At 46.6% G+C, this 144,179-nt stretch overlaps 1 protein-coding gene across 1 annotated transcript; it reads left to right on the plus strand.

Moving 5' to 3' along the window:
* The first annotated feature begins 19,836 nt into the window (after nt 1–19,836).
* LOC142570568 (uncharacterized) lies at nt 19,837–79,869 on the plus strand. The gene is made up of 5 exons (XM_075678940.1): nt 19,837–19,902; nt 47,397–47,533; nt 66,365–66,442; nt 79,126–79,248; nt 79,811–79,869. The coding sequence occupies exons 2-5, from the start codon at nt 47,416–47,418 to the stop codon at nt 79,867–79,869; spliced, it is 378 nt and encodes a 125-aa protein (XP_075535055.1). The 5' UTR covers nt 19,837–19,902; nt 47,397–47,415.
* Nucleotides 79,870–144,179: the final 64,310 nt, after the last annotated feature.

Below are 144,179 nucleotides of genomic sequence, written 5' to 3' on the forward strand. Positions count from 1 at the left end.
CAACCAAAGCGTTACATTCGAATAACAGCAAAATTTAGATTTCATGGGACCGCAAACATTGTCAGATCTATGGCAGTGGGGAAAAAACTTTGCTCTATGAATATTGTGCGTTATGCTACGTGGGAAACTGTGGGGCGGCGTAGATGAAACTGTGCGTGAATGTGGACGATCTCGAGAACAGAGCGATGCTGTCGATTTGTGACCCGTGATCTACGATAGCCTGTGCCTGAAGCGCACGTTTGACAGCTTAGCGCGAACGTCCGGTTATCTTATATCCCATAAAGCTATTTTGAGGGTGGCAGTAAGGCGATTTCATGAAAGCTACTCGGGAAAAATGGCACGCTTTCTTTACTTGCTGTTGCCGTTTTCGGAACGGCGTACTCTCGTCACGAAAGTGAAAACGAACAAGAGGTGGAAAGCGCTTGTCACACTTTCTGTCAGGATGCGCGCGCCGAAGTATTTGCCACCATCGTCTTCACATGTGTGGCACGCCGTCGTTGCGTGCTAATTATATATTAACTGAAATGCAGCGGTAGCCTTGCGAATTAGCCGGGATTATTTGAGTGGGGTTAGATGCCCATTCCTGTCCTCACTTCATTTCCTATGTCATTCGGCCCATCTAGTTATTCAAACAGCTCATGTCGCGGTATATTCGCGCGTTTATTACATTTATTTGGCTTGACTGCAAAGTCGTCGCTCGCTTTACAAACTTCAGCGCGTTATATTCCAGTAAATATGGGCGGATACATCCAATGCTTCGCAATATTTGACGCCCAGAGCTCTTGCAGCGATGGTTCTGTTTGCGCTCTGCGTGTTGTGGAGGGCTGCTGGCTTGGCACTGCAGGAGAACGCGCTGCAATATACCCATCTGCACTGATAAGTGTTCGCGTAGGTGGAACCACCACAGAAAGAAATAGGGCAGGACAGGGTTATGAATCAGTTTGCACGTAGATAAACGATGTTTTTTTTTCCTTCCCAGACTTCCACATGGCGCCATTTTAGCAGCGCGGCGCACTAATGCACAGAAAGTTAGCAGCCATGGTGTTTGTCCTTTCGCTGTTCCTTCATACGTCTTCCACTTAAGTACAGTCTCATTGGAAATAACATTAGCACGGGCGACTGGTGGGCGGATCGGCAAAATCGAGACGCGAGGTACTATTTTTCTCGAGCCCGACGATTGCGATAGTGCCAGACACATTCCCTTTTTTAAAGGAGCGGTGGCCAGCTGATACGTACCCATCTTAAAGCCTGGCATGTGCCTCACTTTCCGGCCAAGCTATGCGCCAACGAGGCGGCGCACGTGAGCCCATTTATTCATTTTTTATGCGCGGGCCATATTAGACATGGTATCGTTGCGGTCTTCTGGCATAGGCACTGCCTCGCATGGCCGTTGACAGTGCATCAAGCAGAAAATTGTTGATTTTACAGAAACACGGCGGCCGCATTTCGATGTGGGCGAAATGCGAAAATACCCGTGTACTTAGATTTAGGTGCACGTTAAAGAGCCCCAGGTGGTCGAAATTTCCGGAGTCCTCCACTGCGACGTGCCTCATAATCAGAAAGTGGTTTTGGCAGGTTAAACCCCATAATTTAATTAATTTTAGAGAGAACTGTGAGGAAAAACATCGCTACTCGCAACGCCAGATCAATAATTAAGTAATAAATAAGAAAAAAAAATATTTCCATGCGTGTAGCCACGGTAGCGAATGATGTTGTCGCAAATTAACGCATATGATTAAATTGGCGCGCTTCTTTAAGATAGGTAGCTTTGGCCTGGGCGCCCCTGCTATCGGTGCACTCGGGTAGCGCCGCGTGTTTTCTGCTGCGGCCACGTGTCACGTGCTGTTATTTTTCCATTGTGACTACGTCGCGCTGCTAATATGAGGCCATGACCTTAGGACAACTCTCACACATAGCTATTCTTATCAAGTCTTCCGTGTAACCGACAGGCAAGTCATCTCATTTGGATCTTCAGCGTACAAGCCACACATTCAAGGTTATTTTTAACCTTAGTCGCTAGTAATGAACAGCATCGTTGTTAACGAACCGTGCTCATCATGTAGGAGCAGTGGTATATCATGGACATTGAAACACGTTATGGCGGCTACCCGTTACCGACATATCGAAAAGTTATTTCTTCTCCCAATTCGTAATCTCGCTGTCAGAGCAGAAAGCTAGCGTTATAACGCGTAAGAAAGCATTTAGAGTGTACATCTGTATAAGTACAAACCACATGTACCGCTGTTTCGTTTACAACTCGATATGCCTGCATTGATATGAGCAAATGAGCTTACAAGCCATATATTGCAAGGCCCACAAATGCAATAAAGCGACTTACTCGTCCGGCTTAAGCCGGGTGAAAAGGGTTATGCCCTCAGTAAGCACACCGCAAGGCCGGCTACGGCGTAGCCGTCTGGCCAAGGGGATTTTTCTATGTAAAAGACGCTTTTTACGTCGAAAGACGAAAACATATTCTTCTACAAAAGCGGCCGCATCCCGCACCATTACCAAAAGATGCAGCTGCAGTACGTTGAATTCAAGATTTTTTTTAATTATGGGGTTTCACGTGCCAAAACCACTTTCTGATTATGAGCCACGCCGCAGTGCAGGACTCCGGAAATTTCGACTACTTGGGGTTCTTAACCTGAACCTAAATCTAAGTACACGAGTGTTTTCGCATTTCGCCCCCATCGAAATGCGGCCGCGTGCGGCCTTCAAGATTTAACAAGCCATGCGTGCTAAAGGCTATCACTTTTTAGGCTCAGACACACTCTTGAAATCCGCATCTCTCCTACTACGGTGGCTACCACGAGCCCTGAGCAGACACAGTAATTGAATCTGCATGAACACACTCGGCCACCGTCCTTCATGTGGCTCGTTAAAACCGCAGTCCCTTTATAGAGTAACATAGTAAATGAGACGAATGGGCAGCAGCGCGCACAAGCCATGGAGATTCAGTAGTTCCTCGAGGTGGCTCTAAGTGTTTCCCGATTAGGTGGCTGCGGCCATGGCTAGTAGCTTGACAGGCGACACGATCCAGCACGTGCGGTCAGACCCCACCGCCGGGCTTGCGACCTCCTTGCAGGGTAAACACGCCCGAGGATCTTTGTTAGGTTCTTCTGCCAGCGTGTGACACTACTAATTCGTCGCCGTTTGTAGGTAAGGTCTGTAACTTCTTCTGCATGTTGATAAAGACCTATTTACTTCGTATTTAGTTGTGCCACTGTTAACCACATGAACGAGCCACAAGAGGGGGGTATGGCTGCCTTGAAGCCATAAACAGCTTGTCCCTCATTTGTTCGGTTGAATTTGATCTTGCATTCTTGTTTTTTAATCACGCGCTGCAGTCAGTGATGATGCTAGCGATAACAGTGACGCGCAAGCGTCCGAAATGCGAGGCATGTTCGAATCAATGACGAAGTTCGAAAAAAAGTGAGATGGTTTGTTCAGAAATGCGGACTATGAGCCCATGTCGTTCGGTGGAGAGGGCTTTAAGTTGATTTATTCACGAAGGTTGCAGGCAGAGGCTTCTAGAAAAATATGGTGTACTTGCTTTCAAAAGAATTCAGGCTATTTCAAAAGCCGTACACGTGCTATTGTTGCAGTATGCCAATAATGCGTCATCTCTCAACCACTGTACCATGCCGTGTGCGCTGAAGCGTTGGTAGCCATTGGTAGTAGCGTTGGAAGCCATCCAACCCTGCGGAGCACCAGATGGTTATGTCGTCCGCGTAAACGGTGTGGTTTAGCCGGTCGATCTTCGAGAGTCGTTCGGAGCGCCCGATCATCACGATTGAAAAGCGTCGGTGAGAGGACTGATCCCTGGGGGGTGCCCGCTGTCCGGGCTCGACTGCTTCCAACACAAGGTCTCCCGCGCGTAGGACGGCCTTGCTCAGGGTAAGGAAGCAGCGGACAGTCATAGAACCGATGCCCGAGCTTCTGGATGGACGAGTCAAATCCCGAGTGTTTCCGTCATCAAGAATCTGACGCTTTAGGAGTAACATGACGTCTTCTGCAGATAACCGTGGTCAGAAGCCGATTATGTGGTGCGGGAAGCATTCGTGGTCACCGAGGTATAGACCGATCCTGTTGAGGACGACGGGTTCGGCCACCTTACCCACGCACCACGTAAGCGAGATGGGGTGGAGGTGATCTACGCTAGGCGCCTTTTAGTTTGGGAATGAAGATCGCGTGGGCGAGTTTTCAGGCATCGGGCACCTCACCTTTTTTCCACACTTCGTTGGTGGTGTCGGTGAAGTAAATGACGGATGGGTCATCCAGTTGCGCAGGAGCTTGTTTGTGATGCCATCTGGACCGGGGGCGGAGCGGCTGTTGAGTTCGTGGAGAGTTCGGCGTACCCCTTCGGCGGAAAACTCGGCGTCGAGAAGGGCGTTGTCGGGACCGATGTATTCGGGATGAGGAGTCAACGGACCCGTGGGAAGCGGCAGAAATTTTCGTATGAGGGTCTTGGTGACATCTTCCGGTGGTGCGGTCCGTTTGGCTTGATGGAGTATCTCCGCGAGCGAATGGCACTGGTAACTGTTGGTGTCGTCGAGCAGGTGCTTAAAAAGGTTCCACGTCTTACCGTTACAGATCTGCCCGTTGATCAAGATATAGATCTCGTCCGACTGCTGTTTGGAAATGGTGTAGCAGTGATCCCTTATGCTCTTGTTTAACTCGGATACGCGTTTGCGGAGCCTGCGATTGAGGCACTGGCCTTTCCAGGGGGCCACGATGGACTGTTTGGCCTCGTGCAAGTGGGCAAGGCGACTGTCTATCTCCTCAGTGGGCATGTCTGTACTGAGAGTTTTGGTGGCCTTAGCAACGTCGGCTTTGAGCTGAGCCGTCCACGTCTTCAGGTTCGGGGCGTCGTCAGGAGGCAGTCGTTCTGCGCGAGTCATACGGAAGACGTCCCAATTGACCCAGATGTACGACTTGGTTTTCCTGCCGACGGATGGGCAGTGTACGGCCAGTAGAAACTGGGCGTCACCGAGATCTACCGTAAGCTTGGACCAACGGGCGTCAGTGATGCTCTTGATGAAGCAGAGATCCGGGATGCTGTCTGTTTGCGTAATGTCTCTTTTCCGATCTGGTGCCGGTTAGAAAAGCCTTGCACGTAATTACTCGTTACCCTTGCGGGTGTCGTACGTGTAGCCCCAGGCGCGACGTGCGGCGTTAAAGTTGCCTGCGATCACTAGTGGGTTGGCGCCGGCGAGGCGGATGGCTTTCTGAAACAGGCGTTTGAACCGTTGTCTGAGGTTGCGGGAGTTACTGCACACGTTGAGGATGTACACGCTTCGTCGAGACACGTTGCCAGGCAGAATCTCTACAATGGTGTATTCGATTTTGGGCCTGTCGAGGTCGCACGCTAAGCAGATCTTCTTGCAGACCAGGGCGGCGGTACCGCGTCGTCCCGATGGTCTGTGTAACCACCGGTATCCGGAGAACTTGGCAATTGGTATTACACTTTCTTATAGCAGGATGACCAGGGGCTTGGCTTCGTGGCAACGAATGTATTGCTGCAGGGAGGCTTTCTTCAAGGCGAAGCTTCTGCAGTTCGACTGCCAGATGCGAAACGCGTCATTTGGCCTGGCCATATTGAATTATGTGGGAGTCGGCCCGGGCAACCAGAGGGTGAAAGAGGACCGCGGGAGGGGCAGGACTGGGCGTGGGTGTGCGCTGCGAGACTGGCTTACCCTAGTCGATGGCGAGAGTGGTGACGTGTTGGAGATAGTGTTCTCTTTGCCCAGCCGATTACCGTGGACCGCAAGGGTGGATTGTGCGGGGGCCATGTTCTCGCCGATGAAGCGGATCTTCCCCTTAATCGCCGAGAGCATCTAATATCGTCTAGTTCGTGCTGTAGATCAGGCTGATGGCGGGCGACCGCGCGTTTCTTAGGTGCGCTCTCTCCATCGTCGTTACCGGCGCCTATGGGTTGTGGTATCGACGCGGCGACTGTATTGGCAGCATTGGTGGCGGCGGGTGCAGCGGCGTGCGCGTTCCTCTCATTTCTCAGTTCCGCGATGGCGGCCGTGAGTTTCTATATCGTATCTTTCATCATCCAATTCTCATGTTTTAGGAATGTTATCTCGGGTGTGGTGTGTGTGCCGTGCTCTGGGAGTGAACCCCACCCTACATGCGATGTAGCGTTTCCTCTTCCCCGGATGGTGTCCGCCCGAGTGAGGGTGCCACACTTATTCTTATTGGAATTGCCTTCAGGTGGTGGGACCAGAGGGTTCAGCGATCGTTGGCAGCTGGAGCGAGACCCCGCGCGGAAGCCTGAACGGGACCAAGGAAGGTCCCGCGATGCACATCCGGCGGGGGCCCCGCGTGGCGCACTGCGAGAACGAGGCCGAGGACCGCTACGGGATCTCGATGCGCGCTTGGATCGGCTCCCGGAAAGGTCCCTGAACCTGGACCGTATGCCAACGAATCGGCTATCTCTCCGAAGTTGTGTGAATTCATAGTCGTCGGCGTCGGCGCAGGACTTGGACGCTTTAACTGGAGTGTCGTCGCCTCGCGTTGAACGTGCTCCCTCCCATTGTCATCGTCGCACTACGTAGGGAATGTGGTAGCGTTCTTTACATGCCTGGTTGGCAGTGAGGTGGGCTCCGCCACGCAACTAACACTCCTGTACACTGATGCTCCGTATCGTTAGTGGCACCGCAGCCTCGCCAGATAGCGTTCCCAGAGTTAGGGCAAGCGTCCGCGCGATAGTAGAACTGACTGCAGGTGTAGCAGATAGCTGCCTGCGGTGCAGCGTGCATTGCACCAACACCGACCCATTACGTACGATATTGGTCACGCGATAGCCGTCGAAGGCCACGATTACTGCGGTGTTATTGCCGTTGTGCTTCGCGGCCAGGGCTAGTGGAATTCTGTCGTTGACGATCTCTGTCTCGATGTCCGCCGAGCCGTCTTTTACGGAGATACCATGGATGAAGCCTATACACCCAGATTGCGATGCCGCTTCGTAGGCACTAACCTCGAAGAATCTCACCGGTGCAGATTTGCTCTACCCGTACGTAGCGTTTCGCGTTTCCTCTTTGGCGTGCTCGCCATTAAGATGTTCTGTTTGTTGTCAGGACAAAGCGTGTCCGAGTGTTGTTCCGCAGGACTGATACCTGCCGAGGTAGGAATGGCGGCGGCGGCGACCGTTGGGCGAACCCTGGCGATATTATGTCCCCATCTGGGCGTCATAATGATGCCGATATCCTCTTTTGGCAGTTGCGAGATTCTGCTGGCTCGGATGATGTTCTTTTGAACCTTTTGTCTACCGCGGGCCTTATTCTTGCCGCGTCTCAGCGCGCTATATGACGGAGTGGGGTTAGCGCGGACATTTTGATATATTTCCCCGCAGGGGCGTCTGCGTAAGCAGGCGTCTCGTGTGTTGCGACACCACGTACCCGAGCACACGAGGGTTGGACCCTCCCGCGTGTAGCCGTGCGCGGCTTAGCCGTGTCTGGGGAAAGGGGGATCGTGGAGGTTGAGCCGAAGCTGGGTGTTTGGACCTTTAAGGCCCCCCGGCGGAGGCAACACACCTCTTTGGCCTCTGCTTCACATAGACGGCACCTCCAGACTGACCCACCTGGAGGAAATCGGCAGTCGCCTTTTCCTGTCCTCCTCTGCAATCTTCGTCTTTCTCTCCCACTTTCCCATCTTTCCTGTCTTCCCTTCACTTCTTATTACTTCCGTATTTCCTGGCGGCAAGGGTTAACCGTGTGTGATATATTCAAGCTTGGGTATATACATTAGGTTATAGTGGCGCTGTATAGCTGGCGTCTGCAGGTTTCTTGGAACCTGTAGCGTCCCCTTGTTGGGCTCCGTGGTGGGTGGCTACCACCGCCGCCGAATTTTGAAACCATCCAATGGCAGAAGCGTTCCCGCGACTTTCAGATCGGCCTCTGAAAAGAGGTCGCACCGAAGCAGCATTCCAGTTCTTTTTAAAACCAAGCGAAGACACATTTCCGAAATACCACGTTCTTCATAGTGAAGGCAACACCACCGTTAGAAAACTGTCACCATTCACAGTATCGAAGTGCCTAGCAAACACAATTGGATCGGGTTACAAGGCCTCAAAGATGGCTAGCGGAGACCTCCTCCTTGAACTGACCAAGAAAAATCAACTAGAAAAGCTCGCCGAACTCACCAATATCGGTGACATCAAAGTAACAATCTCTCCGCACCGCTCACTCAACACTAGCAGGGGAGTTATATCTGAAGAAGACTTCTTGAACCTCAGCGACGAAGAGCTACTCGAAGGATTTCAAGAGCAAAACGTAATTAAGGTTCAGAGAATAACACTACGACGAAATGACCAACAGATCCCGACGAAACATGTGATTTTGACATTTGGTAGTAGCACTGTCCCTAGTTCACTCGACGCAGGATATCTGAAAATCAACGTCAGACCGTACATACCCAACCCAAGGCGGTGTTTCAAGTGCCAGAGGTTCGGGCATGCATCTCAATCATGCAGAGGAAAGGAAACATGTGCGAAGTGTAGTGCCAACGACCATCCATCTGACAACTGCAATGCTCCCGCACAATGTGTCAATTGCAAGGGCGATCATCCTGCTTACTCGCGGAGCTGCCCTTGCTGGAAAAGAGAAAAAGAAATAATTGCACTCACAGTAAAGGAAAAGATTTCATTCTACGAAGCGAGGAAAAGACTAGGGCACTTACCTCAAACAAGCTATGCCAGTGTGACGCGGCAGGGGGCAGCGACACAACGGCCTCAGGAATCTACAGGGTCCACGTCCGGTACCCCTGTAGAGACCCCAACCGCCCCCTTGGTGGCTGCAGCCATTGCTGCTCCATCAGCAACGAAGACGGCCCAGCAGACCACAGTGCCGCAGGGCCCTAAGTTCAACCGCACTCCACGGCCCGAGACGCGTGTCTCGGCGCCTGGCTCTCGATCGTCCAGCGCCTCGGGAAAGGCGATGGAGGTCGATCCGAAAGCCCCTGCCTCATTGACGCCAAAAGACCCGCGTTCCTTGGAGCGCTTACAGAAGGATAAGCATATTATACCTTCGCTAAGAAAAGGAAAGGTAACCTGAACGGTTACCGCCTTTCGTAAGAGTAATCAGCTTTTAAATACATGTCACCTACAACTGGTAAGCTCACACACACAAGTTTTTTTTTTCAATCCCAATAACATGGCTTTCATCATTCATTGGAATTGCAGAGGCCTAATTCACAATCTAGGTGACATCAAAGACATTTTAAATAAGTTATCACCAGTGGCATTCTGCCTTCAAGAAACGAACCTAGGACCAAAGCATAACAAATTTTCTTAAAGGCTTTACAATCATAAGAAAGGACCGCGCGCACTCCAGTCGTCTATCAGGAGGTGTCGCTATTGTCGTTCAAGGCGGCATTCCTACACGGAACGTTTCACTAAATACTGCCTTTGAGGCAGTAGCTGCCACCGTTTTAACTTTTAAGACTGTCACCATCTGTTCGTTATACATCCCTCCCCATACCCATTTCACAACTCGAGATTTAGAAAATTTAATTGACCAGCTGCCGGAGCCTTTTGTTTTAGTTGGAGATTTCAATGCTCACTGTACTCTTTGGGGTAGCGATAAGAATGACCAAAAAGGACAACTTATCGAAGATTTTATTTTGACTAATAACATCTGTCTTTTAAATTCAGGTGCGCCAACTCATTTTTCAACGAGCTCACATAATTTTAGCTGCATTGATTCAGCGTTTTGCTCTCCGGATATATTTAGCGATCTTAAATGGGACGTACTGGAGAATCCATATGGCAGTGATCATATACCTGCTTTAATCCACCTTCCATCAACACTACCCATTATATCTCACAAACCACGCCACTGGAAGTTACAAATGGCCGACTGGACTCTTTTTACAGAAAGTGCCAGGCTGGAGGAACTTAATTTAACAGACCTAAGCATTGAGGAAATTAATGAAAAGTTTACCAATTGCATAATTTCTGTAGCTGAAAAGGCCATTCCGCAGTCTTCTAGCGTGGTTCGGAAAAACCTGAATCCTTGGTGGACACGTGAATGCACCGTAGCAAAAAAGCAGCAGAACAAGGCCTGGGGAATTTTACGCAGATACCCAACACAAAACAATTTTCTCAATTTCAAACAAGCCAGAGCGAAAGCCCGATTTATTCGGAGACAGGCGGAAAAATTGTCTTGGCAAAAATATGTATCTACAGTTAATAGCACCGTCACATCCAAAAGGATGTGGGACCAGGTCAGGAAGTTTAAGGGGGACTACTCATCATACACGATACCCATACTCACACCTTCAGGCACTCAGACAACACTACAAGAACAAGCGAATATACTTGGGGAACATTTCTATAACGTCTCTAGCTCGGCTAATTATACAAACAGGTTCTTAAAATACAAACTGTCGGCAGAAAAAGAGAAACTACCAACTACTTGTATGTCAAGGGACGAATACAATGCTCCATTTACGTTACAAGAGCTTAACAGGGTTCTCTGTACTGGCAAGAAAACTGCAGTAGGTCCGGACCGGATCCATTATTCTATGCTCGCACACCTGTCCGAAGCATCCGTAGACGTTCTCCTTAAATTTTTTAAACAAAATATTTGAATCTGGAAGCATGCCAAAAAGTTGGAAAAACGCAATAGTTGTGCCATTTTTAAAACCAGGTAAATCCCCCACATCCCCAAGCAGCTTTCGACCCATTGCCCTGACAAGTTGTTTGGCGAAAACATATGAAAGTATCGTAAATGCCAGATTAACTTTCACGCTTCATATACGGAACTCCATTGATTCTCATCAGTGCAGCTATAAAAAAGGGTGTTCAACGACAGACCACCTCGTCCGACTTGAACACGAAATACGTGAGGCATTCGTACACAAACAGCACTGCTTGGCAGTGTTCTTCGATTTAGAAAAAGCGTATGACACCACGTGGAGGTTTGGAATCTTACGTGACCTCGCCGCGCTAGGAATCCGTGGCAAAATGCTAAACTGTATCGCAGATTTTCTATCCAACAGAACATTCCAAATCCGTCTAGGCACTGCGCTCTCGCGCACGTTTATCCAAGAAAACGGCGTGCCACAGGGTTGCGTACTTAGCACAACACTCTTTATTGTAAAAATGAACTCTATCAACAAAGTCATTCCCACTTCTGTTATGCACTCCATATACGTCGATGACTTGCAAATAGCCTGCCGCGCTTCAAACTTACCAACATGTGAAAGGCAGCTCCAGATAACAATAAATAAACTAATGGAGTGGGCTGAGAAAAATGGCTTCCGCTTCTCTACTCAGAAAACTGTTGCAGTGCTATTTTCGCAAAAACGAGGGTTGTACTTAGACCCGGATTTAAAGTTGAATGATGTTGCGCTGCAGGTAAAACAGGAATATAAATTCTTGGGAGTAATCTTCGACAAAAAACTAAACTTCCTTGCCCACATTAGAGCACGTAAGGTTAAGGCAAATAAAGCATTGAATATCCTCAAAGTGTTATCTCATAAGCACTGGGGTTCCGACCGAACGTGTCTTTTATGTATTTACCGGTCTCTTGTTCGTAGCCTTTTAGACTACGGTCCATTGTTTACGGCTCAGCCAGACAATCCTACATCCAACGACTTGATCCAGTACATAACCTTGGACTGCGACTGGCCAGTGGCGCCTTCAGAACGTCACCTATTCAAAGTTTATACGTTGAGTGTAACGAACCCTCATTACAGCAGCGCAGAGCATTACTTACACTCTCTTATATACTCATGATTCAGTCATCACCGCAACACATATGCTACAACATCCTCACACAATGCAACTCACGCCTACACTATACAAATAAACCGAACATGATTAAGCCGCTTGTCCTGCGATATGAGGACTATGTCCGGGATTACGACATTCCACGCGAACTGCTCCAGGTTGCCACAAAGCCAAAGCGTTTGCCCCCATGGCACGACTTTGAACCGCTGTGTGACTGGTCATTAACACATTTAAAGAAGAAAGACACCCCCCGCGAACATATTACACAAGAATTCCGTGAACTTCAGAACAAATATCAAAATAACGTGCAATATTACACTGATGGCTCCAAAACGAAAGAACACGTGGGTGTGGGGGTCATAACGGAAAATTGGGAAAAAAGTATTCGATTGCCACAACACGCCTCTGTTTTCACGGCCGAAGTTTTCGCTATATGGGTTGGTGTTAAAAAAATTATCGCTGATAAACACACAAATGCAGTCATATATACAGATTCTTTAAGCACAATGAAGGTACTACATCTGAAATCTGACTGTGAACCCCTGATGGGAGACATTTTAAACATGGTGGCTTTTAACGAATACGGGAGGTCAATTCGTTTCTGCTGGGTCCCAAGCCATGTTGGGATACCGGGTAACGAAGCAGCTGATCGATATGCATTGATGGCAGCAAACAAAGACATCACAAACACAACACTGCCATATAGAGATAGCATCCGCGCAATTAGAAAAGCCTTAACGGTAAAATGGCAACGCGAATGGGACCGTTGTACCGACAACAAGCTACATCTCACGAAACCCGTTGTTGGGGAGTGGAAGTCATGCTATCATCAGGAGCGGTTCATCGAAGTAGTTTTATGCCGACTACGCATTGGGCACACACACCTCACACACAATTACCTACTTAGGAAAGAAGACACACCAACATGCGAGAAATGTCAACAGCCACTAACAGTTATACACATATTACTCCCATGCACGCAGATTGAAACACATAGACGAACACTTTTGCACAAATTATATAAACTACACATGCCGTTACACCCTGCTCTAATTTTAGGTGATGATCCGCTAGTCCCATTATGTGACGTCCGTAAATTTCTAGACGACACTGGATTTTTACATAAAATATAGGTTCTTAACATAGTCTTTCACTTTATAAACTGTATTTTAGAACACCTCGTGTTTGGCGCAGCATAGCCTTAGCCGCTTTTGCGCCATTAAACCCCCATTTAACTAACTAATTTTGATATATTTCTCTGCGAGACGCGGTGGTTTGCGAGCCTTCAGCTGTTGTGATTTACTCCCGGAAAATATCCTCCCCTGACACCTGATATTCCATTGTTTAGCGAGAAAACGCAGCCGATTCGGAGGCGACGGCGTAGAAGAGAGCACCGTGCCAGCTGCGGGGCTGCGCTAGCGAGTTTGTGCCACTTCGCAGTTTGCACTTCCTAGGGCTAGCGAGGCGGCGGTCGAGCGACGATAGTAGAGTCCTAGAACACCGTGGAAATAAACACTCGTTCCGTTCAAAAATGTGTCCACAGGGTCCTTGTGTCTTTACGATGCCGTTTTATACAAATATAGCGTTTAAATCAGAAGAAAGCGTCGCAAAAACGTCGAGTAATGCAGAAGCCGAAGTGAATGCAAATGGCCTCAGCGCCGTCTTCGTTCTGTCTGCACCATGATGCGCATAATGAAACGTGATTTTCTGTGGAGGTAATGAAGAGAGCATTTTGATTGCTGAAAATTGGGAGAACTTTTGAGGCAACCCTGAATCAGCATGCGCATCACGTCGAAATATATACCAGGGCCGAAGTGCAGACCAATTACCAGTAAAGTTGCATTATTCAAAGACTAGCAGCATATTTGAGAGAACGGCTTCAAATAGCAGCGAATTTGCATGACAGGAAGTTTTTTTTGCGCACCCGAGAGGGGGCCAGGAAAAACATGCTTCAATATGCAAAATATAATGGTCCTTCTATGTTGGGCATTAAGAAATTGCGCTTTAATTATATGACGTGTGTTTACGACGTCATCAATTAACGGTACCTTCGTTCAATTGACAACGTTGCCTGCATGGTCAACGACCAACGGGTTTTGTCAATTTTTAGCAAACTCAACGCGCGAACGCCGAAGTGTCGAAATTCTCTCTTTCGTATAATAACATACGTAGTATCTTTCAAAACCTGTCGAATTAGAACTATATGAGGAAAATACTAATACGACGTCCTGGCTTTCACAGAAATGTGGGTTCACTTGGATTGGGCACAGTACGATTAAACTCCGCAAGAGAGCGCTTGTCTTACACTCTTCCGTCCCTTCTCAATCATTATGACCTAAAGAATTTTGACTTGTTTGATTGTTCATATCAGGATATCCCCAAGATAGCTCTGAGATTTCTACTACTTAACAGTAGTAGAAATAGTAGAAAAGTTGTTTCTATATTGTTTTTTCCTGTACATTCAGTGTATTTATTCTAGGCATTTGTAACTTGATAGCATTTCAGATATTATCTTTTTCTAAGAAACTGTTTTGTATGCATTTTTATAATTGAAAAACTGCCTTAACTTCTGTATTTCCTTAAAATTTCATTCACTTAGTGCGTGCCCTATAGTACAACGCTGTCTGTTAAGTTTAAATTTTTGATTTATTTTACGGTAGTGCTGTTACTGCTCCGGTAACAGCACTTTTTCTATGGGGCTGTGGCCTAGTCAAGCTGTTCTGAAAAACAGCTTTTTGTCACATTCCTTCTTTCAGTATCATTGAGCGAATGAAGATAACGATTGATTTCACACCATGAGTTCGTCCCCGGCGCTAACGAGATTACGTGACCTATGTACCGTAATGACCGATGAAAGACAAGAGGGGGCGGGTACCTCATCGCCGTCAAAAAGCACGTAACGTATTTCTAGTCAGTACTTCTTGCTAATTAGCGGTAATATCGGTATGTATATATCAGGGGCCTCAAATTCAGCTCAGATTGTGGGCCGCATTTACAAAATTTAGTCCCGGAAGGGGCCGGGACAGTGAAGAAGGCTATAGAGAGGAAAGGGTGGGTAGGGGGCGGGTCTGAACAAGATGTCAGCAAACATTGCCATTTCAAAGAAGGTTTATCCCCTATCTCCAACAAAGCGTTATTAATCGCAATAGGCGAGGAAATAATGCCAGTACCATTTAGCAAAGTCACAAAACTTTATTTCTTGTGAAGCACAAAATAACTGCTAAAGTTCTAAAAACGCTAGCTTGATGGCTGGAAACGCTTAGCTGTAAGGAGAGAAGAAGTTTCCGCACTGACTTCTTCTGCGGAGACAATCCTTATGATCGATTGCAGCTGTTTATCAGTCACCCTTGACCGGAAAGCTCACTTCTTCACCTTCAGCAAGCAGAACTGGTTTTCGCACAAGTAGGCACTTCCGAATATGGCGATGATCGGGGCAGCCTGTCGATGCAACGCCGGGAAGCATGCATCGTCAAGAAACTCGTAGATTTCTGGCACTCCCACGTCCTGATACTTCTGCTTCAGCGGACTATTAGCCTGCACCTCAAGAACTTTCATCTGTAACTTAGGCACGGCGTCGTCCACCGCACCGAAAAGGACAAAGACAAAATTCGGAAATCATCGGCGAGGCTAGTGATGTCCTTGAAGCGCTCCTCTACTTCTCTTTGGTGAACGTGGAGGAGATCTGAGAATACATCACAGGATCCTTTATCCACGTTCTCTAGCGACTTGAGCGTTAGAAAATGATCGAACATCCGAAGTCTCATCTGACGCTCCCAACGCTGCAACTTAGATTGAAAGCCCGAATGTCATGAATTCTTGTAATTAGCTTGTGTCTTCCCTGAAATTTAACGTTGAGGTAACTCAAATGATAAGTAATATCACTGGACAACTCAAGAGAGTGAAGCCACTTCTCGTCGAACAGTGCAACAATGGCCCCGTTGTTCCTCTTCATGAAGGCGTCAATTCCCTCTCGGAGATCGAAAAATTGTTTCAACACTATTGAGCAACTCAGCCATGGCACCTCTGTATGATATAAAATTTGAGCATATTAACTGCGAACCGTTTCTAAGAGAGATATAAATTGCGGGTGGTTAAGGGTTAAGAGCCAAAAACATTCGAAGAGAAACCCGTTCGTCGGCCTCGCCCGGCAAGTACCTTTCTGTTGCGGACAGCTCCCCAATGTGGGTTGAAGGCTCATGAACATACTTATTAAGAAAAAAAATATGGGGGAAGGCAATCATGTGCACGCTGGGCTACTAGTGAAATGTCCGCTGGTATATATGATATATCACGTAACCATCTTGTAGATTTCCTTGTGCATTACTTGGCGCTCAAAGGGAGACGCGGCAAGGCCGACGATGAATGTGCCTGTCGTCGCCATATGTGTATTTGACGTTTTACAACGGACGTTTGACCCTGTGGCCGGTCATCGAGATGGAAAATGTCCCGGTACGAAGCGAGAAAGCAACGAAGTGCGTCCGCATGGTGGGTCGATAGGTCAGGAGCGAGCATTGTCGTCAATAGTTCTAACTGGCTTGTATCGCCCGAACCAACAGAGGTAGGCGACGCAGGATCACCAGTTAAGGTAGAAACATGGTAGACGCAAACCGACGCCAAGGTTGAAAGAGATATGGTCTGAGGTAGCACTTGAGGGCAGGGGCCTACATTCACCACAGGAAGACAAGTGGCATTGTCTTTTATAGGGACGAAAGTTTCCGGCTATGCAATCTTCAGTAGGGTAACGTTGTGTGACGCGATGTAGTCTGTCGGCAACAGGTGGAAGCGGCAATATACGTCACGGTTCGATGAGCTAGGCGAGCATAATCGCTTCGTCTACCTCACCGTAATCGTAAACATGTACGAAACGTAATCGAAAACGTAAAGGAGATGTACGGAGTTTGATAACCCGCACCTCCGCCAAAATGTTACGGGGAGAAGATAGGTTTGAATACATTGACAGGATATTTAACCGCATTGGCTTATATACAAGATGAAAGCCAGTCCGCCTGACATCAGTGAGCGTCGTCTTCTTCTGCATTGTCTCCAGCTTCGTCTCTGGTGGTGCTTGGCAAAATATATATATATATATATATATATATATATATACATATATATATATATATATATATATATATATATATATATATATATATATATATATATATATATATATATATATATATATATATATATACACACACATATATATAGTCTTACCAAGCGCTGTAATATTATGAACTCCTTATACAGCTCTCTGTTGCTCATCACGTGCAACAGAAGTGTTTTTGCGACCGTGAAAGAAGCCTGCAAATGCACGCAAAACTGTCGCGCGACTGGCCGCTCGAGGCACTTTGCCTTTATTCGCGGGGTTTATTCACGCTCGGAAAAACATTATTCTGTAGCACGCATTAAGCAACAGAATTAAGCTGTATGAGGGGTTCTTTATGTTGCTCTACAATTTTCTCATTGATATTTTTCATGTAACCATAATATTTCGGAAGTTGATTATCGAATTAGGACTAATTATGTAGTTAGGTAGAATGAAACAATAATCTGAGTATCTCCTATCGGCGGCAAACATTACCTTCATTGTGTACAGCTAAGCGGCATTTACATATTTGTAAGCTCTGACTAAAGTTGGCTGGGACAGCCTCTAAAGATATTGCTTCTACAGTTTCCCGTGCCAGAACTACAGTCTCTTTATGAAACATGCTGTAGTGGGGGACCCCCGATACATTTATACCAAAGGGGGTACTTACATTCAGAGAAGTCATGATATAACCTTATGAGCGGAGCTTCGATCGGGTCGCTAAATATCCAACACATGCATATGCTGTAATATTCCTAGTAGTAGGTCAACTAATATGTTTATCTCAAAACTAACTAATGATATTTCCGTACTGCGTTAGCTAGAAATATGAGATTAATATACCGATGTTTTTCGTGCCACTGACTGTGCTGTTTCTTTTTTTTCTTTTTTAAATAATATTTTCACATGTTTACTCCAAATTATCAATACCTTTATATATGCGAACTGTTTGCATTGACCTGACTTAATAAAGGGAAAAGAAAAGATCAACCCATTCGTAGCAATTGCTACAAAGGAAACCCGTACGGGTTCCTCGAAAAAAAAAGGCGTCACAGTTCAAGAAAAATTCGTCTTGGTTCGGGACTCGAACTAGGACCACCGCTTTTACGGGACAGCCGTTCTACCATCTGACCTAACCAGGCGGCTAGCACATGGCAGGGCGAAGTAAAATCTGTCGATAACACGAAGCAAAGGCAAGGACTTCACGTAATATTTCTACGAAAATCCGCAAGGTAGAGAGAAGTAACAAATAAAGTGAAAATCAGACATCCACCCGTTCGTCTGACTTGCACTTGACTAGCACGAAGGTGTCTGTATCGTCCTTACTCTTTGTTCACAACATTTCGCATTGCTATTAGCACAAACATAAGGATGTTTGAAACCACTGTCGCAGTTGTATTTCTTACCGACCCTGCGACAGCATTACATATAAGGCTAGCAGGACATATTAAATAAAATGCCCAACTCTACATCGAAGCCATCACAGTCTTCAGTTACTCAAAACTGACATTTGGAAACTGTGAAACAGAAGCTTGGTATCGTTAATGACCTTACATTGGCTTCCTAGACATCCTGATGTAGTGGATAAAAAGGCGCCAAATATACATCGACATAGTCTGTGGGAGGAAAGCTGGCAATTTTACTTGTGACACATACGTCAGCCACCATAATTACTCTGAAGGCATGTTAGCATTTCTTCATGCTTTTCCTTCCTTCCTTCTCCCTTCCTCATTACGTGGAAGCAACTGGTGCAGAAAAGGCAATCACAAAGAGTACTTGGTGACCTTTTATTTCTAGTATGAAATTCACAAAATTATTCTTTGCAAGCTTTACAACACATATGTACTGAAATATGTTGCATACAAACAAGCTTATACTTTGGTCGCAAGGTCCTCGTTAAAAAAGCGACATTTTCTTTCCCAGAGGTCACCACTGCAGGCTATCTTACCAAGCGTTTGTACTTCTTTTTATTATAATACTCGGCAATACGCTATGATTTCCCCAATAAAATAATAAACGCAATAAACCTATTGTGTTACAATTTTAAAGCGTATGTACACGCTCTAGCTTATCTACCATCTGTGATGGTCGTTCCCTGAAAGAGACTCGGATCAACATGAGTTTTCTTGTTCTTGCATGTTCGTTTGGGCTTGCTGCTGGCAGCTTTGATTACTCTGGTAGGCCCACTCTGGATGATTTGAAGCAGGTAAGATATAGCATCTCTGTATAATGCTTCCTTCTTACAAAGAGACATCTTTGTTGTTGAAATTTCTGAGCAGCAGAACTTGAAATAGTGTCTGTACTGTCTGTTCAACACCCAGAATATTTATGGTATAAAAATTTTACTATAGGTGCTGAATTATATGCCTTCTGTTTCATTTTACTAGAACGAATAATTAAAAATTCAAGGGCACACCTTGCACTTGTGAGACGCACGGCACAATAGTCGTAGTCGTCTCGAGATACACGGATTGCTTTTCGAATAACGATTAGTTAGTTAATTAGCTATATAAGTATTGAAAATTTTATCTCTTCTTTTTAGGTCATAAGTCGCATTTCAGAAGCTGTAGAAACATATATAATGAAGTTGCCTGCATATCAATAAATTAACGGGAGTCTCTTTTCGCGATCGTGGAAGAAAGCTTGCGAAAAATGAAAAAGAAAAAGAAGGCTTCGCTTCGCGCTTGAGCAACAAGACTGAAGCGCTCTTAATTGTGTATCTAAAGGACGAAGCCCACATGCTCCTTGAAATCCGACGAGTGTATCTATATTGATGTTCAATGCCAGCCTATAATATAGCAGTTAGAACCGTGGCCGATCTGAGCCTACGCAATATATGTGCGATGTCATGCTTGAAGACAAGGCTAAGCGCTTCCTTCATTTCAAACAATTAATACTCATACGGTCATTCACGCAATATCTGGTGTCTGTGCAACTATGCTTCTATGTCTCCAACCGTTTTCTTGCCAACTTTGGTCACTGGAAAATATGCTGCCTTCTAGGTAGATCACCCGACTGTTAAGGTGAGGGAGTCGGGTTCGAAAGCAACCATCGGACGAATTTGGGCCACTGGGTATGTGCCGTCATCAATGAACCTCTTTGATGCCAACGTTAACTGCTGCGAAAGCCGCAACGCAACTTTTGTATGCAAGTAGCGCCACGCTGCTGCACGTTGGTGGAGAAAAGACGTCATGGTCTGTTTCCGCTCACCTTCGCCTGGTATCATTGCTATCGCCATCATTTGTTTTCCACTTCACGTACACGTCACCTGTACTTATGACCATACTGGCCACCACATAGACGCATTGCTTAAATCGGGAAGAAATACGGTTTGATGCTTGCAGACAACAAGCCAAAGACAGAAAGCGAAGAAAACACGAACATGGAAGCGCAGTAAAAGTATGGTGGTGAATTTTTAACATTGGGCTGGAAACAGCTTTATACAAAATTTCACTGCTTTCGTGAAATCGCCGTCGTGGAAGGCACACTTACTGCACTAGCACTTTTGTTCGATATGCCGTCGCTTCGACACGGAGATTCTGCCGTTCCAACAGGGCGGCGTGGACGTAGCTAGTGCTCCGGCACACTGTGGAACCACCGTAATGGACTGTACGATGACTGATGTGGAGGTGAGCGGAATGTATCAGTGGGATTCACTTGGGCGACCGCCAATATTTGGGGTGGGCCCCTGTCGTTATTACCCAAATGTTCCTTTCTAATCTACGCCTAACTTCGCACAGCAAGAAGTTTACCCAGAATAGCTGACTTCTTTTTCTGGATGATTTTGTTTCCTGCAGATGGTGTTTAAATGACGAAGATCGTGTACTTTCTTTCTTTTCAGTTTTACAGACAGGATAAAGAGATTTACGTCCTGCAAAGATCCTTCTCTTTAGTCGATGAGTACAATCTAGAAACAAAGTGCATCTATAATGAAAAAATATCCCTGGAAGGAAATACTCTCATTGTTAAAGAAGCATACTCCCGCGGCCTGACACTGTAAGTGGGCAATGTATCATCCTGCGGTACTTGTCTCGTAGAGCCGACTTAGCTTACATGGAGGCGAAGCTGTCGTCTTCACGTACTGCTGCCGCCTTCGTTACTCCTTGCTATCAAAGAGGAGACGCTATAGACGCTTTACACATAGAAGATAACGACATTTTGTTACCGCATTGCTTATTTATTTATTTATTTATTTATTCATTTATTTATTTATTTTAAAATCTTTCAGGGCCCAAAGGCACTACAGAAAAGGCGGGAAATGGCAAGGCGTGCAAAAAAGAAAGTTACAATGCGTCTTGTAAAGCGATCTTCAACTTGTGGTCATTAGTTATGCTGGCAATTGTGGAGGGAAGGTGGTTCCACGCGACACTTGTTCTTGGAACAAAAGAGTTATTACACAATTTTATGTGACAAGAAGGTAGACCCACCTTGAAGCGACAATCGGTCCTTATAGATATATAATGAGGTGGAGGAAACAGAACATCCCTCAGCTCGTTGTTATATACATTTATGAAAAAGCTTAAGGCGAGAGGAATTTCGACGCAACGAAAGGTCAGGAAAATTTAAAGTTTTCATCATAGATGTGATACGAACGAGGTGAAAAATTCGATCAGATGAAACGTGCTCCGAGTTTCTGAATGGCTTCGAGAGTTTGAGTGAGCGTAGTCTGAGTAGGATCGCATATGGCGCATGCGTACTCTAATTTATAACGTACCAAAGTTTTGTAAAGTGTTAACTTCAGGGACGATGGGGCATATCAATCGCTTCGCCGCAGATAACCAAGCATGCGATTGGCGTTGTTAGTTACACATTCGACAAGCATATTCCACGAAAGATTAGAAGAAATGTGAACACCAAGCTATTTATAGCTGTGAACAGATGGTAATGTAATATTATTGAGGCAGTAAGTACGCGGATAATGATTAGTACTGTGGCGAGAAACATGCATACTCGCTTATCGACTCCAATATCCATCTATTCGCTGATGATTGCGTCGTTTTCAGAGAAGTTACCAATGCTAACGATATTGAATTACTTCAGTCAGACCTTACCACTATAGGGAACTGGTGCAATGAATGGTTAATGGAGCTCAATATTAACAAATGCAAAGTCAGGCCTGTTTCTAGGAAAACATCTACAATACCGTCGTACTACATTAACAACATGTCGTTGGAATCAGTTTCTTCATATAAATATATTGATGTTTACATGACTTCTAACCTAAACTGGTCTCTTCATACTCAGAACATAATCGAAAACGCTAATCGCATGCTTGGCTACCTACGTCGGAACCTTTTCAACGTACCTACTAATTTGAAACTTTTGTTATATAAAACAATAATACGACCCAAACTCGAATACGCGACTCCGGTATGGGACCCTGCTCATGAAAACCTAATCACTGACCTCGAGATGGTTCAAAATAACTCTGTACGTTTTATTCTTGCTAACTATACCTGGACAGCGAGTATAACTAACATAAAATCTAAACTTTGCCTCCCATCGCTGGCATCTCGCAGAAAAGTGTCTCGTATTGCCCTTTTCCACAAGTTGTACCATCACCATACTCTACGAGATCACCTCATCCCCCATCCAATTTATGTATCCCATCGCATTGATCATCAGTACAAAGTCGGTATTTTGTCATGCAACACTAAAAGTTTTTCACAATCAATACTGCCGCGAACCTCGCATGACTGGAACCATCTTCCCGCCGAAGTTGTAGGCCTTATTAATTATGAACGGTTCCGTGAAGCCTTAGCTAATATTGTATACACAGGTCCCATTTAAACACTCATGTAATCAACTGTCTTTGTCTTCTTTTTGTATTTACCACTCCCCCTCTGTGATGCCCTTGGCCCTGAGGGGTATAATAAATGAAATGAAATGAAAGTGTCATGAGCCATTGACTGCAACACTCAAATACCCTGTCTAGATCACGTTGCAGGTTGAGATAATCGGCATGGTTAGTAATTTTCTGCTAAACCACGCAGTCATCTGCAAACATTCGGACAGTTGAGGAAGAAAGCCAATAAAGAAGAGCAGAGGTCCCAAAACGGACCCTTGTGGGACACCAGATGCTACGGTAAAATTAGTTGAAGAGAAGTCGTTAGCCGTCACATACTGACTACGGTCAGAGAGAAATTCCTTAATTCATGCAAGTACATTGGGGTCTATGTTAAGTTGATTAAGCTTGAAGATAAATACATCGTGTGAGACGGAGTCAAATGCTTTAGCAAAATCTAAATGTATGCAATCAGTATCAAAGTCATGATTCGCGTTAACAAACAAGTCGCTAGTAAAACATAGAAATTGCGTTTCGCACGAAACTGCTTTATGGAATCCAGGCTGATAAATGCTGAAGAAGGAATTGGACTCAAGGAATTCAATGAGGTGCGAGTATATTATATGCTCTAAGATTTTTACTGGAATGGATGTTAATCATATGGGGCGGTAATTATTGGCGGAATATACATCACCAGATTTATGCACAGGGACCACCTTCCCTATCTTCCAATCAGAGGGCAGTGTAGACATCTGTATTGACTGTAGAAAAAGGTTTGACAATATTAGTGAAGAATAAACTTGTGTACACTTCAGAATTTTTGATGAGATTCAAACTGCACCGGCCGATGAAGACACTTTAAGTTGACAATCATCATTTCGACACCATCCGCATCAATACCGATATAACACATTGATAAGAAGTTGGCTTTTGTATATACAGAAATACTGTGGGGGTGCTCCTATGCAAATGAGTAACAAACACATTTTTCAGAACATTGCAGCATTCGCTTTGATATACTGGAACATTAGATTAGAATAATTGAATTTGTGACCATTTAGTACCGCTAATAATGTTCCAAATTTTACGGCGATAGGAACAAAGTAGCAAAGGAAGAGTTTTAACAAAGAATTCCTTCTTGGGTTTTGAAATCGCAGAATGGAATTCTCTTTTAAATGTCTGATAGCAAGACCAGTGGTCTATTCTGGCTATGAATTTTTCGCGTCGAACTATCCGCTTCTTCTTGTTGCGCATGCACTTTACCGTGTGATTAAACCTTGGAGAGCGAGTGCTTGATGAAACTGTGCTTTCAGGTTGAAAACGATCAATAAGAAGCAATAGTTTGCTTTTATAAAGCAACCAGTTGTCCTCAACCGATGGCTGCCCAAAACCGGAGAAAAAGCGATAAGCATAAGACCTGAAATTCCCTATTCATTCTAGTAACGTCTGCTTTACCGTAGTCTTGGATGACCCTATTTTTTTTTTCTTGTTGGAAACCTTTGCATAGTGAAGTGAATTGTAGAGTGATCGCTAATTCCCGGCGAATTAGTTAAGCCGGAAGCTAGGTCTGGTGTAGTGTAAGTATTAAGTCTAGAATATTAGCGGAAGTGGGAGTTATGCGAGTCGGAAGGTGAACAAGCTACGTCAAGTTGAAGTGCTGACAAAAAGTTAAAAAATTCTTTGCTTTCAGCTGCCTTGTGTTTTAAGGAAACCAAGTCTCGTTCCCACCTGATATCAGGAAAATTCAGGTCGCCAAGAAAGAAGAAGGGCGATTTTGGGTATCTGACGAACAGCTGATTGACAACATCATGCAGTTCATTACAGATGGACAACGATGCAGTTTGTGGCCGTTAACAGACAAAAAACTTATTTCGCGAGAATGAATGAGCACGCGCACACACTCAAGCTCAAGCGAGGATACAATTGGAATTACATGAGAATCAAGATTATCCGCAACCGCCAGCAGAACGCCACCACCAGACCGGTAATCACGATCACATCGGTAAAATTTGTAGCACTTTTGACAATCCAAAATTTCTTCATATTTAACTTTTGCAGAAAGCCAACTCTCTCTCAGATAAACAATATTGCTGCAGGAAGAAAGCAGGCCCACGACTGTAAAATAATGGATATTTACTACTGATGTATATGGCGTTCAGGAAACTGCCAGACCTCGTCTTCCTCTAGTCCAAATCAATTTCTTCCTTTCGTTCACCGTCACATCACCCTCCCGGCAGGGCAGCTCCGTCCCAGTGCAATTTATATAGCCTCAGTTAATGGCGGGGATATAGGGCTTGAGCCTGGCGACGTGAAAAACATTGCCGGTGACGTTGGGAGGCACTGAAGGCTGACCGACTGGCGCAATCTCGTATGTCCCGTCGGGCAGTTGGCGTAGGATCTGGTACGGGCCAGGATAACGGGAAAGAAGTTTTTTTCCGACATGCTGACAGGACGTAAAGTCGTCCAGAGAAGGAGAAGAGAACCAGGTGCGAAATTGTGGTCTTGGTGCCGAAGGTCGTAGCGTCGCTTTTGAGAAGCTTGCGAGACTGTGAGGCGATGTCACGCGAGATCTCGGGCCTGGGCGGCTAAGTGAATAGCATCGCGAGCGTAACTAGCGCTGGGTGATTGAACTGCGGAAGGTGGCAACGTGTCAAAGGGCAAGGTGGGGTTGCGGCCATACAAAAGGTGAAATTGTGAAAATCCGGCAGTGTCGTGACGGGACGAGTTGTATGCGAAAGTGATGTAGGGTAAAGCGGCGTCCCTGTCGGGGTGATCGTCGGAAACGCACATGGCTAGCATTTCAGTTAGTGTGCGGTTGAGTCGCTCGAAGAGGCCGTTTGTTTGAGCGTGGTATGCGGTAGCAATCTGGTGTTCTGTAGAAAAGGAGCGGAGCTGATCATCGACGACCTTCGATAGAAAGTAGCGGCCGCGATCCGTCAGCAACTGGCGAGGGGTGCCGTGGCGTTGGATGGCGTCGTATAGCAAGAAGTCGGCGACATCTGTAGCACAGCTGGTTGGCAGCGCTCGTGCGATGGCATATCTCGTGGCATAATCTGTTGCCGCCGCAATCCATTTGTTTCCTTTGATGGAAATTGGAAAGGGGCTAAGCAGGTCGAGGCCCACACGGAAGAACGGCTCTGTAGGGATATCAATTAGCTGAAGCAAACAAGCGGGATGCATAGCAGGCGCCTTCGGGCGCTGACACAGGTCGCAAGAAGTGACATAATGGCGCACAGAGCGATAAATGCCGGGCCAGAATAAGCGGCGCCGCAGGCGGTCGTAAGTACGAGTGATGCCCAGATGTCCAGCAGTAGGAGCGTCTTGAAGTTGCTGGAGCACGGCGAGTCGAAGGTGCTTGGGAACGACCAGGAAGAGCTCCGGGCCGTCAGAACGAACGCTACGACGGTAAAAGTTCCATCGCGCAAGGTGAACATTCGGAGGGATGGGTCATTGGGCGAGGAGCTTAGGCGTTCCATAAGTGTTGGAAGAACAGAATTTTTGCGCTTCTCGTCGCCAATATGGAGGACGCCACAAAGGGATAGAACTCTGATGTACGAGTCTGTATGCATCGGTATCGTCCGGTTGATCTACGGGATTGCGGGACAGGCAGTCAGCGTCTTTATGCAGGCGCCCTGACTTCAACATAATAGAAAATTTATATTCTTGTAGACGCAGTGCCCAACGCACAAGTCATCCAGTTGGGTCCTTCAAAGAGGAGAGCCAGCAGAGGGCGTAATGATCGGTTACGACGCAGAAGCTCCAACCGAAAAGGTACTGTCGAAATTGCGCGACCGCCCATACGAGCGCGAGACATTCTCTCTCAGTAATGGAATAATTTCGCTCGGGTGTGGAAAGAAGGCGGCTAGCGTAAGCGATGACACGGGTTTGACCCTGTTGACGCTGAGCGAGGAAAGCGCCCATGCCATGACCACTCGCGTCAGTTCGTGCTTCAGTTGGCGCAGAAGGGTCAAAGTGCGAGAGTATCGGGGAAGTTGTAAGTTACTCAATCAGGGTAGAGAAGGCTTTCTCCTGCAGTGGTCCCCAACAGAAAGAGATGTCTTTCTTAAGAAGGTCAGAGAGAGGTGAGCGATGTCGGCAAAATTTTTCACAAATCGCCGGAAATAAGAGCATAAGCCCAGAGAACTACGGACGTCGTTTGCTGAACAAGGTACAGGAAAATTTCGCACGGCGTGAACTTTCTGTGGATCAGGTTGGATTCCGCCGGTGTTTGCGACATGGCCGAGCATGTTGATTTGACGGCGACCGAAATAGCACTTGGAGAAGTTTAGCTGAAGGCCAGCTCTGCCAAACACGGATAGTATGTTTGTGAGGCGCCGCAGGTTCGGCGAAAACACAATCACATCGTCGAGGTAGCAGAGGCATGTAGACCACTTCAAGCCGCTCAAGAGAGAGTCCATCATGCACTCGAATGTAGCTGGCACATTGCATAATCCAAAGGGCATGACTTTAAATTGGTACAGACCTTCCGGTTTGACGAAGGCGGTTTTCTCGCTGTCCATCTCATCGATGCTAATCTGCCAATAGCCGGAGCGGAGGTCGGTTGATGAAAAGTACTGGGATCTGTGAAGGCAGCCAAGAGCGTCATCAATGCCAGGCAGGGGATAAACATCCTTCTTTGTTATCCTGTTGAGGTGACAGTAGTCGACGCAGAAGCGCCACGAGTTGTCTTTTTTTCTTTACTAAGACAACCGGTGATGCCCACGGGCTACTGGAAGGTTCAATGATGTCCTTGTCCATCATCCTGTCTATCTCTCGGAATGATGGAGCTTTCTGTTGCGGAGGCGCGATATGGCCACCTATATATGGTGCTGACGCCACCGGTGTTGATGAGATGCGTGACAACAGATGTCTGGCCAAGTGGACGGTCGTCCAAATCAAAGATGTCCAAATAAGATGATAGGTGGTGGTGACGAAGAGCTGTTGTTTGCTCGGAAGGAAGGTCAGGGGCGATCATCTTAGAAACATCGTCTGCAGGCGTAGAGTACGAAGGAGTGGGTGACAAAGGTCCGTTGGTACTGAGGAAGGATTCAGTCAAAGAAAAAATCTCAAATTCTTCCAAAGGAGTGATATGCGCTATGGCGATACCGTGTGGCAGCACATGTGACGACAATCCAAAATTGAGGATGGGCACGCGAGCGCCATTTTCGCGGATCCGGTATAAGGTGATCGGTATGGCAATATTGCGCGATAAAATCACGTCAGCAAGCGGCGACACGACGTACTCGCCATCAGGTGTGGGAGGACAGGGCGTCAGGAGGACATTTGTAGCCGCCTGTAGAGACAGCCTTGCGAACTCAGCAGAACATAAGCAGTGCGAAGCACAAGTAGTTGGGTCGGCAGGAAGCGGCAGATCCAACTGTACAACGCCTGCGGAGCATTCAATTTGGGCAGAGTATTGCGCGAGGAAGTCGGAGGCCGAGAATTAGGTCATGCGCACAGTTCAAGGACGATAAATAAAACAACGCTATAGTGACCCCCAATGGTCACACGTGCTGTGCACATTCCAAGGACAGGTGAAGTACTCCCATCGGCGACTCGCACAGTGCACGGTACGGCGGGTGTCAGAACCTTTTTGAGCCTTCGGCGGAGAGCAGCGCTCATAACTGAAAGCTGTGCTCCTGTATCAACGAGAGATATAACAAGAACGCCATCAAATTGAATGTCCAGTAGGTTTTCACATGTAGGCAGGGTCAACACAGGATTTGTGGGCCCGGTCCGAGTTGCAGCTTCACCTCCGGGAGCTGCACCGCCTAGTTTCCCGAAGCGAAGCGACCGGTTGCAGAAGGGGACGAAGCGCAGTGAACGAGAGGCGAACGGAGCCAACGACCTTGCAGAGACGGGGGCGGCTGGATCTTGGTGGAACACTGTCGGCGTTGATGTTCCTAGTGGGCATATAGGGCGAGAAAGTACGATTGTCTGGTACTTGGCGGTAGTAACTCGGAGACGACCACCGAGGAGGCGATGACCAGTGGTTGCGGCAATGAAGGGCGGTGTGTCCAATACCGGAACGATTAAAACAAATAGGTTTACCATCCGCTGTGCGCCAACCAGCTGGGTTGCGACGGAGCGGCGGAAAGCTTTGCATCTGGGAGCGAGCGGCTGGAGAAATCTGGTAGGTGTTTGTATGGCGGACCGAGCAGAGAGATGGAATGCCCAAACTTGCTATTTCCTCCCTAACGACCGCTTGTATAAGGGAGATAGCGGTGACGCTGTCCCGACAGTCGGAACGAACCGGAGCCACAGCCATAGCCTCAAGCTCGTGGCGAACGATGCGCGTGATATATTCCGGTCCTGTGGGCTGAACAAACCGCAGCGGTTCTTCGCAAGAAGATGTGGCGGCGGTATCGGGCAATCTGTCGAAAGTTTGAGTGATGCGCCGGCCCTTGGCTTGTTCGAAGCGCCGCCACTCCTTTATAATTGCCTCCACAGTGGCACAATCCTTACACATCAGGAGATTGAAGGTGTCATCTGCAATACCTTTCCGTATGTGACAAAGCTTCTCTGCCTCGGTCATGTTATCAGCCTTGCGACAGAGGGCTAGCACATCCTGTATGTATACGACGTAGCATTCTGTGGACGTCTGAGCGCGGCACGCAATTTCTTCTTTTGCTGCCAGATGACGACCGACAGGTCTGCCAAACAGGTCTCGAATTTTTTCGTTGCAGACATCCCTGCTCGTTACGGCTTCCCGGCTACCTTTGCAATTTCTGTCAGTTTCCTCCTTGAGTTTCGCGTAGCTCTGCAATTCGCTAGCCGATGCACCAGTCCACTTGAGCTTATATTTCTGCGTCCACACTGCATCCCTGACATTAGACGACGGAAAATTGATGATAATTGGTCGAGTCTTTTTATTGGTGTAGTATGATAACCTGTGCGCTCGAGACTTTTCCGAGTCGGAAATTTGTATTTCAAGGTGCCGAGGGAAAACATCTTGAACAAGGCCTTCTGACTAAGCCCATGTGTCAGTTGGGCAGTCGGGTAGGCGTGTGTATAAAAAGGAGCGTTGAATGTCCCGCATGATACTCTGCAAAGCTCAAAGCAAAAGCACCCCTACTACGCCTACTCGTGAGAGGTCGGGAGCTCGGTTTGAAACAAATCACAACACGTCGGTGATCTCGCATGCAGATGACTGTCTCTATCTTCATATTCTCGCAAACAGTGACAGAAAACAGCTCGAAAAGAGAAGCTGCTCAGTAATGGTGTGGAATTTGCGTGATGCCATTCTCGCACCTATTTATATTAAATTACCTCTTCCTGTGCCACCCTCCCGACTTTTTTCCAAGAAATATGTGCAGCAAAAGAGGCACCGTTCAATGGAAATGTTCTGTGAACAAAACAATCCATCACAAATATAAAAAAAATATTCAATTATACCTTCTTGTAAAAGCGCTGGTTGTTCTGGCATCGTGTTTGCTTTAGGCAGATGGAAATAAAATTATGTTTTGGAGTCTGAAGAAGGAGTGGCGGGGGTTGTAGAGATCCTAAAAATTCAATAAAGGCTGTTGCGTTTCCTGTAGACTCGTGGCACAGCAGTGTAGTGTTTCGCGACGACTGCCTCTTGATGCATTCTGTAAAACATATTGCAGCGATGCAAAACTGAAGTATATATATATATATATATATATATATATATATATATATATATATATATATATATATATATATATATATATATATATATATATATAGACAAATTTTCGTTAAGGTGCAGCTATGATGACAAATATGGCGCAAGGGTGAGGGATGACCAAAGAGCCGCAAGAAATGGTACGATGTAATCAATGCTATAGACAATATCAAAGGGTATAAATGATACGGTTGTATAGTGGCCTGAAATTTCGCTGTAGAGTGCGTAAAACATTTATGCAATAAAACGATCACAGTGATGCGTGCGGTCTACAATAAGGCGTTCGAAGAAAATGAAAGCTATGCTACGAAGAAGTTATATACTAATATGTGTCCCTATAAGCAGTAATACTGTCTCATCAGTGTACTTCAAAAGTAAGGGCCCGGAGACGTGCGCTGTACAATATCCAGCATCGAAACAGCGGTGTCTCAAAAGGCACTGCGCTACGATCCTTTGGGCTGTAAACATATCCTAAGCAGGTTTCCTTGAAAAATTATGAAAAAGATTTTGTGCGAAGTAACGGTTCTTTACCAAGAACATTGCAAGATGAAGAGGAACATGCTGTGTGTGAGCTGGATGAAATTGTTTATTAATTTTTTGTCTGGTGAGAACGGTCCACCTCTCACTACATGTACCAGAGATCACGGGTTCATCACCCATCAACACCCTACCTGTGTCCTATCCTAAACCGACTTAATCGGACATCGGTTTCCATGTGATTTCATTGGTGACCAAATTCCTAACTGTATTTTAATCACGTGAAGTTTATTAGACGTTGCAAGATTTCTTCAGCACAGCTCATCTTTTTTTCCCGAAGAAAGATGAAAGCCTTGGGAACGTTGTTATCTTTTCTTCCTATTGAACTAAGGAATTTATCGGTAAGCATGAACGTGATCTCCGATCTGGACACAGTGCACAGTCGTGCGGGCATCATCCTAAGAGCGAACAACGATGTGGACATACTGCACCGAGTGCTGGTAGCTTCGTTCGCGCTGTGCTTTCAACGCTTCGTTCGCGCTGAAGCGAGAGGAAGCAGGAACGTCATTTCACACCGTGCGGCTGCTGCGTTTCGCCGCTGAAACAGCGAGTTTCAGCGATCATCGAGTGAAATGGCTTCACGTTTACCTGCGCGCGCGTGACACCGTGTTTGCTCATTTAATTAGCAAGCAAATCTTTACCAGTTTATCCAGCCTATAAATTATTATTCTTACTTTGTATAGCTGTTTACTAACTGGCTATCGCAATTGATGCTGCGCCTTTCGCGCGGAACTGGGACTTTGATCTAACATTCGGCAACGACCAAGTGTAGATCAAGCGACCAAGCGACCAAGCGCTAGCTAACTCTAACTTGCGCGTCCAAACTTTAACAGGTGCATCACAACGCCTACTATTCCGACTTTGTCGAATTTTCGGACCATGCCATCTAGATGGCAGCCTTCATTTCATTTCCCATGTCAGCCATACTTGATCCTCACGCAGACGCATCCATTGCCTATGCTCGTGATGTTCTTGCGCATTCTGACAACGCTCGCAAAGATGCCCGTGATCGCTTATCGGCTTCACAGGTTATAAAAAATGTCGATGATCTCAGACACTGGGAAGTGAACTTCCTTCCAGGATCGCTCGACTTGCTGTGATTGCCTTCACGTCACGTTGGCCGATACGAAAAACTTCTCTCACGTTATGTTGGCCCTTACAGTGTCACGCGCATTCACTAATGAGACATATGAGACCGCTCCGCTAAATTTTAGGTTAGCATCTGCAACAGTCACGAGTGATATAGTCGATGCCTCGCGCCCGAACAGTGCCACTCTCGGCCCAAGCCATAATTTCGCCAGGGCGGTGCTTCTGCTGCCGGCGCGTAATGTCACGGGCGGTGATCCTGCGATCGGTGCTTGAGTGATGACGACGGTGTGACTATCTGGTCTGCATGTGCTAGCACTATATACCATTGCTGTAGTGCTGCGCGCCTGGCCTTGTCAATATGTCCTCTGTCTATACGTTATCCCCGTAACATCGTTGGTGGAACTGGCGTGTAAGCTCAACATACAACTTCGCTGCGGACGGCACGTTGCTGCCACCACAATGACAGATCATGCGACCCACTGTGATCAAGGGTCATTACCGGTCATTCTCTTGCGCCCTTGTCATCCCGGGACATTTAACGGCAAAAGCTGCCTGGACGTCGATGAGTAGCTGGCTATGTATGAGCACGTTAGCAACAATAGCAAGAGGGACCCGCGGATAATGCTTGCGAATTTCATCTTTGATTTTCATGACGTTGCACGACTATGATTCTAGACACACGAGAAGGATTTGAAAAGCTGCGAAGTGTGTGAGCAGAAATTACTTGATCCATCTGGGAAATTTCTCGGACGAGAACTAGCGGCAAAGAAAACTCGCAATTGGGGGCCAGACATCCGCACAACCATGTATATCCTATATTCAGGACGTGTTGACTCTGTGCCGCAAGGTCGACAGGGACATGCGGGAAGCCGAGAGGTCGGGCACGTACTCGAAGGCATAGCCGATCATGCCTATAAACCGGATACTGTGTAAGAATTTCTCTACAGTGGAATCGATCATCACAGAATGTCATCGCTTTGAGCTTGCAAAAAGTCATTGTATCACTGACTGCTTCGACCAACTTTTAAGTACAGTTTCCACGCCCACATGACGAGGCTATGTCAATCACCCCTTACAAAAAATTGTTGAAAGGCTATTGGAATGTCGTTCAACGTCACGGATTCCATTGAAAGCACCTTGTGGAATTGTTGAAGCATTGAGAAAGAATTGGTGACAGGTGTTGATACTTGCCCCGCGACATTCTGTGGAAACATCATTGTTGCCTTTGAATTTGAAATATCACTAGTGTATTCTCCAAACTATCATGTATTTCAATGTTGAAAGTCGACTGAAGCATTGTTCAATATGTGTTGTCTCGAAATTAAAAGCCCACTGAAGTGTTGTTAAATGTGTTTGTCAATATTTAAAGGCCATTGAAACAATTTTGCAGATGTGTTTAGTCTCAACATAGAAAGTCTATTGATATAGTGTTAGGGGCTGTGTTGAACGTCGACACAAATTATGTTAAAAGCCCTCTAGACCACCAGCGTATATTTAGCAGTGTTTGAAACTGCGTTTTTCTTAAAATACTGCTGAGCTATGTTGTGTTGCATATGATTATCTTTGATATCACGTTGATATGTTTGCTTTGAGAGGATACGGGCAAATTTATATACAGGCGCTTCTGTATTGCAGGCCTCGGTAACGCTGTGCTTAAAAGCATGTTCCTAGATTGCCGCTAATAAACCATAATGTAAAGCTGCTAGCAGTACTGTTATGCCAGTTTTTCAATTCTCTAAGAATGGTCAAAAAAGAGTGCCGTACCAATGCAGAAAATAACCATTTTTTCTCGGTGACGTGTTTATTTGTAACCAGACATCTGTGTAAATGTACAAAAATTTCTAGTTTGAGAACATTAGGAACCTTAAAACTATTCCAAAGTCGAAACATCCTGCAGATTGGCGCCTTAACAAAATGGAATACTGACAGATGTAGTCTGTGTGGCACTCAAGTAAAACACATATCCCAAAAGAAATAAATCTTAAAAAAACAAATACCTACATAAATAAATGTACAAGCAGACTGACATCACAGTACATATGAACACTCAGAAAATGTACTTGCTTTATTAGGTAGCCAGTGGTACTATAACCATGACACAATTCGGTGGAGCCAATAGCAGTCACTGCGACACTGATATGTAGGGTGGTTATCTTTCAGTTTTATGGAATTTATTATAGCCTGGCTGTTACAGCTAACATAATTCAATATACGGAGTGCCAGACATTACTTGCATTACAGATTAAGACACATATTCAACTAATTATGAAAAATTCACTTCCTAATTAATTTTTGCGAATTGTAGCCGGTAACTTTACAAGGCGTATGCACCAAGAATGAATTTCCAGAATGACGCCAGTGACGAGACACAAGTCATCCAATTGGCGGTAAAAATGCACTATTGCTTCACTTACTTTTTTTAATAAAAGGCACTGTTATGCATTGATGACCAAAAGTAACTGGAATATCCTTGTATTTCGTCTAACATTTCTGGAAAAATTCTCGACAATGGTGTCGTCCTGGAAATTAATTTCGAGTGACTACGTTTTTCAAACTCAGTGGCTACAATTTGTAAATGCAATATGTGCCGTAACATTATAGGTGAATTAGTAAATTTGTGAGAATCAGTCCAATGTGTTTCCATTTCTTGTGTTAGTAATGCCCACCTCGGAATGATCCAGCTGAAGAACCAGAATTATGCTAGCTGGCACAGGCAACTTCAAAAAAACTTTTAAACGCAGAAAGCAATCCTTAATTGCTCTTTGAATGGTGCATTCCAATTTCAGCAAACACTATCTACTTTTGAGACATTGCAATCGCAATAAGTGATGCCATGGGAGGAGTTTATTGTGCTACACTACGTGCTGTATGATCCAGTTGTTTTGTGCCACGATGACGTTCCTGCACAGGTTTGTCCATATCAGGCGACTTATTCACACTGACTACTTCATGCTTCTAGATGAAAAAAAAAGAAACAGCTATTAGTGACGTACTGGAAGACATAAGAAATTATTCTTCGTGTGAGTTGCATTTCAATTTGGTTCAGTGCCACAAAAGCTGATGAAAGAATTCACAAAAAAATCTGGTTTCATTTAAACATGAAAGGTACATCATTGCCGTTACCGGAGAGCTTTTTTTTTACCTTAAGTTTAAAGCAAGCTATGGGGCTCCTGCTTTGCACAGGGGACGCTGCGAAAATGGTGCTAAAAAGCGCCCTCTGTCTTGAAGTGGGTAGTACCAAGCTCGATCGTCTGCTTCGGAAAGCGCGTTTAAAATATGGACCCGCCACTTTTGGGTGCGTTGTACCACGTGTTGCAGCGAATATAGGGCACCGAAGATTTTGTCAGGGGTGGTACGCTGCGTAAAGGCAAGATATTATGCAGCGCCGAATACGTGTACGCCGTTCAAGAAATAAGCGCCTAAGTTATAGAGCGGTGTATATCGCAAGTGAAGCGAGTCGCGTGCGAAGTTGAACTTCAGGTAAGGTTTGCACACTGCTAAATTTAGGCGCGCAAAAGCGACGAAATGCTTGCTATCAATGAATTCACAGCAGCGATAAGCAGACATCATGTGTACGGAACTGCTCGAGCGCACGATAGCACGCGCCGCGATGGCAGCGGTCTTTCGACATGCCGCGAAACGGCAGGCCTCCTTTGATCTTTGTTGACTGCATGTGGATAGACAAGTAGTTATGCCTGCGCTGTTGTAGCTGCCAACTGTCCCTTTCACAACTGATAAATAACTCATGCAGTGCACATGAGCTCGCAGTAACGAACGTGCGAATCGCGCTGCAGCGCGAGAACGTGCGCTGCTCGCTTGATGTAGACTTTAATGACAGCGCTCGAACGTCGATGTACTGCAATCAATATTACCTTTCTGCGCTGCCTCAACGTGTTGGCTTGAGGTCAATGATGGGCAAATTTAACTCTCTAACCTGTGCTGCTCGTAGTGGGGCAGTGAATTGTAACCGAATCAGCCCGACCATCTGTGCTCATTTGTAGACACTTGGTCACTTCAGCACTTCGCACCAATGGAAATGTTAATTGTCGCTGGGGCCGTGGGGTCTCGAATCGTGAATCACCAGCCATGCCTGTAGCTATGTCGGTCTGCCGACGTTACTGTAGGTGCAAAAGACCGATTTTCAGCAACGCAGATAATTAATAAAGCTTCAAGATGGGCGAAGGAGCCAGCCTGGCCCGAAGTTTCGCTTACGGTAGTGGCTTTATTGTCGCAGCCAGTGTGTGTACGTCACTACCTCGTTCCGCGGCCTGCGAGACCCATTTGCTACTACTGTGGCTATGGAGAGAATATCTCCCGATTTTGTCGAAAACGTCAACAGGATGAGCAATGTGGCTATTCTTCTGAGGAATTTACAGGTGTGCTTCTAGGAATGGCGACGAGGGCACGTCCGACCGCTCTACCTATAACCGGTCACCTTCTCTTTCGTACCCAAGTGATGTGACTGAATTGTCGCAATTCTCGCCGCAGGTCACCTTTTCCTCGTCGTCGTTCAGTGTCGCCTCTCCGGCCCGCTTCTTATGTCACGAACGCCCACTCGGAAAACTCCCCGAAAAAGTGTGACGAGAGGAAGCTCCACCCACTGGACGGGCTACCGTTCCTCCAGAGCGATCGTGGGACTTTTTTGTCAGTGTTTGTAGAAGGTGTAGGCACTGATACTCTCGTTTACGCAGAAGCTGTAAATTAGATTGTTCGAGCTGACTTCCTTCCTTTTCGTGGAGCGACCAACGCTATTCGTCGAATCGTGCCGTGTATTCGCTTCTCCATAGACGTAATTAATTACCATATTGTTTTTACGGTATATCGTGAGTGTACCTACGAACTCATCTTGGGGTGGGACTACTGCGTGCGCTTCTAATTGTTGTTGCCAGCGCCTCATACAACTGGATGCCGCGGGCTTTTCTCTCACTAACAACGAAGAAGGCACTCGCTTCGTACCCTTCTCCGCTTACGTTTTTTGGCCATCCAGAAAGGCGGAGATTATAAGTGTCAACTCCAACAGAATTGCGGATGACGACGTACTCATTCGGCCATACCCTCTCTCTAACGATTCTGATCACCCCTGGCCTGTAACTTTCGCTGTTGACACTCATCCCGTTGCAAATTTCACCATTTCGACAGCGCCACTTCAGTCAAGAGCACCGCCAAGTAATGATTCTTCCACTCTATTGTCGGCGACCATAAGGTTGAACCCGACGCTTGCTCAGAGTCAAGGTGTCTCCGCCGCATTGAGTTTCTTGTTCGACGTGAGTGTGCCCGTACCCAGTATGACTACCACCGCTGCTCACAACATAAAGACTAATAGCTCATTGTTCACCGGCGCCCATATCGGATGTATCTTACAGAGCGCAAAATGATAATCAAAACGGTTTACACATGCTTCGACAAAATATCATTGTCTTTCCTCGGTTTGCTGGGCCTCCTTAGTTGTTGTAATGGAGAAGAATAACGGTTTAGTGCGATCTTGCGTCGATTACCGTGCGCTGAAGAAAATCGCGCCCGAAAATATTTACCCCGTGCCGCGGATCGACGATGCAATACATTACCTACATGGCGCCGAATATTTTCCTAGCCTTGACCTTAGGTCAGGCGATTGGCAAATACCGATGTCGGAATACCACCAACAAAAACGGCGTTCAACGTGATGCCTTTTCGACGGCGCAATGCGCCTGGCACCTTCAAATGCACGATCGATCATGACTTGCGTGGTTTGAAATCGAAAACCTGTTTGTGCTATCTAAACAACATTGTAGTGTTTTGAAAGACGGTATAACAGCATTTCGAACGTCGTCATGAAGTTCCTAGCTGTCTTGAAAACGCTGGCCTTACAGCACAGCACAAAAACATGCATTTTCGCCAGCAAGGCCACGAAAGTTCAGGGGCACTTAGCAAAAATGTGTTCGGCCGTACCGTAAGAAGATTGCCGCCGTCCTCGAATTGCTCCATCCGCTGCGTGGAAAAGACCTCCCGCGGTTTTTTCGGACACTCTTCTTACTTCCGGCGCTTCATATGCAACTTCGCTGCGCTTGCGTCCCCGCTCCATCAACTCCTCACAATATTAACACGTCCTTCTTTTGTTCCAACGAAGGTGAGCGTGCTTTCCTGATGACGCCGCACCCGGCGCTGTGGCGCTTCGAACCGAGCACGCCCGCCATCCTTCACAATGGCGCTAGCAGTCGTGGTCTCGGTGACGTTCTCCTGCAACGTGATAACACCGTCCGCGAACGAGTAATTGCATACGCTAATAGTATTGTGACTCGTAGTGAACCGTAGTTGCCTTGTTGTCCGGGCAGTGCACAAATTCCGCCCATATCTACACGGCCGTTATATTACAGTCGTTACGGGCCGTAACACACTGATAGATTTCATCGCTAAGGAAGCTATCGGGTAGACTTAGTGCTTGGGTACTTCGCTTAAACGAGCACGATTTGGATCTGGCCCACCGGGCTGGAAAGAACCACCAAGACGCCCTCGCTCTATCTCACTACCCTCTGCTGAGTCATGACGACTCACCATCGCCTCTTCGTACTATCGTACATCCCGAGTTCTCTTGATCGACTTTAACCATCACATCGCCGGATATACAAAGACCCGACAGCCCAGTTGCCATTGTGTCCCACCAACGTGTCGACCCATACTGCCGAAGTTTATCTAACGTATGGAAGGTTCTTCTTCACCTCCGAACGCCTACCTTGTCGACAACTTCATCAATTCAAGATTTCCGATGGCGTTTTACATCGCTACATTTATGTTCTTGATGGCAACAAATGTATCCCGATAACACCGCATTCTTTGCAACTTGAGGTGCTGGAAGTTTTTCACAATCATTCCATCGCCAGTCATATAGGCTACCACAAGACTTACAACAGAATGCGAAGTCGCTGCTGCTTTTGCCAGCTGTTGCGAAGTAGGCCGCATCCTGCGTTCATCGTCAAAGCCGCAAACGACCGACCACAACTCCTTCTCGCTTTTTGCAACCTCTTCCTTGTCTCATCTCGCTTTTCGAAGTCGTTAGAATAGACTTCTCTTCTAGTTCACTAGAATAGTTCTCTTCTCACGTCCTTAAATGGCAATCGTCGGATTGTCACGGCCGTTGACCGTCTAACAGGCTACGCGGAGACAGCTTCTCTACAATCGGGGACTGTCGCTGAAGTCGCCGATTTCTTTCGACGCAACATTTTTTACACAAAAGAGCTCCGCGGGTTTGGCGCAACGAGCGCGCAAACTCTTTCTCCGTTCCTTCCTTACGGAAGTTCTGCGCGCCTAGAACAGCATTCTCTAGAAGATTTTAGGTTATCATCCGCAAACCCACGGCTTGCCGGAGCCTTTTCATTGTACCATCTCAGGCATGATTGCAATGTGCTATCCGCCCCGAGCGCACGAACTGCAATTCTGCCGTTCGTGGCATTCGCTTATAAGACAGTTACGCAACGTAGCGCCGACTTTTCTCCCTTTGTCCTCCTCTATGTCCGCTCACCAAGTTTAGTTCTAGATGTATGGTTCCTTTTGAATCCTGTACCCCCAACAGCTCCTTTCGCAAAACAATTTTTGTCTCGCCTCGCGGACTGCCTCGTGCACATTAACAGCGGCATCTCCTGGGATGCTCGGACGTCTCCTTACGACTCGACTCACCGCGCTGTGACTTTTTCTCCTTGCAACAAAGCTCTTCTCTCGACTCCTGTGTGCCTTCCAGGCTTATGCTAAATATTCCTCACTAGATTTCTTGGACCCTACACGTTCACTGGGCATATATATCCTGTTAATTACAACGTCTCGTCCCTTAGATAGTGCATGTCTCTTGTTTCAAACCATATACTCGACGCATTTCATAATACCTCGGCCTGGCAAGGCGGCCCCTTCGACAACGAGAAGAAATTACTGTGAGAGCAGCGCATGCCTTATTTCCGTCTTCATCGTCTCTACATACCATCCATTGTACATCTTCCTCATCTGTATACATCATCATCAGCTGCACAACTTGACCTGTAGCACGAGTTCTGTAGGAATAAAACGGTTCCCTATTGTATATTGTCACGCAGTAGTGATGGTGACTAATACAGCTGTAAAACTGTGAATGACGAAATTGACTTTTTATTGGGCGAACTTGTGACCACAAAAGCAAGTTACACTCAAAGTGCAATCAAAGTGCAAGAAGAGCGGCGGACATGGTCGGCGATCGTGGAATATGGGATCTGCCGGTCAAGTGCGTCGGTTTTTATACACGAGCCGCGAACGTTCCAGAGTGCCCGCATGTCTTCCAGTATGTCCTACACCATTCGCGTCGCCTGTAGATGCAATCAGATTACACCAGGTTCGGTCACAACAGACAGCGGATATAGCCATCGATAACATTCCAGAGACTTCCGATCGATGAAGACGCGTCCCGCGCTGAGCGATAACATTTGTTAGACGATGAAAAGCGCTCACTCGAAAAGGACAAACGAGTCCACGTGTCACTGCCCCACTCTCAAAGAGCATCGTCCCGATGCCGCAAGCATAACAGGAAAGGGAAAGACAAGAGGACAATTATCAAAGAAAGCCCAAAGCAACATACTCCTAAAAAAAAAAGAAAGCCCAAAGGTCGGCTACAAAAAGTGCCAAATTTCATTAGCGCTGGTAGAACGGCTTAAGTCGCACAACGTGGACTATTTCAGGTGTTGAGCGGCCCCGCTGCGGTAGGGAATTGCCGTCTGGTACGACCTCATAGTCGAGTGCGCCAATGCGTCGGATGATCTTGTAGGCTCCGAAATAGCGGCGTAAAAATTTCTCGCAAAGTCTTCGTCGTCGTATTGGGGTTCAAACCCAAACACGGTCGCCGGGATGGTTCTTGATCCGAAAGCTGGCGCGCTGTAGGGCTTCTTCGGCGTGTTGGAGATAGGTGGCGATGTCAAGATTCTCTTCGTCAGTGACGCGCGGCCGCACGGCGTCGACAGTCCTCGTTGGGTTCCTGCCGTAAACCTGCTTAAACGGCCGGATCAGTGTCGTTTCTTGCACCGTCGTGTTGTAAGCGAAGGCTCCGTACGGCAGGATGGCATCCCAGGTCTGGTGTTCGACGTCGACGTACATAGCTAGCATGTCGGTGAGGGTGTTATTCAGGCTGGGTAAGACCATTCGTCTGCGGGTGGTAGGCAGTTGTCCTCATGTGGCTTGTGTGGCTGTATTTCAGAATCGGCTGGGTGAGATCCGCTGTAAAGACCGTTCCTCTGTTGGTGATGAGGACTTCTGGGGCGCCATGTCGCAGCAGAATATTTTCGACGAAGAATCTGGCCACTTCGGCTGAGCTACCTTTCGGCAGAGTTTTCGTTTCAGCGACGCAGGAGAAGTAGTCCGCGGCCACGACGATCCACTTATTTCCGGATGTTGAAGCCGGAAAGGGTCCCACCATGTCCATCCCGATCTGGGGAAATAAATCGGCAAGGTGGCTCGCTCGGCTGTAGTAATCCGGCTGGCCTTGTCGGCGGTGTCTTGCGTCGCTGACGGTCTCGGCATGTCTTCACGTAAGGGGCGACGTCGGCGGTCAGGCGCGTCCAGTAATACAATTTCTGGATCCTCGATAGCGTCCAGAAAAATCCGAAGTGACTAGAGGTCGGATCTTCATGCAGAGCGTGCTTTACTTGTGGACGCAGCACCGAGGTAGCAACAAGAAGGTAGCTGGCGCGGACTGGTGGAAAGTGCTTGTTTACGAGTATATTGGTTTGAAGCGAGAATGAAGAGGATCCTCGCTTACATGCCCTAGGGGCAATGTCGGTGTTCCCTCCCAAATACTGGACGAGGCCTTTTAGCTCCAGGTATGCTCGTTGTTGTACAGCGAAGTCATCCACCCTTGTTATTCCAAGGAAGGGGTCGCCATCCTCGTAATTTTGCTGCGGCGGGTCATGGGGGCGCGTGATAGGCAGTTGGCATCAGAGTGTTTTCGTCCGGACTTCTAGATTACAGCGATTTCACATTCATGCAGTCAGGCTACACCGCGCCAGCCGTCCTGAAGGGTCCTTTAAGTTCGCTAGCCATCACAATGCGTGATGGTCGCTGACGACTTTGAATGGCCTGCCATAAAGGTAAAGGCGGAATTTTGATGTAGCCCAAATGATGGCGAGACTGCTTTTCAGTCGTAGAATAATTGCCTTGCGCTCTGCACAGCGACTGGCTAGCGTAAGTTATCAGCCGTTCAAGTCCGTCTTTCCTCATGACTCGGACAGCACCGAGGCCTAGGCTACTGGCGTCAGTGTGGATTTTGGTTTCGGCGTACTCGTTCAAGTGTGCAAGTACAGGCGGCGACTGCATGCGTCGTTTGAGTTTTTGAAATGCGTCGGCCTGCGGCGTTTTCCACTTGAACTCGACATCACATTTGGTTAGATGTGTCAGCGTGTCAGCGATGCGTGAAAAGTCATTGACAGAGCGCGTCTAGTAGGCACACACATCAAGGAGTCTACGAACTGTTTTCTTGTTGATGGGCTGCCTCAGCGCTGACTCCAGATTTGCTGATGACGAAGCCTAGGAACATTTATGAGGGAAAATTGGTTCTGGGGTTGTTTGTAGATTTTACAGAAGCATTTCATTGTGTCAATCATTCACTTCTTATTAGGAAACTCCTACGTTATGGCTATCGGGGAGAAGCTGCATCCCTCATCTCATGTTATCTAGAACACCGCAAGCAAAGGGTCGGTAATAATGACGAACTCTCTAGTCCACTGCCCGTTTCTTGTGGCGTGCCACAAGGCAGTATTTTAGGCCCTTTACACTTTAATTTATATATTAGTGATATCATTAGTATCAGTATCAAGGCAAACTACATAATTTACGCCGGTGATACTAGCATATTCCTGATAAGAAAGTCGGCGGATAACTTAGTTGAAGAAGCAATCTTAATCCTTCAAAGATGACACAAATGGACACAAAAATAGTCTTAAAATAAACACAAACAAAACAAAAGCAATAATTTTCGGAAGCCAAAATAAAAGCGTAATTATTATTACGCCTATATTGCTAAATTTAACGCCAATCGATATGGTTCCGTACTTTAAACCTTTAGTTGCTATCTTTCAAGAAAACTTATCTTGGGATATGCGTGTCAATTCCTTGGCGACAAAATTCTCAAACAATCGGTCTTGTTTACCGTAACCGTCATTTACTGCCAACAATAATGATGCTGATTTTCAACACACTGTTTTTTTCTAGTTAAACTAATGTCACTTAGTTTGGGCTGCTCATACAGGGAAACTTGAAAAAACTTTATGTACTCCAAAAAAATATCCTTACGAGTCATAGAAAATGTTTCAAAATACGTTCATACACGTGAATATTTTATAAAATACAATATAATGCCAATTGCCACTATGTACGATTATCGAATCTGTAGCGCATACAAACAAGAAATAAAAAATGGAGCCAGCTTTCTATGAACAATAAAGGATTTAAAAATCAACATTACAACATATACGACAAGGACCAGCGAGTTTTGGAAAGTAGGAACCGTTAGAACGACATACGGACAATAAACTATTCGTAACAACCTGCCAAGGTTACTGAATATATTACACAACGAAACCATTGGATTGGAAAATACCTCTTTGGAAAGCTCTGTATTGTTATTTCTGCCTGCACAAGATTGTTTGATTGTTTCCCTGGCTTTCGCAAATTTTTGCTTATTGAAACTAACTAGTCGCATTGTATGGCTTATATTTCTTGGTTTTTCGTTTGTTTAGTTTGTATGAGAAATGTTATTGTTCCAGCTTGTGTTCTGATTATATCTTTCTCAGCCTCCTGTTTTTCGGACAGTTGCGATACCGATGCGCGTATCATTGATTTTTTATCCTTATTGGTTAGAGATGTTTTTTACTATGCCCTGTTAGAGCACATCTTTTTCTTTCTTCATTTGCTTCGCATGGTTCGCGATACTTAATTTTGTGTAAATGGCATTTGCAAGCAATGATGTGCTGTCTTTGTGTTTGCTAACACCGCGCCAACGAAATGCGGGGGCCTGCGGCTTCGTCAAGCTGTCCATGTGGCAGCTTTTCTCAATGCCCCTTGCGTCATGTACTCATGCAAATAAGCATCATTGTCATTGTCATCCTAAGCGAAGCGGCACCCTCCCAGCTTTATAGTGAGCCCTCATCAGTTGATGGCCTCTAGTACTGCCGCAAGCCGCCTAAGGTGATCGTTGAAATTTCAGGCCAGGACGACGATGTTATCCAAGTAAACAAGAGAGGTCTACCATTTCAATCCATGCTAAAAGCGTGTCCAGCACGCGCTGGAACGTTACAGGCGCCTGGCACAGTCCAAATGGCGTAACCTTGACCGTATTGCGGCTGTATGACATGATAAAGGCGGTCTGCTCGCGATCTCCTTCGTCGACTTCTCTTTGCCAGTAGCCAGACCTGAGGTCCATCAACGAGATGTAATTGGCGTTGCAGATCCGATCCAAAGCGTCGTCTATCCGTGGGAGGCGGTATGTGTCCTTCTTCGTGATCTTGTTCGGTCGACGATAATCGACGCAGAAACGTAGGGTCCCGTTCTTTTAGAGTGCAGCTCTTTGGCGCGCGTTCCTGCGTTTCGCGTTGCCGTCGAGCCTCGCCGTTGTCCCTCACCATAACCAGCTCCGTAGCCGGGGCCAGCGCGCTGCTCTAGCTGCGGTAAGCTGCGGGCACTCCTGGCGCCATCTCTCGCGCACGGCGCGGGCCTCGCTCTATTCGCTCCTCCTCCAATGCTACCCATACGAGGCGGTAATCAGAACGCCGGCTCGGTGGTGGCTGATCTCAAAGATGTGCAGCTGCCCAAGCCGAAACGCATAACCGCTGTCGTTCGCCACTGCGTGTACCCCTTCCCCACCACCTCCGACGACCGCGTGAGAACACGTGGTGTTCTCCGGTAGCCGAAGCGCCGGCTCGGTATCAGTGGACGACAGTGCGCGCTTCCCAAGCCGAAACTTTGAGTCACCTTCGGTTGACTCGCTAGCAGCGTCAGCGGTGTGTCAGTCGCTGCCATCTCTTCGCTGCGCAACGTTCCTATGCACCTACGCGCTGCGCCCGCGACCTCCCCACAAGCGAAGCAGTTGCACCAAGCTACACTCCGTTTACGGTGTCTGGTGCGAAATGTTCCGCACGAGACGGATTGTCCGAGGCTTAGAATAGGCTTGTATTTGAATATCAACCTTCTGCCTATATAAATATTTTATTCTCAGCCAGTTACTTCTGACCCATGGGCGGCGCAACCGGTGGAAATCCTTCGTCTGCCGCTGCTGCTAAACGACGTGCCCGAGCAGAGGCCTAGCGCCGTCACTGCCAGAATCCAGAGGTGTGCTACGTCGAAGCAGAAGTTAGGCGTGGTCGTCGAGAAAACCAGGAAGTGCGTGCCGCCGAAGCAGAGGCTTTCCGTCGCTGCCGTCGAGATTACCTGGGAGTGAGTTCAGCTGAAGCAGAGGCTAAGCGCCGCCGCAAAAGAAGACCCTGTCGTTCGTGTTGCCGAAGCGGAGGCTCATCGCCGCTGCCCAGAGGACACTCGAGCAAGCGCCGCTGAAGCACAAGCTAGGCGTTGGCTCCTAGAGTGTACATATATGTCTTGTTCGAATTCTTTGCTGCCTCAGTATATTGAAAAGCTGAAACAGCAGAATAGCAGCGCTCAAATTTCGCATTAGGAAGAAACATAATCGTCAGCAATGTTTTCTTGACCAAGACTGTTGTCTTGGTGAAGTGACAGCCCCACGGGTTCATCCACGGCTGGATGATGTCGTCGTGCAGCATTTCGTCGACTTGCCGCCTAATAGCTTCACGCTCTCGCATCGAAACTCGATAAGGGCTGTGCAGGAGTGGTCGAGTGCACTCTTTGGTTATAATGCGATGCTTTGCAACTGGTATTTGTCGAATCCGTCTGCATTTGCTTGACTTCCAGGCTTTGTCAGGATGGCGGCGTGTCGTTGCTACGTCCTGGAGCTAGATCTTGAAGTGTTGTCGTCGTCAGCAGAACATCTTCGGCATTTCTCATACACCAATCGCGCCTTCATCGGGTGCTGCTCTTAGTTTTCGGATATTGAATTGCGGACCAGCCGGGGGCTCCGTCAGTGTATGGTCGGCGCTGCCGTGATAGGTATCGGGCTAATAACGGCGAACGAGACAGTAGGCCGTCACCACTCCGCCAGGGCCCTTACCGAGTTTCCACGCGAGAACGTGACGCTATAAGACAACAAGTTGACGGAACGCTGCGTAATGGCATCGTCCAGCCGTTGAAAAGCCCATGGGCATCTCCTGTAGTCTTGGTGAAGACGAAGGACGGAGCTAGGATAAGGACCAAGGACGGATGGATAAGATGACGAAGTACGTATATCCCCTCCCACGGATAGACGACGCATTCGATTCGCTCTGCAACGCTACGTACTTCTCCTCGATGGATCTCGAGTCTGGCTACTAATAAAATTCGATGAGAAAGATCGCCAAAAGACCGCCTTCATCACGCCAGGCAGACCCTATGAGTTCAAGTTATGCAGCCTGCTGTTACCCAAGCTTGTTTAAGCTGATTGAATGTGTGACGCGAATTATGTTGCACTTTCTGGAAGACACGCGGGCACCAGCGACTACTTTGGAACCTTCGAAAACTCATGTAAAGGCCGACGCGCTTGAGCGGCAGATCATATTATCGGGTCATAGGTTGTTAGAAAACAGGTATGCCAAATAACGCCAGTTTCGTTATTCAGCTTTGCTGTTTTCGTCACCGTCACTACTACCTAACGATATATACATAGTACAAATGTGCATGCCGCAATACGACAAGCATGGAGCGCGCGTCAGGAGTCTGGGCAGGCGCGCGCTCCACGCCGGCTGTAGCTGTGTATGTTTGAAGGGTGACGTGGATCGGTCAACGATTTGTATATAAGGTTGAAGTATGCATAGAGTTCAAGCAAGGCGTTAAGCAGGCGTGCGCCTGTCGCTGTAAGAAAGTAATCTCATATCCGTCGTAGGGCCCAACGCGGCTGGTGTAGGCAAACCTGGTAGAAGGCTGAAACAACCACAGCGCCATCTGGCCAGCGCCCTGTGCCCATAAGCAAAGTTGCAAACCTCCAGATTACCAAGTAAGAAATAAAATCGCGGCATACTCCGATTTCAATATGCGCAGCTGTAACAAATGTACCCAGCTTGGTGTGCTGGAATAAAAAAGAACACATGGGCTTGGATTCGGTTACAGATAAAAAATAAGAATTATAATAATAAAAAATAAGAAGAATAAATAATAAGAAAGGCAATAACCATTCGGAAGTTCCAAAACTGCAGTGTCGCTTGTTGTCAATTGCCGACGGCCTAACTTTTCAAACCTTATAACATGCTATAATCACTGAGTCGCATTGTTCTGCACCTCAGCAGTGAGCTGTGTGCAATATTATCAGTACGCCTGCTGAATTTCTTGTTTAAGCGCACGAACCGCACATACATTTTATATGCGCATACTGCAATAATCACCGTGTGCGTTTAAAGATTGAATGGTTGATTTTCCTTTTTTGTTGCAGCTATTATTACAAAGTGGAAATGAACCTCACAGATGGACAAGGAAGGGACCAAGCACCCATAATGATGGCGAAGCCAGAAGTAGATTTGAAAAATTCACTGACATTACGCAATGCTCAAGTGGACGGTACAGTTCAACGTAAGTCGGAAAAGCACTTTGCACTGATTTAACGAATGAAATTTTATGCTCATCATTGTGCTAGTCATCAATTCAATTGCGCGGCATTCTTTATGAGAGCCTGTGGTCATGGACTAACCAATAGTTAGCTTAACGAAGTAGTTTCCAAATGCATGATTCGAGTACTTCACACTGCGCTGGACAGGCCGCGTTCAGCTTCTTGTCCAGCTAACCTTACTTGTAATTTAAAATTGCCCCATATGGTCACTTTATCAGCGCAGAGGCAAAAAGAATAATAATTGGGTGGCGAGATCAAGCAATCTTATCGGAAGGCAACAGGGCGCTACAATGCCTTTCGTAAGTTACGGAATGGAACAATAGAGCAAAGAACGCAGAGTAACCTGATTGGAGCGAAGTTGCTACACGCTAAAACCATTTAGACCACTTGGGGCGTATCTTCGAGGCCTGCAGAATTAAACAAAGGAAAGGCACACAAAGCATGACGATTACTGCTGTTGGACAGAGACGCGCCGCGAGGGATGTAAACAGTTGGGAGAGTGCAATGCACCTGCACAATCGTGTCTGTTAGTGTGAGCCATAATTCACTAAAGATGCTGTAACGCTGTTTTGTCGTATGGTAAATGATATATGATTGGAAACCACGTTTAGCTTACGCACGGGCGAGATTCGGGAAGTAATGCTTTTATGTAAACTGAGGGGAAATATCGGCGACTAAAATAAAATCTGGGCATTCCCGTGGCAAAACAATGAACTCACTATGAGGCACACCGAAGTGTGGGACTGCTGAATAATTTTGACCACACTGAGTTCGTTATTGTGCACCGAATTCTGCAACACTCGTGCCTAAGAGAAAAAGACAGGGCCGGTTATTCAACTGACGCACGAAGTACTATACGTCGTACATAAAGAAAAGTAAGAAATGCTCGCAAATATGACACTTAACACCACACTCACACTGCACCTACGTATTGTAACATTCTTGAGCGTGTTCCTCCCAACGCATATTTTATTACTATGGAAGTTTCATCCAGACCCTACGTCTACGACTAAATGGCCCCTGAACCACTCTTTATGGAAGTCGAGAAATACATTAGAAGTTAAATAAGGCTATTTCAGAAATATTTTGACGCAAAAGGTTCTTCAATGTAATGGCAGAGCAGAGATTGGCAATAAACATACCGTTCAAGATGCTTCCACTCTTTCTTCAATGGTGGGTGTACTGCGAAAGCTACGGCTGAGAGGGCTTTGCCCGCGACCCTCCGCTTACAGAACGTGACCGTGGTGTGCAGTTCAAGTTTGATTTTGGATGTTTACGTTGGCGCCGCTAATTCCGATGTTGGGGCCTACGACGGGCCAAACGTGGCGAGACGCGCTTGTTTTGAACAAGCCGCAGTGTGCTCAGCCAGTGGACTCGTCGCGGCACTGCGTGGCGACCGCGGTATCTATACTGCAAACACAGCTGACCATAGCTACATAGAACTGTAGCGTTTGCTTTGTGCCCGTCAGGGCTAGAGTGTTCGGCCGCGGTCGTTTGGCTGTGCTACATGTTGCGAACAGGCTTTGTCCTGCACCAATTGGACCGACGGAGAGTATCCACAAACAGCTTGCGCATTTTGAAGCGCTATCAATATCTCATTACGAAGCCAAGACTGCCAAGTCTGCCAAGTCGTCTAACCAAGAGCGACCAGGAGTGCTATCACGCTCGCAAGCGTGCGTGTAGTCTGACCTGAAGTTTCGCCCGTTTTGAGGCTAGTTGCGTCTTCAAATCTAGTTGAAATTAGTCTGACACGATGGGGGGGGGGGGGGGGGGGCTACGACACCGTTAAGCAGAGTGGCTAAAATTTCTGCGCTGGCGGCCGGAATTCGAGTGTGAGCAGACGATAGGCGGCTTATTCCGGAACTACGTAATTATTATCGGAATTGTTATCATTGAGCAGCAGTCGCAACAACGAGAACGAACACTAATTCCTGCTACTTCTACTGACTGCAGATTCTTCTAAGCCGCTGCCTCGTGTCTACTTGGTTCCTGCCATCTGCGCCCTGCGCAGTTCATTCATCATCGAGTCATCTGTACAAACATCTGGCACGTGCTTCACCTCGCTGGACCACGCTGCGCTTGCGCTACCTTGGCACGGAGAGGACATAAACGGATCCGCTGCCGCTCCAGCTTCATTGAGCAGCAGTCGCAACAACGAGAACGAACACTAATTCCTGCTACTTCTACTGACTGCAGATTCTTCTAAGCCGCTGCCTCGTGTCTACTTGGTTCCTGCCACCTGCGCCCTGCGCAGTTCATTCATCATCGAGTCATCTGTACAAACATCTGGCACGTGCTTCACCTCCCTGGACCACGCTGCGCTTGCGCTACCTTGGCACGGAGAGGACATAAACGGATCCGCTGCCGCTCCAGCTTCATTGAGCAGCAGTCGCAACAACGAGAACGAACACTAATTCCTGCTACTTCTACTGACTGCAGGTTGGTTTTCATTTTTTGCTGGAAATTTTCTTACGTCACGGTTCTTTTTGCGACTGCTGCTCACTGGTTTTTGGTTTTTGGCTGTGTCTACTTCTTCGGTTGTGAGATGCCTACTAATGCTGAGCTATGCAAAAAGATTGAGCGGCTCGAATCCTTGCTTGAGGGCAAACTGGATTCTGTTGTTGAAGAGATTGCTGCAAGGATTGTACAAAAACTTGAAGAGCAGGGCCCTGGCAATATTTCTGAACTTGCTGATAGTGTACGCTTTATCAGTCAGCAGTATGAAGACATGAGAACTACGTTTGATGGACTGTCCGCTACAAACAAGGCTTTGACAGCACAAAATGAATCCCTGACAAAAAGAATTGCATCAATGGAACAGTACAGCAGGCTGAACAATATTGAAATTAAAGGTATCCCGTCAACGCAAGGAGAGGATTGCTCTGCCATTTTGAGCACTGTCGCTGAGTCAATTGACTGTCCAATTGATGTGGCGGACATCGACACAGTTCATCGGGTCGCTAGCAAATCACCCCATAAAAATTTAATCGTTCGATTTTGCTCCCGTGTCAAGAAGAATGACTTCCTTCGTAAGGCTCGTAAGGCGCGCCTGAGAACCTCCATGATTGGGCTCTCTGGTAATAATGATAGCCCTATATATGTCAATGAGCACCTCACATTTGAGAACAAACGTTTGTTCAGCCGAGCTCTTGCTCTAAAGAAGCAGCATAAGTGGCAGTTCCTTTGGACAGACAACTGTCAGATTAAAGCACGCAAGACTGAAAATAGCAAAGTGTTCTTCATAAGCTCTGAGTCTGACCTCAGCGTCATCACTTAACGTGATTTGCGATTAGTCTGTGTGTTAGGCATCCAATCATTCCCTCAAACATGTCTTTGTTTTCACCTTCTGAAGCTACGTCACTGCTTAAATCTGTTGGTTGTTCATTGCTTCACTTCAATGCACGAAGTTTGCGTAAGAATCATGATAACATATCTTCATTCATTGACTCTCTTTCCCACACTTTTTCATTCATCTGCATAACTGAGACATGGCTCGGCCCGGCTGATAGCAATTTATACGGGTTCCGTGCCTATCAGGCTGAGTATTGTAACCGTGTTGCATATCAACATGGTGGTAGCGCGATTTTCGTCGCACCCCACATTAAATATAAACGTAGACTGGACCTTTCCATAGATCTATTTCACTGCGAAACTGTTTGGATTGAAACCGATGACTTGTCTTTTCCAAATTATTGTGGTGGGATTATTATTGGCTGTATTTACCGTTCTCCATCTTCTTCCATACCTGATTTCCTTCGTCATCTCAGCTTAGTTCTTCAAACAATTACTAGTGAAAACAAGCCTGTCCTAATTGTAGGTGATATAAATATTAACTTGCTCGATGTCGACAATAGTACTGTATACGCTTATTCGGACTGTTTTTCTGGCTTTGGGCTTGAGCAATTAATAACTTCGGCCACCAGGATTTCCACTCAAGGAAGCAGCTCCCTCTTAGACCATGCCCTCACTAATATTTCGCCTTCACCAGAGTCTGGTGTAATTGACATAGACATATCAGATCATTACCCTATATTCGTCACATTCAAATCTAACCCTCCTAGGTCAGATCCCTGTTATCTTACGTCTCGTCTTGATATCATAAATTTTGTTGATGCAATTGACAAAATTGACTGGACAGTTATAGCTACCAAACTAAATCCAGAAGAAGCGCTTCAGTTATTTTCCTCTTTACTTTTAAAAGCGGTTCATGCTAACACTGTCACTGTTAAGTGCAAAAAGAAATTTAAATTTCCGCATAATCCATGGATCACTAATGGGCTACTTGTGAGCATGAGGAAAAAAGAAAACATGTATAGGAAGACTAAAAAACAGCCTTTCAATGTGAATTTAGCATTACGCTATAAGAAATATTGCAACATGTTGAGCAATTTATTGAAGAAATCTAAAAGACAATATTACGAAAATGAATTCATGAAAAATAAGTTTCATCCAAAAAAACAATGGCAACTCATCAACGAGTTTCTGAATGTACCACGTTCTGGCAGTTTCATTGAAAAAGTAATCTACAATAATATGACTATCACTGACCCGCCTAGCATTGCTCGTGCGTTCAGTAATCACTTTTATGAAATTTATAATACTACCCACGTTCCTTCTGTTTATCATACGAGACGATGCGATAAATCTTTCTTTTTGTTTCCTGTAACATATGAAGAAGTCCTTACTGAGATTTTTAACTTAAAGGACACAAGTCCTGGTTTTGATGGGATTTCCGCATTTCATTTAAAGCTTGTTGCTCCGACTATTTCAGATGCTCTCAGTAACTTAATTAACCTTATGTTCAAGACCGGTATATTCCCTAGAAGTCTAAAAAAAGCTAAAGTCATTCCTGTTCATAAAAAGGGTGACAAAGCTCAAGTCGCGAACTATCGTCCCATATGTATTTTACCTTCAATTAGTAAAGTTGTAGAAAAATTAATACATCGTCGTATTAACATTTACCTTAACAAATTTAGCTTGCTGAAACCCTGTCAGTTCGGTTTTCGTTCAGGAGGTTCGACTAACTTGGCCTTGCTAGCATTAACTGATTATATTCGACATTCACTTGATCTCGGATACTTTGTTGGCTCGGCCTTTTTAGACTTTACTAAAGCCTTTGATACAATAAACCACAAAGTTTTATTTACTAAACTGGAGTCTGTTGGCATTTCTGGTCCAGCTCTTAATTTATTAAAAAGTTATCTGTTTAATCGGGAATTAACAGTGTACGCAGGCGGGGCTTTCGCTGAAATCAAAATTATTAACCAAGGAGTGCCTCAGGGCTCGATTTTAGGTCCACTATTATTTACCATTTATATAAATGATTTACCTGACTGCCTTAATTACACCCTACCTATATTATACGCCGACGATACGACTGTTGCCCTCTCGGATAAATCATTACTTTCGCTAACATTGAAACTAAACAGTGATCTGTCAAAAATTACTGAATGGTGTAACGCCAATTTTCTAGTTATAAACCCTACGAAAACGCAATTCATGGTATTTAAGTCATCACAGAAACATTTACCTTGCTCTCCTGCCATAACTCTGAATGGGCATGACATTCCTGCCTCCACTTGTGTTTCTTTCCTCGGCATCAAATTAGATCCCCACCTTAAGTTTACTAACCACATTGCACACATCAAACAAAAAACAGCATTTGGCATTAGAGCACTACTCAAATCACGTGCATTTTTTTCCAAAGAAGCATTATTATCGTTATACTTCGCTTTCATTCATAGCCATATCATTTATGGTATCGCTTCTTGGGGTAATACTTATCATTGTCATCTTTCCTCTATTCAGCACATTCAAAATCAGGCCATCCGCATTATAACGCGAAGCCATTTTTTCTCTAACGCCTCTTCACAACTGCGTACAAACCGCATTCTTCAAGTTACTGATTTGTTTAACTATCATTTAGCGATATTATTTTTCAAATTACTAAATCAACAAGTTTCTTACAACTTTGTTAGTTCTGATCTCCTTTTTAATCCCAATAACACAAGGTTTGCAGCACAAGGAAATTTCTTGTTGCCTTTATGTCATACTAATTACGGAAAGATGGCTTCCTCTTTTTGCGCGCTTAAACTTTGGAACAGTCTTCCATATTCCATTAAGTTGTCAACTACCTTGTACTCTTTCAAATATGAGCTCAAGAATTATTTGCTGTCTGATTAATTTCCTACAATGTTATTTTGCTAATTAGAAGCTGTGGAATTACCATTGATTGTGCATTTTTCCTTTTGTTTTTTATGTGTGTCGTCACTGAGTTTCTTGGTTATATTTTGCTTATTTCATGATTTGTTTCCCTGCTCTGTATTACGCTTTATTCTTTTTGTATAACTTCTAAACCAAGGGTCCCGGTGCAGTCTCTGACTTTGGGACCCTTGTCTGTATACCATATTTTGTAACAAATTATTATGAACGAATAATAAACTGAAACTGAAACTGAATTGGAAAGCTGGCTTTCACTTACGTCAGCCTGCCCATTAAACTGCCCCAATAAGTACACACTAACATTAGCAACAAGCGCACAGATCGAAAGACCCTTCTTGACTGATGTCCGCTATTGGGGCAATAGTAGTGCCTTTAAGTATTGTCCAAATAAGCAGAACTTCAATAGTGCTCTAAGGCACGCTCCAATCGCCTCTTACTAAACTCGGTCGCGGACATCATTACTTTCCCCCTGCTATACCTGAACCCAAGGGCTTCAAGGCGACCCGCGGAATTTAAACTGACAGCTTAGTACATATCTACATATTCTAATAAAACATGTTCCATCGATTCTCTGGTTTCTCCGCAGCAAGCCTGTGGTTCTTCCTTGGCGTATATCGCTTCACAACTGCGCCTTTTAATGCCACCATATCTCACTTGGAAAGTGAGAATGGGCGCTATAACGCAAAGCTATTCCAAATTTTTCTATTCCAGTTCTGCAATCAGCCCACCGCGATTGGTCAAAAACGTTTTTGAACCAACCCCACTTCACCTGTCTGTCACGCGGCGTCACGAAAACCGCAATAGCTCCCCATTTGATATGACGTGTACGCACTGAATATGCATAATCTCACCGAACAAAACAAAAATAGTTATGTCTGATTCGACGCCGTTTTGCCACTAGCCCTCGGCTATTGGTCAATAGTTTTCGGGCTGCACCCACTTCATCTGCCTCTCACTCGCCGTCACAAAACCGCAAAAACTTATTGCGTCAAAGTGACGCGTACGCGTTAAAGATGCATTTATATGCCCAACAAAACTGAATTTTCTTCTGAATAGCCGCAAGCTGCCCGTTCCGAAAGAAATAAAAGATGGCTGCCGTCGATCGCTCCGGCACTGGCTACTCGCGCCTGCCGCGTGCACGGGTTTATTTGCGTATAATCAAACTTTTTACGTGGCCGTGTAACGTTTTCGAGCACTTTCGGCTCGTTAACGACCCCTTTCTGCCAACTCCTCTTCGCTGAGGATCCGTTTTAGTGCCATTCTTAATCTTCTCTTGCAAGTCGCCGCGATTTTCGACCAGCCGCCACAAGCTAAGTAAGAGAAAGAGGACGAATCGCAGATGTCGGCACCACCCTCTTCATGCGGTTATCAATATTCAGTGCAGTGGCTCGGCCTGACCAAATCCCCTCTCCACTTAAGCATGCTCCTCGCCTCGTGTGAGCCAATTAGATAAGACAAACCTCTCAGTCCAGGCACTGTTATTCGTTTTTCAAGTAAACAAAATTGACCTCCTATGAACGAGGGGAGCATTTGATTGGTTTGTTCAGACAACCCTGTGGGTGATCCCCCGATGCTTGCGTCGGCGGTTACGCAAATTTGACGTCAGGAGATTGGAATAAAAACATATTGGAATAGTTTTACCTTATACGGCCCTTGCTTTACGTGCTTTTCTGACCATGAAAAAATTCTGCAGGCGTCACGTATCCAGCTTTTCTGGACACGAGGATTTACTTCGCGTGAGTGCTACCACGTGGCGTACTGACTTAAACTTTTAAACTTTCCGCGGTGACGCGGTGATGACGTGAAGAGAGCAAAAATAAAATAAATTACCGATCCCTGTATATTGAACTTCGCCACATTGCTTGACGCGCCGGCGTTATCAGTGTTCTTGATCAAGCCTAGCCGCTCGTCGCCTTGAAGTGATTTATCATCCTAAGAGCGTTTAGTCGCGATGAGCGATCGTTGATTCTGGGCTTCTGATACGGTTTTTTCTCATTTTTTTCTCTTTCTCAGTTCCTGGCGTCGTCCCTAAATCCCGCTATATCTACCGCATATTTCCTGACTTTAGCCGTGCTTATACGCTAATATTTTTTTTATTTGAATATACTGCAGGCCCTTCACGGCCCGTGCAGGAGCGGTACATAGATGCAATAAAATAATAACAATTACAAGTCAATACACTGAATGCACTTAATAAAAGAGTCGATGTTATTGCAACACACAATATCGTTAGTTAACTTGTTCCACTGGGAAATGCCCGACGGAAAAAGGGAATGCTTGTGAAAATTAACACGACTTGGGGGAAGATAGATTGTTTTGGAGTGATTAAGTCTGGTTGAACGTTTTGGAGGATCTTGCAGGTAATGAGAACGTGCAATTTGGAAATTACCATGGTATAATTGATAGATGAATTTTAGTCGCGAAATTGCTCTTCTCTGCGAGAGGGGTTTTAGGTTAGCCCTTGCTAGCAGACCCGAGACACTGGACTGCCTTTTGTAGTCCGAATATACAAACCTAATTGCTAACTTTTGTATGCGTTCTATTTTATTTATAAGGCATTTTTGATGAGGGCTCCAGATTAGATCAGCGTATTCTAGGCATGGTCTTATTAGTGTTTTGTACGCATTTAGTTTGAGGTGTGGTGGTGCAGCGCGCAGTCTCCTTTTTAAAAAGGACAGTTTGCCTATGGCTTTTTGACACATGGTCGAAATATGAGGCTCCCAATTAAGGTTAGGCGTGAGTTTAATGCCTAGGTATTTTACCTGGTTGCTTTTGTTGATTGTTGACCTTCAGATCGAATATGAAAAGTTAAGCGGGAGTTTCTTATTTGTGAAAGACATGTAATGTGTTTTTGATGTGTTCAGTTTCATGCCCCAAGTGTTGCACCAAGAGTGAATTGTTTGAAGTGAATTATGAAGTTCTATCTGGTCTTCTTGGTTGTGTACGACTGTGTACACGACACAGTCATCAGCAAACAGGCGCATCTGAATTGAGTTTTTAACGCAAAACTAATAATAGACGCCGTATGCAAATTTTTCACGAGTTTGAACTAATAAGTACCACTAGTGCTACTAAAATCTTCACAAGATCCTTCGAAAATTTTGTCAGTAACTCTATCAACGTTTTTATTCCTTTGAAAACAAGGAAAACGAACACTGAAATTCCTTGGATGACTAGGGACCTCTTGCACATATCACGTCGTGTGGCCAGATTACGTCGATCTAAACGCTCTAGTGACTCAACAAAACTCATGCAATTCCATAGTGCAATAAAGGAACTCTGTTCTAAAATGGTTGCTGCAAAAGAATTTTATTACAACGTCGCCATGCCGAAATTAATGCTGGCTAATTCCCAAAAATTTTCGAAAGATATCCTACCACCTGGGTCATCATCGGACACGTTATTAATCAACAATGTTGCAGTTTCAGATTCGCAGATAATAGCTTCTTTTAACACGTACTTCCACTCTGTCTTCACGACCGATATCTCTGTAACCCCTGTTTCTTTCCGAACCATACCCTGCAATCGACGATACATCACTGTCTACTCAGGGTGTACTTAATCCTAAACTTAGACGCCAAGAAGTCGTGTGGTCCCGAGGGTTTCCCGACTGTGTTTCTTGTTCGATACTCTTTTTGGTGCAGCAGATATCTTTAGAAAATATCAGTCAACCGCCACCTTTCCTCCCTCGTGGAAACTTGCTTCTATTTTGCCCTTATTTACGTCGGGTAGCGTTCAACTGTTATCTAACTATAGGACAATTTCCTTAATATTGCACTCATGTAAATTACTCGAACACATTTTTTTAAACATATTATGGTATCTCTTGAAACTAACAAAATTTTTATGCTCTTTCAAGCGTGGTTTTAGCTGTGGCCTTAGCACTATAACACAACTGACAGAATTCGTTCCTGACATCAGCAGCTCTTTAGACATAGGGGAGCAGATTGGTGCTGTTTTTTAGACTTTGCTAAGGCTTCTCGCACCCTAAACTTTTGTTGGCTGGATATCGCACTTTCTTTCCCAGGGTTCGCAATATGTATGTTTCAAATCTACTAACTTACCGTTGAGGCCTGTTTCATCACGGGTTCCCCAAGGCTCAGTACTGGGTCCTGTTTTATTCCTGCTTTATAATAATAATCTCCCCCTATCCACCTCAGTTCAAATACGCCTTTTTGCAGATGATTGCGTTTTATATTATAAAATTAAATATTTTACTGATCATGTTGTTCTTAAGAGTTATTTTGATGACTTCTGTAACTAGTACAAAGCATGGCAAATGAATATCAACTTTTGCAAAACACTCTCCATGTCTTTACACGACGCTCATCCCCTTACTTCTTTCTCTATACCTTTACCAATATCAGTTTAAATAGTGCCTTCGAATTCAAATATTTAGGTGTCCTACTAACACGCGATTTGTCATGGTTGAAACACATTGATGTCATTTGGGGTGCGATCGGAGATGGTTGTTCGGCGCGTTCGTTCGGTTACCGGCTTGCGCGATTGGCCTACTCAGCGCCGACATCGCCAGCCGCGGGGCGCGGCCACGTTTCTGGTGACGTCAAAATGACGACACGCTTCGGTCAATCATCCTCCCACCGAGCATTTCGTCTGCTAGGCGCCGAACCCGACGGTAGCTGGAAAGTTTGGAGCGATCATACGGCTTCGCATGGCGCGTCTGGTGGATTGGATCCAACCGGCGGCTGCGGCATGGCACGTTTGGATCCAATCCATAGTTTAATTCAAGAAAATGGCGCTTCCATTGGGAACTTAGGTTGTTGCGCTGGCGTTTCTAGAGGAAGGAGGAGAACGGGTGGCGGTGCGAAACGCGTTTCAAGAAGTGGCAGAAAGTGAATTCTGGCGTCGTGTTTGTTTCTCCAAACAAATAATTGGTTGGTTGTACAGCGAAATCTACCCCATCATCGGTGCCAGCGAGCCACTGGAATGTTGTCACTGCTTTTTGAAAAGTGCGCCACTCTTCCCGTCGTTTCTTTTTCTTCTCGCTGTGCGCGACACCACCTAGGGACGACGCAAAGAAACTAATAGTTATAAATTGCAGTAGTCACACGTACTACTATTTGAAAACGTGTTTGGGCTTGAGAAGAAAAAGAATGCATTTTTTTAGATAAAGATTTCATTCATTTGGAAGACGAGAAACATTTCGTTTTGTATTATACTGTCTGCAAGCAGACCACAAACGACGGAAGTAAACTTCCAGGGAGGTCACCGCTTTCTGATTGGCTGCTCTCTTCGCCCCGTTGTCACAAATTTTGCATACTGCCACTAAGTGATGTTGCAGCAACCGAACAGAACGCGCATCGAAGAAAATATCTCCGATCACGCCCCTGTAACAATGCCCTTAAAAGACTAGGTTACTTACATTGTGCGCTGCGTCTCGCCCCTTCAGAAATTAAACTTCTTACATATAAAACCGTCATTCGCCCCGTCCACGGATATGGCTGGGTTGTATGAAACCCACTCAAACACTGTGACGTCAAAAAACTAGAATCAGTACAAGGAAAGGCAGTGCGTTCTATTTATAGAAGATATGACAAGGAATTTTTGCCATCTCTCTTCCCTTACTTGGTCTCAGTGCTCTTGCAGAGCGTCGCGAACTTGAATGCCTAAGATTCCTTCACACGTTAATCAATTCTCCTCGCCTCTCCTCTCTAGATAACTACTTGACTGTTTCCAAACTCTCATGTACGAGGAGTCACCATGCTCTAAATATCTCAACTTTTTTCGCCCGCACTGATTCCTTTAAGCACAGTTTTTTTTCCATCAACAATTGCACTCTACAATTCATTACAGGGCAACATCCGTTCACTACCACTTAAACAATTCACCCAAGCTTGTTTATAAATGCTGTATGTTTGTTATTCATCCCACTCCTGCCTTAGCCTCTTTGAGGTGGCAGTATGTTTAAATAAATAAATAATTAAATAAATAGGTTGCTGATGATGATGGTTCGTAAGTCCTACGTCCAAAACTGCTGCGGCTGTGGTTGCCTGCTGGGCTCAGTACACAATTTATAACTGTAGGATTGGCCGAGAACTCGCACAGACTACGTGAGATGTACTGAACTGCTAAATCAAACGAAATAATGTCACCAAAATCATCCCCATCCTATGCCCATGTTGGATATCTGTTAAAAACGAAGCTTCTGTGTAGAATTTGTTTAAATGCTATACAACTAACGGCGATGCGTACAAATGTGTTTAATTTCATGGTAGGCAACGCTGCATGCCTTGCCATATTAATGTTTATCCACAAAAAAGATCGCATCTGCAGTTTCTATGCTTATGTGATGGACCGCACACAATGTATGCGGCAAAGAAAATACTAAACAGATATCCGCAAATATATCCGTCGAGATAACGACCAACCCAGCAGCCGCCAAGCCAAACTTAGGAACCTAGACAAAGAGAGCGGCGGTTTAACAACCGCCGATTTCCACTGAGCCGAGTCCGCATTTAATAAACCAAACAGCGCACACAAACCTACAAGTAGTTCATCTTTGTATAAACACACGCAAACACACACACACACACACACACACATTCTACGATGAGTTGGTGACCGGAGATCAATATGCCATAAATTCAGACGACAAAACTCAATGTAATAAATCCTGTCGATCATTTAGTGATAAGCGCCCTGACGCACGCAGAACAAATGGAGCAAATTTTTCACACTACAAACATTTCACACATTCAATAATGTTTGCACCACGTAAGGACCCCCACTGCACCGAATTGGGTGCGCAATTGTTGAAACAGCCTGAATGGCTGGATTGCTTCCCGGTCCCGTCTTTATCGTACATGCGTGTTCATGTACATGATCGTGCAGATAAAGGCGTACCTGTCCTACATTGCTGTGGCCTTGGGACAGCGAGTTGCAGTAAACAACCCTTAGCATGCAGCCAAAGAAGAGCTAGACCGTGCGTTTTTCTGGTTAGCGTACTGCTTAACGTTCTGATCTTGTGAAGCGCGAAAAACGAATTGCCTAACCCCGTTTTGCCATCGGTTCTGATGTACGTCGCTATAAAAACGCGCGAGATAGTGTCGAGCAGCCTATATTGGCTTTTGTGTGTGTATATATATATATCAATTCTAAATATTGTAAGGCAGTTTGTCGTGTGCGTATCATGGACACGCATGCTTATATCGCCTTCCGTTTCCCTACCACGGTTGCGCTTTAAAACCAACAGCGCGCGCATGCGATTCCATAGATGAGATGAATACATATATATAGAAAAGTATCAGTCATAGCTCTCGTAGTATAGCCTTCTGAGCCGTTTCCCTTTTCTTTTTCTTCTCTTTTTTTTCTTTGAAAGAAGTCCTATTAGGGTTATTATAATTACACGAAGGTATTTCGCCCTCGCCTGGGTGCGGGGGCGGCACGCTATGCGTGCCGCCCCCGCACCTGTTTAAGCTCTTTCCTAGACGCTAGAGCTATACAATGTCCGCGCAACCTTGAGCGATCGGAAAGCGCGTTTTCCACCCTGGGCCGGCGGAGAGGGGAGACTTTTTTCCGGCCGCGAAGCTCTCTACATCTCAGTAAGATGCCTGGCGGTGGTCTCGTGCTGACGATGCCCTCTCGGTGAGCGCATATTTCCCCCCCTCATCTTTTAAGAGATTCAATACATACAAGCATTTGTCTCGCAAACCAGATTTATTTCAAGGGAATTTTCCACGTCTCAATAATTTCTCTCGTCGTATACGAGTGCTGATTGCCGTGTTATAGTTTGTTAACGAAGCTTCCCCTCAAGTCTAAATATTTTAAGGCAGTTTTCCTAGTCTATAAAGCCGCTCGAGTTCACGCTGCTCCTCTGGCGGCCATTTTTCCAAGAAATTATGCCTTCCAACCACTCAGAATGCCGGTGACAACTTCACGTTTGATCAATTCTGGATATTGTAAATAGTAAACAGCTACTTTTGCTTACATGATCGGCCATGACATTGAAATTGCTGATACAACGGAAAGCATTGCACCGGATGCACGTATATAGAGCTGTGTATGTTGAGTGAGATAAGAGCTGCACTATAGGCATCGCAGGCAGTTTTAATTGGAGGCAAATTTGGCAAGTGCGCCTCGAATGATAAATTGTTTTGGCTAAACCGAAACAGCGCGAATTGGCAGGCTGCATGAAAGAGAGACATTCTTATTGAATGACAGGAAGTTATTCGGCATATATCTGGCGATCACTCAGGAAATGGTTGTTGTGGAACGACGAGTCGGTTCTGATGTACGTCGCTATAAAAACGCGCGAGATAGTGTCGAGCAGCCTATATTGGCTTTTGTGTGTGTATATATATATCAATTCTAAATATTGTAAGGCAGTTTGTCGTGTGCGTATCATGGACACGCATGCTTATATCGCCTTCCGTTTCCCTACCACGGTTGCGCTTTAAAACCAACAGCGCGCGCATGCGATTCCATAGATGAGATGAATACATATATATAGAAAAGTATCAGTCATAGCTCTGGTAGTATAGCCTTCTGAGCCGTTTCCCTTTTCTTTTTCTTCTCTTTCTTCACTGCCGCGGACAACACCAGTCCCTTTCCACATACGTATGAGGCTCGGAGCAGGAGCTTTGGCGCTTGAAAGTAACCGTTGGCTTGACGAACCAACCGACTGAGCTACCTTTCCGGGCAACATTGAAGGATCACGAGTTCAAATCACATGTTATGTTCCTTTTTTTCCCTTTTTTTTCTTTCTTTTAATGTATTTTCCTTCCTTTTATCACTGTACGGAAACCCTGCTAAAAAAAAATTATATATCCTCAATTATGTGTGGCCACACATGTGCAGGTCATAAATACCAGGTTCACTAGCCGAGTGCCATCCATGCGGTATAACCGAGCTCAGATTGGTCCACCTTGACTGATCAAATAGGGCACCACTGTAGGTTAAATGAGGTGTACAACTCCTGCGGGACCCGCCGAGGTTGCTCAGTGGTCATGGTGTTAGACTGCTGAGCACGAGGTCGCGGGATCGGACCCCGGCCACGGCGGCCGCATTTCGATGGGGGCAAAATGCGAAAACACCCGTGTACTTAGAATTAGGTGCACGTTAAAGAACCCCAGGTGGTCGAAATTTTCGGAGTCCTCCACTACGGCGTGCATAATCAGAAAGTGGTTTTTGTCACGCAAAACACCATAATTCAATTTTTAATTTAGCTCCTACGGGGACGGTAGAGTATCCGTCTCCAATGCAAGAGGACCGTGATTCACATCCCGGTGCCGCGCAATTCTCCACCGGAAAAAAAAAACCGTGTGTTGAGAAAATTGCACAAACAGGCCTGGAGTGCGGCCTGATCCCGGTGACCAGAACCGGTAACGCACTCTCTCACCAGAGCAGGATTGGCCACCCTGGTGCAGTACTTTGCCACAACCTCCGATATGAATACAACAATCAAACCCCGGCCCTCAGTCCCCAGCAGCCGCGAAGCAACTGACCACGGCGGCGGTCAGATCTGTAACGCTGCAGAGGGTGCTAAGAATACCTGGCTCCGGACAGGCCGCCATTGGAATCTGAACCTGGCAACGTTTAACGTTAGAACGCTATAGAGTGAGGCGAGTCTAGCAGTGTTATTGGAGGAATTAGAGGGTAGTAAATGGGATATAATAGGGCTCAGTGAGGTTAGGAGGACAAAAGAAACATATACAGTGCTAAAAAGCGGGCATGTACTGTGTTACCGGGGCTTAGCGGAGAGACGAGAACTAGGAGTCGGATTCCTGATTAATAAGGAAACAGCTGGTAACATACAGGAATTCTATAGCATTAACGAGAGGGTGGCAGGTCTTGTTGTGAGACTTAATAAGAGGTACAAATTGAAGGTGGTACAAGTCTATGCCCCTACATGCAGTCATGATGACCAGGAAGTCGAAAGCTTTTATGAAGACGTGGAATCGGCGATGGGTAAAGTCAAAACAAAATACACTATACTGATGGGCGACTTCAATGCCAGGGTAGGCAAGAAGCAGGCTGGAGACAAGTCAGTGGGGGAATATGGCATAGGCTCTAGGAATAGCAGAGGAGAATTATTAGTAGAGTTTGCAGAACAGAATAATATGCGGATAATGAACACCTTTTTGCGCAAGCGGGTTAGTCGAAAGTGGACATGGAGGAGCCCGAATGGTGAGACTAGAAATGAAATCGACTTCATACTCTGCGCGAACCCTGGCATCATACAAGATGTAGACGTGCTCGGCAAGGTACGCTGCAGTGACCATAGGATGGTAAGAACTCGAATTAGCCTAGACTTGAGGAGGGAACAGAAGAAACTGGTACACAAGAAGCCAATCAATGAGTTAGCGGTAAGAGGGAAACTAGAGGAATTCCGGATCAAGCTACAGAACAGGTATTCGGCTTTAACTCAGGAAGAGGACCTTAGTGTTGAAGCAATGAACGACTATCTCATGGGAACCATTAAGGAGTGCGCAATAGAAGTCGATGGTAACTCCGTTAGACAGGAAACCAGTAAGCTATCGCAGGAGACGAAAGATCTGATCAAGAAACGCCAATGTATGAAAGCCTCTAACCCTACAGCTAGAATAGAACTGGCAGAACTTTCTAAGTTAATCAACAAGCGTAAGACAGCGGACATCAGGAACTATAATATGGATAGAATTGAACAGGCTCTCAGGAACGGAGGAAGCCTAAAAACAGTGAAGAAGAAGCTAGGAATAGGCAAGAATCAGGTGTGTGCGTTAAGAGACAAAGCCGGCAATATCGTTACTAATATGGATGAGATAGTTCAAGTGGCTGAGGAGTTCTATAGAGATTTATACAGTACCAGTGGCTCCCACGACGATAGTGGAAGAGAGAATAGCCTAGAGGAATTCGAAATCCCACAGGTAACGCCAGAAGAAGTAAAGAAAGCCTTAGGAGCTATGCAAAGGGGGAAGGCAGCTGGGGAGGATCAGGTAACAACAGATTTGTTGAAGGATGGTGGTCAGATTGTTCTAGAGAAACTGGCCACCCTGTATACGCAATGCCTCATAACCTCGAGCGTACCGGAATCTTGGAAGAACGCTAACATAATCCTAATCCATAAGAAAGGGGACGCCAAAGACTTGAAAAATTACAGACCGATCAGCTTACTGTCCGTTTCCTACAAAGTATTTACTAAGGTAATCGCAAATAGAATCAGGAACACCTTAGACTTCTGTCAACCAAAGGACCAGGCAGGATATTAATAGACAATAGACCATAATAGACCATATTCACACTATCAATCAAGTGATAGAGAAATGTGCAGAATATAACCAACCCTTATATATAGCTTTCATTGATTACGAGAAAGCGTTTGATTCAGTCGAAACCTCAGCAGTCATGGAGGCATTACGGAATCAGGGTGTAGATGAGCCATATGTAAAGATACTGGAAAATATCTATAGCGGCTCCACAGCCACCGTAGTCCTCCACAAAGAAAGCAACAAAATCCCTATAAAGAAAGGCGTCAGACAGGGAGATACCATATCTCCAATGCTATTCACAGCATGTTTACAGGAGGTATTCAGAGGTCTGGAGTGGGAAGAACTGGGGATAAAAGTTGATGGAGAATACCTTAGCAACTTGCGATTCGCTGACGATATTGCCTTGCTTAGTAACTCAGGAGACCAATTGCAATGCATGCTCACCGACCTGGAGAGGCAAAGCAGATGGGTGGGTCTGAAAATTAATCTGCAGAAAACTAAAGTAATGTTTAACAGGCTCGGAAGAGAACAGCAGTTTACGATAGGTAGCGAACCACTGGAAGGGGTAAGGGAATACATCTACTTAGGGCAGGTAGTGACCACCGATCCGGATCATGAGACTGAAATAACCAGAAGGATAAGAATGGGCTGGGGTGCGTTTGGCAGGCATTCTCAAATCATGAACAGCAGGTTGCCACTATCCCTCAAAAGGAAAGTGTATAACAGCTGTGTGTTACCAGTACTCACATATGGGGCAGAAACCTGGAGGCTTACGAAAAGGGTTCTGCTGAAATTGAGGACGTCGCAACGAGCTATGGAAAGAAGAATGATGGGTGTGACGTTAAGGGATAAGAAAAGAGCAGATTGGGTGAGGCAACAAACGCGGGTAAACGACATCTTAGTTGAAATCAAGAAAAAGAAATGGGCATGGGCCGGACATGTAATGAGGAGGGAAGATAACCGATGGTCACTAAGGGTTACGGACTGGATTCCAAGGGAAGGGATGCGTAGCAGGGGGCGGCAGAAAGTTAGGTGGGCGGATGACATTAAGACGTTTGCAGGGACAACATGGCCACAATTAGTACATGACCGGGGTAGTTGGAGAAGTATGCGAGAGGCCTTTGCCCTGCAGTGGGCGTAACTAGGCTGATGATGATGATGATGATCTTGGAGATATGGTTCGCCTTCTGTGCGCAGTGAATATCAAATAGGGTGATGATGGAGCTTGACTATGCACGTCGCAGTGACCCGTTAAATGCGTCATTTTCATTAAATGCTCCTGTTTAACCTTAAGATATTTTTCTTCTGCCTAGGTGCCCGACTAACTTTACAATTCATCAATTCAATGTGAATGTTGTTTTCCAGAACGAACTGATTCGAGGCAATACGTTTTTCAATACCATGACCCGGACAAGCACTGTGCCGTAGTAACATTCAATGACGGTGAGCCAGATTTAATTTTGTTTACGAATGTTCCCGTTCTCAGCTTTCCAGGCAAATAACTGACATGGTGTCGCCCTTTCCGCACCTTAGTAGTTTTCTTGACCCCTAAAGGTTAAAAATTTTTGTGGCGTTGTACATGCGAGATCACTTTCAATATAACCCATGTGTACTAGGATCTGTTTCTGTTGGGCACGTTGAACGAAAACGGAATAACCCTAGCTTAAAACCGCGATAAGCTGTTACCAAGCGACGACAGTCCTAAGGCGTTGGACGTGGTTCGCTTAGTCATTCACAAAACAGCAGGAGCACATGTAAAACGGAAGCAGCCTGAGTTTACCACTCTTACTATATGCTCAAGCAACACGAGAAAGCTTACAATGCACAGTTCTTTAAGTGACCATGAAAGGGGTACGTAACGGAAATTTCACCCAGAAAAACTTCGTCAGAATTAAGATAACGTTATTAGTGCATCTGCAACATAATTAATGCAACAATTATTGTTACTCCTGGAGAGCATGGAAAACGAACAGCGCAACATTTAATCTGTTCCTTTCCAACATACATTCATGCAGACCGCTGAGCGCCTTGTTGCGTTAGGGAAATGCGTTGTTTCTCAGGAGTAACATTAAATATCTGTTTTCCAAAAGAAGTGTAGTTACAACGCATAATTCTGATTACATGCTTGTAATAACGCAACAAAAACTCCTTGAATGCCGATGTCACAGACTTGCCAACACAGCTTACAAAGTAACACCTCTGCAAAATTTATCGACAATCTAGTATCAAATTTTGTGGCCCGAACAATCACCAGCAAGCGCACGAATCACTTGAAGCGTTTCTGAAAGTAATGTAAATGTCCGCATATACGCATTACAGAAGATCGCCAGCAAAATGCTACTTTCAAGATCACTCTACAGAGACGCTCACTATTTGTTGTAATTAATAACGTGTCACTAATCGGCAACAAGTTACACTATGATTAGGTAACTATGATTCTAAATGACAATAAATAAACTTGGACCATATAACTCATGCATCAGGTTCATGGCAGTGAAATAAAATCACCCTGAAAACCCGCAACAACGTTGACCAATGTAGTGCTCTCTACCACACACTGACAGGAGGTAATATTTCAAGCTCTATATAGATATTATTTCCCAAAGTGTGGGATGAATAGCATTGGCGTTCCAGTTGTTTTAGTGAATCTGTACATCAAGGGCGTTCCTTTTTTTTACGTGTAAGTGGAACCACAGTTGATATGTTGCGCCGAATTTGATGGCACATATCTGCAAGCTGGCGATATTGTGGAAATTCACTCCAAGCTCACCTCTAGAATTCGTAAATTCCGTTATGTGCCATAAAGTGAATAATTAGCAAGTTTCTTACTGAATTCGTGCTAATTATTTGCCTCTGTTTGTCTATTTCTCGTGCAAGTACTATCCGCCTCCCTGAATAATTCAGCTCAAGGACTTGAAATATGGTACCTGAAACAGGTGAATTTTAAAAATTACAGGAACTTTTCGGAACAATTCTGGATACTCACCCCGTATAGTGATTCAAGCGCCGCTTGAAGCAGTTTCTAGAACACCAACTCATCTCGACTAGTTGGCGACCATCTGTTCTAGTTGAATACCCATAACACTATTTAGGGAGACACCCTTTGCAATATGAGAGGACGGCTTATAGAAAGCTTCCTTGTAACCTCTAGTAGATTCCGGTTTAATTAAAGAATTGGCCCAAGCCATCTGACCATAACTGTCAAGAGCAGCGCATTAGGAATTAATCAATATATCCAGGCAACATATTGCCACAGCCGAAAGGAAGAATGTACGAGGTACGTGAACTGCAGCGGGACTCCTATATCGTACTTCCCTAAGAACACTCTGCGCCATGTAGAGCCGCCGCCGCGAAGGCTGGGGTGGCATCGGAAATGCACGGCGCACCCGTGCGTGCGAACGCTGAGAAACGCGTCATTCAGCAAGCGCACATTTCTCTAGCGCTTCTTTCTTGACACGCTGTGCGTCGTTGTGCCGCAGCCTGTCAGGCGAAAGATTGGGCTAGTTTGTTTTAATAGGCGCTGTTATGACCTCGCTGACGAGAAGTCAGCACGTGACCTCTAATAAGAGAAGCGTGGCGCGACGATGCCTGTGAACGCTGAGAATTGTTCCCTCATTTGCCGCACACTCAGTGGCAGACTCAGTGGCAGACTCAGTGACCCAAGTTCGCGAGACATTAACCGAAGAGCGGCATATACACAGTGCATTGAGCAATAGGTCGTGGGATCGAATCCCGGCCACGGCGGCCGCATTGCGATGGGGGCGAAATACGCGAAATCCCGTGTACTTAGATTTAGGTGCACGTTAAAGAACCCTAGCTGCTCTAAATTTCCGGCGTCTTCCAGTACAGCGTGCCTCATAATCAGAAAGTGGCTTTGGCACGTAAAACGCCATAATTCTTTTACACAGTGTATTCATGGCCGCTCGCTAAAGCCTTCGCGCGAATGGAGTTCATTGAAGAGTGGCGCATACGTAGAGAATTTGTGGCACAACCAGCTAAGTTGTTTGGTTTCTGTGCTTGAGGAACCTTTGTGACGTCGGTTCGATTCTGCTCAGCATAGCAGAAATTTAATGTATCTTTCCCATCATTGAGGAGGGCCACATTTACAGTGGCATATACGTATGTAGCCAAGTTGTCGGCAAAGATGTTCGCTGAAACGCGGCACACACTTTCTCGCACATGCCCAGTGGACAAAGTTGACATGAAAGAGCTTAATCGAAGAGCAGCAGAGACCGAGTGACACCAAGTGCCCCAAGTCGGCGTAAAAGAGTTGCTTCGAACAGTGGTGCCTGCCGAAGCGATGAAAAGGACGCGTGGGCTCAATCAAGCGGGTGTCGACGCTCGGTCAAGTGAGTGGGCAGGAACATAAGAACAAAGGGAGGCTGTAGCTTCTTCGTTCGTCGCGGGATGGCGAGGAATAGGGCGCGTATACTCAGTCAATGGTGTTCTGGACAGCAACTTGAGCCAAGGAGGAGGGAAACCTACCGCTCTCTCGTTCGCATGGTAAGACGAAAATGGTGCGTGCACTAGGTCCAGCGACTGTCGAGGAGAAACTGCAGGAAGAAAGAGGGGAGGCTGTCGCTTGCTTGTTGGTCGCAGGATGGCAAGGAATAGGGCGCCTGTAGACAGTCAGAAGTATTCCGAACAGGAATTGGAGCCAAGGAGCAAGGGAACCTACCGCTCGCTCGTTCGTAGTAGGAAGACGATAATGGTGCGTGCACTAGGTCTAGCGACTGTGACTGCGAGACTTCAGCGATTGCGAGAAACTGCAGGAAGAAAGAGGGGTGGCATTATGCAAAAAAGAAGTGAGGCGTGCAGACAGGACAACACAGTATAGAAGTGGACAACACGAACGCCGACTATCAACTGATGGGATCACTGAGGCGAAAAAAGAAAGAAGACAAAACTCATCTGCGCATGCTCAGGAATGGTAACACCACGTGTCAGTCGGGTACACGTGCCGGTCTACGTGAGAGATAACTTTTAAGGCGCTTAATCTCTTTCTTATCTAAAGTAATCGAAGGCTGAATCACGCACGCACTTCCACCATTATAGATATGCCAAGCCTCTACCATAAGACGCGTATCTTCATTCCTATGCCTGTACAATATCGCGCATTCATCTAACTCAGGCGTGCAGTTACAATCTCGGCAATGTAGCGAAAGATTAGAACACAAACCACCGAATAACGACCTTTTATGTTCCATTAGCCTCTGATTAATACACCCTCCCGTTTGCCCTACGTAGAACTGGCCGCAGCTAAGGGGAATTTTATAAACCACACCCGGTGGATCGCCTTCTAATCTTGATCTCAACATAGCCGAGATTGTAACTGCACGCCAGAGTTAGATGAATGCGCGATATTGTACAGGCGTAAGAATAAAAATACTAGTGTTATGGTAGAGGCATGGCATATGTATAATGGTGGAAGTGCGTGCGTGAGTCGGCCTTCGATTACTTTTCATAGGGAAGAGATTAAGTGCCTTAACAGTTATCTCTCACGTAGACCGGCACGTGTACCCGACTGACACGTGGTGTTACCATTACTGAGCATGCGCAGATGAGTTTTGTGTCGTCTTTCTTTTTTCGCCTGAGTGATCCCATCAGTTGATAGTCGGCGTTCGTGTTGTCCACTTCTATACTGTGTTGTTCTGTCTGCACGCCTCACTTCTTTTTTGCATAATGCATCCTTACCAAGTAGCTCAGCTTTCTGTCGTTCTGAGGGGAGGCAGTCGCTTGCTCGTTCGTTGCGGGATGGCGAGGCATAGGGCGCGTTTACACAGTCAGAGGCATTCTGCACAGGAATTAGAGCCAAGGAGGAAGGGAACCTACAGCTCGCTCGTTCGTAGTGGGAAGAAGAAAATAGTGCGTGCACTAGGTACAGCGACTGTCGAGGACGAACTGGAAGAAGAAAGAGGGGAGGTGCGCAGCAAGGCTCGGACAAATTTTAGCTTGAAAACAATTGGTTTAAACATAGTCCCTGCAAAGTTAATGCCTTTTCCCAAGAAAGAGGGGCTACTTTGAGATCACATTATTGAAAGGGTCCGTCGTCAGTCTAGGTAGTGCGAGTCCCTTGGGATCGAATGCTTCCGCGAAGACATTCAGGAGATCGAGGCTAGTAGTAGTGCACCGGATGAGTTGCACCTGAAGCGTTGCACACCTGCGTCTTTGCGCGAAGAGTGTGCAGAAGGCTAGTGCCTCTGTACCAGGTCAGGGACGATGCGTGAACGGAGCGAGGGAGAAAAGTCGGCAGCAGCGGCTAGGCTATGACGTAGGCCATGGGTAGGCCATGACGCGGCGGCGTGGGTCATCGCGAACGATGCGTTTCCACGTTCCCGACTACGCTTCCAGTCGTCTAGTCTAAAGTCGCAGACTTGTGCGTTGGACTTCGCATGTGCCGCGATAAGAGGGTTTTTCTGTGTTGTCCGGACCTTCGTACGCTGGTTAATAGTCTTGGACGCCAGTGGCGCTCGAGACGACCAGCAAGTAGTCGTCGGGCGAAGTTCGATAACATTGACGCGGAGGGGCGAAGGCCGGTGTAAGTTCGAGCAGTCGTAACTGATGCTTGCGGCTTCCAAGGCCCAGGAGTGGGTGCAACACAAAGAACAGCATGAGGTGGCAGATATAAGAAGCCACCGGGCTCATGTTTCGAGAGGGCAGTGCTAGTCCACCTGCGCTGTCCGCGTCGCGCGGCGATTGTTCAGAGCCGCGAATGTCTGAGTTGTCAGAGCTGTCGCCGGGGGGCCCCGACGGTGACTCGGCCGCAGGAGAGGACGGATAGCGTAGGGAAGGGACGGTGATCGCTGCTACAGCTGCGTCACTTTCGCTGGCTTGTAGGTGCCGTGGTGTAGCCTGGGAGGATTTCCCTGAGGAGGAGTCGCGTAGCGTGCGTTCTCCGTCAGGAAGAGGGCAGTACGTAGAGCCATAAAATTTGAGCACAGCCTGTTTTAGTTCGTCGTAGGGGCACAGGCAGGCGCTGAAACCCTGAAACGCTGAAACGCTGAAGAAAGCGGGATGTGTAGGAGTACCCCGTACTTGAACTCTTCCGTCGGGATGTTCAGCTCCAGAACCAGCTCCAACCGCGCGAATCACACGCCGACGTAGCTTAGCCGCAACGGAGGGCCAGACCAAGAGGACCAGTGCAGCAGGATTCTAGAACAATACCGGCCGTGCCGCGCTTCCGCCTATGCACGCGCTGCCCATCTTTATTTTTTCCTTCTTTTTCAACTGGCACCAAGGTGCCCGCTGAGAGCTCTGACCATAGCGTCCCCGTGTTGCGGTGTCGATGCCCGCTACAGTATCTAACCGTCTTACCGCCTATCTGGATCGCTGGGTATTCCGTGGGCTTATGGCTAACGCATCGGGCTGCTGTGCTCAGTTAGAAGGTTTCGAAATAAAGCGTTGCATAAACTTGGGTCACTGAGTATGTGGCAGTGTGCACATACACGCCTCTCTTCAAGGAAACTCTTTCACACCAACATGGGTCACTGTAGATTCAGGACTAACAAGGCACCGATGTTCGAGAAAACTCCTTGACGCCGACTTGAAGCACTGGGTATGTGTACTTTGGTTTGTGCTGGCCTTTAATTAACCTCTTTCATGACAACTTGGATCACTGATTACGGGCCAGTAGGTGTGTGCCGCTCTTCAAAGGAGGTCTTTGGGGACAACTTGCGTAGCTAGGTATGTGGCATTGGGAGTGTTACACCCTACGATGGTTGAAAATAATCCCTTAAGTTTCATCTATATTGACGGAATCGACCCAACGTCACAAAGGTTCCTCAAGGACAGCAGCCCGACGCATTAGGATGCTGCGCCACAAATACACTGTGTACGGACCGCTTTTCAATGAATGACTTTCATGCCAACGCTTTAGTGAGCTCACTATGAATTTATTGGGTATGTGCCACTGAGTATGCGGCAAGCGCGGTAATAGTTGTCAGCGTCCGCAAGAACAGGCGCCACACGCTCCTTTTCTCAGAGGTCACGCGCAGACTACTTGGAAGTGCCCCTAGATGGCGTAGCTTGTCCAGGAAGAAATGCGAGGCAAGGAGCCCAGTTGTCGTATAAAGTTTTTCTCAGTGCTTGCGCGCACGAGCGCGCCATGCATATTGGCGGCCCCGTGAAGCTTTCGCGGAAGCGGTGCCTTCTGGCGCCGATTTCGTAGGAAAGCGCGAAAGAGCAGTCCCGCTGCTGTACACGCCGCACACATAACTCGTTTCGATGGGGGCGATTCATTGTATTGTTATATTGATTCATTGCTAACTCATTACTCAAGACAGTAATCGTGGGATGGTTTCCGCCACTTTTTTTCGACCTCGTACCTGACAGAAAAGTTAATTCCGACACATCAAATGTCTTGAGGCGAAATGCCTAAAATCAAGGAACTTACTGAACATTCTTTCTCACAACACGGGGCAGTGATAGAAATCGCTTATTAAACGAGTACAAGAACCTTTATTTGGTCACGTTTGGCTATAAAGCCGTGGTATACCACTCTGCCGCGCTGAGTGCGTTAAAAATGCTGGATCCCGTCCACCATCTTGGTATCCGGCTGGGCACCGGCGTTTTCAGAACAAACCCATTCAAAATTTGAAAGTCTGCACGTGGAATCGAATCAGCGGTGCCTTCACCTCTAAAGAACATACACCATTTTCACATATGTCCTCAAGTGCACTTTAACCCCCAACATCCTTGTTACACACCTATAACGATATGACATGTACTGCACTATTCCGTAATCTACCCTAACTGAGGGGGCCTTTTTCAATCCTCAGTCCCAATCCTCAAAAATTTTCTATTTATTTATTTATTTATTTATTTATTTATACTATACTGCGGACAGGAAGTCCAAGCAGGGTGAGCAAAAAACAAAGATGATATACACAGAAGAAGAAGATGAAACACAAATTTTTTGGTCGTAAGGTAGACGATTAAAAAATTTTAACTTGATTACAATGCAACTATAATAATACGCGAAATAGCAAGATTTACACAAATTATATACAGCTCACGGGCGCTGGGGTATGCTTCAGTTAGTTTAATGCAGTCATCTATTGTTTGTGGAAAAAAAGAGTACCGAAAAGTGTCAGTCCTTACGAAAATAGGTGTTATAGAATGAGGGTAGTGGTGCCGAGTGGGTCTGCTTGTCAAGGGAGATGCGTATTTAGCGGTGTCTAAGGCAATCCTGACAGGCCGCCATTGGAATCTGAACCTGGCAACGTTTAACGTTAGAACGCTATCTAGTGAGGCGAGTCTAGCAGTATTATTGGAGGAATTAGAGGGTAGTAAATGGGATATAATAGGGCTCAGTGAGGTTAGGAGGACAAAAGAAGCATATACAGTGCTAAAAAGCGGGCATGTACTGTGTTACCGGGGCTTAGCGGAGAGGCGAGAACTAGGAGTCGGATTCCTGATTAATAAGGAAATAGCTGGTAACATACAGGAATTCTATAGCATTAACGAGAGGGTGGCAGGTCTTGTTGTGAAACTTAATAAGAGGTACAAATTGAAGGTGGTACAAGTCTATGCCCCTACATGCAGTCATGGTGACCAGGAAGTCGAAAGCTTTTATGAAGACGTGGAATCGGCGATGGGTAAAGTCAAAACAAAATACACTATACTGATGGGCGACTTCAATGCCAGGGTAGGCAAGAAGCAGGCGGGAGACAAGTCAGTGGGGGAATATGACATAGGCTCTAGGAATAGCAGAGGAGAATTATTAGTAGAGTTTGCAGAACAGAATAATATGCGGATAATGAACACCTTTTTCCGCAAGCGGGTTAGTCGAAAGTGGACGTGGAGGAGCCCGAATGGTGAGACTAGAAATGAAATCGACTTCATACTCTGGGCGAACCCTGGCATCATACAAGATGTAGACGTACTCGGCAAGGTACGCTGTAGTGACCATAGGATGGTAAGAACTCGAATTAGCCTAGACTTGAGGAGGGAACGGAAGAAACTGGTACACAAGAAGCCAATCAATGAATTAGCGGTAAGAGGGAAACTAGAGGAATTCCGGATCAAGCTACAGAACAGGTATTCGGCTTTAACTCAGGAAGAGGACCTTAGTGTTGAAGCAATGAACGACTATCTCATGGGAACCATTAACGAGTGCGCAATAGAAGTCGGTGGTAACTCCGTTAGACAGGAAACCAGTAAGCTATCGCAGGAGACGAAAGATCTGATCAAGAAACGCCAATGTATGAAAGTCTCTAACCCTACAGCTAGAATAGAACTGGCAGAACTTTCTAAGTTAATCAACAAGCGTAAGACAGCGGACATCAGGAACTATAATATGGATAGAATTGAACAGGCTCTCAGGAACGGAGGAATCCTAAAAACAGTGAAGAAGAAACTAGGAAAAGGCAAGAATCAGATGTATGCGTTAAGAGACAGAGCCGGCAATATCGTTACTAATATGGATGAGATAGTTCAAGTGGCTGAGGAGTTCTATAGAGATTTATACAGTACCAGTGGCACCCACGACGATAGTGGAAGAGAGAATAGCCTAGAGGAATTCGAAATCCCACAGGTAACGCCAGAAGAAGTAAAGAAAGCCTTAGGAGCTATGCAAAGGGGGAAGGGAGCCGGGGAGGATCAGGTAACAGCAGATTTGTTGAAGGATGGTGGTCAGATTGTTCTAGAGAAACTGGCCACCCTGTATACGCAATGCCTCATAACCTCGAGCGTACCGGAATCTTGGAAGAACGCTAGCATAATCCTAATCCATAAGAAAGGGGACGCCAAAGACTTGAAAAATTATAGACCGATCAGCTTACTGTCCGTTGCCTACAAAGTATTTACTAAGGTAATCGCAAATAGAATCAGGAACACCTTAGACTTCTGTCAACCAAAGGACCAGGCAGGATTCCGTAAAGGCTACTCAACAATAGACCATATTCACACTATCAATCAAGTGATAGAGAAATGTGCAGAATATAACCAACCGTTATATATAGCTTTCATTGATTACGAGAAAGCGTTTGATTCAGTCGAAACCTCAGCAGTCATGGAGGCATTACGGAATCAGAGTGTAGATGAGCCATATGTAAAGATACTGGAAGATATCTATAGCGGCTCCACAGCCACCGTAGTCCTCCACAAAGAAAGCAACAAAATCCCTATAAAGAAAGGCGTCAGACAGGGAGATACGATATCTCCAATGCTATTCACAGCATGTTTACAGGAGGTATTCAGAGGCCTGGAGTGGGAAGAATTGGGGATAAAAGTTGATGGAGAATACCTTAGCAACTTGCGATTCGCTGATGATATTGCCTTGCTTAGTAACTCAGGAGACCAATTGCAATGCATGCTCACTGACCTAGAGAGGCAAAGCAGAAGGGTGGGTCTGAAAATTAATCTGCAGAAAACTAAAGTAATGTTTAACAGGCTCGGAAGAGAACAGCAGTTTACGATAGGTAGCGAAGCACTGGAAGGGGTAAAGGACTACATCTACTTAGGGCAGGTAGTGACCACGGATCCGGATCATGAGACTGAAATAACCAGAAGAATAAGAATGGGCTGGGGTGCGTTTGGCAGGCATTCTCAAATCATGAACAGCAGGTTGCCACTATCCCTCAAAAGGAAAGTGTATAACAGCTGTGTGTTACCAGTACTCACATATGGGGCAGAAACCTGGAGACTTACGAAAAGGGTTCTGCTGAAATTGAGGACGACGCAACGAGCTATGGAAAGAAGAATGATGGTTGTGACGTTAAGGGATAAGAAAAGAGCAGATTGGGTGAGGCAACAAACGCGGGTAAACGACATCTTAGTTGAAATCAAGAAAAAGAAATGGGCATGGGCCGGACATGTAATGAGGAGGGAAGATAACCGATGGTCACTAAGGGTTACGGACTGGATTCCAAGGGAAGGGATGCGTAGCAGGGGGCGGCAGAAAGTTAGGTGGGCGGATGACATTAAGACGTTTGCAGGGACAACATGGCCACATATTAGTACATGACCGGGGTAGTTGGAGAAGTATGGGAGAGGCCTTTGCCCTGCAGTGGGCGTAACTAGGCTGATGACGATGATGATGACGATGATAATGAAGGCAATCCTATGATTAATTAAGTGTGAAAGAAACTCTAGCCGACTTTTCTTTCTTCGAATTTGCAGTAGTTCAATACTGTTATCGGTTAGTAATGCAGTGGGGGAGTCAGTAGCCTTGAATTTACTGTAAATAAATCGTACTGCTTTTCTTTCAATTCTTTCTAAATTCTTAATGTTAATTTTTGGGTGAGGGTCCCAAACTATGGAGGCATACTCAAGTTTTGGCCTAATTAAGGAAAAGTAAGAGAGTAGTTTAACACTAGACGGAGTAGACTTGAGTTTGTGGCGCAGAAGGCATAGTTTCCGGAAAGCGGCAGAGCAGATGCTATTTATGTGCAAGTTCCATGATAAGTCACTCGTTAATGTTAAGCCTAAATATTTATAGCATGTTACTTTCAGTAAAGGTGATGCAGCTAAATTGTAAGTGTAGTCTAAGGGGACTTTTTGCGCGTTATGGGGAGATAGACACACTGAGTTGCATTAAGAAGCATTCCCCATCGCTCACACCATTTCAACACGTTGTCTAAGTTAGAGTTAAGGTCATATTGGTCAGTAATGCAGGTGACTTCTCTAAACAAAACACAGTCATCAGCAAATAGACGAATCTGAACTGGAGTGTTAACGGCATTGAGAATATCATTATTATATAGTAAAAAAAGTAGAGGGTCAAGTACGCTCCCCTGCGGAACGCCACAACTTACCGGAAGGCAGCCAGAGACTTGTTCTCGCACCTGAACGTATCGGTTGCGGTTGTACAGGTAGGCTGAAATCCAAGAAATGAATAATTCTGGTATGCCAATCATCCGAAGCTTAGTAATTAGTTTATCGTGTGTGATTGTATCGAATGCTTTGCTGTAATCTAGGAATATTACATCAATTTGACTGTTCGTGTCTAGACAAGCTGCAAGGGTGTGAACTATAGTAACCAATTGTGTTGTGGTAGAAAATCTTTTTCGAAATCCATGTTGATGATTTGACAAAACTGAGTTTTCTTCTAAGAATTCGTGTAATTTGTGAGCTATTATGTGTTCGATAAGCTTACAACACGAAGATGTTAAGGAGATCGGGCGATAATTTTGTACTAATAGACGGTCGCCTTTCTTGAATATAGGCACAACTCGGGCTGACTTCCAGTCTTCTGGCAATTCTGCTGATAGCAGAGACACACGAAAAATAATAACTAAGTATTTAGCAACAGACTCGGCATAGCGACGAAGAAATATGTTCGGTATATTGTCGGGACCACAAGAAGTTTTAGTCTTAGAGTCAAGCAACATAGCAAGGACGCCAGGATAAAAAATGATAAGCAATGGCTCTAGCGAAGCTGTTGCCACTACCACGTCAGTGACAACTTGCAGACTGTGACAGATTCTTTTTAGAAGTCACGAAGTGTGCTTCTGAGTTACACATTCAATGCACTTCCAGGAAATTCAGGTGAAGTTTATGGCGTGGTGTAGCACTAGGCGTAGCTCCAGTTTGTCTCGCTGGCTTGGCGGTGAAACCTAGCTGCATAAAATTCATCATCCAGTGTAGCTTAACGTACATAAAAAGAAAATAGGCCAGCTTGCGCATGGTGCAGTTGCGGGGGTACGGCATTTCAGGGCGGCTTCATTACGGCGTGCATTTCGACTGATCTGAAGTTTGTGTATTGGATGGACATAATCGTGCAAAAAATTACGTATCTTGGCCGGGCGGAGACCTTTACGCATATCGGAAATATTACTGACAAGCTAGCCCATTAGATGTGACATATAAATTAAAACGTTTATCTGACTTTTATTTCGTGCTTGCGCAAGTATTAGCGTAAACGTATGACGTACGATTCTTAACATAAGTTTAGATAAATGTTGAATGTTGATACCGAATGTGACCCCTACGAATTACAATATTGTACTTCGGTGTAAGGGAACAGATACTTTAAGCGGTAATCTGTGTACTAGGGCGCATTCTTTGTTGTGAAATTTTGGATCATACATTCTTATGGGCGCGTCACTTTGCTCGTTACTTGTTCATTGCTACTTTACCAAGGACATTTCCCCAAAAAGCTTATGCATTTCTGTTTCCTTGTGTAGGAGTCACAAGATGCGAACTCCTTTTCTGGGGAGAAAACAAAGAAATTACGCAAAGTTTTAAAAACTGCCAGAAAGAATATAAAAGCCTGTGCCCTCACGACGAAGTATTCACAGTTTACGTCGGTGATTGCAAAGTGTGGTTTCGTGAAAAGCTCATTCAGTTATCATGGTCAGCCAAGTAAACCGGATAGAGGGAGACCTCAGAGATTTCGCGATCGCTTGAAATGAAATAAAGCTTTTGAGCAGCACAAAGTGGGCTGCTCCATTGTTTTTTTGGACACATGCTGAAGAACTGTTTTATCGTAGCTGAAACGAGAAAATTAAAGCTAATAACAGGGTGTTTATCAAGAATTATTTTTTTATGCGTTGGAGTAGCAGACTTTTTTTGGAAGTCACCTCGAGGACTACCTGCAACATTAGGCTTCATAGGTTTCCCTGAATAGCCGCTGACTCCTTTTCCTGGCGGTAACGACGGTGTGATAATTTGGTTTTAAACGTAATAACTGCTATGATTTTCTACGCTTTTTCCAATGCCCTCTCATACCATTGCCCTCGTATGCTTGAGTTTGGCGCACGTACACATAAATTGAGTGCGCTTCCCACCCGACAGTCTTATTTTATTCTTAACAATCTTACATTAACGATTAGGCATGTTCTACGGAACATTCCGTGTAACCATGTCCAGGATACCGGGACGTGGACTACTGCGACAAAGCCGGTCGTGGGCCGATGCAGCCAACGTAACTCTATGGGAAGCATTTTTTTTATAATTGGATTGCTGATCAATGCCTCGTTTTTCGCAAGTGGCACTTGAGGCACTGAATCCAGAGAACGGTCTCACGCTATATGTCGCGTCTAGTTTAATTCAACTGGCTGTATTTGTTCTACACCAGATCACAACATTTAGGGTGATTTTTAAAATGCTGATTGCAGTGCCAGCGATAATACATACCCTAAGTGCACTCCAGTTGCCTATACTCTATAATGACCTGTATGTGTTCTTGTATGCGTGGCTTTATTCCACTGGCTGACATTTTTTTTCCTAGGGTGCTTTTACTGGGTCACTACACGGCAAAGCAGCACTAGAGGGGCAAAAGATTCGGCCGTCGTTGAATTTGACGGAAAACGGCGCGTCGCTTACGTTAAAACTTATCGACTTGCATGTGAAGCTATGATGCACATTCCCGCCTCAATATGAAAGCACTAAGCCCGGGAGCACGCGCTATCTTTTTTTAAGTTCTGGCGCATCGTTAAGTTATTTATTTGGCACATAGAAATGTTTAGAACATAAACATTACGTTCCAGCTTAACCCGCGTAACCGGTCAGTAATTACATTGTAGTATTGAGTAATTAACTAAGTAATTACACAATACAGCTAACTAGTAATATACGAAATAGTGACAACTAGTTACTAACTTGCCGTGCAAAGCTTCTTGGTTTTACATGACATTAATGTCATGAATCTAAACTTAAATGCAAAACAACGAGTGATTCAGCAATGATGCCCCGCAGGGGCGTCTGCGTCAGCAGGCGTTTGGTGTGTTGCGACACCACGTACCCGAGCACACGAGGGTTGGAACCTCCCGCGTTTAACCGTGCGTGGCTTAGCCGTGTCCGGGGAAAAGGGGATCCTGGAGGTTGAGCCGATGCCGGGTGTACGGACCTTTAAGGTCCCCCGGCGGAGGCAACACACCTCTTTGGCCTCTGCTTCACGTAGGTGGCACCCCCGGACTGACCCACCCGGGGGAAATCGGTAGTTGGCTTTTCCTGTCTCTCTCTTCCTACTACCTTCGTCTTTCCCTTACTTTCCACCTTTCCTGTCTCCTTCTCATTTCTTTACTACTTCCGAGCTTCCTGGCAGCAAGGATTAACCTTGTGTGAGTAGCCAACCTTGGTTATGTCATATTTGGTTATAGTGGCGACGTACAGCTGGCGTTTGCAGGCCCTGTTTTTCAGGCCCTGCAGCGTTCCCTTGTTCGATTCTATGGTGGGTGCCTAGCGTTGCTGCCGAAAACTACACGTCTACACATGGCTACTTCCTTCCCTCCACTACCTGATCGCCCTCAGAAAAAGAGGGTCCACCGAAGATGTTTTCCAATTTTTCGGACGCCAAGTCCACACCTTTCCCCGTTTTCATGTAGTACTCTGAAAACCCAAGAAAACTAGTTCGAACCGTCTCACCATTTCTTGTTTCGAAGACGTTAACTGAAATTTTCGGTCCAGGATATAAGGCGTCGAAGATGGCAAGCGGAGATCTCCTCTTGGAGCTCCGCGATCCGAAGCAGTATGAGAAACTGCCAAAACTGGTGTCATTTGGGGAAACCCAAGTAATCGTAACCCCCCAACGTACTATGAATACCACCCGTGGCGTAGTCTCAGATGATGATCTTTTGGAGTTAACTCAAGCAGAACTCTTGGAGGGCCTCAGTGAACAGAATGTGATCAATGTTAAAAGAAATAACATGAGGCGAGACGGCAAAGAAATCCAAACGAAGCTCTTGATAATTACCTTCGGTTCAAGTATCCTGCCCGAGTCAATCGAGGCAGGGTATATTAAGCTCCGCGTTAGGCCATATGTGCCAACCCCCCTAAGATGTTTCAAATGCCAACGTTTCGGCCACAGCTCGCAGAGTTGCCGAGGCCGCCAAACCTGTGCGAATTGCAGTGGCCACGAACACACCTCTGAAGCTTGTGAGAACTCTCTCCACTGCGTGAACTGTGATGGGGAACACACCGCGTACTCGCGGTCCTGTCTATCATGGAAAAAAGAAAAAGAAATAGTCACAATCAAAGTTAAGGAAAACATATCGTTCAAAAAGGCATGCAGGCGGGTAGCACACCTGCCAAAGAAAAGCTTTGCCGAAGTAGCGCGTCAGGGGGCAGCGTCACAACGGCCTCCGGCGGCTGTCCGACCCACAAACAGTGAGTCGGCAGTTACGCTGTCTGCCCCCACGCTCGTTGCAGCTAGCGCTGCTCCGCCAACCGAGCAGAATGAGACCATCGACCCCGAACGTGGGCGCAGCTGAGGCTGCCCTAACTTCCCCGGCCCCCTCCAGCGCTGGGAACAGCCGGCGCAGCAAAATCCCTCCGGGAGCCCCATCGTCCTCCGGGCTGGCGGGAGGAGGGGTCTTGCCCTCTAAGGCGGGACTCTCTCTGAAAACTTCTCGCTCGCAAGAGCACGTGTCCGGAGCCTCACTAGAGGCAATGGACGCTAAACCTGTCCTCAAGGCGCACCAAACGCCTAAGGAGCGGCGAGGCTCCCTCGAACGCTCCAAAAAGGGCAAAACCCCGGTTACAGGGCCTCGAAATAGCTCTGTAATCTAAGGCATCACTTCCGTTTCCGTACACACGGCACCAATTTTCTTTTAAAATGGATACACAAATTATTCAATGGAATGTCAGGCGTCTTCTTAGGAACCTCGATGATGTGGAAGAACTCATCCGCAAACACAATCCGAAAGTGCTGTGTCTACAGGAAACACACCTAAAATCACAACACACAAACTTTCTTCGACAGTATGATACTTTTCGCAAAGATCACGATGATGCAATCCCATCATCGGGCGGTGTTGAAATTGTAATTCAAAAGAACATAGCGCGTCAACATTTACAGCTACGAACGGCCCTTGAAGCAGCGGTGGTTCTAGTTCTTTTGCTGCACAAACTAACCACTATTTGCTGGCTTTATATACCCCCCCTCATTATAAACTTAGCAAACATGAATTTCAGTCCTTTATAGATTAATTGCCAGAACCTCATACTGTTCTTGGCGATTTCAATGCACACAACTACCTGTGGGGCGACCCTCGTATAGTTGCGCGAGGACGACTTGTTGAACAATTCCTTTTCTCTTCTGGTGCGTGCATTCTGAATAACAAAGAACCCACATATTACTGTCTTGCCAACAAAACCTTTCCTTCAATTGATCTCAGCATAGTTTCTCCTTCTATTCTGCCTGAACTCGAATGGGAAATTACAAACAATCCTTACGGAAGCGACCACTTCCCCATACTGCTACGAACACCTACAGAAAACGAATATCCACCACACGCCCCTAAGTGGAAGATTGATACAGCTGACTGGGAGAAATTCCGAACTCTCAGTAGTATCTCATGGGATGACATGTCCTCGTTAGGAATTGATGCGGCTGTGGAATATTTTCCAGCCTTCATTATTGATGCCGCAACTAAATGTATATCACAAGTAAAAGGCTTGGCATGCAAACGGCGTGTCCCGTGGTGGAAGGACTACTGTAGGACCGCTCGTAAGAAAAAGAACAAAGCATGGGGATTGCTACGCGCCTCTCTTACTGCGGAGAATCTGTTTAACCTTAAGAAAGTGAAATCGCAAGGCAGGCGAACACGCCGACAGGTTAGAAGAGAGAGTTGGCAGAAGTTTTTATCCGGTATCAACTCGTATACATATGAGGCTAAAGTCTGCAACAGGGTTAATAGGATAAAAGGGCGACAAACATATTCACTTCCTTTGGTAAACACACAAGGTGAGACACTGAAAGATCAGGCAGACTCACTTGGGGAACACTTTGAGAGCGTGTCGAGTTCAAACCATTATTCGCAATCCTTTTTGAAATACAAACAAATAGAAGAATGTAAGCCAATAACACGAAAATTCAAACAGAATGAACCTCATAACCGGCCTTTCAATATTGCTGAGTTGAGAGCTGCCTTGAACACATGCAAAAGCACTGCACCGGGACCTGGTAGAGTCATGTATGACATGATCAGAAACTTACATACTGACACCAAACTTACACTACTCACACTTTTCAACGCTATTTGGGCTAGGGGATACCTCCCATCCACATGGAAAGAAGTGATTGTGGTCCCTGTTCTTAAGCAGGGCAAGGACCCTTCCTTGGCGGCAAGTTACCGTCCGATAGCTCTTACAAATTGTCTTTGTAAGCTTTTTGAAAAATGGTTAATCGCAGACTTGTAGATTTCCTTGAACTCAACAATATGCTCGATCCCTTTAAGTGTGGCTTCAGAGAAAGGCAGTCCACAACCGATCACCTTTTGCGCATTGAGGGAAACATTCGGGACGCCTTTCTACATAAACAATATTTGCTATCCGTATTCCTCGATATTGAGAAGGCGTACGACAAAATGTGGCGCTATGGAATCTTGAGAGACTTGTCGGGAATAGGCATCCGTAGCAATATGCTCGCCCTAATAGAAAGCTATTTGTGCAACCGTACATTCCGCGTGAAAGTCGGCAATGCATTGTCACGACCATTTATACAGGGAACTGGTGTACCTCAAGGAGGTGTACTTAGCTGCACGCTCTTCATCGTGAAAATGAACACCCTTCGTGCTTCATTACCACCAGCCATTTTTTATTCTGTTTACGTAGAGGACATGTAGATACTTTTCAAATACTGCAACCTTACAGTATTTGAGAGGCAAGTACAACAGGGCTTGAACAAAGGATCAAAATGGGCAGAAGAAAACGGATTTAAAGTGAACCCAAAAGAGAGTTCTTGCGTGCTTTTCACGAGAAACAAAGGGCTCATTGCAGAACCCAGTACCGAAATGTATGGTCAGCGAATTCCTGTGAACAAAGAACACACGTTCTTAGGCCTCATACTTGATTCTAAAGTAACTTTTATTCCACACATAAAGTACGTCAAGGTCAAATTCTTAAAAACAATGAACTTAAAGTGTTGACCCACACAGCATGGGGCAGAGACAGGAAATGTTTAATGAATCTTTACAAGAGCCTCATTCGATCACGCTTGGACTACGGTGCCGTGATCTATCATTCTACAGCCCCGAGCGCGCTAAAGATGCTAGATCCGGTCCACCATCTAGGAATCCGACTGGCCACTGGAGCTTTCAGAACAAGTCCCATTGAAAGTTTATATGCAGAATCAAATGAGTGGTCACTTCATCTACAAAGAACATACATCAGCCAAACATACTTTCTGAAAGTCCACTCTAATCCTCAACATCCGTGCTTTAATACCATTAACGATATGACATATGATACACTCTTTCATAATCGTCGCTCCGTAAGACAGCCTTTCTCGCTGCGTGTGAGGGAGCTTAGTGATGAAATGCATGTCCCACTCCTCGAGCTCCGTCTTATGCATCCAGCCAAGCTGCTACCTCCTTGGGAGTGGCAGCTGATAAATTGTGGTATATCTTTCGTGCAAGTCACAAAGTATGCTCCAGAGATTGAAATCCAAATGCATTTCCGGCAACTCCAGTACAAATACTGCTGCACGGAATTCTACACAGATGCATCGAAATCACGCGACGGGGTGTCCTATGCAGCCGTCGGCCCATTCTTCTCGGAATCTGATGCACTACATCCGGAAACTAGTATCTTTACGGCTGAGGCTTACGCACTATTGTCGGCTGTAAAGCATATAAAGAAATCAAAACTCCAGAAATCAGTTATATATACGGACTCCCTCAGTGTTGTGAAGGCCTTGATGTCATTCTGTAACCACAAAAACGCGGTAATTTATGAACTCTACTCTGTCCTGTGCAAAGCATATATATCTAACCAACATGTGATTATATGCTGGGTGCCTGGACTTAAGGCCATCGAGGGTAACGTTCTAGCGGACCAGATGGTCACACCAATTTCGTTGCATGCAGTTAATCCTACTGCTTCGGTGCCTGTCACAGACCTGAAGCATTTCTTAAAAAGAAAACTGCGAAACTACTGGCAACGTTTGTGGGACCTGGAAACAAATAATAAGCTGCATGTAAAGCCACAATTAGGTTCCTCGCCTTCTGCAATAAAATCTCGCTGAACAGATGTGATATTCTGTCATTTAATAGGACACATATTTGCTACCAATAACGTTTTACTCACTAGAAATGAGCTTCCAACCTGTGATAGATGCGGGAAGAGGCTGACCGTCCTCCACGTCCTCCAGGAATGTCGGGAAGCCGAATCTGAAAAAAAAGAAACACTTTCCCTTAGCATACCGGCAGCACATGCGCCTTCATCCTGGGAAGTTACTTGGTACAGAACCGCTCTTTGACACCGACGCAGTCCTATGTTTTTTGAAAGATGTTGTGTTGCATGTTATTAGCCCCATACGTTCGTAGCGCCTCCTCTCTTCAGAGGATGCCGCTGTGATAATTATGTTGAATAGCACATGCCTCTAGGCCCTTGTGGTTCAAGGTCTATGGCGAGGCAGTAGTGCTGTAAGCAATTTAACATCTCGCATATTTTATATAAGGCATCATTCTTTCTCAATGGACTTTAGTGATCATACTACACGTCATTAATCATTGCCATAATTTTATCACGTGTACATTTTATGCAATTTACACCAACTCTTTTAAGCCTCTCTACAGCCACGTCACATAATTTCACAGAACCCATCATACCACTGCATATTCATTACCACTAGTATGGCGCTCTTTGGCCATACCTGGTCCTTGCGCCACTAAACCTCAAACATCATCATCATCAGCCATGATGCTTGCTGGGAGCTGGTAGACTGAGGTAAACAGTCATAATGAATAATTTATTTTACTGGTACAATGGTAGTTTTGATTCGTGCACGTCGTCAATACACCATTCGCACTCAAATTAAACTAGCATTTTGGTTCCCATTGCTAATTGATAACACTGAGTTTAACTTTCGTACAGCATTGCGTTCAAGGAGTCGCTCAACTATGATAACTAGGAGTTGTAGGACTGAATGACCAGTGATCACGAATCACTTTATTTATATTGACAGTAGTAGCCTTCATTCATATACTTTGTCATTTGATATTAATCCTAAAGTCAAAAATGACTATTGCTTTGGATACCAATGCTGTCCGATTAAACCGGTAATTAGTGATCTGCGACAGGTTCAGTTCGACGTTCTCGTATTTTGTAGAGTATAGCTTAATGTATATGAACTGAAGCCATACAGACTTTGATTCGTTATATTTAGACGAACATTGTAGGACTGAAGTCGCTCATTATCACAAATCACTTTAGCAGAGAGCCTCTTTGAGAGAGATTCTTTGCATTTTTCAGTCAAAATAAACATTCATGCATTCATTCTTTCATGTCAACTCGAAAGTGATAAAAAGGTAAATTAGAATATACTAGCGGATGATAGGGTTCAGTCACTGGTGATCACGAATCACTTTGTTTAGTATCACAGTGGTAGTCTTTATTTATTCGTTGTCATTTCTATGAATCGATTTCATTAAACTTCATTTTCTTAATATATAGGCGACAGCATCGAAATTTTCTGGTGACACTAGTGATTATGTTCAGTTCAGGGTTCTCGACTATTTAAAATTCTAACTATATGAATATCAAATGAAATGTTACTTAAAGGGTGATTCAACTCTGATAATTAGAAACTGAGAAGTCTGAGTCACCAGTGAGCACAATAAGTCGTTACTATGATTGGCATTAATTATGCGTCGCCTTTGAGCAAGATAAACGTCTGAGTAAGCAAGAAGTTAGGTGAACAATATGAGAAACACAGAGTGATTACTGATATTGATTTTGCAAGGTTGGTGTTGTCGGGCATATGCAACCTGTAACTTAAGGGTATCAAGTGAAGAGTCATTGCTAGGGAAAATCACTTTTCCGCTGCAGCAGCCATAGCCGTCATTCGTCCGTGTAGCCAGCGGATATTATTGATGTTAAAGTACTGGATACATTATACAATTATCGCGATTATTAAAAAAATTCGCGATAACAGCTATTTTAAACAATACTAAACATCTTCGTAGAAACACCCGCTATACGTGCGCTGGAAGACAGGCAAGGCAGTACGCTAAGAGCTCACGAAAGCTTGAACTAAATGACACTCACACTTGCGAGTCGCAGAGGTCGTGCGACCATTCTGGTCGCAACGTGACAGTCGCATTAGTCGAAAAGCGATGGTCGCAGGTCAGTCGCACGCTGCTCGATTTTCCAGCATGCGCCTGCCAGACACAAACCGCTAACCCAATTAGCGATGTCCCGGAAGTAGCGCCGATTGTCATTGACTACGTGCTTGAAGTGCCAGTGAGGCCGCCGTGCACATCAAAGCCACAATGACATCATCCTCTTCAGTCAGGTCGTCGTGGTACATGGTGAACAGCGAGCGACTACAGCACACCGACCTCGAATGGAGAGACGCGGTCACTGCAGACAAAAAGCCTGCGAGCGCGCGAACGGTCTTAAATCGCGCGAACCCACGTGTCTTAAGTCGGCACATTCTTTGTTATACGCAGACGATACTACTATCTCGTTGCGTGACAATTATTCAAGAACCTTAGTCCATAAACTACACAAAGAGCTTGACCTTATTGTTGCATGGTCTTCGTCCAATCATTTAATTATCAATCCTTCAAAAACTCAATTATTGATTGCACTTTCTAGCAAAAGAATACTACCTGGCTTGCCTGAGATAACTCTAAATGGTCATCCCACTCCCGTCTCCGACTGTGTATCATTTTTGGGCATCAAATTAGATTCTAACCGAAAGTTTTCTCAACACATTGCCTTCATTAAGCAAAAGTGTACCTTCGGTATTAGAGCATTATTCAAATCAAGAGCATATTTTTCCGAAGACGCATTATTAACATTATAATTTGCCTTAATTCAAAGTCACTATATGGCATTGTTTCCTGGGGAACCACATATAACAGTCATAGTTAGTCTACTCAGCACTTACAAAACCAAGCAATACGCATTATCACTAAGAGTGGGTTTTTCACCAGTGCTTCTCTATTCGTGAAAATAACGTCCTTGTTGTTGTAATGAACTTGTTCAACTATCATCTAATAATTATGCTTTATAAATTACTTATTAAACAGCTCTCACACCAATTAATTGATTCCAGGCACCTCATCAACAACAATAATACCAGGTTTCTCCACTTTTATGCTGCCTATAGTTCATTCTATGGAAAAATGACACCATCATTCGCTGCTATAAAACTTTGGAATGATTTACGCATCAGCATTAAATCTTCATGCTTTCAATATTTAGTCATGCCCTTCAGCTGTTTTATATGTATAACTAAGTTTACGTCAATTATTACACTATCTTTGCCATTTCTATGTATCAACAGTTCTATTTTTTTATTTTATGCACTATACGCTTGTATACACAGAATTTGTTTTCGTTAATTTTATTTTTCTGTGTTGTATTTTCACAATTGTGTTTGTTTCTTTTAATTAGTTTGCTCTTCTTTAATACATCTCTCCATTGTTATTATTAACAGTAGGTCCCGTTGCACTCTTTGACTTGGGACCCTCGTCTGTATATTGTCTCTTACCAATTCATTGTATTTAAAGAATAATAAACTGAAATGGCATCCTTCGCGAGAGAGCTGGTTTCGAACGAGAAGACAACCTGCAAGTCATTGAGGTGGCCCTTGTAAGTGTGAACGACGCTGTTGTCGACCTCTGCGACTCGCAAGTGTGAATGCGCGCTGATGCTTTTCCATGCACAGGCGTCTTTCTCAACTGACTCCATAACATGACCGTTGGGGCGTAAGAAGCATCGTCGTGGTGCTAGTTATAATGTGAATAAAGTTGCCGAATAATCACATTGATGGAGGCGATTTCATAACTAACATCGCCAAGCTTTCGCATGGCCTTGCGGATTCAATGTAGCATTAAAACACTTTCACGGAAAGGCAGACACGATGATTTGAAGACCAAGAACGAAGCCTCGAGAAAAGAAGTGAAGGTTTCACTGGCGACCGTAATTTTGGGTCTTTTGATTCTTGTATTGGGTCTGGTGCAGTTTTTGCTACATTTATAGCAGCGTTTTCGTCACGAATAAAACACTGCTATACCACAGCCGGAAGGCTACTAGTAAGTACCGTAAATATGCATGTTATCCCTGCAAACTTTTTAATCTCATCCGCCCACCTAACTTTCTGCCGCCCTCTGCTACACTTCCCTTCCCTTGGAATCCATTCCGTAACTCTTAATGACCATCGGTTATCTTCCCTCCTTATTACGTGTCCTGCCCATGCCCATTTCTTTTTCTTGATTTCAACTAATATATCATTAACTCGCGTTTGTTCCCTCACCCAATCTACAATTTTCTTATCTCTTAACGTTACATCTATCATTCTGCTTTCCATAGCTCGTTGCGTCGCCCTCAATTTAAGTAGAACCCTTTTCGTAAGCCTCCAGGTTTCTGCCCCATACGTGAGTACTGGTAAGACACAGCTGTTATAAACTTTGCTCTTGAGGGATAATGGCAACCTGCTGTTCATGATCTGAGAACGCCTACCAAACGCACCCCAGCCTATTCTTATTCTTCTGGTTATTTCTGTCTGATGATCCGGATCCGCAGTCACTACCTGCCCTAGGTAGATGTATTCCCTTACCACTTTCAGTGCCTCGCTACCTATCGTAAACTGCTGTTCTCTTCCGAGACTGTTAAACATTACTTTAGCTTCCAGTGCCTCGTTACCTATTGTAAACTGCTGTTCTCTTCCGAGACTGTTAAACATTACTTTAGTTTTCTACAGATTAATTTTGGACCTACCCCTCTGCTTTGCCTCTCCAGGTCAGTGAGCATACATCGCAATTGCTCCCCTGAGTTACTAAGCAAAGCAATATCATCACCGAATCGCAAGTTACTAAGGTGTTCTCCATTAACTTTTATCCCCCAATTCTTCCCCATAGAGGTCCCTGAATACCTCCTCTAAACACGCTGTGAATAGCATTGCAGAGATCGTGTCTCCCTGCCTGACGCGTTTCTTTATTGGGATTTTGTTGCTTTCTTTATGCAGGACTTCGGTGGCTTTCAGTATATCAGTAAATATCTTTCAGTATATTTACATATGGCTCGTCTACACCCTGATTCCGTAACGCCTCCATGACTGCTGAGGTTTCGACTGAATCAAACGCGTTCTCGTAATCAATGAAAGCTATACGTAAGGGTTGGTTACATTGCGCACATTTCTCCATTTGATTCATAGTGTGAATATGCATGGTCTATTGTTGAGTAGCCTTTACGGAATCCTGCCTGGTCCTTTGGTTGACAGAAGTTTAAGGTGTTCCTGATTCTATTTGCGATTATCTTAGTAAATACTTTGTAGACAACGGACAGTCAGCTGATCGGTCTATAATTTTTCAAGTCATTGGCGTTCCCTTTCTTATGGATTAGGATTATGTTCACGTTCTTCCAAAATTCCAGTACACTCGAAATCATGATGCATTGCGTATATAGGGTGGCCAGCTTTTCTAGAACAATCTGCCCACTATCCTTCAACAAATCTGCTGTTACGTGATCCTCCCCAGCTGCCTTCCCCCTTTGCATAGCTCCCGAGGCTTTCTTTACTTCTTCCAACGTTACTTGTGGGATTTCAAGTTCCTCTAGACAATTCTCTCTTCCATTACCGTCCTGGGTGCCACTGGCACTGTAGAAATCTCTATAGAACTCCTTAGCCACTTGAACTATCTCATCCGTATTAGTAATGACATTGCCGGCTTTGTCTCTTAACGCATACATCTGATTCTTGCCTCTTCCTATTTTCTTCTTCACTGCTTTTAGGCTTCTTTCGTTCCTGAGAGCATGTTCAATTCTATTCATATTATACTTCCTTATGTGAGCTGTCTTGCGGTTGTTGATTAGCTTGGAAAGTTCTGCCAGTTTTATTCTAGCTGTAGGATTAGAGGCTTTTATACATTGGCGTTTCTTGATCATATCTTCCGTCTCCTGCAATAGCTTACTGGCATCCTGTCTAACGGAGTTACCACCAACGTCTATTGCACACTCCTTAATGATACCCATAAGATTGTCGTTCATATCTTCAACACTAAGATCCTCTACCTGAGTTAAAGCCGAATACCTGTTCTGTAGCTTGATCCGGAATTCCTCTATTTTTCCTCTTACCGGTAACTCCGTGATCGGCTTCTTATGTACCAATTTCTTCGTTTCCCTCCTCAAGTCTAGGCTAATTCGAGTTCTTACCATCCTATGGTCGCTGCAGCGCGCTTTGCCGAGCATGTCCACATCTTGTATGATGCCAGGGTTAGCGCAGAGTATCAGGCCTATTTGATTTCTAGTCTCGCCATTCGGGCTCGTCCACGTCCAGTTTCCGCTATCCCACTGGCGGAAGAAGATATTCATTATTCACATATTATTCCGTCCTGCAAAGTCTACTAATAACTCTCCCCTGCTATTCCTAGAGCCTATGCCATATTCCTCCACTAACTTGTCTCCAGCTTGCTTGTTGCCTACCCTGGCATTGAGGTCGCCCATCAGTATAGCGTAGTTTGTTTTGACTTTACCCATCGCCGATTCCACGTCTTCATAGACGCTTTCGACTACCTGGTCATCATGACTGGATGTAGGAGCGTAGGCCTGTACGACCTTCAATTTGTACCTCTTGTTAAGTTTCACAACAAGACCTGCCACCCTCCTTATCCCTTATATCCTTATTAACCAGGAATCCTACTCATAGTTCTCGTCTCTCAGCTAAGCCCCGGTAGCACAGGACGTGCCCGCTTTTTAGCACTGTATATGCTTCTTTTGTCCTCCTAACTTCACTGAGCCCTATGATATCCCATTTACTGCCCTCTAATTCCTCCAATAGCACTGCTAGACTCGTCTCACTTGATAACGTTGAAGCGTTAAACGTTGCCAGGTTCAGATTCCCATGGCGGCCTGTCTGGAACCAGGGATTCTTAGCAACCTCTGCTGCGCCGGAGGTCTGACCGCCGCCATGGTCAGTTGCTTCGCAGCTGCTGGGGACTGAGAGCCGGGGTTTGATTCTTGTATTCATATAGGAGGTTGTGGTCAAGTACTGCACCAGGGTGACCGATCCTTCTCTGGTCAGGGAGGACGTTACCGGTTCTGGTCACCGTGATCAGGCCGCACTCCTGGCCTGTTTATGCAATTTTATGAACACGCGGATTTTTTTATTTTATCCGGTGGAAAATTGCGCGGCACCGGGATTCGAACCACGGTCCTCTTGCACGCGAGGCGGAGGCTCTACCTCTAGGCCACCGCTGCACCAACGTCGCAATAGTTTCTCACTAAGTCCTCGTCGGCGTATCAGATCCAAACCTAAACACGGTAGCCAGGCTGGTACTCGCCGTAGCGTCGTCAAGTGTTGTAGTCTCGGCTGTCGGTGTTCTGATGCTTCTTGATCCGCAGGCAGGTGAGCTATCGGGCTTCTGTGGCGGGCTGGAGATAGGTAGCGACGTCTAGATTCTCTTCGTCGGTGACGTGCGGCAGCATGGCGTCGAGAGTCGTGGTCGTTGGGTTCCTCCCGTAAACAAGCTTGAACGGGCTGATCTGTGTAGTTTCTTGCCCCGCCGTGTTGTAAGGAAAGGTTACGTAGGGCAGGACTGCGTCCCACGTCTTGTGATCGACGTCAACGTACATTGCTAGTATGTCGGCGAGGGTCTTGTTCAGGCGCTCCGTGAGACCATTCCTCGGCAGGTGGTAGGCAGTTGTCCTCATATGGCTTGTCTGGCTGTATCGTAGAATGGCTTGGCTTAGCTCTGCTGTAAACGCCGTTTCCCTGTCGGTGATGAGGACTTCTGGGGCACCATGTCGCAGCAGGATGATCTCGACGAAAAATTTTGCCACTTCGGCTGCGCTACCTTTCGGCAGAGCTTTTGTTTCAGCGACGTGGGTGAGGTAGTCCGTCGCCACGACGATCCACTTATTTCCGGATGTTGATGTTCGAAACGGTCCGAAGTCTATCCCGATCTTCTCAAAAGGTCTGCAAGGAGGTTTGATCGGCTGTAGTAATACCACTGGCCTTTTCGGTGGTGTCTCGGCGGTTAGGTGCGGCCAGCAACACGTTTCTTGTATTGCGTCTGGGGGAAACAGAGGTGCCCAGCGGTCGGATCATTATGTTGGGTGTGCAGTACTTCTAGACGCAGCGCCGGCGGAACAACAAGAAGGTACTTGGCGCGGACTGGTAACAAGTTTTTCTTCATGAGTAGGTTGTTTTGAAGCGTAAACGAAGACAATCCGCGCTTAAATGCCCTAGGGACAACGTCGGTGTGCCCTTCCAAATATTCGACGAGGCCCTTTAGCTCTGGGTCTACTCGTTGCTGTGCAGCGAAGTCTTCCGCGCTTATTATTCCAAGGAAGGTCGTCATCCTTGTCATCTTGCGGCGGCAGGGTCAATGAGGGCGCGTGATAGGCAATCGGCATCAGTGTTTTCGTCCGGACTTGCAGGTTACAGCGATGTCGTATTCTTCTAGTATGAGGCTCCACCGCGCCAGTCGTCCTGAAGGATCCTTTAAATTATCTAGGCAACAAAACGCGTGATGGTCGCTGACGACACTGAATGACCTGTCGTATACATAAAGGCGAAATTTTACTGTAGCCCAAACGATGACGAGTCGTTACTTTTCGGTCGTAGACTAATTGCCTTCCGCTTTTGACAGTAACCGGCTAGCGTAACCTATCACCTGTTCAACTCTGTTTTTCCTCTGGACTAGAACGGCACCAAGGCCTAGGTTACTGGCGTCAGTATGAATTTGTGTATCGGCGTACTCGTCGAAGTGCGCAACCAATGGCGACTGCATGCGTCGTTTGAGCTCCTTCAATGCGTGGGCCTGCGGTGTTTCCCACTTGAACCCTTCATCACATTTAGTCAGACGTGTCGACGGCTTAGCGATGCGTGAAAAGTCCTTGACAAAGCGCCTGTAGTAGGCACACATGCCAAGGAATCTACGCGCTGCCTTGTTGTCGATAAACTGCGGGAACTGTGCAATGGCAGCTGTCTTTTGCGGGTCGGGGCGGTTACCAGATTCACTGAGTAAGTGGCCTAGGAACAGAAGCTGATAGTAAGTGAAGCGGTACTTGTCCCGCTTTAGAGTGAGCCCTGATGACTTGATGGCTTCTGGTACTGTCGTAAGCCGCCTAAGGTGATGGTTGAAATTCCCGGCGAAGACGACGACGTCATCCAAGTAAACGAGAGAGGTCTGCCAATTCAATCCTGCTAAAACCGTGTGCATCCCGCGCTGGAACGTTGCAGGCGCCGAGCACAGTCCAAATGGCATAACCTTGAACTCGCAGAGGCCGTCGGGGGTGATGAAGGCGGTCGTTTCGCGATCTCTTTCATCGTCATCCGTTTGCCAATAGCCAGAGTTGAGGTCCATCGGCGAGAAGTATTTTGCGTTGCGGAGCCGATCCAATGCGTGGTCTATCCAGGGGAGGGGGTATACGTTCTTCTTCGTGATCTTGTTCAGATGACGATAATCGACGCAGAAACGTAGGATTCCGTCCTTTTTTTTCGCCAAGACTACAGGAGATGCCCACGGGATTTTGGACGGCTGGATGATGTCGTCGCGCTGCATTCCGTCGACTTGGTGCCTTATAGCTTCGCGGTAAGGGCTCTGGGGGAGTGGTCGAGCGCACTCTTCAGCTGTAATGCGTTGCTTTGCGACTGGTCGTCAAATCATCGATGACGTCGAAAATCATTCTTCGTATCGTCGTATAAGACTTCTGAGCTGTAGCTGCTTAATCATGGGGAGAATTGGATTTATATCGAAATCTGGCTCGGGAACTACGGGCGTCGGGGTAGATGCGGCAGAATCCGAGAGGACAAACGCATTGCTGGTTTCCGGAATTTCCTCGATGTATGCGATCGTCGTGCCCTTATTGATGTACTTGAACTCCTGGCTGAAGTTTGTCAGCAACACTTTCGTGTATCCTCCATGCAGTCGAGCGATCCCTTTTGCGACGCAAATTTCACGATCGAGCAGTAGACGTTGGTCGCCTTCGATGAAGCCTTTTACGTCAGCGGTTATTTCGGCGCCGACCGAAATAACGATGCTGGAGCGAGGCGGGATGATCACTTGATCTTCCAACACACTCAAGGCGCGGTGACAACGAGGGCTCTCCGTCCGTGTTGCGTGATCTTCCGACAGCGTTTTTGATGATTCCGCCGTGTTGGTTTAGGAAGTCCATGCCGAGAATGATGTGTCGTGAACACTGCTGGAGGATAACTAAGGTGGCAGGGTAAGTCCGGTCGTGAATGGTTTTTGTTGCCGTGCACATTCCAGTCGGCGTTATGAGGTGTCCTCAAGGAGTCCGAATTTTGCTGGCCTTCCCATGCAGTCTTTACTTTCTTTAACTGGGCGGCGATGGGTCCACTCATGACGGAGTAATCGGCTCCTGTGTCTACTAAGGCGGTGACTGCGTGGCCGTCAAGAAGCATGTCGAGGTAGGTGGTTCTTTGTCTTGCGTTACAGTTGGGGGCCTTGGCGTCTGATCCCGGCGGCGTCGCGTTGAACTGTGACTGGTACGTGGCGTCGTCAGGTCGTCTTCCGTCGGCGTATTCTTTGCTTCCAGACTACGTCGGGATGGCGGTTTCTCGATGACATGTCGTCCATGTCGTCTAGACAGGATTTTCAGCGTATTCGTCGGCGATGGAGGCTCTTCGTCAGTTCGACGAAGAACAACCGCACCTCCATCTGTTGCAGCTTTTAGTTTTCCGGATATGGTTCGAAGAGCGTCCCCGTGCTGGGCCAGAGTATGGACGGCGCTGCGGCGACAGTTAGCGGCCTGGTGACGGTGAACGGGACGGTCGTCGAGGGCTCCACTGAGTGTTGGCGAGGTAATCGGCGATATCGCAGGTCGTTCGCCTAGCTGGGGTCGCGGCGCGTTAACGGCGAACCCTCGCAATCCCAGGTCGCGGTACGAGCATCGGCGGTGCACATAGCCGGCTTCGCCGCAGTGATAGCAGAGCGGGCGGTGTTCGGGGGCTCACCAAATGTCCGTCTTCCTCGCGTAGCTGCGCTGGACGACGTGTGGGCGTGCTGGTAGCGGTGGCCTTGGACGACGGAATTGTGGCGTTACAGGGGCCTGGTGTTGTCGTGGAGGGGAACCTTGACGGCGGGCGACGGCAGCGTAGTCATCACTTCCGGCTGAACTTGCGCTGATAGTGGTTACACCTCAGGGACTCCAAGCGATCGCTGAACCTGTTGGTTGACGATTTCAGCGATTTATCCCACTTGAGACTGCGACCTTGGGTAAAACTTCTGCAGCTCCTCCCGTACTACCGCTCTGATAGCCGCGCGTAGATCGGCGATGGCCAGTGATTGAGCTCCAGCGTAGTTTGTAGAGTTCGTGCGGCGGTTGAATTTGCGGTTTCGCCTCTCGAGTGTCTTTTCGATGCTGGTGGCGTCGCGAAGAAACTCGTCGACGGTCTTCGGTGAGCTTCCTACGATTGCGGCGAAGAGCTCCTCCTTCACACCACACATGAGTAGGCGGACTTTCTTCGCTTCAGACGTTTCCGGGTCGGTGTGGCGGAGTAGACGGGTCATTTCCTCCGTGAATATTACAGTGGTCTCATTAGGTAGCTGCACCCTGGTTTCTAATAGCGCTTGGACTCGTTCTCGGCGTACGACGCCTGTGAATCTCTGCAGGAAGCCGCTTCTGAACAGTTCCGAGGTAATTGAGGTGGCTTCTCGGCTCTCGAACCGCATCCTGGCGGCGTCTTCCAATGCGAAGAAGACATGCCGCAGTTCGTCGTCGCTGTTCCAGATGTTAAATGTAGCGACCCTCTCTACGCCTCAAGCCAGTTTTCCGGGTCCTCGAACGTTGATCCACGGAACGTTGGAGGCTCCCTGGGCTGCTGCAGGACGATTGGGGACGCTGGAGCTGCCATTTGGGTTGACTTGGTGACAATCTTCCTGCTCGTCTCAGGCAAAAGTGCGTGCTCCGGGGGCAGTCCTTGCAGTCTGCGACTACCGCGTTGGTTCTTGTTGACGTTGGTGTTGTCTTCCGCGTTTGGGCTTGGGTTACGGCTTTGTGGGGGGTCCTGTACATGAACGTAAAGCACCTCCACCAGATGTCACGTGGTAGTGACGGTAAAGAAGAGAGCAAAACTGTAGGCAACGAAACTAGGTTTTATTGGGCGAACTTGTGCCCTGAAAAGCAGGCTACGCTCCAAGAACAACGACAACGGCGAACGAACTCGGTGATTGTTGAAAATCCATGGCGACCGCATTTCGATGGGGGCGAAATGCGAAAACACCCGTGTACTTAGATTTGGGTGCACGTTAAAGAACCCCAGGTGGTCAAAATTTCCGGAGTCCCCCACTACGGCGTGCCTCATAATCAGAAAGTGGTTTTGGCACGTAAAACCCCATAATTTAATTGTTTTTTATTGTTGAAAATCTGATCAGCGCGTCGGCTTTAAAACATCAGTCGCCGAATGTTCCGGAGTAATTACTGGGACCCACGTGTCTTTCACAAAGTTCTACACCATTCGCGTCGAGCGATGAAATCAGATTACACAAGGTACGGTGACTGCAGACAGCGGATAGGACCACCGATAACGTTCGAGAAACTTCCGATGCATGCAGGCGCGTCCTGCGCTGTGCGATAACTTTCGTGAAATATGGTCACCCGATAAAGATAAGCAGGTACACATGTCAACATCTAGAAGGCGCACGTTACCTACGGGTCTGGCTGGGTGAAAAACTCGCCATTACATTAGTGTGTGCTTAGCCGTCTCACAATTTTTGCTCATCCTGACACATGCTTCATCTTGTTGCGAATATTTACTCGGGCTTTTTTTCTTTTTAGGCAGCAAGCTGGAGGCTGAAATAGGGAAGCACTGCAGTTGGTGTTATAGTACAGATCTCCCGTTCTAATTTTATTTTATTTTTTTATTATTATTTGTTTCTTCCCATTCTTGTAATTCTCCATAGTTCTTTTTTTTCCTTTCATTGCTTCAAATTCGCTGTCTCTCTTTCTGTTTCTTTCGTTTTGATGACTCCCCGTTTTCTATGTAGACTTTTATTTACCCTGCACTTGGTTGCCAAGTTTCTTGACCTCTTCTTCATTATGTGTCTACGCTTTTGAGGTACAGATTCTTGAGCATTTTAGCCGCCCATTTATTTTCAACCATATGCCAGAGTGTTTCTTCAAAACTACAATTGGGTCTGCGCTTCTCTGACTTCAAAGAAGCACAACCCACATTATTCTGCGCTTCTTCCTCATTTGTAACCTCCCGTGGGCTCCCAAAGCCACCCGGCCTATTGGGGGGGAGACGCCGGGTCGGTGACGGGAACGGTCGCATACCGCGTCGGCTCCGTGACAGATCGCAATCAATTGCGATACACCAACTTTTCCCCCTGCAAGCCTGGTATCATCGTCTCCAGGAACCTCAGCGGTACCCGTCTATACCGCGTGTGTTAAGGTGGGGCCAATTTTTGACCACTTTTCGGTCATTTGAAGCTTTCGTCACGCCGCGGTGGTGCTAAGCCTAACGGCGCCGGGGCCTGCGATGGCCCCGGTCGGGGATCCCTCGGCTCTGGCGGCTCCAAATCAAGTCACCGGATACGACCCGCAGTCCTTGCAGATCGTAACAATGGATAACCATCAATCCGAGGAAACGACTCAAGGCGAGAATCCTCTACCAACCGAGGACGATTACCTCCAAGATATGGTCCGCGTCTGGCGCGGAAAGAAGAACGCGGCGGCGGCATCGAGGGACGCTGGTGCTGGTGCCACCCAGCAACAGGCGCCGGCTAGCTCTGCGCATACGCAGGGCGGGAGTGCGCTGAACGCAGCCTCGACGAGCTCCAAGCAACTCCGGTGGCGGCCGCAGAACACGCCGCGCATTGAAAAAGATGACATCGTCGTGGTGCTGAAACCAAGAAACACGGTCGACCTCAAGGCAACTTTTGGTCCTGGACGAGCCGGCGCTGCAGTCCGCAGCATCCTCGGGGACGACGCAAATGCTGGACTGCAGGTGTGGCCCGTTTGGGACCAAAACGTCCTTGTATGTGCACTGAAATCTGTCGACGCCGCGGAGAAGCTACTCCGGGATATTGTGCTGCCGGTAGGGGAACGCGAGCTACCGTTCCGGGGACACCCTAAACTCTCCGGAGCGTTCTGTCGAGGCGTCGTGACTGTTTCGCCAGACGAAACGTCTGAAAGCGTTAAACGAAAACTCAGTGCGGAACAAAATGTGGTGTCTGTGCGCAAGCTAGGGGGAACCCCGGTTGCGGTGATCACCTTCGCGGGGACCAAGGTACCACGGACGGTGTTGTACAGCTACGAACGGCTCCCTGTTCGCCTGTACAAGAAAACAGTGCCAGCATGCCACCGCTGTGGCACAGTGGGCCATCGGGCCGATGCGTGCCCGCGACCGCAGCCGGGACGCTGCAAACGCTGCGGAGTCCAGGTTCCCGATGCCACTCCTGACGGCCCGGCAGAACATGATTGTGTTCCGAGCTGCCTCATCTGCGGAGGCGGCCACCCTACCGGAGCTCCTGGCTGTCCCGGGCGGTTCCGGAAAGCCATCAAACCGAGCTCCCCATCCGGATCCAAACCGAAGAAAAAGACGGGGCCCAAGCAGGCTCCTCCGCCCAAGGCCAAGAAAGCGCCAGCCGTTCAGGAAACCAAGGCCCAACCCGGCACATCGAAACCTGTCAGGTCCGCGACCCAGGCGGTGCCCCCGGTCCTCAACGCCAGGGACTTCCCGCCCTTGGCACCCGTCCAACCACAGGTGAGCAGTTGGAGTAGGGCAGTCTCCGTGCCCCCTACCCGTCCCTCCCCTACCGAAACCGCCCTACAGCAGCAGGTAGAGGAGCTCAGGCGCCAAAACCAAATTCTAGCGCGCAAAATTCAAGAATTAAAGGCCAAACAGGCCGGGTCATCCGAACCAATGCAAGAAGCTGAGCCAGATGGCGAGGATGACGGATCATCCGTAACATCTTGCCTCACTAGCGTCTCGCGGCAGTGCGGGGACACGGTAGTTGGATCTGCTGGTAGCGTCGCCGGCCTAGAGGCACTGCAGCGCCAAACCGAGCAACTGGAGGAGCAGGTGGCGGCCCTCCCGCATCAAATCATGTCAGCAGTCCGCGAGTCATTCCAGGACATGTTCAAGGCAGCTTTAACGCAAGCACTTCCCGACCTTATGGCCCAGGTCACTGACTCGGTCCTTAAAGCCGTGCAGCCCTGGGTCAGCACCCAAATTAAGAACGCCACTAGCTGCGAATCCCCTCACCTCAAACGTAAGACAGCCTCCCGCCAGGCAGCGGAGGAACATGGTTCAGGCTCTGCAGCTGGTGGGTCGGTGCGGCCCCTCGCTGGGGTTGCGCTGGCTCCCGGCCAGAGCTAGTCCGCTCGCCCGTAAATAAATAGAACAAGATGGCTAGCAGATCTAATAGGAATGATAAAAACCTTGAAAAATTCCAGATCATCCAATGGAACTGCAGGGGTTTCAGAGCTTGGAAAAAACGGTCACACCTCCAGCTCTACCTGCAGTACCTAGGAGACATGCCGGCACTCATTGCCCTGCAGGAGCCCGGCATAGACGCTAAATTATCAGGCTACAGCACCTTTCAGGGGGGCGCCTCTACGTGCATCTTGGTGAATAAAGCTTACACCGTGGTTCAGGTCGACTTAGACTTGAGTACCGAGCAAGAATATACAATGGTCCGAGTACTGCCTCTCAGACGCCGCGACCCGTCAATAGATATCCTCAACATATACTGCCCTCCGCATAAGCCGCGCGTAACGTTTAATGAAATCTTCCTTCGCGCGATAAAAATGGCAGCGAAAGAGCCTCTAGTGATCGTTGGAGACTTCAATGCTCCCAGCCTTCTTTGGGGCTACCACTTCGAACAGGCAAGAGGACGTAAGCTGGCGGAGCTCATCTCGACCCTCAGCCTCACGTTGCTCACGGACCCGGCGTATCCCACCCGAGTGGGGAATTCGGTAACCCGCGACACGTGTCCCGACCTTTCTCTCGTTAAAAATGCTAGAGCGGCTGCTTGGGAGAACTTGGGAGATTCTCTAGGCAGCGATCACCTCCTTCTCCGGATTACACTCATGGCGAAGGCAGCGCGCAAAAAATGGGGTCAGGCCAAGTTGACCGATTGGCACAAATTCCGAAATCACACTATCCCTCCCGTACTATTTTCCGGCGGATACGCGGAGTGGGCTAACCACATATACAACATTCAGAAACAACACGTCACAACACTACAAACCACCGAAGAGATCCCCGCAGTGGACACCCACCTCCTGCATTTGTGGGAGGCGCGCCGGAGCTTAACTAAACGGTGGAAAAAGCAGAAAACTAATCGCAAATTACGCGACCGCATAGCCAAACTCACAGAGCAGGCTGCAGCGTATGCTGCCGAACTCTCAGATTCAAATTGGATAGCACGCTGCGACGCCGCAGCTCATCAGATGAGCTCGAAGGGGACGTGGCGTCTCTTTCGCAGTCTAATCGACCCCTCCCAAACGAGAGGGGAGACGCAAAAGCAGCTCCGGCGGGCTCTGCAAGGGTATCAAGGTACGACGGCGCAACTTGCGTACACTCTGTGCGACAGATATCTGTCGTACGGAGGACCCGCCTGGGCCTGAGTACATATACTCTGGCAGACCTAATGAAACACTTGATGCCCCTTTTGAGTTGCACGACCTTAAGGCGGCCTTAGCAAAAATGCGCCGGGGTACGGCTCCGGGACGGGATCACATAACAGTGAACCTATTGGCGAACCTACCGGACCCGGCCTACCTCCATTTATTAGAATACATCAACCAGATCTGGGACGGGCGTCCACTCCCTCCCGAGTGGAAAACGTCACTTGTGACGTTTATCCCTAAAACAGGTAAGGCCGTGAATACGGACAACCTGAGGCCCATATCATTGACCTCATGTGCGGGCAAGCTTATGGAGACGATGGTTCGGGATCGCCTCTCTCCATACCTGGAGAGTAAGGGCTTCTTTGCAGTCACCCTGTTCGGGTTTCGCCCCCACATGTCTGCACAAGATGTCCTTCTCCAGCTGCACAGGGATGTAATACGACCCACAACTATGCAACACAATGACAAAGCCATCCTCGCCCTTGATCTGAAGGGGGCTTTCGACAATGTTAAACACGGAAGCATCCTGGCCAACTTGAGTTCTACCGATTGTGGGGCTAGGGCTTACGCGTATGTAAGAGATTTCTTGACTAATCGCCAGGCCTTCCTTCGGATTGAGGGCGAGGAGTACGGCCCTTACATGATGGGAACACGGGGTACCCCTCAGGGAGCGGTGTTATCACCGCTCCTGTTCAACATAGCTATGATGCGCCTCCCAAGCCAACTGGCCCGGGTGGAAGGCATTCAACACGCGTTATATGCAGATGACATTACAATTTGGACCACTGAGGGGAGCGTGGGGGACATGGAGGCCCGCCTTCAGCAGGCCGCTTCCATAGTCGATGCGTATGCTATGGAGTGTGGGCTCCAATGTGCTCCAGCGAAATCAGAGCTTCTGCATGTCAGAGCGAACCCAAAGGATAGGACAGCAATTCACATCTCTCTGTCAGGAGGTCCTATTAGAGAGGTGGAGGAGCTCCGTATTCTGGGCCTTTTCATTCACCACAGACTCAGACCGGACTCCACCATTGTGAAACTCAAGAGAGTAGGCGAACAGGTAGGGCGTATGATCCGCCGCATTTCCAACAAGCGGGGCGGTCTGCGGGGCAGGGACGCGCTTCGGCTCGTCTATGCCTTCGTGACTAGCCGGATCCTCTACGCCTTGCCATATCTCCGCACTACTAAGCAAGACGAGGCGCGAATAGACGCCATCATCCGCAAGGCAACTAAGCGAGCCCTGGATCTCCCGGTGGCTACCTCTAATGCCAAACTGACGGCATTGGGGGTGCTAAACTCCTACCAGGAGCTGCGGGAGGCCCACCTCGTGAACACGCGGCTCATGCAGACGGCCCCTGGGCGCCGCCTGCTAAACCGCTTACACACCCAACACGACTGCACTCCAGAGGAGACGGAGCGTATCCCAGTACTGTGGCGCCATATGCTCTGTGTCTCCCCACTCCCCCGTAACATGGGCACCGACATGCACGAAAACAGACGACAAGCGCGGGCTCGGGCTCTTGAGAGACAACACGGCTCCCGACCCGGTGTATATTATGTAGACGTAGCAGGGCCGTCGCCCACGGGATTTTACACGGCCGCTGTTGTTCACCAGGAAATGCACGTCGATGGACTCTCTTTTCCAGCCCCGAATTCAATGCGAGCCGAGGAAGTAGCGATAGCGCTTGCTGCCGCCCACGCCAATTCGAGAATCATCATTACGGACTCCCGAAAAGCATGTGATCATTACTTGGCTGGGGAGATCTCCCCCTTAGCTGCTTGCATTCTAAGACGGACTGCCACTGATCCAACACCGAAAAGAATCATTTGGGCTCCTGGCCATCAGGGCGTACGAGGTAATGAGGCCGCTGACGCGGCTGCCCGAGCGCTTATTTACCGGGCTCCTCATCCCAGCTCTTCTGGCTCGGAGACTAACCAGCCGCTGCTGCGATTCAGGGAAATAATAACGCATTATAGCGACAACCACCGCCTTTTCCCAGCCCCTGCCAAGGGTCTGAGTAAGACGGAGGAGCGAACTTTAAGGCGCCTGCAGACAGGTACTCTGCTCTGTCCTGCAATCTTAAAGCATTACGATCCTAACACGGATGGGCGATGCCCGCACTGTGGGGAGACCTGTGATATCTTCCACATGGTGTGGGCATGTACTCAAAATCCCCACCTCCCCCCTTCCCCTACCCCTTCCAGAGAGGCATGGGAGACTGCCCTCCTCAACTGCTCCTCGCTTGAGTCCCAAAGGGCTCTGGTGAAACGGGCGAGAGACGGGGCATTGTCATGCGATGTCCCGGACTAGGGACGCCGACCATGTAGTGGGGCCACTCTGTGGCTCCCAAACTCTCTTGCAGCAATTAAATGTTTTCACCACCACCACCACCACCCGGCCTATTGTATTCCGTTAACTTCCAACACAACGACATGTTCAATTTTAAGCACATAATTGCATTTGCAAACGTTAGCCCTGGCACTGCCTTTCATATTCCACGCATCACCTCATGACTATTGTAGCCGCAATGTGCTCTAGGTTTCAATGTTGTTGCTTTCCGCTTACCCTTTGTTTTCAGAGTATTTTTGTGGGCGCTTGAGTAAGTCTTTCCTTCCGTTGTGCATACTCACAGATGTTCATATTGCTTTACTATGGGTATACCTCGATGTGGAAATGATACCATGTAAGTACTCATGTTTACATTAAAGATCCAAATTCCCTATTTTCTCTGCTAAATTTGCGGCCTAGGTTTGTCGCTCCGTTACACTGAATATTCTAGTTCACTGTAGCTCCGTTGCCGCACGGAATCAAAAGACTCTACAAATTACTCAGGCACTCCGCGCCACCTGCCAGAGGGCGAGCCAATCAGGTTAGAAGCTACTTGGCGGCAGCACGACAGAGGGCGAAAGCGACACAGGCACTCCACAGCATGCATACTTACTCGGGCGCGCTCCTCTGATTTGAATTGAATTCTGTGGTTTTACGTGCGCAACGCGCGGCATTAACCACTAATTGTTAAATTGTGCAGCCATAAAGTTTGGGATCACATTTTTAAAGAACGCAGCAATCTGAAAGAAAGTAATCTTACTGTTGCCAAAGACTTTTCACCTGCGAATCGCGACGCTAGAAAAAGGCTGATTGCGTTTACGGAGGCATTAACGAAGTCCCCTACCGTTAAACTTCGACATCATAAGATATACATGGATGATATATGTGTATAACACATCAAGTGACAGCGTTAAGGAACAGCCGCGCAGATTACCACGCGTGTCATCGGCGTCACAGAACAATATGAATAACGGCCCCGCTGATAAGCGCGGACGGTCGAAAAGAAAGATAAAAAGGTGCAAATAACCCTGTTTCTGCGCACAAGGAAACAAATTGCTTAGATGTTGGAAGTGGCACTGATAGCTTTTCAATACTTTCCCTCTCAGTTCTCTTCACTAACATTAGAAGTGTGATGAATAAACGAGAACAACTGAACTCAACAGTGTACGTTTGTGTTGCGCACCTTATAATATTAACCCAAACGTGACTGAGCTCGAAAGATTCCAATAACGAAATCTTTCACAACTGTAACCCTTACGATGTGTACCGTGGCGGTCTACAGGGCCGATTTGGCGGTGGCACATTGATTTCTGCATTAAAAAAATTTCATCATTTCTAGTGCACGTGGTGTCGCATTTGCAAATAGTCTGGGGGGGGCGTTTCTCTTAGAAATAAAAAGATGACACTAGGAAAACGCCACTGCCGTGCTACCGCCGCAGCGGCTTTTGTTGATGACTTGGGTGACGTCCCTGCCGATAGTGCTTCTCGGTATCTTTCCAGCCCGGTCATTCTCTTAGGTTACTTCAATTTTCCAGGTATAGCAAGATCCGGCGCTTCTCCTATAGTCAGTCGATCTTCCACCCAGTATAATCAGTTCTTAGATATGTCCAATTGCTTCCATTTCACGCAGCTTGTGAGAGAACCGACAAGGACTGCGCCTGAATCTTCGAATACATAAGGTGTATTTTTTCTGCACACACGCGGAATTCATGTCTCCTATAACTTACCTCCCTGGTTTCAGTGATCATTTGCTCTTTCACTTTCACATCAACATATCCTCTCCTCGTGTCCAGCACAAACACAAGAAAATTTGTGACTATAATACAGCTAATTTTTACCTTAGCGATAAGAATTTAATGAATTCCTGTACGTGTATCTTCAGAACTTTGACCTTCGAGATATTCAAGAAAACTGGAATACATTTACTACAAAACTAAAGCAACTCATTGACAAGTATGTACCTGCTAGAGAAGTGGCATTCCACAATAATGCGCCGGGGTTTACTAATACGCTTAAACGTCTCTGTAAGAAAAAGCAGTGGCTGTTTCGTTTAGCAAAGCTCCGTAACACTGCTGAACGCTTGGAAGTGTACTTTAAAGCCGAGGAAGATTATATAAATTTTATTCGCGCAATTAAGACAACTTTACATGACTACCTCGCCTGAATTACTGTGTATTAAACCTAAAAGATCCTGGACCATTTTTAAGGGAGATGAAACCTACTTCATATCTCTGAACGATGATTCAGGCGAACTCATACCGTCAGCTGATTGCCCTCACATATTTCATACAGCTTTCACTAGTAATTCTTGCTTTGACTACCCAGACGAGCTTCGCACTTTCTCTCGCAAACTTTCTCCCTTATTTCTCCTGTTACAATAGAATATGCTCATATTCTAAAGGTAATAAACTCTCTCAAATTGTCTTCCTCTAGTGGCGTAGACAAGGACAACTCAAAATTTCTTAAACAAAGACGTACTCAACTCTTTTCCTTACTAAGATTCTTCAACAATCAATTCATCATAGTTCCTTACCGTTGGACTGGAAGCTTCGGAAGGTGCTTCCTATTCATAACTCTGGTAACACGCACAGTCCTGTGAACTACCGCCATTTCATTAACGAGCATTACTCGCAAAATTATGGAGCATATAGTGTATTCTAACTTGCTTACTTCTTAGACTCAAATAAATTCTTCACGGATGCTCAACACGGTTTCCGCCGATCCTACACATGTGACACACAACTACTACTACACGTCGCTTGCACACCATACTGGGCAGAAGTTCCCAAGCTGACTGCATATATTTAGACTTCGCCAAATCGTTCGATAATGTATGCCACGCACTTCTTATGGCGAGACTTTCAGCACTGAAATTAGATCATAAATTGCTAACATGGATAGAACTCGAAGTAAGGGGATTGACCAAGGGCCCGATTGTTATTACTCATATCATAAGAAGCCAACAAACAAAGACACCAAGAGCAACACAGGTGAAATCACTTGTACTAATTGAATTGAAAAAAAAATGATAAGTTAATGGAAATGAAAGTAGATAAAAAAAACAACTTGCCACAGGTGGGGAATGTTCCTACGTCTTCACATTGCGCGTGCGATTCTCCACTCATGGAGCTATCACGGAGCCTGTTTATCATCCACTTTCTAGGTTATTTTGTGTTGCTACTAGAACGAACTCATGGAGTGTTAACCAGCGCCACCACTCATAAACCACGGTGACAGATGTGGAACATCCTGTCTGCCGCAGGCGTCACGAGTACGTCATCTTTTTGGGTGAAGGCAACGGTCAATAAACCCACACATGCTACCTGAAGGCATCAACGTGGCCGGATTCGAGAACCTCGTTATGTAATGAGCGGGAAGAAGGGAGGGTAACCGAAGGGGCCGATTTTTATTAATCTTATCATAAGAAGCCTACAAACAAAGACACCAAGGACAGCACAGGGGACATCACTTGTGCAGAACAGCAACGAGAATGTGATGCGCCGGTGCGAAACGACCACCGACAAAGAACGTTGCCGCTTGCTAAACGAAAACGACAATCGCGAGTCCGGGCACCTCCGAACTAGAAGCGACGCTCGACTCACAACGCAAAACATGACAATCAATGCTCTCTGTGAACATTGAATGGCGGCGAAATCACTTTGCTTTTCATTTGAGAGCTTTGACTGTCGTCAGCTTTCGCTGCCATTGCACATTCACAGCGTGAAATGGCTGTAATATTTAGCGTATGCTTATTTTGCGGTCTATCATCATCATCATCTAGACGCTGAGCTCATGGTTCCGCCCACGTACCTTTCATCGTGGTTTGACCACATTAGTAAAGTTGGGTGTACATCCTCTCACACAAACACATTTATACACTCTTTCATACCGAACGTCTCAGTTGACTGGAAGAACCTTTCGCCCAGTAGACAGATTTAGTTTAGCGTACACAACTATAGCGTACGCTAAGCAGCGCTCGTTTTTTAGTTTTAGTTGGCCTGAGATACCTTCGGATATCGGAGGCCATACGCCGTCGTTGCGGCTATCTCCCATCTGTAGCGATAGGTGGCGCTGACATGCAGAATGTTTCTTTCGTCAGACTTCGACTCGTTCGAAACGAGAAGCGATCTCGAAAATATCACAAGGTTATCTATAATACTCTGTCGTCGAAACGGCCTGGGATTAAGCGAAAGCCGTTTACACAGTGATTTGCTACGAACGAATTGCATTTTACAAAAGCAACGCAAATTCAATTCGAAGTGGGCAGCCGGGACTGCCACCATGTTTCACGCAAACTCCTCAAAGCACGCAAAGACGTTAAGGTTAAATATGAGAAATAGCGTGCGTACGCTATACGCTAAGGGTAGCTTAGCGTTCTGCGCATGCGCAGTGATGACCTGCTATATTATAGCGTATGGAATGATATAGGGTACGCTAAATTAAAACTGACTATGTTGTTTCTTTCGCGGATGATGCCTTGTTCAGACAATCTTTATTTGCATTTTTTCATTGCAAACCTCTGTGCCATGTAGTGAGTGATTTTGTTCGTATCAGGCGATTTTTGCTTTTTGTTTTCTCGTTATATCTTGTATTCTACCCTAATAGTTTCTGCATTACGGTTTCTTTTGTATAACTTTGTATAACTTACCGTTCCTTTGTAACCGTCCCCCCTCTATAATTATTTGCGCTGTAGGGTATTCGGAATAAATCAATAAATATGGTCATGAGGGCACGGCGTGCTGGGGACTCCGGAATAATTTTAACAACTTGGTGTTCTTTAACCTGAATTCAATGCACGGTACACGGCTATCTTTCTTTTTTTTGCCATTTCGCCCTCATGGAAATGTGGGGCTTGGCAGCGCAACGTCGAAGCCACTACTCTACCACTGCAGTGCTCCACCAACCCCGTTCTTATATGAAGCGATAATTATGATGATGCTTATTTTGCCCTTGAAACGGGGCGCTGACAGTCTCCCAGCCTGCTTGATTTAGCCATGTTTTACTAAATCTATCGCTATCTAGCCTTTTTGCCTATCTGATCTCGGTCTGTACTATTGTATTGAAATCGTCTATCACTATAGTGTACTATTACCTACACTTTCAATGGCTCCGGTTCTATAAATTTATTCCCTGCTTTTTTTTCCCCACCAACACTGTAATTATTTCTTACTTATCTCGAATGCTGACTAGCTAATGCTTCCATCTTCATTCAATCCCCACGCTTCTAAAACGTGGACACTCCCTACGGTCCCTGGTTGAGTATCTTGGAATTCTATGACGATGTGCCGATGCCTTTCCTGGCTTTATTTTATTTCATTTTTGCAGCACGCACATGCCTCATCCTATGGCGCATGTTTCTGTCCTCAGGCAGCCAGCTGGGGCCTCGAACAGCAAGACACTCCACTTAGCATTGTCCTACTGATTTTGCCTGCCTATAATGTGCCGGCTCTCTTTTTCTCACTTGGTTTTTTATCACTTGTGGTTGTGTATTCACACTTTCATTTACCCAGCCCTTGGTCGGCAACTTTCTTGACCTCTGGATCCCTTCTGTGCCCACGCTTTCAGGGTACAGATATTTGTGCAATTTAGCCGGCCATTCTTTTCATCCATGTTCATTAGTATGCTTTCAAAACTAATCTTGCTCGGCGCTTCTTTGACATCAGAAGAAGCGCAAGCCATGACACTTTGAAGTGCTTCGTTTGTGGCTTTACCGCGGGAACGCACTACCAGGTGGCCCACTACTCTTTGGTTAATCTACAACACCGACAAGGTTTCTCATTTAAAGCCCAAAATTGCATTTGCGAGCGTTAGCGCTATCACCATCACACTGTTCCAGATTCTTCTCACCATCTCGTAATCAATGTAAGCCCTTGTTTTATTGCTGCATTCCGCTTCCCTTCTATTTGCTCATTATCTTGGTGGGCACTTGAGTAGGTATTTTCTAAATTTGTGTATACGCGCAGGCGTACAGGGCTATCATTTTAAATTTTCATGGTATCTTTAAAAGTCGTCGGTGGCAGACAGCTTGTCGTTGGTCCATTTGAAGAGACGGATAGTACAAGTACGAGAAATCAAAACACATATTAAATTAATTGACAAAAATTCACGAATAAGCTTTTTAATTAATTACTTGGCGGCGTCTATTGCAATTCACGAATTGTAGTCGGTGAGCCTGGAAGACCACTTGCAGGCAATTTCCAGCATAATACCAGTTTCGATATATTAAATATTGTTACAAGGAAAAGAGAAGTACGAAATACATTTACGGGATATTTAAGAAAGCTGTAGTGGTTGACAGGATAGTAGTCAGCTCGCGAAGTTCGATGGCGTCATCTTCTGGCCAATCTTAAGGTCTTCTTCATCAGCCTGCCATGTGACGCTTGGCGGGGGAAGCACCTAACCAGCGCCAGGTCTGTGCTGGTTAGGAGGCGGTTGAATGATACGGCTTAGAACGCGTGACATGGAGTACGTGGGAGCGAGGCTGACCCACGATGGGGACAAGAGGGGCGGTTTCGTATGTGACATCGGTTACTTGACGCGAGACGCGGTAAGGGACACAGTAGCGTGAACTACTCCGAGAGGCTAAGGCGTCGGGTATTCTAAATGTGTCCACCTAGCTGACATGTCCATTTCGTCTGCAGCTGAAGTTCCGATTGGCTGGGCTGGCGTACGCTGCAGAAGGAGACGGTCGCCTTTAGCCAATCAGCACTTCAGCAGCAGACGAAATGGACTAACGCTTCTCACACTTCCGCAGGAATGGGCGCCTAAGAGCTGCGCTCTAAAACGTATGGCGCCATCTAGTGCCAGCGCCGCTACAACTGCGCGCGGCTTTTGAAATGCTTGATCCGACTCTGCGTGCGGACTCCCAGACTCGCGCCACGCGGAAACCGGGCTCGTCTCTTGCACATCTTTTTGGACACGTCGGGCAATCTAGTGGCACAGCCGAAAAGTCACCGCGTCGACTCTCAGACGAGCGGTGTTGCCTGCGAATGCTAATGCTGCGAATGCTGGCACACGAGCTCCCTCGTGTGCCGCTCACTCAGAGGCAAATACCGACGTTCATTGAAGTATTGCATATATCAGTGCATTCATTGCACAGCTCGCTAATGAGTGGGCGTGAAAGCCGTTCATAGAAATGCGGCACATGCGCAGTGCATTTGTGGCTCAGCGTCCTAATGCAACGGTTGGTTGTCCTTGATAGGATAGGAATAAACTTTATTTGTCCAACGGTTGTTGATGTTGGTGCCCGGGGCTAGGCTGCCAGGGTTCCATCGCCCGAGGAAAATCTTTCGAGATCCTCGGCAACGGCCCTGGACCGCTGGACGGCCCACTCCTCGTCTTCGGGTGCCTCGCTGAGGAGGGCGGCTTGCCATCTCTCAGCGAGGCGCCCCGCTTCAGAGGGTTCTGCTGTTGTATTCCCCCTTCCTCTTTGTCCTTGTGCCACGTGGCGTCGGCATTCCCAAAGCACATGGGCCATATCGGCCCGTTCGTGCTCGCACCTCGGGCAGCCGGGCGACGGGTGCAGCGCTGGCCACAGGCGGTGCAGGTGGTAGGGGTTGGGGAAAGTGCCCGTCTGCAACCGTCTCAGGTCGACCGCCTGGGACCGAGCACCTCCCGGTGCGTTGCCGGAAACTTGATGAACCCTTGTGACGTGTGTTGAATTCCGCTCAGCATCAGATAAGTTCAACGGATATTTTTGGTCATTGTAGGGGGGCACATTACTAGTTGTACATACCTTGTTACCCAAGTTGGCGCCAAAGACGTTCATTAAAGGAAGGCACTTGCTGCTGGCACCTGCTGGCACATACCCAGTAAACGTAGTGGGCGTCAAATAGGTCTATAGAAGACCAGCACAGACAGTGGCACATACCCAGGTCTCCTAGCCAACGTGAAACAGTTTTATCAAACTGTGGTGGGTACCCAGTCCCGCATCTACAGTGACCCCTGTCGGCATGAAAGAGGTTCGTTCAACAACGACACATATTCACTCTTTAACACGTACTCAGTGACGCCAGTTGATCCGATGGATGGCATTGAGTCCTGTTGCCTCAGCATAGCAGACCGATGCGCTAACCATTCGCCCACGAACTACGCAGTGACCAAAGTAGGCGAGAAACCTATTAGATACAAACATACATAAAGACATAGATACAAATATACATAGATAGCGCTTGAAACTGTGTGAAGCATCCTAAGAATAGAAACACATTAAACCTCATCGGTCTGGCGCGCTGCTCCCGCTGTGCTGAGAACCCGGTAAGCTGGAACCTGACGACAGCTTCCTTCGGCTTCACTCGAGAAAAATCACCGGATGGTTGATGGATGGGTGATGGGTGGAGATGGAGTGGTTGAGATGGATGGATGGATGGAGCTTCTGATTTGAAACGGGGTGGTAGGGTGCCCCACCAAGGTCTATGTTTTATTTTTAGGCATGATTTACATAATCTTATAGCGAAGCAGAAGAGACAACGGAACGTGTTAAAACGCACAGTACATTGCGCTTTAACCTAAATCCTCTTAGAAGCCAATATAAACAAAATTGCAACAAGATAATGCGGCAGAATTAATCTCCAACGACTGTGGACGGTAATACGATAGCACTGAATAAACATAGCGACAGAGCGTATTGCCACCGTGACGTGCGCTACGTTACTCATTTTTTACACGCCCCGTCGTCTGCGCTGTTTCGCCCGAATGCACATCAAGCAACACGCACTGCTAAGGACCGGCTTACTTACCTAGTTTTACAGCGAAGCTGTTAAGATCTAGTACCGCAGGATCGTGTCCATCTGTAGACGCAGATCATCATTATCAGAACTGGATCCAGCGTTGTCTTGTTCCACAGCTGGCTTGTGGACGCTCCTCGTTCCACTGCTCCCGCGTTCGTCGTCATCATTAAATAAATATATAAATAAACAAATAAATAGAAAGCACAGAGACCTAACCAATTTTACATCGGAGCTGTCAAGGGCTAGTTCCCCGAGGATCGTGTCCGTGTAAAGACACAAAACTCATTATACGTGGGCCGATCCCGAAGATAGTGCAATGCCGGGCCAACCCGCGGAGGAGGTAAAGTAGGCGTTAGGCACTGCCCATACGTGGATCGGTCCCGAAGATAGTGCCAGTGCCATAACGGGTCGACCCATGGCGGAGGGGAGGCAGGCGTTAAGCACTTCCTATACGCGCTCTCATCCCGAATGCAGTGCAATGCCGTGCCGAATGGCGGCGGAGGTGCAGCTAGCCCATTAAGGGGCCCACATAGACAGCTTCGCTGATCATCCTTCTTCACAAACTGGAGGGGCACTGAATTTTTCGTCTCGCTTTTTCATGCGCCCCGCACCTCAATTCGGGCACGGCAACTCGGATGCCGCATTTATGGATGGATGGATGCTATGCGGTTGCCTTTCGGAACGAGGCTGAGGGTTGCGCCAAGAAGCCCTTCCGCTTATTTGGCCCATTGTGCTACATATATGGAAACACACACACGCAGGTAGCACAAAAGAGATACATAACGTTTTTATATCGTTTATCCGAGAAGAAAGCAACGGTTTAAAGAAGAGACGAGTAGGACAACTTCGTTGGTAAAACGTCGTATATGAATTCTAATGTCCGGCTTAATTACTTTTTTTCAGACGATCTAGAACAGCTCTTCAAAACGTATTCGAAAAGCTGGTGTTGAAATACGGTTGGGAAAGACATAAATAATCTGTTTGCCAGCGTTCTTCATACATGATTTCAAAACGCTTTCAAGACGTTATCTAAAAGCTGGTCTAGAAGTAGTCTTGAAAGGTTTACGATAATCTGAAGCTCGTTTTCGCGATTTCCAAATGAGTCGAAGCATCAATGTCTCGTGCTACTGAGCTCGTGGCGCAGTGTCAAGCACTGTTGCCTATACAGGCTGAAGCACCCTCGACCGAGTCACCTGAAAAGGCAGATGTCCACGAAAATGAATTCGTAATGCCGCTTTTGGTATGCAGCAACGATCTTTATAAAAGAATGGGAACACACATCCCGCTAAGAAATGGACACGTCTTGACAATCGGTCAGGCCAAGTTTTTTGTGCCAAGAGCACAAGAAACGAGCATACACAAACCAACACTTTATCGCAAGAATAGTACTTATGCAAGGTTTGTGCAAAATATATGAGGAATGCGAGGTAAATCGAACTAAAAGCATATCAAGAATCACTAAAGCTGCCAGAAACAATTCTTAATGAACTAGAAGTTGATCAACAATGGCTAGTACATGCATAAACGAAATTCGTAAGTACGCATACAATTACGAACAGCAAGAACGCGAAGTGGGCTAAAGTTTCTTACTTTGCACAGCGAAAACCACATTCTATCAGATGAACAGACTAGAGTTATTTACAAATTGATATCACAGCAACTGCAAAAAGCGGAATGAAAATGCAAGATTTAATCACATGGTATGTGCCTACATACTGTGTTAGCAATGATCTAGGTGCTTGAAAAGAACACAAGAAGGAATAACGACACATACGATTAAAAATCAATCCTGTGACAAAAGCCATACAACGGGAACATGTTAAGCTTCAAAATATTCCCTGTACGATACATCAAATATAGTAATGGTGAGAGAATTAAAAGAACCTTAAAACTATAAAAAACAATATCGTGAATAATCATAAAGAATACTCAAATAATGAAATCTGTGTAACAAGTGAGCAGCAATAATGCAAGGTACGATGAGACTGAGTTATACATAACTAAAATAATCATAGTACTCTAGTACACGAGAAATGAATGGGCAAGCCTTATTATTACCAAATTGTATAAACCTGGAAATTTCCAGGCCGCGGCGGCCGTATTTCGACGGTGGAGAAATGCGAAAACACCCATATACATAGATTCAGGTGCACGCTAAAGAACCCAAGGTGGTCCAAATTTCCGCAGTCCCCCACTACAGCGTGCCTCATAAATCAGATAGTGGTCCTGGCGCGTAAAACCCTATAATTGAATGTTTTGAACCTGCAAATTAACTGGAATGCACAGGAAGCTGCGCTTCTGTAGCCAAGGGAGCAATGGTCATAACATATAAGAATCCGTTTAAATAAACAGCATTGTACCAAAGGCACATATGTTCCGCTCTCGGAAAAACAGGCATAAGGTCAGAACGAATCATTTGCACACAAATGAATACATTAGTACACCTTGCACACATCTCCAGTCTCCTGAAGTAAATAAAAGAAATTGGCTCGCCATCCCGGCCCTGCGAAAGTTGACGTCCAGCGAAGCTGTTTTATACTACCACTACAACTGCGTGTAGGTGTGTGCAGTGCTTTACTGCTTTAGAGTGATGGTAATTTTGACAGCGCGCCGCCGCCCGTAGCGGTGCTGCGACAACACTGAAATCAGGTGCTAGGCTCGTTATTCCATATACGCAAGGCTAGGGACGTCACTTCCCAGGTCGCAAGCTGCCATCGCCGCGGCAGATCGCGCAGTAGTAATCGCTATCGGGAAACGTACGCGCGGAGCGCTACGTGCTTCGCATTGTTACCAGGCGCACCTTATCAATTATGTCGCTCGGATGCTTGTTTTGTTCTTGTTCTTTATTGAAAGGTACGCTGTTCTATATGTTGCATCCGTGCTTCCAAAGAATGTATGCACTGTGCGCTTCTCTTTGCTGAAGCATCTGCCTTACGGGGGTACGACCCATCGCTTCTGGCCCCGCACTGCCGCCGCGATCGGCCCACATTTTCGGTAACGGACATGGACGCAAAAAATGCCAACCAAGTAGGGGCTGATAGCTTCGCTGTAAAAAGCCCTCTGAATGACAAAAACTTTTGACACATGTAGCCCCGACCCAATGCTTTACCAGTTCATCTTCACTTTCACATACAAAGATATTTGGCACTGAGACCAGGCAGAGTTCCATTGATTAACAGCTTGGGAGCACGCCACTTTGTACTCTACAGTTCCCCTGGCAATGGCACTGCCGTACATGCTGGTACTTGAAATGTCTTCAATGTAGACACACTAGCTGCCCCGGACAGGTATGCCCAGATATTTTCACTGGTGCTCCATTTCGTCGAAGTGGACACGACATTTTGGACTACGCTGGTAGTTGAAATGTTTTGAATGCAGATGCAGTAGCTTCACCAGGATGACTTGCCCATCCCATCCCTGATACATGTACGCGCTCAATCTTCACTTGGTAGCACCAGAGTCTTTCCATGTTTTTCTGGTCACGAAACTCCGCTTTCACGCTATGGGAGAGGTTCATATGCTGCCCAAAGGTGCCGCGACGCGGCACCTTAAGGTGCATTTTAAAGGATCCCAGGTGGTCAACATTAATCTTGAGTCCCCAAATACGGCGTGTCTCATAATCGTATCGTGGTTCTGGCTCTTCAAATCCCAGAATTTCTTTTTTTCTTTTTTGTCTGAGACCGCCGCAACCTCCATGTTATGAGCGGCTTTTTTTTTCGTCCCGGGCGCTCATATCATGGCAGAAGACGCGCTCAGGCAGTAATTTAAGCATATTCAATGTTCAAAATAGTTACATAAAACTAAAGCGACGGTTGAGGAAGCTGAGAAAGCTAGAATACTGAGGCTGCCCCAAACACAACCACAGCGGTAGCGGCGTTTGCATGCCCTCTCGTGCACGGTTGCCCCTCTAGCGGCGGGCGCTAGCTCTATATGAAACTGAGGCGGCAGTTTCGTGACCAGAAAAAAGATGGAAGGACTCTGGAAGCACTGAACTTTAAGTTTTCCCACTCTGTGTGCTTGCCACATAAGTGGGCAGGCCTCACGCTAAAATTTTTGCAGCTTCTATTGAAACATATGGGGAACCAGCGCTGGAGTTTTCACGACGCCTGCAGCGCCACCCTGGCGATCAGAACGTGCACAATGCTGCCGCTCCCGCGGACGAAAATTGCCGCTGGCAGAGGCGTTGCGTGTGCTGAAAGTCGAAGGAAAACAAAAGGACGCCGACGGTACTGTTGCGTATACAAGTGTTACAACTACGTCGGAATGAGGGAGGATGTATCCTGCGTCTTTCCATCTAAACCCTACGAACAAGAACGGAGGCGGCGTTGTATCCAAGCAGTCAGGCGACCGGAGTAAGTTCCCGTCTTGTCGCCCTGTCAAGCGGTGTCTGGCTGGTTTCTAAATCAAATTTCGCGTGTGGGCTTGGTTTATTCAATAGTGAAGACGGTCAGCCATGGCAGACAGTACCAAACAGCAGAATCTGCAGTCGGCATTTCGTCGGGAACAAAATGAGCAATAGCATGAACCATCCGGCATGTCTACCAACCATTTTTCTTTCGCAATACCACTGCCAAGCTCCTTCCAGTGCCACCACACCAAGCGATCGATACGAAAGGTAAATAGCTTTCATTAATTGCCAAGAATTATGTGACAGGGAAGCTGCCTTGTAATACGAGTTGTGTGCGCATACTGCCGGCGCACGCGCGACTAAGCCGTCAATGCTTTTTTTTTTTTAAATGCGCATGCGGATGAAGACTCGGCGCTCAGATGCATCCGGTCAATTTATGTAATAAGTGCTAAATTTAGCCAGGGTTGTTACGGATCAAGCAGCGGAGCACTCAAATCTTTGCTTGCCCGAGTCAGCTGATGCGATAAAGCTTTCTTCTCCATTGACTGCTGTGGCGAAGGAGCAACAGGATTTCTTATGTCTAGCCAGAGAAGTATGGAATGTCTTTAGGACAACTAATACTTCCGAAACCATGGCGCAGCAAGACCGACGCCCTAGCTACTATATTTGAGAGGCAGGCTGCCACACATGCATCGGAACGGCACACGGCGCAACCGTTAAATTGACGCACGTGCTCGCCGCGACACACTGTGAAAAACATATAAAGCTTAAAAAGCTTCTTTCGTCATTTCGTCGCTTGATGGCGCTAGCTTCTTTACGAAAACTGTCCACTTGAAGCGGCGCGAAAACGGAAACATACGAACCATATGTGCGAACTATGAAACGGCCGCGGACGTGTCGTCTGGTCGAGCGGCTGGAATATGCCGTGTTTCGTCGCCAGGGCGGCGTGCAACGCACTATTTTCGACGCGCCGCCTATCCAGCGCTGGTTCTCTATAGCAGCACACTTAAACTACAATCTGAAAGATATGGTAAATTTATGACTCATGAAAGTGGCATAAGCACAATATGTGCAATTGCAACACTGAATCGAGATCATAAAAATAAACATAACCAATGCTAACTATCAAAATGTATTGTGGAAATAGTTTTGAACAAGCTGTTCAATCAAATCGGCACATAATATGTAGCTTCGACCTTAAGTAAGCATTTCAACTATGTAATGACAATGTAGATTGCGTTCACTCGCCCTTCCTGTGCTACCAATCTGATTGCTTACATTTCTTTAACGATTTGGAGGGCGTCCTTAAAAGCAGATGAGGGAAGATTCCCCGATGTATATCACCGTATTCTCCCTCCCTTTTACCAGGGGACGCTGTGTTGATGCCAGTGGATTTTATGTCACCTGTCATCTGCTTACTGCCATTCAAGACACCACGCTAATTTACCAGGCGTTAGTCCGATATTGCTGTAATTATTGGCACACTGTCGCCTTGTAAACACAGTTTCATCAAAGACTTTCAGGTAGGGACAAATATATGTGCTTCATCATCATCGTCGTCATCATCATCAACATCAGCCTGCTTACGCCACTGCAGGGCAAAGGTCTCTACCATACTGCTCCAACTACCCCGGTCATGTACTAATTGTGGCCATGTTGTCCTTGCAAACTTCTTCAAGCAACGGACAGTAAGCTGATCGGTCTATAATTTCTCAAGTCTTTGGCGTCCCCTTTCTTATGGATTAGTATTATGTTAGCGTTCTTCCAATATTCCGGTACGCTCGAAGTCATGAGGCATTGCGTATACAGGGTGGCCAGTTCTTCTAGAACCATCTACCCACCATCCTTCAACAAATCTGCTGATACCTGATCCTCCACAGCTGTCTTTCCCCTTTGCATAGCTCCCAAGGCTTTCTTTACTTTTTCCGGCGTTAATTGCGGGATTTCAAATTCCTCTATTCTCTCTTCTATTATTGTCGTGGCTGCCACTAGTACTGTATAAATCTCTATAGAACTCCTCAACTACTTGAACTATCTCATCCATATTAGTAATGATATTGCCGTCTTTGTCTCTTAACGCATACATCTGGTTCTTGCCTATTCCTAGTTTCTTCTTCACTGTTTTTAGGCTTCCTCCGTTCCTGAGAGCATGTTCAATTCTATCCATATTATACTTCCTTATGTCAGCTGTCTTGCGCTTGTTGATTACCTTGGAATGTTGTACCCACCGTGGTTGCTCAGTGGCTATGGTGTTAGGCTGCTGAGCACGAGGTTGCGGGATCGAATCCCGGCCACGGCGGCCGCATTTCGATGGGGGCGAAATGCGAAAACACCCGTGTACTTAGATTTAGGTGCACGTTAAAGAACCCCAGCTGGTCGAATTTTCCGGAGTCCCCCACTACGCCGTGCCTCATAATCAGAAAGTGGTTTTGGCACGTAAAGCCCCATAATTTAATTTTAATTTTTTGGAAAGTTCTGCCAGTTTTATTCTAGCTGTAGGGTTAGAGGCTTTCATACATTGGCGTTTCTTGATCAGATCTTTCGTCTCCTGCGATAGCTTACTGGCATCCTGTCTAACGGAGTTGCCACCGACTGCTATTGCACAATTCTTAATGATGCCCATAAAATTGTCGTTCATATCTTCAACGCTAAGGTCCTTTGCCTGAATTAAAGCCGAATAGCTGTCCTGATATATATATTGACACGTGTACTTATATTTATGGGGCGACCACGCAGATGTCACGTGGTCGTGACGTCAAAGAATACAGTAGCAATACTGTGAAAGGCAAAACTAGCTTTTATTGGGGGAACCTGTGCCCACAAAACAGGCTACACTTAAAGCGCAACGAGAGCGGCGAACACAGTCGGCGATCGTCGAAAATCTGATCAGCGGGTCCAGCGCGTCGGCTTTTATACAGCAGTCATCGAATGTTCCAGACTAATCGTTGGGACCTGCGTGCCTTCCACAAAGTTCTACACCATACGCGTCACGCGATGAAATCAGATAACACAAGCTTCGGCGACAACAGACAGCGTATAGAAGCATCGATAACTTTCCAGAAACCTCGGATACATGCAGGCGCGTCCCGCGCTGTGCGATAACATTTGTTGGGCGGCGAAACGTGGTATATATATATATATATATATATATATATATATGAACTTAATCATGCACAAATCCATTCCGCAACACAAGGCTAAAATTGCTGTGCAAATAACCCATATTGCTGGAGACAGCTGTCCACACGCTAGTTCAAAGCACTGTCGTGAGGTACCCTTCCAAGCGCCTCATTGCTAAAGCGCCTAGGCATTACTCATCGCATCGCCATTAGAAGAGCGCCAGCAACGGCTCCCGGATGGCGAGACAGCGCGTGTTGCTCGTGCACGCGCACACGGCAGCGCCCGAGTCCGCGCGTCCAATGAGAAGTCACGGCGTCGCTCCTGGTCTTCGGGAAGCGTGAAAGTGTGTCCGGGCCCCGCAGGGGCGTCTGCGTCAGCAGGCGTTTGGTGTGTTGCGACACTACGTACCCGAGCACACGAGGGTTGGACCCTCCCGCGTGTAGCCGTGCGCGGCTTAGCCGTGTCTGGGGAAAGGGGGATCCTGGGGGTTGAGCTGATGCTGGGTGTTTGGACCTTTAAGGCCCCCCGGCGGAGGCAACACACCCCTTTGGCCTCTGCTTCACATAGACGGCACCCTCGGACTGACCCACCCGGGAGAAATCGGTAGTTGCCTTTTCCTGTCTCTCTCTCCCTCTAGCCTTCGTCTTTCTCTCACTTTTCATCTTTCCTATCTTCTCCTAGCTTCGATTTACTTCCAATTTTTCCAGGCAGCAAGGGTTAACCTTGTGTGAATAACCAACCTAGGTTATCTCATATTTGCTTATAGTGATAACGTACAGCTGGAGTTTGCAGGACCTGTTTTTACAGTCCCTCTAACGTCCCCTTGTAGGGCTCCACGGTGGGCGGCTGGCGTTATTGCCGAAAATTACATTATTCTATGGCTAGTTCCTTCCCTCCCCTCCCAGATCGCCCTCAGAAAAGAGGGCGCACCGAAGATGTATTTCAGTTTTTTGGACGACAAAGACCCAACTTCCCACGATTTCACGTTGTTCATTCGGAAAAGTCAGATAAACAAGTACGCACAATCTCCCCATTTCTAGTTTCGAAGTCTTTAACTGAGGCTCTTGGTCCAGGTTACAAGGCATCAAGGATGGCAAGTGGAGATCTCCTTTTGGAGCTCCGTGATCTGAAACAATACGAAAAGTTACCCAATCTAGTGTCTTTTGGGGACTTGCAAGTGACAGTGACTCTGCACCGCACTATGAACACTACACGCGGCGTTGTCTCAGATGATGACCTGCTTCAGCTGACAGAGGCAGAGCTCCTAGAGGGATTCAATGAACAAAATGTCGTTAATGTGAAAAGAATAAAGATGAGGCGCGATGGTAAAGAAATTGCGACCAAACACCTAATTCTCACCTTCAATTCAAGTGTCCTGCCCGAATCAATCGAGGCCGGGTACATAAAGCTCCGTGTCAGGCCTTGCGTGCCCAATCCACTCAGATGTTTCAAATGCCAACGTTTCGGCCACAGTTCGCAGAGCTACCGAGGCCGTCAAACCCGTGCGAAGTGCAGTGCCCACGAACATACTTCTGAAACTTGTGAGAACACTCTCCATTGTGTAAACTGTGAAGAGGAACACGCCGCATACTCGCGGTCGTGCCCATCCTGGAAGAAGGAGAAAGAAATAGTCACGATCAAAGTAAAGGAAAACATAACTTTCAAGGAGGCACGCAGGCGGGTATCTTAACTGCCCAAAAACACATTTGCCTAAGTGGCGCGTCAGGGGGCAGCGCCACAACGGTCTCTGGCGGCTGTCCGACCCACACCCAGTGAGGCGGCAGTGACGCCATCCGCCCCCCCCCCCCGGCGGATGCAGCTAGCGCTGCTACGCCAATCCAGCAGACGGGGCCGTCTACCTCTGGGCAGGTGAACCCGAAGGCCTCGTCCAACGTGCCGAGGCCTTCACGCCAAACAAAGCGCTCGGAAGAGCGCCCGTCCAGCGCCTCGCAAGAGGCGATGGACACAACCACCAGCCAGACGGCGCCACCAGCGCCGAAGGAGCGGCGAGGCGCTCTCGACCGCTCCAAAAGAGATAAAACTCCCGTCACGGCGCCTTCAAAGCGCCCGTGAACTAATCTGTTTGTTAAACACACAGCACCAAACACATTTACCAATATGGAAACACAAATACTGCAGTGGAATGTACGAGGACTTCTACATAACCTCGACGACATTAGAGAAATAATACACAAACATAATCCGAAGCTGCTGTGTGTTCCAGAGACACACCTCAAACCTACCAATACAAATTTTCTTCGAAACTATACCATCTTCCGCAAAGACCGTGAGGAGGCTAATGCCTCCGGCGGTGTAGCGATAATAGCCGACAAGGCGGTAGCTTGCCGACCCGTCGCCCTTAACACGCCCCTCGAGGCAGTGTCAGTTCGGGCCATTCTATTTCATAAATTAGTAACAGTGTGTTCCATTTATACACCGCCAAACCAGCGCCTCGAAAAAACAGACTTTTATAACCTTATTGACCAGCTCCCCGAGCCTTCCATACTCGTGGGAGATTTTAGCGCACATAACACAATGTGGGGAGACTCGCGATGCGACGCGAGAGGTCGACTTATTGAAAGTTTCCTTTTAACCACCGGTGCCTGTCTCTTTAATAAGAAAGAACCAACGTATTATAATCCGCATCATAACTCGTACTCATCAATAGACCTGGCGATCGGATCCGCTTCCATCTTTCATGATTTAGAGTGGCATGTAATTAAAAACCCATTCGGAAGTGATCACTTCCCAGTAACGCTGAACTCCGTAAAGAAACAGGACTTGCATCGACACTTCCCTCGCTGGAAACTAGCCTCAGCGGACTGGGAAGGTTTTAGGAAATCCGCCCACGTATCACGAGATTTTATAGATAATTTTACTATAGATCATGCTGTTTCATACTTCACCGCTTTTATCATTGACGCCGCTGAAAAGTCCATTCCTCAAACAAGAGGCACTTCATCCAAAAGACGGGTCCCCTGGTAGAATGACGATTGTAGAGAGGCGAGGAAGAGACAAAACAAAGCTTGGAACAAATTACGTGAATGTCCTACAGCGGAAAATCTTATAGAATTTAAACAGATTAAATCGCAGGGAACAAGGACACGACGACTGGCAAAGAGGGCAAGCTGGTAGAGGTTTCTCTCTGATATAAATTCATATACTCAAGAATATAAAGTATTGGATGGGCTGAAAAGGCTTAAGGGGCGAGAAATTCATCCGTTGCCCCTAGTAAACGGTGAAGCAAACCGCTTGGAAGACCAAGCTGACGCCCTTGGCGAACCCTTCCAACACGTTTCCAGTTCTAACCATTACTCCAAGGCGTTTCTAAAACACAAACAAGTAGAAGAACACAAGGGTATCGACCGCAAATGCAGACAGAACGAACCCTTCAACGCGCCTTTTAACATCGCCGAGTTGAGAGCCTCCCTGACTGCATGTCAGAGCTCCGCGCCTGGACCAGACAGGATTATGTACGACGTGATTAAACACCTCTCCAGTGATACTCAAATTACTCTGCCAGCACTTTTTAACACAATATGGGCTGCGGGATACCTACCTACCGCATGGAAAGAAGCGTTGGTTGTTCCGATTCTTAAACAGGGCAAAGACCCCACATTAGTAACAAGTTATCGCCCGATTGCCCTCACAAGCTGTATATGCAAACGTTTTGAAAAAATGATAAACCGTCGACTTTTACATTTCCTTGAATTAAATAAGTCTCTTGATCCGTATCAGTGTGGTTTTAGAGTAGGACGATCTACAAGCGACCATCTAGTGCGCATGGAAGCAAAAATTCGCGATGCCTTCGTACATAAACAGTCCTTCTTATCCGTGTTTCTCGACATGGAGAAGGCGTACGATACAACTTGGCGCTACGGTATCCTGCGGGACCTATCGACGCTGGGCATCCGCGGCACTATGTTAAATATTATAGAAAGCTACCTGCAAAACCGCACATTCCGGGTGAAAATAGGTAATGTGCTGTCGCGAGCATTCATGCAGGAAACTGGGGTACCCCAGGGAGGCGTACTGAGCTGCACGCTCTTTGTAGTTAAAATGAACACGCTTCGTAAAACATTACCCATATCTATTTTTTATTCAGTCTACGTTGACGACATACAAGTAGGTTTCAAATCCTGCATCCTAACAGTCTGTGAGAGGCAGGTACAACAGTGCTTGAACAAAGTCTCCAAGTGGGCAGACGAAAACGGGTTCAAAGTGAACCCCAACAAAAGCTCTTGCGTTCTTTTCACCAGGAAAAAAGGGCTTGCTGCAGATCCCACTGTTGAAATACATGGGCAACGAATACCCGTAAACAAGGAACACAAATTCTTAGGTGTTATACTTGACTCCAGGCTTACATTCGTCCCACACATAAAATATCTGAAAGCAAAATGTCTTAAAACAATGAACTTACTTAAAATCCTATCCCACACAACATGGGGTAGCGACAGAAAATGTTTATTGAACCTGTACAGGAGCCTAGCTCGATCACGACTGGACTATGGTGCCGTGGTTTACCACTCTGCCGCACCGAGCGCGCTAAAAATGTTAGACCCGGTCCACCACCTGGGTATCCGCCTGGCCACTGGCGCCTTTAGAACAAGTCCTGTCGAAAGCTTATACGTCGAGTCAGATGAGTGGTCACTCCATTTTCAGAGAACATGCATCAGCTTCACCTACTTTCTTAAAGTGCGCTCTCATAAGGAACATCCGTGTGTTAGGACAGTAAACGACTTGACGTGTGCAACACTTTTCCGTAACAGACCCTCCATGAGGCTTCCTTTGTCACTGTGTGTAAGAGAACTAAGTGAAGAAATGGATGTCCCGATACTCGAACATCGCCTAATGGCTCCTGCTAATCTACTATCGCCCTGGGAGTGGCAGGAGATAGAATGTGACACATCTTTTGTACAGGTCTCTAAGCACGCTCCTGAGCTTGAAATTGCTATGCATTTCCGAGAGCTTCAATCGAAGTACTCCTGCTACGAATTTTACACAGACGCGTCGAAATCCCATGATGGCGTATCTTACGCTGTTGTTGGTCCCTCTCTTTATGAATCTGACGTTTTGAACCCCCTAACAAGTATCTTCACTGCAGAAGCCTATGCAGTACTGTCTGCAGTAAAACATATAAAGACACTGAAACTTGACAGAGCAATAATATTTACAGACTCGTTAGTCTTGTAAAAGCACTCACTTCTTTGCAAAAGCATACAAATCCTGTCTTCAATGAACTCTACACACACTTATGTAACATCTACTCATCACATAGACATGTAGTAATATGCTGGGTTCCTGGCCCTAGAGGAATCGAGGGAAATGTGCTTGCTGATGAGATGGCCAAATCAATGGCATCGCAGGGTGCTCGTTCTGCTGCAGTCCCTGCCACAGACATGAAGCCTTTCCTCAGAAACAAACTGCGAAGCCACTGGCAACGCTTCTGGGATGCAGAAACGAGTAATAAGCTTCACGTAATTAAGCCTAAGTTAGGTTTCTGGCACCCAACAACGAAAACACGAAGAACAGACGTCCTGTTCACTAGACTAAGAATAGGACACACGTTCGGCACTCATAACTTTCTCCTGACCGGTAACGATCCTCCAACCTGTGGTAGATGCGGTGACAGGCTGTCGGTCCTCCACGTCTTCCTGGAGTGCCGGGAAGCCGAAAGAGACAGGAGGAAACATTTTCCTTTTGCATACAGCCATCACGTCCCTCTGCATCCGGCCATGTTTCTTGGTGTAGAACCGATGTTTAAGACCAAAGCAGTCCTCGCTTACTTGAAAGATGTTGTGCTACACATAACAAGCCCAATTATTACGTAGTGCATCCTCTTTCCATAGGATACATCTACGATAGTGTTCTTTTATAGCACATGCCTCTAGGTCCTTGGCTTTCAAGGGCTCTGATGAGGCAGAAGTGCTCCAGACATTTTTAGCATCTCACGTATCTTATATATTGCATCACTCTTTCTCAATGCCTTGTGATGTTCATAGTACACGTCAATAGTCATTCCCATAATTTTATTACTCGTACATTTTATGGAATTTGCAACAACTCTTTTAGGCCCCTTTACAGCCACGACTCATTAAGATCACAGAACCCATCTGTCCACTGCGAACTCATAAACATTAGCATGGCGCTCTTTGGCCACACCTGGCCCTTGTGCCATTAAACATCAAACATCATGAAAGTGTGTCCGGTGCGGAGACTCTGCGCTGTTGATAAACTCCTGTTTATAGGCTCCTGTTAGCTCTGCTTGCAAATTGCGTGAAAGTGCTTAAACTCGAGTTTCCGTGCACAAGTTCGCCCACAATAAACCAGTTTGTTTAGTGCGCTTCATTGAAGAGTGCTACATTTGTGGTGGAGGTGCGGGGTATGATTTTGAGTCTCCAGTTCGTAAGAGAGCGGAGCACCGACCCTCAGCGATTGGAATCCAGAGAAGTGACTCCAGTACACCAGCGTACAAGCCGCTGCCTCCGAGGAGACCCACCCGAGTTCGGACTGCCTGTTGCTGCAGCAGTGCAGGCAACAGTTACCAGTGACGGTGCAACCATGACCAGCCCGGTGGCATCGTCTCAGCTCATCGTGTACCCACCAAGTATGCCCGAGTCCTTACACGGCGATACGTTCGGAGATGTGGAAGACTGGTGAGAACACTTCGAGCGAGTCGCAGATTTCAACGGCTCGGACAAGACAAGGAAGCTTCACAACGTGTACTTAGCTTTAGAAGAGTCAACTAGGAGATTGTACCTGAATCAGGAAGCGGCGCTACCTTCATGGTATAAATTTTTGAGACAGTTGCTTGCCACGCATGCCAGCACCGATCGGCGAGAAAAGGCAGAGCACGCTCTCCAAGTTAAAAACCAGCGTACTAACGAGAGTGCTAGTAACAGGTCATGTGCAGAGAGCTCTGCGGCATTACATGGTAATATTACATGCACTGTAAGCAGCAAGTGCTATGTATTTCATCCCAAGAACCCTGTTGCATGAAATGCACGAACAGCGCACAAATCGAAAAAAACCGCTCGAGCGCTTCCGAAATTCGATGCGTACACATGACACGCGCACGAACTCGGCGTCTGCCAAGTTCGAGGCCGCGTAGCACGGAGACCGGCACCAGTCGCAAACAGCAAAAAATAGTGACTACCTTGAGTAATAGGATATTTTACGCGAACGGGACATACGACTCACGAACGGAGTATCCATAAGTGAGTTATACATAGTATATGTGGTATCCTGTCACGAACTACAGAAACAAAGTACAAAGCTTTAAATGGAGCGAAAGATATTGCTAGCATTCCGACGCGCCGAAGAAAATTGAATTCGGCCGTCTCATATTAGACACAAAGATCCTCTTAAGCCCGTGAAATACCAGCCACGTGGGATAAAAGGGGCCAAAATACAATCGAAGCTGAATCGCAAGCGATAACAGCACGGTGTGGTTCACACAATATTCTAAGAGTGCGCTATTGGCTAGAGCACGGAAATACGACGGACACTTCACCTGATGTCTTGCGCTACCGTATACTTGTGATGAACATTAACAAAGAGCCCGTTTGTCAGTTCTCTTGTCTGAAACATTCTTGCTAAATGGAAGAGAAATACCACAGTGACTGGTGTCTAGAGGATATTGGCAATGTGCGCAGAATCGTCATTCCCGCCTTTCTTCGCATCCTGCAAAGCTTGCTAGTTTCACGCATGACGGCCGATCCCGACGCCAGGCACCCGAAAGCAACATTTCGTCTCTAAATTTCTTCTTAATACTGCTCTTAACTCCTGAATTTCAATATCACTGAAAATGCCCGCACATAGCTATAGCGACATGACAATGAGCATAAAGAGCAAATTAGTGCCCTCCACTCGGCGCTCTCGAATGAAAAACTCAGCTGCTCTCCAAATTAAAATCATACAAACAAATGGCTGCACATGTAGTGCCAAGTAAGACAACAAAGCACAATACTTACTTGACGAAGGACGCGCGACTGAACACAGTGAGAAACACACGACTGCTCACACGAGTGCAATTGTGGAACTATGCACAGACCACTTTCACCAGGCAGACTTGGCCACAGCTCAGCTGCTTTCGAAATTAAAATCATACAAACAAATCGCTGCACACGCAGAGCGAAGTAAGACAACAATGCAGAATACTTGCTTCACAACTGACAGGCCAACCGAAAACAGTGAGAAACACACGACTGCCCAAATTTGCACAATTGCGGAACAATACACAGACCGCCTTCACGCGGCAGCCGCAGCGGCAGCCACGACTGCCTTCGCCACACGCTTGGTCATGTAACCGATATGACGATGGTATCATATCGCCACCTTGCGTAAGGTTACATTGTGTTGACGGGCGGTTGAAGCGCCGCGGTGTCAGCGCTTCGTGTTCGCGTGGGCGTGTCGTGCGCATTGCGCGTTTGTGTGTATCGACTGTGAACCATGTCAAGCAGAGCAAGACGCCGCCCTCTCTTCGGTTGTTCTTTCGCGCGCTGGCTGGCTTCCTCGATATGCCGCTCCGACTCAAACCAGAGCAGTGAGCTGGCCGTTCCCGTTGTGCATTTCGCAGGCTTTTCATTTCGGACGCCGTCAGCGCCGCATCATTGTGGTTAGACAATCGGTGCGTCTGACCATGCGTGATTACACCGAGCTATGCGCCCAAGCATACCGAGACCACACCGTTGAGTTCCATGAAAATTAAAGCGAATAGCTTACTGTCTCCGGCTGTTTTTATGCTTGTTAAGAGGTCAGTGATCGGTCGTAAGTACTGTTGACGTGCAAGGAACACGTTCGTTCGTTCTTTTGCTCTCACGCCAACTACATTTCGCCCGCTCTCTCTCGTTTTTTCGTTCGCTTGCTCGTTCGGGCTATTCGTTTGTACTGACATTCATTGACGGTGGTTTGTGCACATTGTTTTTGTATACATTGTGCTCACAGTAGAATCCACCGCAACGCTTTCAACGCTTTCTGCAGAGCACCGTTCCTACAGTAACGGATGTACTGATGGCATTCCTTCGATGCCATCAGAAGTGATGTTCGCTCTTCAACTCGATCCCTTTATTCATGCGTAATATAGAATAAGCCTTATAAATACACTGCACGAGAATGCTTACAAAATGGAACAAGGGAAATATTAACATGCCATCGGTAAAATACATCTCATTGTGTAAGAAACTAAAAAGAACGCGTAAGAAGTAAACAAATCATTTGGGTAGGGCACTGCGCTCAGTGTGTATCAGCTCTTTGAATTTTGCTGCGTATCCTTCAGTGCCTGCGTGCGATGGCAAGTTGTTCCATTATACGATAGTGGGTCGTATGAATACATTTGCAAAACGATGAGAGTGACATGTCGATCGTTTCACATTTTCACTAGTGCTCATGACAAAAAAGCTACTGCAGGGCACTGAAAGAAATCGTCAGAGAGAATTGAATGATGATAAAGTTTACGAAAAAGCCAAAGCTATTGAAGTAGAGGATGCGCTATCAGAATCAGCGCTAACACCCGCATGGTCTACTGATTGGCTGCGCTCCTCCGAAGTCGATGTGGAACCGTTGTCCGCGTCAGAAAGAGCGGCTTCAATGTTACTGCACTCGGGCCCCATTCCTTCGTGGCCTGTTGCGGTGTCAACTTCGTTTGCAATCGTTCCTTTCTTGTGACGTGAGGTCAACACCACAAAAGGTTTCATTTTCCTAGCCGAATACAGCAGCAATTGACACGAGTGCCGCTTGTTAAATGTAGAATTCTCCCGCCAATAACGGCGCCGTCGAAAACCGTGCACGCTAACTGAACAGATACGGCCATACTTATGAAAACGTTTTCAAAACGTATTCACCCCTCGTTTTTAAGCTAACCTGCTTGCGACGTTTTTAATGCGTCGAGTTTGGTCAGAAATCTGTTTGAGACGTTGAATCAATTATTACGGCGTTTTGAAGACTTTGTGTGCTACCTGGGCACAAACACAAACACAAAAAATTCCCAGCATCAAAATTCTAAATCCCCATTGGGGATCTCGTTTTTCTACGTGTCCGTTGGTCTTCCTACTTTTCTGCCACGAAACCTCCAATCGCCTCTTGCTAATCTCTATTGCGGACATATTTACTTTTCCCTGCTATCTCTGAACACAATTGCTTCGTGGAGCCCATAGGAGCCTAAACCGACAGCTGCGTATATATGTTCACATTATAATAAAACATGTTCCATTGTTTCCCCAACTTTACAATAGCAAGCACATGCTTCTTCCTTGATGTACCTCGCTTTGTAACTAGGCGCTCTCGGGCATCCTGATCTTGCTTCGAAAACGAAGGAACATCCCCTTATGTTATCACAAATTGTTTGTTTGCTGATTAAGTTTTCTCCACATAGGTAGTTATTGATAGCAGTTTTATTTTTCATTGCCGTCATCCATGAAATTCCCTCAGCCTCTCCGACTTTGCGTTTGACGTTCTTTGGTGTCATGTAGCTTACAGCATCGTTTCATGCTTGCTGGTTAGCTATCGAATTCTTTTCTTCCACTGTGGGTCAATGTTTTTCCTGCACAAATACATGAACACTCCCGCAACCATTTACTTTTTTAAATATTCCTCAATCCTTCTTCAAAATTAATTTTAGTACGAGCTTCCTTTACTTCAAAACTTGTCCGATCCATTTACCCTGCACAGCTACATTTGTAATCTTCCGATGAGCACCCAGTGCGAGGCGTCTCACTAAGCTTTGGGTGTCATCGTGTCGTGATTTTGCCCCTGACTTCGAGCAAGCAACCTCACTCCCAAAGGACAGTCCCCGAACCATTACACCTTTGCGCATATCCCAATTAACCTCGTGCCTAATGTATTCTGGTAGCGCTCTGTGTTTCATTATGGACGCATTCACCTTCCTCACTGTTCTTATTGTTTTTTCCCGGTGTTCCATATATCTATTGGCTTCGTTTATCCTTATACCACCGTATATATATTATTTTACCCGACTTATTTCCTGACCCTTCATTGACAATATCTGTTCACTGTTTTCATTAAATATTGTAACACCTGATTTCTACCACTAAATTTTAGACCTGAATTCTCGCCTTCATTTCTACAGATATTAGTCAGACATTGTAAATTACTTTGGTTGTTAACTGGAAGCACAATGTCATTCGCATAAAACAAGCGTGGAAGCTGCGGCTTCAATATTTGGCCGACCTGTTTGTATGAGAGATTAAACCCAATATTGTTTCTTTCTTGCGCCTATTTCCATCCATGCCTTCTAAATCATAAACCGCAGCGAGGATAAATGGCACCTCTGCCTCAGTCACTTGGTGACATCAACTTTCCCCTCGCTCTTCATCCTTTGCCTTTCAACGCAAACGGTATTTCTCTAGGTAAAGTGCCTTCAAAAGCTTCATACAGTCGTTGTCTAAGCCTTCCCTTTCCATAATACCCTATAAAATGCGGCAGTCTACGTTGTCCTATGTTTCGGTGACGTAAAAAAAAGAAGTCGCTATTTCGGCCGCAAGCCAAAGCATTGATTAGGATAATAAAATAGTAGACAGCTATACGAAGCAAAGTAGTTTATCGGCCGCATAAACTTATAAACATTCGCTTACTAACAGAATTAACGAGCATGGTGTCAGCGCGCACAGGCATCAAGAACATATCACGCGCGATGATCGCGGACACTTGGTATCAAACCGTGTCCTGAGCAAACCTGGCAGCAGCAGCGAGCAAACCGACCTTCTTGTTGTATGGCTTCAACGCAAACAGCGGCGAGTACACAGCATGCTGTGACGATTTAGATAATGGCGTGTGGCGGTGACAAGACAAGCTTGGAATGATGAGTGTGTTTTGGCAACAACAAGAAGAGAATTGGTGGTGGTGATTGCGGGAAAAGACCACGTGCCATCAACAAGGAAGCGGCGTGCAGAGCGGGCGGAGCGTGAGAGCGAGCGGCAGTCTCGAAAGGCAGCTCGCATAACTGCAGTTCAAGGCTCGATTAACGGCGACCGGGTGTCCTGCTACCATGGGGACCTGGTCGGAAATCCCTCTCGTGGCTGGGCTCTCCTGCGTACCAGCGGCCTGCTGTTATCGCCACGTGGTGCAGCCCTTGCTGCTGGGCACCGGGGCGCCTGAGCAACCTGTCTCTCGAACGGGCCCGACGTTCTAGAGGCCGGGGCGTTACAGGCCCGTCGTTATGGGCAAGCTACAGCAGTGGCCTGGTGTTCTGCCGGCCTGCTGTTACGCTGCTCCCACGTCGCGACAAAGTGCGGCGTGATGATGATGGCGTAAGAAGTGGCCGTCGCAAGCAACACACCAGCTGTCTACAAGTGTCAGTCGACGCACCGACGCACTACGTCACGGTCACGGTCACCGCAGCGATGACGCACACCGGCGAGTCGTGATGCATGAGTGCTAAGCACATTCTTATGTAGAAGGACAAACAATTTCCGAATTCTAGTCCGCGTGTATGTAAATCGTCTGTGTCGTGTTAGCCTGTCCGTATAAACTCTGTGTTGTATGTAAAAAGCTCCCGTCTGCCGTGTCGTTATTAAAAGGATCATGGGCCCAACGGGAACACCAAGTTTGTTTCCATCACGCATAAAGTTATAAGCTGTCGGCAGATCATTTTCAAGATGCGACGCGAGCGACCGCGTGCCGCTGCGCAAAGTAGGCAGTTGCTGGCCGAGTAGAAACCGCCCCCCAAATCTCCAGAGCTTCCTCCCCACTTTCCTCCCTTTCGCGCGCGAGGTTGAACCGCGATCGTCAGTTCCCATTGCGCCCGGTCGCGAAATACGGGCTTCACGCAGGAGCCCAACGTCGCCCCCCCCCTCCTTCCTCCCTTTCTCCCTCCCATCTCCCTCTGCCTTGTGCGTGGCTCGAAGGCAGCGCGTTTGCTCTCTGCTTTCCTCCTTCGCGTGCGCCAGATTCAGCCGCGATCGTCGTCTTCTCTCGCATGTTTTCACTCTCACATACAGCACACGGCGCGCGGCAACGGTGTTATTACCCGTGGACTTGATAAGGAACGTCACGGTGACGCGGACGACGACGGCACAAATGCGCCTGGAGAGTTAATATAATTGATATCGCAATGAAAGCCACATATAGCGGTCTCATTTATTCTCTGGATATTTCAATACACTAAGAAGAAATAAGTTATCCCGACGCCTACTGACTCCGAAGTTATTCTGAAGTCGTCCCAACATGCCATTATGATGCGTACATGCTTGCAGTTTTAATTTAATCATCTCCTTTTTAATCTGTATATTGCCCATGTAATGGTCAACGGTCTATATGAATGAACTATTTTTCATCCTTACGTGAATAAATTAAATTCGTTCTAGTTTGTTGCCTACTGTCTGGTATTCGCCTTTCTTGTACGCTCATCTTTTTTCTACTGCTTTCAACAGAGCTTCCTTACTTTTAAACCTAGTTCATTAATCAACCTATCGGGAACCTCATCTAAGCCTGTGGCTGTGCGCTTAAGAATTTTCTGCTCGGGTTTCTTCGAGTTCCAGTTTCTTAGCACGAGCGCCTTTTCCGTCTCGTTCTCGTTCATTCGCTTTCTTTTTTCTCAGAAACCACCTCGAAACTTCCTCGTAATGATTCGTCTGTTATTTTGCAGGTGTATTTAATGCCGCCTCCCCTTTCCGTATGTTTCCATCTTCGTCTATAGAGATACGTTCAATTGATCGAGACTTCCTGCCTAATAAGCCAATGTGGTTCCCAAATACACTAGGTGCGTCATTGTTTCTGTCACATATTTATGACAGCCAAAGTGCACTTTTACCTTTGATATTTGCTTGAACCGGTATGTCAACGATAGATTTCCTCTCTCTGTATATTTTCCATTTTCTGTCTATTTCATCCTGCTGTAACTGCGCTTATTTTGCCTACCTATACCCTCTTGATTCTTTCTTTCGTTCACCGATCGTTCCCCTTATCTAGCAGGTCCAATAGCTTTTCGGTTTCCTTATTCCTCTCGACAAAACGTGTTTCTTTTCTTTCATTACTTATCTCGTCATTAGACTTAGGTCTCTACATTCCCACTTTTAGTTTCTCCATTTGCTAAGTGCTCTCTGGCTTCTTGTGAGTCGATTAATTATTTGTTAAGTGTTAAAATTTGGAGTGGCCATTAATCGCTAATTTCTCTCTTTCCAAATGATATAGGATATTTTCAGATTGGTGCGTTTATGATTACTCCCTACGTTCTTATACTTTTATTCGTCATATACAAGTTCACTCAACCTGTGTCTGATGACTCTTGTCATCAGACAGCAATGAATGGTCCATTGACTATTTCTGGCTTCCCATGTTATCTGGCCATAACACTTAGGCCCCGTATTCGCGATAGCGAGGTTACATTGCTCCCAGAGATCTCGCATTACCTTACTGTTGTCAGTATATATAACCGCCCACATTCTGTATGTGGGCGGTTATATATATATATATATATATATATATATATATATATATATATATATATATATATATATATAGATATATATATTCATGCCACATAACAGGATAATTTCGGCATCATTTCCGATAACCTTATTGCCAGCTCTCGACACATTAGGTTAACCTTTCCCATTTGGCTCCCTGATGTATGATCATTCCAGTTCTCCCTCGCTTTCATTTCAACTTAAGGCCCGTTCACACTACACCAAATATCCGGCGAGCGAAGTGGCTTCGGCCGCTTTTGACGCCGAGGAGGGCGGAAAGGTGCGCGGTGAAGGCAATCGGTCCAGGACCCATTTTTCCAGCTTTCGCCGCCGCCGGAAGTTGTGTTTTTGACGTGCATGCTCCGCTCGTGCGCCGTTCGAATGCCTGCGCAGGCATGCACGCGCGACACTGATGGCACCGCGTGAGTAGCGCAGTGTTACAATAGAAACTTTTCTGTGCTACAACGGTGAGCGTAAAGTGTTTCTAACGGCATCTGCGGCGACAGCCGATGCCCGGCAATTATTGACGTGGGTAACGGCGGTTGTGTTGTGGCCAGCCAAAGAAATAACGGTGGACGAGTATTGCAACAGATAACAGTAAATAGCGTTTAAACACTATCGGAGGTGCTATGCTGAACCGCTCGAAAGAGCGTGATTGAAAGCGAACAGTCCATCAATTCGCTTCATTCTACTTGACAACCTGTCCAGCCTGTCCCAACCTATCCCGCTCCTTCAAGGACGGGCGGACCCACCACCGTCGCCGCCACCGCCGCCGCGATCTTGGTTGCTCAGCCCATCGCAGCTCTTGAAGCATAGCCATTATTTAGTTGCAGAGGAGAATCGCGACAATATCTGCTTCTTCCGACATTTCCTCGTCTTCGGAAAAGCTCGCAATCGTGCTGTGCTCAGTATCTCGCAACGTAAAGCCCAGAAACGGCGCAATACGAGCAGACGCAACAAAAGCCCGCGAACGAGAGGCACTCACGTGAACTCTCGTCTCGTTCGCGAAGTCGCGAAACCAATAAATAAAGGTGCTGCAAAATCTCGCTTTGGTCGCGGAAAAACGAGAAGCGGTGGCGGATCCGCCGATGCGCGCTTCAACAGATGAGAACACGCTCTCTTTTTTCCGGCGAGCGAATCCGCGTCGCTCGTCGAATTTTTGTAGTAGTGTGAACGGGCCTTTAGTTCTGTTGCACCCTTCCCAAACATAACTCTCCATCACCGGCGGCCCTTACAAATCTCAAAGGTGCGTTTCTGTAGCCGCACACACGCCTATTTTTTTCTTTATTTGGCTGCACCTGAATCTCTGACTACTTTTTCATCCCTTTGCTGCCTTGCATGTTTATTTAACCTATTGCACGATGGAGCGCTCTTCTTTCTTCTTTTCCTCCCTTTTCCGTTATTGACGGTGATGCTAGCCTGAGGTCGCTCTAGGGGACCTGCTGCTTGATCACCAGTAACCATGACCTCCATAGCACCCTGGGGCCATACAGAAAAAGCAAATGCAAGATCAGGAAGTCGCCATCCCGCCTCTCGCCCAAACCTGCGATTGAAGTGGATTCTCTCTCGCTGAAAACCACCATACCTCCTAACTTCCCTGTTTACTTCTGCAACCTCGAAAGCTTTCCCTCGTATCAATCTCCATATAGCCTCATTAGCGGCCGCAACCGCTCTTGGTACGTCAGGACCACGTAAAGGTACACACCACAATCTGCACCCGAGGGGTCTTCTCACGCAAGTCGTCTACTTCGTTCGCCAAATGCTAGGTTCGTCCTGCTCCTTGTTTGTTTAATACGTCATTTAGTCCGTTCGCTACTGCTACATGGTTCCGTCCCTGTGCATTATGAGCGACCGTTTCTCTAGCTTGCTCCATCACACAGCTCAAAGTCTGCCCTAGAAACGTTCCTACCGCCACCGTGTGCTCTGTTCCCACCCTGCACTGGTGCAAATATTGTTTTCGTGACTATTTTTTGGTATCCCTGCATGCATTCACAATACGACATCTTTAAAGTGCCACTGCTATAACTTATCACTGAACTTATCTTGTACTGGCGAGGCCGTGATCCTCAACAGTGTCCACGTCCGAGAGGAGCCCCCAGAGATGCAGGGACCCCGCGGCTTTGGCTGCAGCAGCAGTAGTCTAGATGGTCGGGTCAGTTATGACTAAAGCGTATGTGTTCTCAAGAGCAGGATCACAGTATCATTCGTGGACAAGTTTATGGACATATTACTTAACACTGCTTACTAAATAGCTTAAATATTTATGGAACTTTATTGAACCTGTGGCTTTTTTGTGCTTGCAGATGTTATGTCACTTATCGGGTTCAATATAAAACTAGACATGTCTCGGATGTTTCGTATTTTTGCTTGCATTAATCGCTTGGCTGGAAGTTACATTTTATTTTGCTTAGTACGCAGTATATTTAACACCTTTTATTTTGTTTTATTGCTTTGAAATTTTCCTATGCTGTAGCTTTCATTTACGCATTTTTTTTTTTCGTTTATGCTACACGCTGTGGCAGTTTCTACATATGTAAACATTTGAACTGTAAATGCGTCAAATATGGCACAGGTCTAACCATGCAGCTGGCTTACCATTCTTTAACATTGATATTCACAATTATTGTGACATTGTTACTTGTACCAACAAGACTAACGGGAAAAATGTGGGAGAAGGCAGAACACTAAGCTTCAACTGGCAAACTTTATTCCGAGAAACATGCAAGGAGGCCACCGCATGCTCAAATAAATGCGCTGCATGACACATAAATGAATGTGTCACGTAGGAGACAACTAAATGCGCAACGAAGCCGATAAGCGCCCACAACAAGCCATTACAAAGCATTCACCAGGTTCTTCTCAAGGTACATCACTCTTTATCAGTGAGTGCCAGTGATATAGCGCTTACACATTCATTAGCAGCTTTTTAAATGTGCCATGCTTCAAATATTTCCCTATGTAGCTGCCTGGCGAACCGTCTGAACCCTTGCGTGTTATGAAAATACAGGGAGCATTAAGACTACACCTTCAGCACACCTGATAGAGCGTTTACAGTGTTCCAGTGTTGCCTAATTCGGTGATTCAGGCGATTGCCTATTTGTCGAATATAGCACTTTCTAATGAGAAGCTAACTCTTGCCTACCACCCCCAAGTTGCAGTTAAGAAAGTAGGTAACATAAGAGGTAATTGTTTAAAGGCAATGTTTTGAGAGATTAGATGTACAGATATTTCACTAAGCACTTCATTGCGATATAGCTGTAGTTGATTTCTCTAATTAAGAAACGAAAAGAGAAGTCGCCGTAAAATTATTTGTATATTTATGAATGTACGCCATAAACCAAATCCACCACGTTGTTTTCTGAAGTACACTAGATATCGAAACGCCTCACGAACGAAGCCTATAATTGTCGCAAGAGCACACGCACACACATGCACACACACATGCACGTACGCACGCACGCAAGCACGCATACAGATTAATATTTATACAATCACATTGACGAGTATCTCTGGAGGCACTTCGTCTTTGGTAAAAAAGTGCGCAGCATAACGCTCACAAAGACGCCACCAAGCTATTATTTTGCATGCACGAAGCCAGTAACAGGCAACAGGCCATGGGAAGGCCAGACGGCAGCCATCGTCGTCTTATAATTGGCTGAAGATGATTATTCTAAAGCCCAAAATAACGTTAGCCTTGGTGAAATGGCGTCACTTGCGTCATTCGGTTGGTTCGCGCGACGTTCTTTCTATAGTTGTTTCTTCTCATTTAAAAAACGCTTCATACGCGTTTGTGAATTGACCACAAAAATTTTCTTCCTGCCGGTGACTGCAGTACAGTGCTTCGCGCCTGCTGCATAGTAGGCATGTCAACATCACGGCATGAAAAGCTGGTCACAGTCGCCTGGTATATCGAAATGAACAACGTAATTCGTGCACGTCGCCAAGCGCGAGAAACCGGAAAAGGCAGTGAGAGTCATCTCACCCTTCGTTGTCGCTAAATATCTGACTGACGCTATAGGCCCGAATTATAACTTCATCATCATCATCATCAGCCTGGTTACGCCCACTGCAGGGCAAAGGCCTCTCCCATACTTCTCCAACAACCCCGGTCATGTACTAATTGTGGCCATGCCATGCCTGCAAACTTCTTAATCTCATCCGCCCACCTAACTTTCTGCCGCCCCCTGCTACGCTTCCCTCCCCTTGGGATCCAGTCCGTAACCCCTAATGACCATCGGTTATCTTCCCTCCTCATTACATGTCCTGCCCATGTCCATTTCTTTTTCTTGATTTGAACTAAGATGTCATTAACGCGCGTTTGTTCCCTCACCCAATCTGCTCTTTTCTTGTCCCTTAACGTTACACCTATCATTCTTCTTTCCATAGCTCGTTGTGTCGTCCTCAATTTGAGTAGAACCCTTTTCGTAAGTCTCCAGGTTTCTGCCCCGTAGGTGAGTACTGGTAAACAAACAAACGCTGCCTCGCCACTCAGTTTATTTCAGGAAAACGCTATACATATGCGCCCCTGTGTCCCTCGTTTTTTGTGCCTCATACAGTTTTCCCATCAATAAATACCAACTCGCCCAGCTGTTCGAGGTTACGAAGCTACGATATTATTGGCTTTATTGCTGACTTGCTATTCGAACTGCTTGATAAAATGCAGCAGGAAAATCTGCAGTTCCTAGTGTGCTATAACGTCACGCCTTTACAACCTGTGGCCCTTGAGCATTAAACAGCACATATCATCACCATCATCATTACCATTAGAATCTGTTTCCCATTCTGCCATTAGCCCTCCACGATCGCTCGAACACCCGCCGTGGTTGCTCAGTGGCTATGGTGTTGGGCTGCTGAGCACGAGGTCGCGGGATTGAATCCCGGCCACGGCGGCCGCATTTCGATGGGGGCGAAATGCGAAAACACCCGTGTGCTTAGATTTAGGTGCACGTTAAAGAACCCCAGGTGGTCAAAATTTCCGGAGTCCTCCACTACGGCGTGCCTCATAATCAGAAAGTGGTTTTGGCACGTAAAACCCCAAATATTATTATTATTATCGCTCAAACTTTCTTGAACCACGTCCTCTTTGCCTGTCTGTTATGCGGCGTCGGGACAAACGCGAGAACTCCCCAACTGGTGTGAAATATTCACACAACTTACTATGCATTGCTAGCTCGAACAAAAGGAGTAAAAGTGATTTCCGATTCTACGGCCTTGTCGCCATTAGCCAGCCGCTATTGGTGAAAATGCTTTCAGGTAGCGCCAGCTTTGCATGTATGTCACGTGACGCCAAACAACCGCGACAACGCGCCACATCACAGCGACATGTATGCCCAAAAGATGCATTATTATTGATATGATATTGAAATTGCAAGTGATATTTTCTTTTTTTTTTCAGAATAGCCGGAGACTAGCTGATTCTGAAAGAAATAGAAGGTGGCTGCCCACGCCGGTCGCTCTGCCATTGGCTCTCTTGAGCTGCCGGAGAGAGTAGATTTGTTCGCGTTTATTAGAAACGTGCGTAGCTGTATGACATTGTCGCTCCCTTTTGGTACGTATTGGACATCGTCCTGCGAATTCTCTTTCATTGAGAGCCAGTTTAGGCGACATTTTTATTGATGATATTTACACAGCACCGCAAGGGCAAGCGGAGCAATCGCTGACGGCTGCACTGCTGTTCTTACGAGATTATCTACTTTCGATGCATTAGACTAAGCCCCACCGAAACCCTTTTCACTTCTGCGTAATTCTCGCGTCTTGTCAGGCGATTATATGAGAATAACCTGTCAAAGTAGGCAACGCTATTCGCTTTGAAAAGAAACTAAAGTGACCTTCTATAAACAAGGAGAGCTTTTCATTGCGCGGTTCCAACAACGCTGCGGTTCACCGCCTGATGCTTTCGTCGGCGGTTACGTAAATTGCACGTCAAGAGATTGGCATGAAATCACAGTGGAATGGTGTTGCGTTGTATAGCTCCCAGTGTTCCTGAGACTACACCACACTTAGACCACTATCTGCGGTATCATCTCAGTTGACGATTTTATAGAGTTCACAGAGACTGACCCTTTGCACAGCTAGAAAGAGCAAAATGTGATGAACGTTAGCCGAATTAGGCTGAAACGTGATGACCAACAAATTCAAATAAAGAACCGAATTCTTAAATTCAGCCCAAGTGTGCTGCACGAGACGATCGAGGTCGGGTACATCTAACTGCATGTCTGGGTGTACGTGCCCAAGTGTCAAAAATGTAATGTCCATTAACACCCACCTGAAGCATGCCCAAACACGTCACACTGTGTGAATAATGATGCGGAACACTCGTGGTGATGGTCATCCTAGGAGATCGAAAAAGCATTGAAGATACCACGGTAAAAAAGAACATCTAACTGCCGAAGAACAACTTGCCGAAGTGGCGCACCATGGTTCAGTGCCACAATGGCCTCCGGCAGCCGCCTGACGGCTGTTGGGCCCGCAAACAGTGAGCCGGTCGCATGAGCTGCCGCCCCTGTGTCTAGTGCGCAACATAAGACGTAACCCCCCGCCAGATGGTGCAGCCAGCGTCCAAGGAGCAGCGTGATTCTCCCGACCGCTCCTACATGGCAAACCCCAGATTAGGGTGCCCGCGCAAAGGTCCGTATAAACTCTCTTTTATCTATTATAAATACACCACAATCCTCTTCCTTAATGTAGACACAAATATTTCAGTGTAACGTGTGAGAACGTCTCTACATTTTTTTTTTTGTTAAGTAATTTACTCATGAATTTAGTCCGAAGAGGCTCTGTGTTGAAGAAACAAATACTAACTCAACGTAGCCAAAGCTAATGTTTTCCTGCAATATGTCATTTTACGCAAAGGCCTTGACGACGACAGTGCGACGTCAGGAAGTGTGGCCATAATTTAGGTCAAGGAACGTGTTGACCGCCAGCACTTGCAACTCCGAACGCCCCTTGACGCAGTCGCTGTCCGAGCACTGCTCCCTCCGGTTAGCTTGTTACAATTACTTCCGTCTACAATCCTCCTGGCTATCAACTTTACAAAATAGGATTTTCGAGCCTTATCGATAAACTACATGAACTTTATGTAGTCGTTGGAGACGTAAATGCACATAGGCCATTGTAGTGAGGCTATCCTTGCGATGCGCAAAGGTGCCAAATAGGAAATTTACATTTTTGTTTCTCAGGTTCATTCCTGCTTAATAATAACAGCCAACTGCCCGTAGAGTTGCACACAAAAAATTATTCTCCATAGACATAAGCCTAGCATCAGTTACACTCATGCTGCCCCTAGAGTTCAACGTTATAAAGAGAATCTACGTAAATTATTATTTTCCGATTGTTCTACACCGAAAAAAAAGTACAATGAATACTGTCCACGTCTTCCGGCATGGAAAATGGGTTCAGAGGAGTGGGTACAGTTTTGTGAACTTACACATTTGACCTGAGATGATGTCTCTGCACTGAGTATTCGTGATGCATTATTATAATTATTAGCGTCTTTAATTGATGCTGTATAAGTGTGTACCCCGCGAAGAAAGCGCTCGCACTCGAAACGACGTATTCGCTGGATAAATGAGGAATGCAAGGAAGTACGCAAGGAGGCAAAACGAGGCGTGGCAACTCCTTCGTTACTCTCCAACGACAGAGAATCTCATAACCTTCAAATGTACTAGGGAAAGTCCAAAAGTATCGGATGTTTCGCCATAGCTATCCTTATATTGTGCGCATTGCCTTGTTTCCTCGCCTCTTTCGCTTGTTGCTGTTCTCGCTTGTTCGCTTGTTCTGTTCCTCGTTTGTTTCCTCGCCTCGCTCCGCTGAAAGTGCGCACGAAGGAGGAACAACGATCAATGATCCGCATTTCCTAGTCGGCGTTTGTCAAAGGCGCTCATATTCATCCTTGACTTTTATCTCATAATGGCGGCGCATCTTTGCGACGTAAAAGCTTTTTTTTTTGTGTGGATCGAGAAGTTGAAAAGTGGCCCTACTAGTATGACGCAGGCAACGTGCAAAGCGGGAAAAAAATTCAGCAGCGACACTTAGGACCGCTTACGTGCGGGAATGCGCAAGCATTATAACGCCTCTCGCGAAAATTTTTTTGCCGCGCGTTCCTTATTCGCGCGAGCTCTCCCCTGCGTTCTAAGTGCGCCTCGGTAAGGCCAAATCAATAAGTGCCAAGCGTCTCAACGCGCTTACTTGCGCGCGTGCGGCGTGACGCGTGCACTGACGCACGCACTAGCCACACCTTTAGTCAACCAGAGCTGTGGATCCTGTTAATGTCGAAGTCGGCAATAAAAAAAAAAGCCTCTATGGCGTCGGCAGAACTTAATCATCTCGCAGCCTGGTGGCCCTGGTTCGTTTCCGACCAAGACCACGATTTACCAAATTTTGTTTTCAACGGCATTAATTTACATATTGCACAGTAACCTTTCTAAAAGATGTGACGCCTCTCTCAGCTTCTTTTGGCGTGTTTTTACCCTTTGCAGAGTCGCCCATTTTTCGTATCATCTTTGGGTCACCCCGACGGATTTTTGCGTTATTGGGCATATAAATGTTTTGGATAAATAATCAAATTTTGGAGGTTTACGTACCGAAATTAAGATTTGATAATGACGCGCGTTAACTTGATTCTACGGCAGGCTTCACCTTTGCACTCAAGTGGCACTGTGGTATCTTTTAGCCGCATCCATGTCAACAGGACACATTCCATTGGCATACAAACATGTTAGTGTAGCCGCCATCTCGAAAGTGGGTAAGGATTCCTTCTCTGTGGTAAGTTATGAAGACACAGCACGGAAAAGTTACG

This window comes from Dermacentor variabilis, chromosome 2 (assembly GCF_050947875.1).
Source record: "Dermacentor variabilis isolate Ectoservices chromosome 2, ASM5094787v1, whole genome shotgun sequence".
In the NCBI taxonomy this organism is placed as follows: Eukaryota; Metazoa; Arthropoda; class Arachnida; order Ixodida; family Ixodidae; genus Dermacentor; species Dermacentor variabilis.

Excerpts from the sequence above, each read along its gene's own strand:
- LOC142570568 (XM_075678940.1), top strand. The coding sequence starts at position 47,416 with ATGAACCTCACAGATGGACAAGGAAGGGACCAAGCACCCATAATGATG. Across the intron at positions 66,443-79,125 it reads CGTAGTAACATTCAATGACG|GAGTCACAAGATGCGAACTC; the intron begins GTGAGCCAGATT and ends TTCCTTGTGTAG. Across the intron at positions 79,249-79,810 it reads AGTATTCACAGTTTACGTCG|GATACCGGGACGTGGACTAC; the intron begins GTGATTGCAAAG and ends AACCATGTCCAG.